We start from the raw sequence: 144,179 nt of genomic DNA on the forward strand, positions 1-144,179 counted from the left end.
TAGCGGATGGAAGAACCAGTGTACAGAGAGCACGGAAAGAGTTTCAAGACACCGGAACAATTGTTACACCAGGTAAGAAAAAGAAAAATCTGTGCTTGGTAAATGTGATGATTTTGTACGAAGTGCAGTTCGGGTGATGATTCACAATTATTTAAAAAAGAAAAAAATTCCAACTTCGAATAAAATTCTGCAATGCATTAATGACGAACCAGATTTGCCGAATTTGGAAAAAACGATGCTTTACAAGTTAATTACAAGTCTTGGATTTGTGCATAAAGCGAAGAGCAAGACCCCTGTCATAGTCGAAAGAGATGACATATTATGGCGGAAGCAGTACTTGAGAGCAATCAGGAATTTTTGAGATGAAAGTAAAACTATTTACTTTTTAGATGAGACTTGGATCAATGAAAGGCACACAACCAGTCAAGCATGGTCCGACAGCACAATAAACACCAAACGACAAGCGTACCTGGAGGGTTCATCGACAGAGTTGAAAGGTAGAAGGCTAATCGTAGCCCACATTGGAAGTGATAGTGGTTTTGTTGAAGGCTGCCTACGGTTATTTGAGTCCAAAAAGTCCAGAGATTATCACAGGGATATGAATGGTGAAGTTTCAAGCCCTGGTTTGAGAGCATACTGCCCAAACTTCATCCAGATAGTGCCACAGTGATAGATAACGCTCCACACCATAGCGTCCACGTGAAAAAAAACCGAATTCATCTTGCAAGAAAAAAACCAGGATACCATCAACTGGTTGAAGCAAAGAAACGTTGGCTAATCATCAATCCATTGGATTGTTACAGTTTGTGGAAAAATACAAAAGTGAATGTGATAAGTATGTCGTAGATGAAATAGCAAAACATGCAGGTCACAAAGTCCTCCGGTTACTTCCATACCACTGGATGCTGAATCCGATAGAATTAATTTGGAGCCAAGTTAAGGGATTTGTTGGTCGAAATAACAAAACTTTCAAACTCCCAGAAGTCTGTGAATTATTTGCAACTACTTTGGATGGTGTGACAGTGGACAATTGGTGAAATGCGATTTCTCATATCATCGAAGAGTAGCTGTGACAACTGGAAATTATGGTCGATCCGATGGTTGAAGAGCTAATCATCAATCCATCCAAAAATTCATCAACATCCAGTGAAAACGAAAAAAATGGAAGGAATTTCACTCTCCTACCAGTAGGCCTATCCATATAATAATCCCCAACTAACAAAATATTGATGTATCAGCTAGGTAAGGGTCACCCCTATATATATATATATATATATATATATATATATAGAACATAACTTTTTCCGGGGTAATCACGGATCCAGAGGGGGTGATCGCCCCTCCCAAAAGCCAAATAATATGGGTAAATAAAATTTGTCTGACCTGTAAAATACCAGATGATTTGATGCACATACACAGTAAGTCGTTTCTCTGACACATTGCTCTGAATCCGCTTGCCCCTGCTCCATTCGCAGCTGAAGATGTCTGCCTTTGCTCCATTTGAAGCTGATTGTCTCCTACCCTTGGCTTCATACATAGCTGAAGATGTCGTCTATCCTGGCTTCAGTCATAGCTGAAGATGCCTGCCCCACCATTCGCAGTTGAAAATATCCCCCATTGATCACGCATGGCTCCAGGAGGTCGGGCGATGGGAACAACTTCCCCTCCCAAAAGCAGAATAAGGGAAGGTTTGTCCCATAAAATATGGGATAATCAAACGAACTTACAATTCGCCCCTCCCGACACATCAACCTACATCCAGTGCTGTCTTAAGACATGGGCTCACCCAGGCAAGGCCTGGGAGCCTCACAAAAATGAGATCTGGTTTAAATTTTTGAGAATTTGCCTGGTAGGGCCTCAGAAAAATCACTAGGCCAGGGGGCTCTTGATGCCTGGATCCACGCCTGTCCGGGGGGGGCCCGCGACATAGTTGAGACGACCCTATCCATGGCCCCCCACAAGGGGTGAGCTGACAAGACTCCAGCCCTGGGGCCCGGGAGGATTTTAATAATTCATCATAAAGGGGGCCCCGTGAAAGTATGGTCAGGGGGCCCGTAAAAGATCCCAGCCTGGGGGGCCATGGCCATAAAGTAATGACACAATTTGGGAAGGGCGCCGATTCGTACATATTGAACGCGATAAAACGCGGGTGACCACAAGCAACACTTTAATTGTATATAGTCGCGGCAATTTCTTTAAGAAATTACGGAAATGAAATTGAGGTATTAACAGGACAACTTGAACAAAAACACAACTTTATGGATTATCCTTCTTCGAAATCAGAGAATAAATTATCATCACAGCGAAAACACGTCAACTCCTCACAATTAAATACAACCGAGTTCGCCATTTCGAAATCTATCTACACTAAACGGATCGAGAGCGGGTCCGGGTAGATCCGTTCAGCAGGAAGAAAAATGAATGAACGGAAGCGAGGCTAAAATCAAAGCTGTCAAGCGGCTTTCGGCCAAATCGATGAATTGAGTCGGCCATAATCAACACTAAAGATATTTCTAGTGTGATATTGCCGTAACAGAACCGAAGACGAAACAGTAAGATCCGCCTCCTTGAATAAGATCAGATTTATTAAATTGTAGTAATTCGATGCTCGTGTCAGATTTCGTGCTCGAGATCCATAGCCCCCACATCCTGGAGCAGGGCACCCAGGATGGGATCTTTGTTGGGCCCCCAAGCCAGACTTTTGAACGGGTCCTTCTAGTGAATTAAAACATATTCCTATATGCTCAACCTATGGCCCTCGGAGTCATCTAATGGGGCTCGTGGGCCAAATGTGGCCCTCGGAGTCATCTGATGTGACCCGCGACCTCAAACCTAATTCTGTAAAAATTAACTAAGCGGCACATTTGCAGATCACTCGAGTGATTCGCGGCACATTTACAGATCACTTAAGTTACCCACATTTACAAATTTCTCAAAAGTCATCCGCGACATATTTACGGATTTCTTAAGTGACGTGTGGCACAGTTCCAGAGCACTGAAGCGGCTCGCGATGCAATTCAACATCATTCAAGTGGCCCACAGCACATTTCCACCTGACTTAAGTGGCCAGCACTGTTTCAAGATCACCATGGGAGATTTCATGAGTGATTTTTCTGAGTCCCTAACAGGCAAATTTATAGGCCTATATTTATTTAATTTATATAAATACTATACTATACTATATATATATATATATAATACTATACTATACTATATATATATATATATATATATATATATAATACTATACTAATACTATTTATATAAATACTCCTCGAAAATTTCAAGCATATCTCATTTTTGTGAGGCCCCTCTTCTCTTGAGGTCCCCGGGCAGCGCCAGGATGGACCCATTCATTAAGACGGCACTGCCCGCTGCACATTCCTCGATCCCCCCCCCCGGCATATTTACAGATAACTTGGGTGACCCGCGGCACAGTTCAAGAGCACTTAAGCGGCTCGCGACACATTTACAAATGACTAAAGTGGCCCGCACTCTCCTAAAGGTTGAGCACCATTGATAAGATGAAAAAACGTGAAGAAAGTGACGGAAATTGTCGTGGCGACACAATTGAAATGAATCGGTCTTGGTCAGCCCCACCCAAGGGCGTAGCGAGGGGGGGGGGGACTTGAGGGTCTGGTCCCCCCCCCCCGAAATGTGAGAAAATGACCGAAAAAAGGGAAAAAGATGGCCAAATCCATTGTTCTGTCACTTTGGTCCCCCCCCCGAACGAAATTTCTGGCCCCCACCCTTGTGGGGTCCATGTCGCAAGAACTAGATCAACACCCAGCATGGTCCCCACATCATAGAGCAGGGCCCTAGGCTGGGATCTTTTGCGCCCCCCCCCCGACCACACTTTCACGGGCCCCTTTATGATGAATTTATATCGTGAAAAAGCAAAAAAATGGTGAAAGTCGTCCCTGGCCCCCGGGCTGGAGCCTTGTCAGCCCACCCCTTGTAAGGGCCATGACACCCAGTCGCGGATCCAGGGTGATGTGCCAATGTGTAGGAAGGAGTGATTGTGGAGGTTCGTAAGATATTCTCGTTGATCCGCCCCCCTGATTCTTGTTTGCCAACGTCCCAATTGAATACCCTGTACAAATTGCATTCAATGGTTAAATAGGATTATCCTGTACACCCAACTTGCTGCCGGGTTGCTCTTCTTTCGATGATGGGTATTGGTAGGGCCACAACGGGCGAGGGGGGCAGGTGGGTATGGTGCCCGAACCAGGGCCGTCTTAAGAGCATCATGGGCCCCCGGGCCAAGTGGTTTTTCTGAGGCCCTACCTAGTAAATTCTAAAAAATTTCAACCGGATCTAATTTTTGTGAGGCTCCTCTTCTCCTGCGGCCCCCGGGCCGTGCCCGGGTGGGCCCATGAGTTAAGGCGACACTGGCCCGAACCAGGGAGGGCGTCAGTTTCACCCTTTAAACTCTTCTTCATTCAACATTGCAGGGGGTGCCAAAGTCAGTGCCGTCTTAACCCATGGGCCGACCCGGGGCCTCACAAAAATGAGAAGTGGTTGAAATTTTCGAGAATTTTCCAAGTAGGGTCTCAAAAAAAATTACTTGGCCCATGTTGCTCAGAAGACGGCCCTGGTCGAAATGCGTGCTAGCCCCGGCGAGCGAAGCATCTTGTTGTTGCTCTGGACAAACGTATTAGCGAATAAAGAGAAGAGGGATCACTCCCTCGTCCGAATAAAAACCTGGGATTTAAAAAAAAATGAATACGGGGAAATTAGAATTTTGTCCAAAAAAATACATAATACATGGTCATAGAACTTTTTCCTTTCAAATCGTGCAAGGCCCAAGCTCTATCGACAATTGGCAATTGTTGATAGATCCAGAGTCATCATGTACGATTTGAAAGAAAAAAAAATTTTTTCCTCCCAAGTCGCTTTCCCTGACATATGACTTTGATCCGCGTCAGTAGGCTATATCCATAAGTACTTATAGTGACGGACTGGCATCGCGGAAACCCGGGTTCGAGCACCACAGTGGTGGTCGGCTGAAGTTGATTTTCTGTGTTTCCAAACTTCAAGCCGCAAATGCGAGCCGATCTTCCCATTAAAAGGTCTCGCCACAGAGAGCAACCGACGTGCATATATTCAGTCATTACCCTTCACTTCTGAAATATAGATGGCAGCACTGAAAAATCAGACACAACACTAGATACGCAATCAGACTATTAGGTACACACACTTACATTTTAAGCACAACTCACTAGCAGTGGCGGATCATGATTTTGGGAGGCCCCAGGCGCAACCTGATCTGGAGGCCCCCCTATCAGGGGCGGATTAAAGGTAGGGACTGTCAACCCCCCCCCCTTCCCCCCCGAGAGCAGAAAAATTAAATGGAAAAAAAAATGTTTTCTACGTTTTTGACTGAGTAACAAACCAAGAAAATAAATTTGCTTAAAAAAGGGGGGAAATTCAGAATTTTTTCCAAAAAAAATCAGAACCGTCCTGAAAAATTGAACACATTGTCACAACCACCGCCCCCACCCACAAATTTGCGTTTATCCACCACTGCACCCTTTTGGCCCTAATAAGAACGAGATGGTTCACTAAAATGAACAATATTATGAAAATCATAACTTTTTTTTTATTTTTGCATCACCAAAACCATAAACACAAAAATAAGATAAGGAAATATAATGATATTCTCTGGTACTAGATGAAAAATAATCACACTCCCATTAAAAAAAAAAGTCACAGTAAAATTCTGCATCATATTTTTAGTAATCTAAGATGTCCGCCCTGGTGCCTTCAGCCACACGGCAAAAATGGAGATCCGTCATAGTTTTAGTAATTTAATATTACTGATTAATAAAGATTTGATAATATCTCAAATATAATATATTTGATTTGATATAAAGATACTGATAATATTTAATAGAAAAACATTTCTTCAATAGAGGGAAGAAATTATATCAGAGTAAATATAAGAATTATATTTTTAATGGAAGAAATTAGTTCAGAATGAATTAAAATTATTGTCAATGAAAGAAATTATTTAAAAAATTTTTTTTAGAAATTATTATTTTTTATTTGTTTATTCTATTTTATTTTTACTATTATTATATTATTATTATTTTCTCTTTCAGCCACCTCGTTGGGCACTCTGCCTGTTGTGGCCTTTGCCTTTGTATTATTTGTATTCAGAGTGAATAAAAATCTTCTATATTATGCCCCCCCCCCCGTTTCGTTTAATAACGAAAAATGCCACAGTATAACATTGTGGCCCGCGTACTTTATAAAATGTTTCAATATGGCCTGCTATGCCTCAAAGGTTGAAGACCCCTGCAGTAGACTCTCGCTAATCCGGTACGTATTAGACCACGGTGTGCCAGATTTTACCGAAATTGCTGGATTAACTTTGAAGAAACCCATTGAAATAATATATGAAATTTCGTGCAAAGACATAGTCAGGACTTGATCAGCAATTAAGAAATATTAGAACGTGTTAAGGAGTTAGGGCATCAGGAGAAAAGTGACACCACACCACCTAAATATCCTGGACTACTGGACGTGCTGGATTAGAGCACGATCGAATTCTCGAGAGACTACTGTAGTTGAAATGCTCAAATAAAAATTTATCAGATAATTTATATATTTTTAGTTTTGCTTACCGTTATTTTTGAAGACTGCAATCTATATCCTAAAGGAAATCTTGAGGATCGGCATGGAAATTTTTTTCATTACAATAACACACATTACAATTACATTAACAATAAACACTTTTCGGTCTGACACAAAGATGTTGTCTACCCAAGCCTCCTTGACCAATCCAAAAATGTAGCTCTTTTTTTTAGAAAGAAGGAAAAGAAACCCCCTTGATTTTTTTCAGCCGGGGAGGGAGTGTTAAAAGAGAAACAGAAAAATCACGTGATTCAGAATGCATGTCATTCAGCATTCATTTCAAACCCCACTTTTTTTTTGTCATATGGTCGTATGGTTCCAGTCATAGATTGCAAATGTATATGTTGTTTGAACCAGCTTATAGTATTTCATTCAAACAAGTGGGAGACAAAATCACAATAAGAGCTCTACTACATTCATTTTAATTAGTACGAGTGTCTCTTCCTGTCGATGTCGCCGCTTGCCGATAGCCATCTTGTCATCCATTATACTGTATACAAAAGCTTACACCAAAGCTGTCGTATTGTTGGCGCCTATAAAAGCATTTAATACTGTGGAATGAGACATCTGTTTATGCCTTCACTCCAATTTTCATTTCGGACAGACATTAGGACCTGCTGTTCTCACCCCTCCTCCTGCTTGTGCCCTTAGGGAAATACTGTTTGAAAATGACCCTCCCTGAATGATCGCTTTACAATGTCTCTTCTTTCTTTGTCGGGGAAGAACTGGCCCTTGAGAGCTGCGTCTTATAAATTGTTCTTTTCTTTCAGTTCCCGTTTTTCTTCCATAACTCTTATAGGTACAGTATACATTAAAAAAAAAAAAAAATTGCGGTTAAAAAAAAAAAAAAGGTAGAGCAGATACTGTACTTAGTTCAAGAGATTTGTTGATGCGCATGTAAATTCATATGTAGGATGAAGCACACAACTATTTGGAGGCCCCCCCGCTCTGCCGAGGCCCCAGGCGCGCGCCTCATGCGCCTGTGAGGTAATCCGCCACTGCTCACTAGGTAGAAAATTGCCTATGGCGATAGACCTGAGTTGTCAGACCTCGACCGATAGACCTCGGTTTGAAAGAAAGAACTGAAAATATGTACATCCAAGGCTCCCACAGTCTGGAGCCTGGCCCTTAGGCTGAAATCTTTGACAAGCCCCTATATAGTGAATTCATATAGTGTAAAAAAACAAACAAATAATATGATTTGTTTCTTGCCCCCAGGCTAGAGCCGTGCCAACCCTACCTTTGTGGGGGGGGGCCATGACTACACACTGAGCTATAAGTAAAGTTTATTTATTGCTCAGTGTGCCTACATCCTTAAGGGTCATCTTAATAGCCCCATGTGGTCTCGAGTAAAGTGATTTTCTGATGGGCCCAGCTGACTCGAAGTTCCTGCCTATCAATTTCTATATTTACTCTCGAGAAAATCGTTGTACCAAATCTCATTATCACGAAGCTCCCCTCCCCCTAAAAATTTGAGAATCTCGGGACGTGCTTGGGTGGGCCCATGCGTTAAGACAATCCTGGGATCCTATAAACTTCTGTCATCACAGACTCCTAATAGTTGACGTTTATCCAATGCTTCGACGAACAATTTAACAAAAAACCGCTTCAAAGAATCAAACAAGCATAGATCAGTAACACCATCTCGCCGCTACACCCCTGACTAAGGTGTGCGACGTCCCTAGAAGCTACGACGCTCACTTTGAGAACTACTGCCCTAAATTATGAGGGCCCTGAGTGTATGGAGGAATGTCACAAAATTCATGTCCAAATTGGGTCCTATAGATTCTGTCTTCGAAATAGAAACAATGACCACACATTGTTATTACGTCTATTTCTTTTCTTTCTTTCAAACCGAACAAAACTCCTGCCTGTCACCATGGGCAGTTTACTACCGGTTGTGTTGTACCGGAAGTGTGAGTGTGCGCATCTAACTGTCTGAGTGAGTATTTGTGTGAATTTTAGTGCTGCCATCTATATTTTAAATTCTGAGTGAGGTGTAGTGATTGCATATTTGTACCGTTGTAGGCCTGTTGCTCTCTGTGGCAAGACCTTTTAACGGAGACATCCGCTCGCATTCGCACCTCAAAGTTTGGAACCACAGAAACCAACTTACCTCAATTTCAGGGTTCGGTCCTTTACAATAACAGCCGCAACTAGATATTTTGTCAGCCAGGTCAAGTATGCATTTGACACTCCCGCGATGGTGAACGAGTGGCTACCGTTCTTCATTTTAAAATGAAGACGAATTGTGAAATTCGACTTCCCCTATCGGTTCTGCGCTCGCTCGTATAACTATTGTGCAATGTATGTACTTTGTGCGTGCGCAATAAACTTATCCCAACACCTAGGCGGTGGACATTATACAAAGGAATAAGGTTCTGCACTCGAGACGACATCCAATTGCTTCTCCCTAGTTGCGGCCCCGCTTATAAGGCACGAAGATGGATACAGGATTCAATTACAACGGGTGCGGCTCTAGTGTCGTGCGATCCAGAGGCTGATTTAACTTGCCTGTTCCCCCCTGGTGGTGGCCGTGGGCGGGCGGACACCCTAGGGCCCGACTTCTTAACAGCCGGCAAAACTTTACATTTTTTTCTAATTTAAGGAGCCCAATATTTTCTTCTGTGCCCGAGGCCTCAACCGACCTTTCCACCTCTGGTGCGACCCATGCAACCGGGGGGGGGGAGCAGAGTAGAACAATATAGCCTCAACCATGTTATTCCTTGCATAGCCCCCCTTCCCCAAGGGTGGGCTGATCACAGAGCCATCTTTACAGCACTATGGGCCTCGGGTAAATTGATATTCTGGGACCTCCTAATTAGCTGAAAGTACGTGCTTATAAATTTCTGTGCTTTCTTTCGAGAATCATAGCACACAATTTCATTATCACGATTCCTCTTATGCACTTGAGAGCCCCGGGCTGTGCCTGGGTAGACCCATGCGTTGACCAGGACGATTCTTATCATTTTTATGTTTTCTCACGCTATAAATTAAGTATAGAGAGGCCCATGAAGGGTCTGGTCTTGGAACCCACCAAAAGTCCCAGGGTAAAAGCCCTGTTACAGGATGTGGGGGGGGGGGAGATGATTTTATGTCAGTTACTTTTTTAAATTTAGGAGGGGGGATCTTCCCTTCAGGGCCGTCTGAAATGCATCATGGGCGCCCCGGGCAAAGAGATTTTTCTGCAGGTTTATCTGTTCAGATGTGTGAGCTTACAAATTGACATGCTTGATCTCGAAAATCGTAAACAGATCTAATTATCGTGACGCCCGGGTGGGCCCATGTGTTAAGACAGTACTGCAATAAGCTTCCCGGTACCTCGATACCATATAGTTTCCATATTCTGACCTACTTTGTTTTGACTTTTGTCAATTATATGACTGATGACTAATACACATAGTCATTCTCCGTTACAAGGTCTATCACACACTAGGACCAACAATTTGAAGTCGACTCCGAACAACTGAGGAAAAAAGAAAAAAAAAACATTGTCCCAGCTGGGATTCGAACCTAGATCTTCATAACTTAATACAAGTACGCTAACCACTCATCTACTGTAAAGGTTGACGCGTTTCGTTTCTTTAAAAAGCTATGGATGGTTAGGGTGACCATACGTCCCGTATTTCCCGGGACAGTCCCGGTATTTTCTGTATTTTTGGTCGTCCCGACTTTTTCGCAAAAGTGTCCCGGTTTTTCCCGTATTTTACACGACGCTTACTTGAATTTTTATTCTTTATTGAAGTCAAAGATTGAAATTATTTTTCAACTAATAAACTATATTATGATAATTACAACTATAAATGAGAATATTTATCTCCCACATTTGTCTTGGTGAACGTTTTTTTCGTGAAATTCATTTTAATCCACTGCAATTTGCAGTAACGTTTCATTCCCCGCCATTGTTATTTTACCGTAATTTTAACAATATTTGGCAATTTTTCTCGGTTTTGGCGTCATTTTTGGCGATAATTGGCGATGTCCCGTATTTTCCCGTATTTGGAATCTCAATGTCCCGTATTTCTCTCGAGGAAATATGGTCAGCCTATGGATGGTGAAACCTTAGAGGAGGAATACAGATTTTATTTCTCCTCGATGTGTGAAACAGGGAGACCAACTAGTCGCGGACACCTGTAAAAATCTTCTAAGTCGCGCATTATCTTGTTGTCCTGCTGTTGCTGTTGCTACTGTGGTGTTTGCTTTGGAAAATAATATACATGCAAAACTGAGAGGTGTCAGGGTTCTGACTGGTGTTTTCAATGGACATCGATGTGGGCGTTGAATTTCCATGTCGCTTTTTAAAGTTCCCATGTTCAAATAAAACATGAAAGAAAGATCTGATTCCAATTTAAGCATTGCATATCGAGTTGTTTCTTATTTAGGCTTAGGCTTCGCTACATCTGTGAGAAAAATCTACTATGATCGCACAAAAAGTTTCATGATTGGCCAATATAAAAATAACTGGTACCAAGATGTACTTTTTGTTGAAAAAACTTTCTCATAAAATTCGTTTACTTCGTTTTTATGTTAGAGATCGTGGTATAGTTGACGATTCTGGATGAGTTCTTGTGTGTATACATGCTTTGTTGTTGTTGTTAAACAGTGCCTATCTGTGACGGATGCCCAATTCATTATCATCAGCCATGGAGTCGGTACCAGCTTTCTTAGAGAGCCATGGAATCCGGGAGAGACATGATCTATGGACAGCAATCTATGATTATGAAGCTTCTGGTGAAGATGAGCTTTCCTTGCATAGAGGAGAGCAGGTCGAGGTCTTGTCCACTGATGCCAAAATATCTGGTGACGAAGGATGGTGGACTGGAAAGATTGGTGACAAAGTCGGTATATTTCCCAGCAATTTTGTTGCAAAACTCGATGCTACTTGTGTGAAACCCGTTGGGAATGATGGACGGCCATTTGAAATAAAATTTGCGGAACTCGAACTAGAAGAGATAATAGGTATTGGTGGTTTTGGTAAAGTTTATAGAGGATACTGGCGTCATCAAGAAGTTGCTGTCAAAGCTGCAAGGCAAGATCCAGATGAAGACATTAGTGTGACATTAGAGAATGTACGTCAAGAAGCAAAATTGTTCTGGTTGTTGAACCACCCAAATATTGTGACATTGAAAGGGGTTTGTCTTGAAGAACCTAATTTATGTCTTGTTATGGAATATGCAAGAGGTGGTTCGCTCAATAGAGTTCTAGCTGGTAGAAAAATCCCCCCTGCTGTTTTAGTCAATTGGGCTATTCAGATTGCTAAGGGCATGCATTACCTTCATTCTGAAGCACCTATATCACTTATTCATAGAGATCTGAAATCTAGCAATGGTAAGTTTGAAATCACGAAATCTGCTTGGATTTCTGTATCATCTGAATGTCGTTTTAGCTGTTAAAATGCCCCTTTGTACATACAGCAGAACCTGTATGAAACAGAATAGCAACATACCAAAGGTTTCTGTTTTATAAAGATGTACATCCAAACACTAATCATTGATGAGACTATTTTTTGATTTTGTATAAGGCAAGTTTCTGTCTCATACAGCATTCGTCCTGGACAGGTTCATAAGTAGAGATGGACTTGAAGGTCTGGGAGAAGACACAGCAATGATGATGTCAATACATGTGCACACATATACCCAAGGCTGGAACTGGAGTGGGGACAGAATGGACAACTGCCCCATGCTGCAGAATTTAGGGAGTGGCAGTTTTAGGTGGGAACAAAGAACACTTAATAAAATTATTGAGTTTTAAAGTTGTGGGGGGATAGTGCAAAAATCCTAGTTACAGCCCTGCATATACCTATATTAGGTCATTCACACACATCTGTGATGTTGGGAGGTATTGCTTCTCCCTGTCCACCATAAATCTCTGCTCCTGGACAGTTTCCACTGTAAATTATATTTTATTTTAGTTATATGGAGGTTTTGCGGTAGGTGCATTAATTGCAATATATAAGAAAGGATTAATTTGCTTTAAATATAGCCCAGGGGTCGCCAACTTCTTTATGTTCAAAGGCCAACATATAAGAATCAGTTGCAGTGTTGTGGGCCGCATTATGGTTGTCACTCCCATGTATAAGCCACACCAGTAAAATGACCCAAAAAACAACCAACTGTGGAACAATCTCTCATCCAATATTGTTGATTATACTACAATTTTTGATTTTATTTGTAACATCAACTGTCATTTTTGTCATACTTTACCACAACATCCTCTTGTATAGGCCTCTGCCAAGCAATATTGGATAAATAAATAAGAACTCTCACATTTGTATACATCATAAGTGATATGGTTTACTACTTACTTACTGCAATTTAATTGCTAAAATTTTACTCTGGGCATTGTATTCCCTTCCATCTTCATAAACATACTCATTGTTTATCTGGTTGTGTTCCCATCCAGATGTAATGCATCAAAAATTTGTTTCTTCTGCAAATTATTCCATCCAATTCATTCATAGTTTGAGTTTTATAAACAAATTTTTCCAATTTTCCTTCAATCATTATTTTGGCAAAATGGACAATTTGCCAAGTGAGGTGGTGGGAAAAATAAAAAGAACTGCCCATGATAAATTGTATGAGTAATTGGCGTGTTTGAAAAGGCAGTATGGTGAGAATGTTGTAAATTGTTTTTGTCACTAAAAATAATGAATGTAAATGATTTTCTGTTGTTGGAATGAATAGCTCAAATAATGATTACAAATTTGATTTAACACCTTTTAAATTGTTAGTTTTAGTTGGGTAATTTATTTTTTACCTTCTCGGGAGCCACACGAAATCATTTAGCAAGCCACCTGTTGGCCACAGCATACTTTTTGTTGCTTACCAAGTTGCTTAAATTCACGCACTATTTGAAATATACCGGTTTTGGTTCAAGTGACTAATTATAATCCATAAGTTAGTTATTATTCTCTTATATAGTATGCTATTTTAATTTTTTCTTTTTACCTACACAAATCACTCGTTTCCACCAAATTAAAAATGGTAGTTATTGAAAGTTTAATGGTAGTAGTTATTGAAAGATTGCTGTTTACAGGCAGGTACTAAGCAAACTTGGTATGCCTAGTTCAAGCGTACCTTTTATCTATAAGTTCCTACACAAGGCGAGAAGTCTGAAAGGATGAGAAAAACATATAGATAAAGAATAACAATCAGAATTTTTTTTGAAATCAAAACTTCCACATATATCTCTGTTGTTGCCAAGATGATACCCATTTGTTAGTGTAGTTCCATATAGTGTTGATATTCCATGAAATGTAGCCATATTGGCTGCAGTGTGTCTGAAGTAGCTGTAGTTACTGTGTTACTGGCACAAAGGTCTCACAATTTATGAATTGTCCTGCTGTAAACAGTCTCTGATGTATCCTCAGCAGAAGAGATCTAGTGGAGTGTTATGAGGTGATCATAGTGGGCAGGCAGTTGATCCACTGCATCCGATCCATCTATTTGGGTAAGTTGAATCTGAAAATGATCAAACATCTGTGACCCAATGCAGAGAAGCCTCATCTTGGTAGAAGATAACATTGAGCTATGAATGCTGCATGGGGTAATACATAAATTTGCTGGGTATCCAGGTAAATATTTGCCAGCACAAATGTCTCCGCAAAATAGAAAAAAAAAGGGGGGGGGGGCCCTGACCATATTGTGTAAAGGAAAGCCTGCTGAATGTCTTCCACGTTCAAAACTGCCTGTTGATTACCTTCTCTTGTATCTTTTTTCAATACTTTCGGTTTCGAGAAAATGTGTCACTTCTTAACCCTTAACTGGCATTGTGAAAATGTGCGTAACTGGTGTCGTAGGGTCAAAATGACCCCAGCAAGTACTAATGCATTTTAAAAATCAACAATAAGAGTCTTCATAAAAAGCAATGGGTTTTTTACATCACTTCATTCATCTATCAATGATTAATAATAATAATTAATAACTAATAATAATCAATACAAAATAATTTTTCCATTTTCTTTAATTATTTTCTAAAAAATGATCTATTAAGACACACATTCGAAAAAAAAAAAATGGAGGGATACATGACTTTTGAATTTTTTTAAACATTATATAAATTAACTTTTTTCAATTCAATTTTCATGATTGAAAAATGAATAGATATGATTAAAATATACCGAGAAAATAAAATTTATAAATTAAAATAGTACCGTAGACTCTCTGTAACTCGACACCCTAAAAGTATCGACAAACATGTCGACTTAAGCAGATGTGTCGAGTTAGCAGGGTTTCGCTCTAAATTTCTGTCTGATCGTTTTTGTGTACGTAATTATATGCATTCAAACAATTCGATTAAATAAAATGCTAATTCTTTCATTAATTTTAATTCGGGGTTGTTTCATAATAGAATCAAAACATATAAAAAAATTTACCTCATGAAAAATAATCAAGTATATTTGTTTGTTTTTCTTTTCGCAGAAAAAACAAAAATTCTTCTACACTGTTCAGTTTATCCCGCAATTGTTCGGCTTTTCCTGAGTGTGTAGGAATCGAGGTATCACATCTACAGCTTTTAATGCATCATGGCGAGATGTTGCAGATACTTCTTCATCTGAACTTTCTGTGATTCTATTTCTTTGGAACATGAAGCACTTCCTCCTTGATTGATTGATTCTAGAATATCGTCGTCTTCTAAAAGTCCTGAAGTTACAAGATCAAAGTCAACGTTCACAAATTCATCCTCTATAAAATCACCTGTAGCGTTATTTATGCTTTCTCCACACGTAATTTGAGAGGAATCTTCAGATAAATTATCGTTTTCCAAAGACTCTGAACAAAAACCAACATGACGAAAGCAGTTCCCAATCGTGGCACTCCTGACTGACTTCCATGCAGAATCAATCATTTCAATAGTATCTAAAACAGGAATTTTTGCATCCATTCCAACATCCACAAATTTTTTTGGTCTGTAATTTTCTGTAGAAAGTTTTCATACTTGGGATAATTCCTTGATCCAGTGGTTGTGAAATTGTTGTTGAATTAGGTGGTAAAAAGCATAATTTTATTGCAGAAAGGGCCGTTATTTTGGATGAGCGGTGCAATTATCCAAAATAAATAAAACTTTTCTTTTCTCACTTGAAAATTTTCTATCTAACTTCCTCAACAATTGTTCGAAAATCTCTGATGTCATCCATGTCTTTTTGTTGCCATCATAGTCCACAGGAAGAGTTTTAACATTTTTAAAGCATTGCAGGTTTTTTGATTTTCCGATAACTAACGGTTTCAATTTTTCAGAACCGTCTGAGTTTGCAGCCAAAAGAACTGTCGAACGATCTTTGTGTTTTTTACTTCCTTCACATTTTTGGTTAGGCAAAAGGCGAAAAAATAAACCTGTCTCTTCACAATTAAACACATCTGCATCTTTATATCCTTCTATCATTGGTTTCAGAATATCATTCTTCCAATTTTCAACAGTTTCTTGAGATGCAGATATGCTCTTTCCACAAACTTTCCTAAAAACAATGCCATGGCACTCTTTGAATCGGGTCAACCATCCACTGCTTGCAGTAAAATCACCTTGATTGAGACTTTTTGTGAAATCCTTTGCTTTCTCTTGAATTATTGGTCCTGATAATGGGATTGAGTGAGATTGAGCGAATTTGAACCACAAAAGAGTTGCTTTTTCTACGTCACTGAAGTCTGATTTTCTTATGCGTTTCTGCTTGGTCCTTAAGAAGATTCAAATGCTGACAAAATTGTTCCCTTGTTTTTGGCAAATGTTGAAATAGTGTTCCGTGCAACTCCATATTCTTTGGCAAGTTCCCTCTGAGTTTTACCTGATTCTAGTTTTTTCAAAATTTCAACTTTTGATTTTAAACTTAAAGTGTGAAGTTTGCGTGGAGCCATTGTATTCACGGCTTTCGATACTCAAGATGAAAACCAAATGACATATTCAGCGTCTAACCAAGCTTTAGCTCTTTTTCTTTTATTCCTTTTCTAAGAAATCATAAAACTGAGTTCCACCGAAAACATTCTTTACAACAGACAATATCAAAACTCCCAATAGATAAGATTTTTATCCCTATTGGATGTTGACAATATCCACACCTTTTTTTTGACCATGAAAAGAATGAAAGACCTTTTTTGGAAACTCCACTAAAATGATAAGCCGGCCAACCGGTTTCAAACATTCATTCTTCGCATACACGCCCCCCGCCCCAATGCAAAAAGGGACCCATCATAAGAAACAAAGGATTGTCAAAGTACCCATGAACAATGTCAAAAAATTCTTAGAACTGGTAACAGAAGGCCAATTGTAAAATCCAGTCGACTTAAGCAGAGTTAAGCCAAACATGTGTCGAGTTAGAGAGGTTTCCCTACATTGAAATTAGTATTGTGCCAACCAAGGGAATAATAGATGTTGTTATCTGGATAGTCGAGTTATCCACGTGTCGAGTTACCAAGAGTCTACTGTATTTACTATATTTTCACAAGCACTAAAATTAGTCTTGTTCCAAGTCAGTAACACAATACTTTTGAACAACACTATAACATGTTGATCACACAGATCTTACATACAATTTACTAAGCCACTATCCTCATGCTCACCTTGTATGTCCAACGTTTCACCATTAATTTGATTCTGAAATTGAGAAAACTGGCGTTCTTCCGAGACTACATTTCATCTCAACACTCTGGCCGTCTGATGCAAATGGTGAGGTGGGGTCATTACAACCCCATGGAAACTTTGACGAATGAAATAACGGAAAGAAAAAATAGAAAACCTCACATAAATTTGTCAAGAACATATAAATAACCTGCTTGTGAAAGGTACTGATAACAGGATGCACTGGATGCATTTCTTTCTCAAGTATGTTGAGCAATGCAGGGGGTCAAAATGACCCTACCACACCAGTTGAGGGTTAATGCTCCAAGCATCTGTAGTGGTTGTCTTTTGTACGTAGTTGGAAACACCCTTTGCATTACTACAACTGCTTTTTCTTCAGCATACCCACTGGCATATGCAAAAAAAAGTGAGGAGGCCACCCTTAAGCTGCGATTATAGTGTTTTTTATAACAAAAACAAAACTTCTTTGTGAAGAAACATAAAAATAACCCCCCTACCCCACAAGCTACTGAACATACCATAAACACAAAACAATTTACATCTGCCTCTGTGATGATCCTGCTTTTCTATTTGTCTCCTTGTAACAATGACACTGCGCGTAATGATTCCATGTACAAAATCTCTGTCTGTAAAATAATATAAGTGACAGTCTAGTGTTGAAGCTGAAAATAATGATTGCTAATTGTGATTTTGAGTTATTCGCAATGAATTTGTTATTTTGAGCTTCAGTGTTGGACTGTAATTTACATTATTGTTATGTACTCAAAAGGAATTCCTTCCCTTTCTGTCTGTAAACTCTCACTACTTGTCGTGGGCGGAGATATGGGGCATGGGAAAGCATTGCGCCAGTGTCAAAGATAGACTGATCTAATGTATATGTGTATCTAATGTGTGTGAATTGACATCATCATCATCCATCACGCCCCCCCGACTTTCTCCACCTATGCTACTTGCCTGTAAACATTACTGATTTTTGCTCGATATAATAATCTATAATATGTACTTAGATATTCAGATGGTTTTTTTTTAACATATAAATCTGTGAGTTACAGCCAGGAAGTTACAGTAATTTTTTTCTTCAAATGACAAAACTTATATTTTCAGTCAGTCATGTTTAAGTAAGACTTATTTTTACCAATACTTTTTCCTATTGAACCTTTTGAAATTGAGAGAGGTACAATTATGCATGCCTTGTGAATTTTTTTACATGTAATCTATCAAACATGCCACAAAAAATGTGAAGATAAATTTTCATTCTTTGCTAATTAAAATTTTTAAACCAATTGTGATATTTTTGAGCTTATTGATATTATTTTCTCACAGTTGAAATATTGTTTATTGAATTTTATTATAGTCCTCCTTAATGAACCAATAGAATATGGAGAAATGCAGCGGAAGATATTAAAGATAACTGATTTTGGTTTAGCAAGAGAAGTTTATAAGACAACGAGAATGTCTGCTGCTGGAACATATGCATGGATGGCTCCCGAAGTGATCAAGTCCTCAACATTTTCAAAGTCAAGTGATGTGTGGAGGTATGATTTTATAAGCATTTTTCACTCATAAGATCAGTATATTTCTAAGGATATTTACCCATTGAAATAGCCCTGAAACGGCTTTGGTGAAAGTTCGTATTAAGTAAGTAAACAAAACAATAAGGAACTACTAAAAAAAACAAAAAACAAACATAAAATAGCAAGGAATAAGGAAAAATAATTGCAGACCTGCCAACTTTCCGGATTTAGCAATATTTACAGGGCTTCTGGATTATGAACTCATATTGCCGGGTTTCAATTATTGCCATTAACATGAAAAAAAATAAAAACTTGAAAAAGAAAAAATGAAGACAAGAAACATTGAGTTTGCAGTTTTGCACTATCACTTTCTTTTCTTTGTAAAGCAACCCCCATTTACATAAAAAAGGTCTAGCAACATCGCATCACCTGAACGATATCCTGTATGAACAGTAGCCAAAGCCGTCCAAATCTATGAATGTAAACAAACATGGTGGCCTTTTCCCATTGACAGTTTTTTATGTGTTTCATCATAAGACAGCTGGTAGATAGTATGACTATGCTGGCCTATATTTCATAGCGAAAATTACAGAAATCATGATCTATATGGGTCATTTCCAAAAAAAATTTCAGAGCACTGGTAGTAATTTTAATTTTTTTCGAGTACTGCATTTAATTCTCTGTCATATGGCATTTCTTAATTTGTTTCAGATGGTATCTAATTTTTTTTAGAAATCATTGTTTGTAGCAAAACCTGAAAATCTGGCTGTCCCAGCTTGAAAAAGTGTTAAAGAGACTTGGGGTGCAAATCTTTCTGGAATTTATTTTCAAAAAACTTGGAATCATATTTTATATATGTGCCATAGACGAACAAAACTGACAACAAAATTTTGAAAAAAAAATTTTTTTCTTATGAAAAACTTATTTTTTATTGAAATTTTTCCCACTTTAAAATGTCCAATCTGCTATGATCATTTGGGAAATATGTGTTTATCCCAGATTTAATCTGATAACACTTTTGAGAGCTCTTTCAAAGGTTTACTTTTTATGCTTGATCTCAACAATTTTGGATTTGACTTTTGCAAAACAACTTAATATTCACGTTGTCTTTAGTATCAGATTTTTCTCTGTCAGATGTCCACTCTGTTACGTCATTATCATAAATAATTAAGTTTTTTTCCCATCTATATATCAACATGAAGTGGTAGTACATGGAGATATGCTTCAAAATGTAAAAAAGTTTTCATCAATTATTTAAATTTGTAATGAAAAAATAATAATTTAGGTTAATTTGTCCACTTTGTTATGTCTTCCAAAAACTCAAGCAATGAAACAGAATGGAAACTATGATATAAAGTAAATTTTTATTAGTTAAAAGGTTTTGAAGGTTTAAATTGAATTTAATAAGTTATCTATTCAATTTAAACTCTTTACCACATTCTTCATCATGTTATTTTTTCAGTAAAACACGAAAGTAAAGTGGTACAGATAGTTAAAATCACTGCCAGGCACAGATCCAGGAAGATGTGTCATAAAGGGCATTTCAGTATGAGTGAAGGTCATTATATGACAATACATTCTGCATTTTATGGGACAGAACCATTATCTTCCTATATTTTTGTTTCCAGGCCTAATCTCCCCCCCCCCCAAGTCCACTCTGGATTGCTAATGTGAGAGGCACTTCAAACTAAGATGTTAAATTATAAATTACCAACCCAATGTCTGTCAGAAACAAAGTTTTGATTTTAAGTAGCTAAATATATGTGAAAAATAAACTTTTCCCATGTACTATTTTGAAAAAATCATGAAAAACCATCAAAACAACAGAAAAAAAAGTAAAAAAATTTTTAAACAGTGAGGCAGTGGTTAACATGTACGATCTTCTTCGGAATATCCAGGGTTCGAATCCCAACAGATCACTAAAAAAGTTTTTCTCAGCCACGTCGTTGGGCATTTTCCTATTGTGGTGTTGTTTTTGTATTTGTATATTTTTTAGTATATGTGTAAGAAATAAGCTATTTCATTATTTTCAGAGATAAAAACAGCAGAAATAATAATGATTTTTTTTAAAGAGTGATATTTGTTTTCGTAACAGAGTGGACAAAATCCATGATTTTCAGTCATAAAATCCAAAAAATAAAATATTATTACAAAATAAACGTGAAAAATATTTATGTAATATTAAACTTCAAGTTATACAAATACAAATACAACGCCACAACAGGCAAATTGCCCAACGAGGTAGCTGACCTAAGACCAAGTTGTCGGCTATACAGTCGAATCCCGTTATAACAAACTCCAAGTGACCGGAGAAATCCCTTCGTTATAATGAAATTTCGTTATAAAGGAATTCCAGGTTTTTACATTGTGCCTATGTAAACTAATCTGGGAGGATTAGAAAAGTGTTTCGCTATAACAGTATTTGACTGTAATTTGAGACTAAATTTTATTTTGAAAATTCAATTTTAAATTTTTCATTTCAAAAATGTGGAATGTAATTTTTTTTGGGAATGACCCATACGCCAAAAATATGGGCCAATGCTAGTTGTAGGCGAAATTCCTAATTGTCGATAGGAGGGAAATTGAGAACTTTTATAATTCTGTTAATTGGAATGATTTCACGAAAAAAACATTTACACAACAAAAATGCCCAGTAAGTATCATTCTCTGCTATGGTGGTTGAGTGGCCATAGTGATGGACTTGTATCGTGACAACGGTGGCTGAAAGAATAGTGAGTAGCATAAAGAATAGTGGTTGGCTGAAGTTGGTTTCCTTTGGTTCCCAACTTCGGTGCGCAAATGCGAGCTGATCTCCCCATTGAAAAGTCTCGCCACAGAAAGCAATAGGCCTACAACGGTACAATTAGTCTATCATTACACTTCACTCATAGTTATAAAAATTAGCAGATGGCAGCACTACACATAACAGGCATTACACAGAAACAAACGTCAAGTTAGGTTCACAACGCCTACATGCACATTCAGGCATGTAGCAATTCGCTATAGATTCCGTAGAGGAATGTATATAAGATGCATGTACAGTTATGTAGTAGTAGTAAGTATCATTCAAGGAAGCATAGTTGAAAAAAAGGACATTCCTTTGAAATGGTTGGACAGCAAATGATGATGAAAATATGGAAATGTCTCGTAAAATATAGGTAATTTTTGGTTACCTTATGTATGACTTCCTATGTTGGTTTTTATTATAGCCATTAAAAAATTTGGCATGCTAAAGTACATTTGACAAATTTTAAAGTAAATTACAGGATTTTCATAAAAAAGTTACAGGATTTTTACCTTCTGAAGGTTGGCAGGTCTGTAATTGCATATAGATAAAGTTATAGTATATTGAAATATGAACAAGACATAAAATTGTAAAACTAGAAATTAAGAAAAAGGTATATGTAAAACATCTTATACAAACAAGCACATTGCATCTTTACTCACATACATTACCATTTTGTAGCAATTGTTACTGGCAATGCTCCAAGGTGAAGTTCTTTTATTCCTAGAGAAAGTTACAGCATCTTTCTCTTCTTTACATAAGTCAAATCTATGCTTTTTTCTATCAGATCAAATGCTATGAATACCATAACTCATGTTTTTTCATGACAGTGTTTTATTAATTAAAATCATGAATTCTGCCAATGGTCAACAAATCCAATGAAGCCACTTTGATACATAAGTATCCTTTTAAGCTTATGCATACTCTGTACCAGGGTTTAAGCTAGATAAAAAATTCCTTTTGCAAAAAAGAAAAGATGGGGGGGGGGGGGAAAGCTTTAGCAAAATGCTACAATGCTAATGACTAATGGTTGGATGTCTACTCGTTTCGTACCTCCTGTACGCATTTTTGCGAAAGTGGCTACTACTTTCCCATTTTGCAAAAAATGCAACTGTAGCTTAAACCCTGCTCTGTACTGCCAAAAAGAACAATTATACCAGTCTAATACTTGGTTGCTTTTTACTGAACTTCTTATGCATTAGTATGATTGGACATACTGACTTCACAAGCATGCAGAAACGTTATGTATGAAATTAGCTGCATGTATCCAGTTTTATTGCCCATGTTCATGTTGCATAGTGAGAAGCTGAACAAGGAATAGGGTTCTAGATTGAGGCTGTTCACTTTATTCATAAAGCACATAGAAAAAATCTACTGGGAGGATATTAATTCTGGCAAGACTCTCCGATGAAGCAATCTACAGAATCACTTCCTGTTGCTTTGAGTCTGTTAACTTGATAGTAGTCTAAAGGCATCCTCACACGAGGACACTCTAATCAAACTAGTGTATCCTATTCTAGATTGACTAATTGAATGAGTCGAGTTGCCTATTCTCCCTCACATGGCGCTACTAAAAAAAATCTCAAAGCCCGGGAAAATGAGAAAAAACTATGCAGTGTTCACGTTATCTCCCTGTACATTATGAACCAGGGTAGTAGAAAAAAAAAAATCAAATTTTTAGCAATTCCAGCAGTGATGAAGTTGATATTTTATTATAATTATGAATAATTATCACACATCCTACACTATTATTTCTGCAAAAAAAGATAAATTGAGACAAAAATTATGGTTATATCCATACATTGAAAATAACATTCATCGTACACTATTCGTTACGGCCAATGGGAATCAGATTCCTTGCATTATATAGAATTAGAAAAGAGACTTACCTGAAATTAATAAATCAGCTTTTTACCTGTCAGCCCTGATGAGTGACTGCTAATAATCCTTAATTAAGGTAAGTGAAATTCACTTTGTAAATAACCAATATTTGGAGGGAGTTGTACAGTTAAACCCTTCTTAACAGACACCCCTCAGATGCGGTCACCTGTCTTTTGTGGCCAAATAATAATTTCCCTTTGTATAATAAAAGTATGCATTTCAAACCCCTGATCAATGGTCACCCCTCTTTTACTGTCAATTTTTTTTGTCCCGCCGGTGTTCGCAAAAGAGAGCTTTTACTATAGTTCTATGACATGAAGAAGCTTTATTTCCTTGTAAGAGCTGACTGTGCTGCTACCATTCCAAGGGAAAAAAAATTAACTGTATTTATCTTGGAGTGGTACAGGGTTTTCCCATATACTTCCACACACACGTGTGACCTATATTTATATTACACACATTCCATTCAAGAGGGATTTGGGGTTAGGATAGCATCTGAGAACATTTCTGTAGAAAATAAAAGTTACATATATATAATATAACTGTTTATCTTGTTACAAAATTCAGCATCAGGCATCTCTCGCACAATCTTGACCGACGGAAATATGAAGAAATGCTATACGATTGTGCAATGAATGCTAGCATTCAACTAGCATGCAAAAAGTGACTCCGTTTTGTAGGATATACAAATATCCTATACCAATGTCCTCGTTTGAGGAGCTTATGTATTAAGCCTTACATGGAGGAGACATGGTATCTTCTGGATACCAAGTGTCCTATCAGTTGGCAGACCTTAGTATCCCAATGCAAGGAGGCCCTTAGTATACTGGGTGACCAGAACCTCTCTCCTATCTGAGATAACAGAATACTCATACAGCTGAGACTCATGATTCCATAATTCCCCTTGCTGCATTTTACTGGTAAACCATTGAACCTTGATACTCCCAATTAGAAAAAGTATCCAAATAACATGTAAAACTCAGATATGTCATTCATGTTGTAAAGGGTTGTGCAATTATTAAAATTTAAAAAAATCCTAACTCTTTAAATGGACACCCTGTCCTCATCAATTAAAACCAATATAAAAACTGTTACAAAGTTGCTACCCTGTGTTTCCCGAGGTCAACGAAAAAAAAAATTCCACATTTCTAAGTGAAATATTCACTGAGATATTGAAGTTCGAAAATTGGAAAATAAAAACATAATTCAGGGAAAGAAGCATTGTCCATTAGTTTTATTGCTGTTTTTCCCAATATTTCTCTCACTTTTGAATTCAATCATCTCAGTGAATATTTCACTTAGAAATGTGAATTTTTTATTGCTGGCTTCAGAAGAGGCAGGGCAACAACATTCTAATTGGGTTTTTGAGGACAGGCTGTTCATATAAAAAGTTGGTTTTGTATTTTGTTAACTATACAAAAGAGATATATATAATAACTATACAACATGAATGGCTTATGTACCTTTTAGATGTTATTTGGATACTTTTTCTAATTGGAAGTATGTCTTTAGGATCAATGGTTCCCCAATAAAATGTGTCAAGGGGAATTAATATATGGAATCGCCCTGTATATCTAGTACTTTATATGTAGGGGTAAAAATCACTAAACAGGAGTTTAGCAAGAACAGGGAAGGGGGAACCAACTCTTTTGACAAATAAGCTCCATAATGGTGAGAAAACTGCCCCCCCCCCCCCCGAAAAAAAATTAGAGGGTGGGGGGTGGCAAATTTTAGGTGGAAACAAAGAACATCATTATAAAATTATCAAATTTTAAATTGGGGGGGGGGGTGGCAAAATAACAAAAATGTCCCAGTTACAGCCCTAGTCTATTTGTTCTAGTTTAGTATTTGAAAATATATATAGCAGGGTTTGTAAAAAAAACCAAAAAACCGGGTTTTTGGTTTAAACTGGTTTTTTCGTAAACATTTACATAAAAAACAATAAAATTTCTGAAAAATCATTCAAACTTCTAATAATTAATTAAAATAAAATGTTTATTAATGTAATTAACACAATTCCCATATTAATTAATCTATAAATATTTCTCATATTTTAATAAAAACCGACTTTTGCAATTCAGTTATTTTATAGCTTAACACAAGGAAATATTTTGTTTCAGAATTCTCTCTTAATGTTATTATTAACTATATAATAAAGATGTTTACCCTAGTTACTCTTTCAATATGCTTAATTAGGACTCTATTTTGCAAAAACTATGATAAAAACTAATACAAATACAACACCACAACAGGCAAAATGCCCAATGAGGTGGCTGAGAAAAAGATGGCCATAAAAATATGGATGTAATATATTTCCAAAAAAAAAAAAAAATAGCAACCCAATTAAAAATGCAATTACGCAAATGCAATGCGATAGAAGGTTGGAAAAATTGTAAAAACGTTTCTTAACAATAACTAAGCAATTGCAATGTGTTTAATGAAGCATGCTTCACAAAAATGCTGCTTCGCTGGTGTTTCAATGTGCATCTTGATAAAAGTTGTGCTATCTACCAGACCAGGGCTGGATGAATAAAAAAAAATTTATGTGCCAGCCAAATTTATTAAGAGCAAAGCATGTTTTTCACCAAGAAAAACAGTTTTGAGTAATTTTTTTTTTACTTTTCTAGGGGACCCACCCCCATGTTGGGAGACATTATTACAAAAGCAAAAAAAAATTGTGTTGCACTTCATTTTAGCAATAATGCATATAAAATTTTAGGTGCCAAAACTGATTTTCTAGTCGCCCTGGTATATGGCATTTGTCCAACCCTGCTATTCACACACTGATGCTGTTGAAGTGTCAAAATGATGTGATTGCGCAAAATAGATTATGACACTGGCCAAGTACAGTATCATCTACTTGTACATTTTAAAGATTTTTTTTTCTTTCACCAAAGAAAATTCCATTGCTTCATGCAATGGACCCATGCATATTTTCAAGGTATTCTGACCAGCAGTTCTTATTCGTGTTTTGTAATCAGAACTTTAATTATAATCACATGGTATATAGTGATTATTTTTCATAAATCACTACTACTCTGTACATCCTAACCAAACTGTGACCCAGTACATATTCTAAGAAATTTCTAACTGAAAATTTTTGTAGGCAGGGATCACCAGCCACTTCACGAACTGGCCAATTTTGGGCTTTTACTATTGTACAGTAGAACCTTGATTAACTGGGGGTAATGTTGAAAATATGTAAAAATAATAATTCAATATTGAGCCTGGTGGCATTATACAGTACGAGATGTGCTGCTTCCTATGGAAAGAAAATGAAAATGTCTGTGAGGTAATGCAACTAGTATACTGGTCTTCATTCTCAAGGAGCAGCTAGTCTCCTTTTGGATTATAAGGTCACCTGCCGTTAGCATGCCAGTGAAGTCACTACCGTTGTTGCTTCTTTGTAAAGGGGGAAAAAGCTTGTGAGATAATACACCACCACCACATGTATGATGCAATCCTCATTTGTGAATTTCCTTAATATAGAGCAGCGGTTCTCAACTGGTGCTCCTTGTGCACTCTCCAGGGGCTCCGCGGCCGCTCGAGGAAATTAAAAAAAAAAACAGTAAAATTTTAAAAATTGTTATAAATATTTTTAAATAGCAAAAATAAATCAGTAATTTTAATGAATAATTAAAAAATGGAACCATGACCACAATGAACTACAGAGCTACAGAAGGCACTCTCAATACTATGGGAATCGGTTTGAAAAAATTTGGTCTTTGAGTTTCTTGTGATGTTTTACTTATTTTTATAAAATTGCATCAATCTTTACTGTAATGATGAATTTGTATACACATGTGAGAGAGTTCGAGAGAATACAAACTTAAGTCAATCTGTTGTGTCTGTGCACAGAAGGTAATCTGTAAAGCCGCATCTAAACCTGCCGCTGTACCAACACCTATAGCAAAAAGCCTCAGGTTGAAGCTCATGACGTCACATTAAGATTTCGCATACGTTGGCCTGCTTTATCCAATGGCTGCAAGTGAAATGGATGACTTCAGTGACGCCAAAGCTTTGCACGAAGGCTTTCTGTTATAGAAGGTGTTTGCTCTACTCCATGCTCAAATGCACAAAAGCCTGTTTTCCCATTGGAACCGCCCCACGCTGTGGGATAAAAACAGGTTTTTGAATAGTTCGACGCAGAGGTCTGGACAAAGCTTCATTTGTATAGTGCATGATCAAGCTCGCGGAACTTGTGTTGGACAGAATGTTTCATCCTAGGTGCCATAGGAGCTCTGATATGAAGAAAACAGGGATGGGGATGTATGGTTGCTGTACATCCATATATACGGCCAACAAGGGCGTATACAGGTTGCGATTGCATATAATATTCATGAATTATTAAGAGACTTAGCTACCTCTGAGCATTGTTTCTGGAGGTGTGGGGGGCGCTCATATGGCCTGAGCCGTCTAGGTTCTAGTGCCACTCAGGTACTGTATTTAATGAACTTTTTGAATTAAAATTTAAAAAAATTTAATTTTGAGCCATTATTTTTTATTGTACTGTGATTATATTGTCCTAGGAGATACCCCTCATGGCAAAGTTGAACATTCATCACTACTGATGAGCTTTAAGCCAATGTTGGCATGTCTGGTTAAGAATAAAACATATTGGCTAATAATGAACCAATGTGATATTTTTAAGGGGAAAAATTTATATTTAGCCACTTTTATGTGATTAAAAAAAAAAAACCACTTGGTTAAAGAACCAATGTGGTTTAAACCAAACAACCTTGGAAAATAGGGACCGTAATTTCCTATAATAACGCTGGGGCTTATACAACTTTGAAAGTTAAATTTTAGCTGTTGCAGCTGATTTAAAGCAGCTGTCTATCCAATAAATTTTTTTTCTTATGTTCAGACTTTAAAGGATTTTAATTAATTCTTATGAGCATTTTTTATGTGTTTTTAATTCATTTAAAAAATTGAATTTCTGCTTCAGAATACTATCTAATGATGCATAATATTATCAAAGTCTCATAGAAAACTTGGATTGTTGAGTTAGAAAAACAGCATTTTATTTAATTTCTGTATTTTTTTAAAAATTTTCTGAATGAAAATTTTATGTGGTTTATATGAAGCTACTGCATGTGAAAAGCTGCTGGGTTTCCATGGAAACAGTTTATTTAGTAGAAATTACAATGCATGTTATTGTCAGTAAATTTTTCTGATCATATTTTTCTCTCACAGCTATGGTGTGCTACTATGGGAACTTTTAACTGGAGAAACTCCTTATAAAGGGATTGATGTCCTCGCTGTAGCATATGGAGTTGCAGTGAACAAGCTTACATTACCCATTCCAAAGACATGTCCAATATCATTTTCATATCTAATGAAAAGTAAATTTGATTATCTTTTTATGAATTTAATTTTAATCATCCATGTCACATCCTATATTATTTTCAAAATTGAATTCCTTTAGCTTATCAACTATTATTGTTACAGCTTGCTAATCTTCTTATTGAGCTTATTTATATTTGTGGATTGCCTGTTATTAGCTGAAAATCAATAATATTTAAATAGTGAAAAAGGTTTATTTTGTACATTTATTGAATTCCGATGCTTTCACCTTAACTAAACCAATTTCTGAAGGGGAAGAGCTCATATATGTTTACTTCATAAGATATTAGTAATTATACAGTGAAACCTCAATGTAACGATATTATGTATATGAAAAAAAAAATATTATTGAGAGTAACATTATCATCATTGCGCCACAGAATTCATGAACTTACCTTCCTTTTAAATCAGTATTGTTATTAACAACAGAAAATGTACTCATAAGAATTTATTTTTATTAAAAAAATTATCATTAATTAAATTCAGTTAGTTGTTTTACCCGTGTAAAGAACTTTGCCACATTACACTTTTGTATACTACAAAAAAATTAGCTTCGTTTCCACTTTTGGGTCATATGGTGCAAAATATTGATGTTATTAGACATCCTCAATAGGACAAAAACTGGTGAGAAATGAAAAAATACGTTGAGAGCGGTTTTAAGCATGAGGGAAGGATTCATCATAGTAAAGGATATCATTGTGTTGAGAGGAGTTTAATTCAGATTCCAAATTATAGGCGAGTCCAAACAAGAATTTAAAAAAATATCATTATAGAAGGATTTGTCGTTATATCATTGCAGCAAGGTCTCACTGTATTTGAAAAAAGAATATAACATATACAAATATAATAATCATACACACAGAATGAATAGAGTATGCAAGAAATATATCAATTTAACAGCTGGAAAGAAAAGAAAGAGAAGATTGCAATAAAATACATCACAATAAGAAATCTAACATATTTAAAAAATTGTTTAACACATTAACATAAATTTTTTAACATGCTTAGAAATATTAAAAACTTTTTTTTAATAATGTGTATAACATAAACTCATTTTTGTATGATGCAAATTAGTGCAGTGATACCTTCTTGGCTTACAGAGATTTTTTTTGTGGTTTTTGAGCCTTGGTCAATAAATGTTTTAGTTGATATGTTGATGTGCACAGTTCTATTGTTAGCTAAATTTTTGTCATATCATTCCAGCCCAATTAATTTACATCTGTCGTGGGAATCACTTTCCAGATATACCTCTATTTCACTTTCAGAAAGCTTTGATCCATTTCATGTAAAATGAATGAATATACTATGATAAAATTCATTAAAAAAAGCCTAAATTGGAATTTTTTCAGTGCATATGTAAGCACCAAATTCAGTAGTCTACACCATGGTTTCTTAAACTTTTTTGTTCCATCGCCCACTTCTTCAGAGAAATTTTTTCTCTCATTGCCCTTTTTTTCCTCTCAAGCAAACCCACAGGATCCTACGCTATACCCCTAGCTTTTATCGCCCCACTGGACCATTCCATCTCCCACTTTGGGGAACACTGGTCTACACATTGTATAATTTATCTTTTCCATTTATATTTATGAGCTGACCACACCACATAAGAGGATACCTTCTAACCCGACTGGATTGCGTGCATAGTGTAAAAAAAAATATCTTCAGTTTCTTATCTTTCTTTTAATGCTGCTTTATCCAATTGTGACCTTGTTGATTTCAGCCCTTGGTCAGTTTTTATTTTTCTATAAGGCTTGTATAGTAATAAGACTTGTATCCTTTAATAAAATTTATCTTCAAATTGTTTTTAGGTGGTACCTACAACAAATTAAACAATTTTTTTTATAGGAACCTATGCGAAATCGCATTTCAGTCAATTAATTTGTTTCCATATCAAATTATCGTTGTTAGCATTTGAATTACTTTCCAACCAATAAATGTTTCACAAGCAATCAGTTGATATGGGAAATATTATTAGGTTTTGAAGAAAGTATTCAAAAATATTCTGGGAAAACATAAGCACACATATGTTCAGTTTCATAAATTCCTTTCTTTATCATTCAGATATTTCCTCTATTGAAGCTTTTGACTCTGTTTTACCAATTTAAAATTACATCATGATGTAATTCTAGAAAACAGAATATGAAGAAATCATTCAGGTAGTGTTTTATTTAATTGTCATTAGAGAGTTCAGTTTTTTTTTTGGAAAACAAATTGGACACAGAACGGAACAAATGGAGTTTGGTAGGAGAAAGTCTGGGAAATGAAGGTGGGGAGCAAATGTGGCTAATGCCAGTGATCAAGTGATCCAAAAGTTCCTTCTGCTTTTCTGTTTTGTTCAAAGACAGAGTGTGAAATACATATTTCAACAGTTTACTAGTATATCCTATGTTACAACATAATGTATTTATGATTTCGTATTAGGTCTTAAGTTCTTCTATCAGTTTCTGAAGCATGGGGGGGGGGAAGCTTTGCCATTAGGACATGTTTCATAGAATCATCGTAAATAGCAGTTCACTTTTTATTTCTTGTACATAATGATAATGCAATTAGCAAATTTCTTTTTACCAGTCGTAGAGAAATTTTTAGCCAGTAATATTGATTCCGAATGTTTATTGTGATCTACAAGTCCTTCAGTACTGCTGTGTGGTCAGTTTGCCGCTGTGGTGGTCGAGTGGTTATAGTGACGGACTCGCGATGCGAGGATCCGGGTTCGAACCCCACAGTAGCGGTCGGCTGAAGTTGGTTTTCTGTGGTTCCCAACTTCAAGGCGCAAATGCGAGCCGATCTCCCCGTTAAAAAGTCTCGCCACAGAGAGCAACAGTCCTACAACGATAAATCATTCAATCATAACACTTCACTCATAGTTAGAAAAACTGATGGCAGATGGCAGCACTACACATAACAAGCATTACACAGAAACAAAAAAAACTTTACGTCAGGTTGCACTACACGTACACGCACATTCCCGCATGTACCGATTCATTGGGGGTTCCGGGCGGGGGGAGATGGCTCGGGGATCTATGAGGGTCTTAAGTCAGCCACCTCGTTGGGCAATTTGCCTGTTGTGGCGTTGTACTTGTACTTGTACTGTACAGAATTTCAAACTATTTCATCAGCTAAATAATTTTACAAGTACTTATATTGTGGGTATGTGGAATAAATCAAAGAAAGTTCCATTATTTTAAATAAATTGTTGGAAGGAAGTCTTGAGATATATAAATTTTTCATTATACAACTTTCAGGAAATAAATTTTCAAGGTATATCTGTAATCTGTTCTTGTAGTCAAAAGCCACAACAGGCAAACTGCCCTATGAGAGGTGGCTAAAAAAGGTGTCTATGAAAGATATGAATTTCAGATATATTTAAAAATTTAGCAACCCAAAATAAAAGCAGTGTGATACACGAGGATCATTTGATAAGTAAGGTGCAATAGTCAGCAATCATGGCACCCATCTTGCTCAAAGCTTTTTCATTTTAAATTTCTTGGGGAGAATATTGTGAACCCATTCTGTTGAGATGTTCACAATACAGGGTTGGGAAGTTTCTTCTGAGGTGAAAAAAACTGCAGAAAAACCATGGAATAATATGTCCAGAAGAAATTGGAAGAAGTGGAAGTTTCTTCCACTAAATGTGAAAAAATAGAAGAAACTGATTTTTAAAAAAATACTTCATTTATAGAAGTGATGCAATCATAATTTAGTTGAGTAACTTTAACTGTAATACTAATATAGTATCCATTTTTAAAAATTTTATTATCTGCTTATTTAAATAACAAGTCCTTTATCTATGTGAAAACTTTAAATTACTTTCATTGACAAGAAATACAACTTTAAAATAATTTAAAATTAATTCACTTTTATCAGCTCAGTGCAACATAGTTATAACTAAACAAAACCTTTTTTGTTATGGTAGCCATTAAGCTGCTGTTCCAAAGTTGAATGGATAAATACAAAAAAAGTTCTTTTTAAACCTGCTGAATTTATAGGACAACTTGGAAAAATTATAACACAATCACAGCTTTTTGAGAATTTCAGATATTTAACACATTCTTCCTCACCACATTACTTGGATTAAAAATACTTAGAACACAGTATTAGGTCGGGGTTACACTGTAAAAGGTTCACAAAGTTCATTTATAAAACATGAAAAATGCAACCAATAAGCGTATCGGTTACATTCATTGCAAAAGATATTTTATCAAACATTTATAGCGTAATCTTGGCCTTACTGAAGCTAGTTTTTGGAAATGGAGCACACACACTTTAAAACACAAAAATCACAAATTACTATATTTGCCACAGTTCCTTGCTACTTGTAACTGTTCTGAGTTTAATCTTTGCAATTATAATCACGTGATGGATAAAAAAAGAAAAAAAATGGCCTCTTCATATCATAAATTTTATAACTAAAATACAGCATCAAGTCAGCATTTTGTAAATAGCCCCATTCATTTGTGTGAATGAGCATTCTGAGAATCAGCATTATTTGCACAATCTCAGAGATAGATTATGTGTAACAAAAATTTTGGTTTCTTTACTTGAATATTTTAATTTCAAAATTAATTTTAATTCTTATTTGAAATTTTAATTTACATACTATTGACCTGGATATGTAAATTAAAATTTCTAATTATGTCAAGTATGCTTCAGTCCACCTTATGATATAATAACATGTAATGATTAAAAATAGTATGATGAAAAATGTTTTTAAGCATTAGGACAATTAGCTAAATATTGTCAATCAGTTAAATATTGCCAAGTAATTTGAAAAATATGCTGAGCATTAGAAATTGACTAGTGGAGAAAGCTGATCATCAGCCTTTTCAAGTTCTTAACACATTTTTACCATAAAATGATTATGCATTGCAATTATTTTCTGTATATAAACATGCATTAATTATATATTTCAAATTATATTTGTTATACTCAGATTAATATTATGTGTGATTTTAATATGGTAATTCTGTTCAATATGCGTGCGCATTATAAAATTATATATTGCACATCTCTCTTGGAAATATATTTTATATATAATTACAGTAAAACCCTTCTTTTGTGGAAACCAGCGGAACAAAAATATTGTTCATAAAAGAGGGATTAACATTAATTGGGAGTTGGAAATGCATACTTTTATTAACGTGAGGGAAATTATTATTTGGCCATAAATGTGGGATGACTGTTGAGAGGAGTTTTACTATATTAGAAAAATATTGTTTTCAAAACTTATCGATAATATTTTACAACCAATGAGGGGAAATAACAAACCTTAATTATATGTATTATAATCAAGCAAATAATTAGTGCACTTTTTTTCCAATTTCTTCCATTGTCTAGGAAGAAACTCAATCCTGCCGTTATATTAACTGTCTCATGCACCTTCACTCTGGGATCATCCATGATGATATCATGGATTTTTCTAATGTTTCCATGGTGGTGACCTAAATCGGATACCCAAGGCATTTTTCGTCTTCAGTGGGCTTGCTGCCTGTTTAAGTTTATTGATGCATAAATAAATGGTCTTGATGCAGTGTTTCTATGAACTTATTTCAATTCAGCTTTGATCTGGGCAGCTTGCAACTATTTTAGATTAAAAAAAAAATTTCACTGCAGGACACATTATCATACATTTCCAGAATAACTTCTACAACCCAGACTTGGAATGACACCAAAAACAAATTGAGTCACAAAACTCTTTGTGCCTCAACTTGTTGTGACAGGTTTTGAAGAGTGATATAACATTGTAATAATTTGAAAGTGATTGTGCTATCTCAGAGATTTACCATATTTATCAAACGACCCTTGTATAATACTAAGAATAAATAAACCTTTGTCAGAGTTTTCAAAGAGAATCCTTGTTAAACTGCTCTGGGGAGTCACGGATAAGCAATGATTAGGGAAATGGGCTTCACAGGTAGAAAAAGTTAGAGAACCTTGTTCTCTCTCTCTAATCCATGATGCTTGCTTTGCTCATTTTTATTCATTCAAATGAATACTTTATAAGGTTATTTTTTCTTCTTTTCTAATTATCACTTCTTATTTTCAGACTGTTGGAACTCTGACCCTCATGAGCGACCAAGCTTTAGTGATATTTTGCATGGTCTTGAGGCTATATCTCGTTCTTCATTTATGAATACTCCTCATGAATCTTTTCATTCATGGCAAGAGCAGTGGAAATGTGAAATTGAAAAAATGTTTTTGGAATTGCGCTGTAAAGAAAAGGTATGAATCCTGTTTTTTTTAAACATGTTATGTTGTATATTCAGTTGATCTATAGTTTATTGTTAATTTTTTTTTTAATTGGAAAGAAAGAGCCTCAAAGAAGTTACAGAACAAAGGGTTTTTAGGTTTGCTACCCAATTTTTAGTCAAACTGCTTCTACTAATAAAGCCAAATATCTGAGACAATGATTGGTCTAACCAAATAATAGGAGCAATTTGCACCAATTGCGAGAGACCCCTCTGAGCCAAGCAAGAAAGAAGTGTAAATAGAAGCTCTGTCATTGACTTTGCATTGCTCCTGAAGATGCTTGCCACTTAAGCGGGTGAAGTGTCAAACATGGTTCGTACGGTCCTTGAAAACCTTGAAAAGTCCTTGGAAAAAAAAAGTTCATTTTCAAGTCCTTGAAAGTCCTTGAAAAAGAATATTTTTTTTAAGAATTCTGTGAGAGTCCTTGAAAAATTTGTGTTTTCCGAAATAGTTTTCGCCACTTTTTTTTTTACTTCGTAAGTGACGTCCTTAAAAAAGTGCAAAGCACAGGGAAAAAGCCTTAGCAGCCAATAACCCTGGATAATTGGATTTAAAGCACGTTTTTCCCCATTATTATTAAGCTGGGTTTTCATAGGAGCAGGTTTTTTGTGCCGCGTGCAAAGTGAATCGCCCAGCGTGACACGCCGTCCTCTCACCAATAATAAGAAAACAAGTTCGACTGATTTCCTAGAGAGCGCAACAAGCCTCACACGGCAGTGTTTTATGTCGGGCGTGATTGGCCAACTGTTTCTGGAGGAGTCAAATGCGTTGTGCGCCACTCGTTTTACCGATCTTTTCTTCATTTTTGTTTTCTTTCACTTCCATTCATTGAGCTCGATGCTTCCCTTCAAACCGGAGCATGCAGATGACAGAGTAGCTGATAGCAGGGCCGTGAGCTGATGCGCCACGGTAGGAATACACAAACGCGTAGTGTGATTATGTAAAACGTTTCTATCGACGCGAAATGATCCAGTTCGGTTCATGCCACGACCTCCTATATCTAGGTGGTCGTGTTCATGCGGCGCCAAAAACCTATGTTGGAATGTTTTTTCCCTTTTTATTCTCTGTGCACGTGGAACCACTAGGCCCGACGCAATATGTAAATCGCTGGCGGCATGCTCTCACCCTCACGGGAGCTCGGCTTTGTACTGTAGGCTGGTTTTTTTTCCGCGTCTATGTCGGGATTGTTTTTTTTCTCCCTGAGATTGCCGGTTGTTATTTGTCGGCCGTTTTATTTATTTATTTCTTTTATGATCGTAAATGATCTTGTTTTTTTTTCCTTGCAACTTTTATGGAATAAAAGCTAGAGTTCAAAATGAACTTCCGATCGTTATTTTTTTTGTTCAGCTCAGTCGGCACGCTCTGGCCCCCAACAACCAACCAATACCTATTTCTAGAGTAGAAGTCCTTCTACTCTAGAAGGTATTGCAACAACCCACTTCTAGGAAAACCCAGCTTTATGGTAGCATGTATTTTGTGATCGTATGTAGACGTATTTGGAGTCGTTGGAAGTCATTAAACTTTTGTACTAGGTATTTTTTCTGGAGGACTTGAGAAATCAATATCTTAATAAAAAAGTGTCATAATTTTTGCCGAAATAATTTCAGCCTTTCGGTCCATAAGTGAGCGAAGCTTCCTCTGATTACTGTCAACCAAAGGCGGAATTGACTTGGAAGTCTGGGGGCGGGGGGACACGATGATGATGATGATGATGTCAATTCATATATGCATATATACATTAAATCAGTCAACTTCACTCCCCCCCCCCCCCGTATCTCCGCCCATGCTGTCTAAGGTTGTATAAGGTTCTTTAAAGAAAGAAAACAAAAAATGAGTAACAAGTGTGTGTACTTTTAATTACTTTTGTGGCTGAAAAATCCCTTCTATCAAGATTGGTTGCTGAGTGTGCCAGTCAAAAATGTCGCCAAATGGGTGAATCGGCGCTGAAATCCATTGAGCTTATATTACTGGAGGGAGTATGACGCTGGGCCATAACTAGGATTTTTGTATTGTCTTGCCGCCCCCACCAATTCGGAATTCGATAATTTTATAACGGTGTTCACCTAAAAATTGCCACCCGGGGCAGTTGCCCCCCCTCCAGCGTTCTAGTACCGGCCCTCCTCTAAGGTACCGGAGCTGGTATGACGTCAGTGGTCTACATCATTACTTGCAAGATCACGTGACGCGTTGAATGTCGGCGCATCTCCGTTATTTTCTAATGGCATCCATAGTTGTTTAAAGGAGTTTAAAACAATAAATGAAAGAAATAATTTCAGTATCGATGATATGATTCCAAAATTAATGAAAGAGATAGTTTCAGAATTAATGAAAGAGATAGTTCCAGAATTAATGAAAGAAAAAATTACAGAATTAATGAAAGAAAAAATTACAGAATTAATGAAAGAAAAAATTACAGAATTAATGAAAGAAAAAATTACAGAATTAATGAAAGAAAAAATTACAGAATTAATGAAAGAAAAAATTACAGAATTAATGAAATATAATTCCAAAATTAATGAGAGATAATTCCAAAATTAATGAGAGAGAATTCCAAAATTAATGAAATAATTTTAGAATCAATAAAAGAATTCAGCATTAATGAAAGAAAGAATTTCAGCATTAGCGAAAGAAACAAATCCAGAATTGATGAAAGCAATTATTCCAAAAGTAATGAAAAATTATTCCAGAATTGTTGAAAGAAATAATTCCAGAATTGATGAAAGAAATAATTCCAGAATTGATGAAAGAAATAATTCCAGAATTGGTGAAAGAAATAATTCCAGCATTAATGAAAGAAATAATTTAATCTTTTTCTATCTTTAGAAGAGTTCTTTTTTTCAGTCTTTAAAAGGAAATTAATTGCAATATTTAGAGACTAAACTACGTTTCAATGAGGAAATTGACAGGCACGAACTGTGTTATTCAATGTGTCATATGTTTTGTATGATATGTATGTGTATGTGGCCTCCTTTATTCATTACAGATGATGTGAAATAAAGTAGGTAGAAATGTAATCTCTGAAAGTTTTAATCAAAATTAAATATGCACCTATTCATGTGAAAAATATGCTTTTGTAAAAAAGGCCTTGAATTTTTAAGTTTTACCTTGAAAAGTGCTTGAATAGTCCTTGAATTTTTTTTCGTTAGAAGAGTACGAACCATGTCAAATATTCATTGATTGTGTTGGCTTAACAACCTAAATAATTTTTGTGATGTTATAATTTGTTTGGGAAAGCAAAAATACTTTGATTATCTTTTTATGTACTTTCATTCTGATTGAAGAGTAACAAATTGAAAAGAAATGCAATCTTATGTACTGAAGCTTATCACAGAGAAAATGAGCTAGCCCAAATAACTGAGTTGTCAGAAATAACCTACGTTTTTTGGTGCTGTGTGAAACTAATATACACACATTATTCAGTATATTCTTTCTAGAATTTTTTTACAGCCCGGTGGAAGCTTGTGCATACACTTGTGCATATGGGACTTGTGGAAAATTTTTTGTAGCCATATAATATACAGTCAAATCCCATTATAACGAACGCCAAGAAACCGGAGGAATCACTTCATTAAAACGAAATTTCATTATAAAGGAATTCCAGGTTACCTAGCATTGTTCCTATGTAAACTTATTTGGGGGATTAAAAAGTGTTAATTTAAACGAGATTTTTGCTATAATGGTATTTGTTAACGGGATTCAACTGTATATATATATATATATATATATAAGGATAAAATTCTAGCAGAGTGAGTGACTAGAGTAGCCAAGTTGTCTACACTGAAACGGCTCTGGCAGAACCCCTACTATTGATTAAATGCTTAGGGCCATTCAAGTATTACATGGGCATTGATGGGGGGGATTTCAAATTTGCTGACTTTTGATTGGGGGGGGGGGGGGTAGTTGACTTATGCTTACATAATCAACCACCCTTTATAAAAATATGAAATATTCTTAATGACATCTTTACTAGGAATGCGAAAAATGATAGACTTTTCCCTAGTTTGTGGGCACCTGAACTAACATCCGCGTCCTATTGACAAGTTCTCAAAATACTCTTCTCTAGTAGACCTCTCAGACCTCAATAGACACCCCGCCATCCTGTCTCACTTATGGGGCAGGAGTAGGCTAAACGGTTTTGTGTCTACTTTGTGCATCACATGCGCTGTCCTTGAGTGATTTGCTGGACTCCGGTTCATAAGTGGATACATGCTCTTTGAATGGGAGGGATTTTGGTTCACCGGGGTGTGCATAGTGATCGGGAGAGAGGGGAATTGGATACTTTCGCCCTGCATATATTCTCAAAGGGCAATCTCAATCAGAGGCATATGCAGGAATCAATACTTTCTTTCATTTCTTTTCTTTTGCTGATGAACATCTTGACTGACTTCTTATACTTTGTTTAAACTAAATTCCTTTGTCACAACTGAAGTTGTAGTTTAATTGTTTAAAGTGATGTGATTGAAGCATTTTAGAAATGATATGTTTGATAATTAGAGCCTGAAAGCTCAGGCAAAATGACATAAATGCCCTTTTTTGTCTATTTTCAAACTTCTTTTGCAAAAATGCCTTTTTTGAACTTTTCCAGCCATAAATGCCTATTTTAACATAGCTTTAAGTTTATTAGGGAATTTCAGAAGCCATAATCTGCAAAACTTAAATATTTTGAGTATTGAGAACAAAAGAATTGCTCTTTTTTTAAATTTTCAACTCTCAGTATGGATCAGAAAGCAACCCCCTAAACTTTCAGGCCTATTTAAACGTGAATAAGTGATCTGAGAGATAGGGAATTTGGTGTTGCCAACTTTTCTTTGACCAGATGGTGTTAGTCGTGAATGATTTTGTTTCAGATGAATGTAGCCCATACTAGAAAAGCAGAGAAAAATTAGAAATTTGCTTCTTCACATGCTTAACATAACATATTTTGCTCAGGCATTAAACTGCATTGTATAGGTATAGCTGGTCGATAACTGTCCCAAGAGGTCATCAGTTGACGTCATGGCTCGCAGAAAGTAGGTTAGGAGCAGGCAGGGCTCTGAGGCCCTATTTATTTTATTTACATCATAAATACACTGTAAACAACCATAGCTCCTATTTATTTTACATGATTATTTATTATTTGATTAAATTGGCCAGAGTCGCCCTTACGGGTGTGTGACAGATGTGGGGGAACACAGTCCTTTGCTTGAAGGAGTCCTGCATGTGTGGTAATATAAAAAATAATATTTTTTTTACAACAAAAGAACAAAGTAGCTATATGTTTCAACTATAGAAATGATTATTCCAAATAATACAACAAATAAGCGAGAATCCATAGTTCCATCCAGGAGTTCCATAGATCATTTTCTCTATGGGTTCCGCAACTGCTAATGATGGCCCTGGAATTGACCCAATCCTGAGGGTCCACTAGCATTTTATTTTGGGCTTTAAATCTCAATTTCACTTGGGTAATAATGCAGTTATTATAAACTATAATTAAAACAGTAGATGGATTAAGTGCAATCAATTTTTCAGCTAGTTTTTGAACCCTTATTAGCATATTTTTTAGTTGCATTTTCTTCCATAAATTATAAATGCCTTTTTTTAGTACCTATTTTAGGCATTTTTAGTGCCTTTTTGCCTGCCTATTTTGACCATTTTTAGTGCCTTAACTTTTTTTTTTAAATTGAAAAGAACAAACAGCAAATTACAATATACAAATACAAACATATGTTACACGAGACAAAACACACTCACATATAATACATACACTATGTAGCCCCAAGGGACTATGAAGTCCTTCCAGCAGGCCTATATGATTTTTATTACATGATTTTTCTCCCTCAGCAACAGCTCTTTTCTTCATTAGATGCATTTAAGTATATAATTAATATGCTTTGGTGCAATAATTTATTTCAAAGTACTGCATTAATATCTGTGTTTTTGATCATTGTAATTCAAGACATTGTAATCTGTACTTTTATTACTATTTGCGTAATTACTAGAGTAGATGAAGTTCATTATTTTTGGTACGGTGTAACAAAAACTTTTTTGAAATGATGTTTTGTTACTTTTAGGCACTTGATAGATATTTTTATATCTATTCGAGGTTCTACTTTCATTTTTTACTAACCATTCTTCATTTTTGATGATAAATTTATAAATTCTGTACATGTAGTTCTGTCTCAGTGTCAATATGTGGCACTGTATATTTTTGTTTCCTATTGGAACATTTATTAATTCTCTTAATTTGTTGTAAAGATTGATTCCAGGCAAGAAAGAACCTCCAGGCTCTATTGATAATATTACTCAATGTAATCAGCACATACACATATTTAATTTCTTTCACCTTTTACACTCTGAAAATAATTTTAGAAAAGTGAAAAATGCCAAAAGATGCCACAAAACTTTAAAAAAATACCCTTAACGTGAAAAGAGGCAAAAAAAGCAAAAAAAAAAAAAAAAGCAAATGTCATCAATATCCCGGCTCTGGTGGTTATTATACACATCAGTTTTTAAGATGAGAATGCCTGTACCATTAAACAGGTTGAGAATTGCCAAAATTTCACATATTTTGCTGTGGCACCTATACCCTTTGACTTGCCACAAGATGATTTTGTGCCATTGCTACCCAGGCGCTGATGTACAATTATTTCTCATTTCAAATTTCAAGGAATACATTTTTATGTGAGAATAGAAAACATCAGTGGACAATACTCGCCTTATGTTTGAGGTGAGATTTGTCTTGGCTTCAAGTCATAGTAAATCATACATTTTTGGCATGTAGTGGAAATTGTCAGAGAGATTTCAACCTTTAAGAATAAGAAATGTCCTTTCTTATTATTTTTCACAATACAATAAAAATAAAAGTTGTGTCCCTAAAAACACAAGTAATTAGCTTTAATAACACTCAGATAAAATTTCAAGTGTTAAAAAAATATTTTTAAACTTAAAATAATGATTGAGACTAGTGTAGAAAATTTCAAATTAACAGAATTTAAAAATATTATTGGGAGAAAACAATTTTGTTTGTAATTTTAAAATTTTCCCTGGTTAAATGTCATCCCCCCCCCCCCACTTCAATCTTTTTGGGTGAAAGTTACCCCTTAAACAATGTTTTATTTTTCTTCCACAACAATCTCTGTATTTCCAGGAAAATCTAATTTTCCCATTTTCTTCTTTATAATGTCTAACAGGAACCTTGCCTTGTTCATAAAATTTGTCTTCATTTTCCATTTATAAATAACATTCATAAATTAATATTTTTAGTGCTATATATAGATTAATAATTTTAGTGAAATGGCCGTGAAAACCTTATAAACTATGTACCTAAGTTTTAAATGGTTTTAATGATTCTTTTTTTAAGTTGAGACTTGAGCTACACATGTTTACCCAACTCAAATGGTCGCAGTAAAGATATAGACTTAAATTAATTAATTAATTTAATTTTTTTTTATTTTCAAAGGGCATTTTGACATACAATAAACACAAATCAAGTGAAAATTTTTTTAACCCTTTATAAGCAGTTTATAAAATTTTTCTGATTCACATTATAACTGTCACATTAGAAATAAAGGTTTGTTAAAATCCAGAGATATTTCGGGGTGACTGAAATAAAGCAAATCAAGTTTGATGAGGTATCTCATTATTGCCGCTGTAAGGGTTAATAATCAGTTTTGGTTTAGGTGCAAAAAGGTTATCAAGAATAAAATTACAAGTATCACATAAATGTGCTGGCATACATTTAAGCAAACATAAAAGACTAAAAAAATGGCAAATGTTTTGGGAATATTTTGGAGCTGACTTTGGATTTTCTCCATTGTCTGAAAATTCTCACCCCATTTGATGGTACAATGAGCAAAGCTCACTGCACACAAAACATCTTCACTTCAGGTATAGAGCGAAACTTTTGAGTGGTTAAGAGAACATATTACATCGAGCAATTAATGTTAATAACTAAAATTTGAAATAATATCATTTTAGAGAGAGAGATGCATTGTTTCATAGGAAGGACATTGTTGTAAAGAAGGACATTGTCAGAAGCTATTTTAACTTTTAAAATTTTATTTTCTGAAATATTTCAATTTTCAAAATACTGTTTTAATTAGCTGTAGTGATCAAGAGTTAGTTTTGTGAGATCATGTTGATTGTATATAAAATTCACTACTTTTATAATTTTATAAAGGAATTGCGCTGTAGGGAAGAAGAGCTTACTAAAGCTTTGCTTCAGCAAAAAATTCATGAAGAAATGCTTAAAAAAAGAGAGCAAGAGTTGCATGAAAGGGAAATTGATCTATTGGAGCGAGAACTAAACATCATGATTCTTCAGCAGCAACAGGGTCGTCCTACTCCCAAGAAGAGAAATGGAAAGTTTAAAAAAAATAGACTCAAACTTCTCAAGTATGGTGGCCAACAAATTAGCATGCCCTCAGGTAAATGAAAATTTTTCAACAAATACAAGTATATACTCAGCTGTGTATCTATCTATATTGTTTAACACACATCATTATGTCAGTTCAGTTTATTTTTAAATAAAAATGTAAGTTGTTACAGAAGATAAGTATAGATATATTAGTTTTATTAATTTTTTAATAATATACAGGGTGTTTCAAAAAAAAAATCATCCGATTTAAAAATATAACTATTCAGCTTTTAATCTGTTTTGATTGAATAATGTATAGGTAGAAAGAGGGAAATCTTGAGTTTCATGCAGTTGCCAATAGGTAGTGCTAACGCTCTTCCTTCATTCGCCACTTCAGTGTTTGTCAAGATGGTGATTGCACAATATAAATTGTTTTGTGTTTTAAGCTTCGTGAAGTGTTAGTCTGTAACAATTGTTCATCGTGCTTTTCGTTGACAATACCCTGGTGTTGAACTTTCTACCGCTCAGAGCATTAGGTGGTGGTATAAACCAGGGGTTCTCAACTGGTGCTCCGCCGAGCCCCAAGGGTTCTGTGTGCACCTCCCAGGGGCTCCGTGGTGACTCGAGGAAAATAATATAAATCAGTAAATTTGATAGATAAATAAATAAAAGAGGCCTACAAGGTTCTGCCATAAAAATTATGTACAAAAAAGGGCTCCTCGATTCAAACGGAGCTCTACCATAGAAATTATATATCGGATAGGATTATATTTTTAGATAGAGTCAAAAAAGGTTGAGAACCGCTGGTATAAACAATTCCAAGATGGGTTGTCTGTGTAAAAAGAAATCCCCTGGCCGTCCCTGTATGTCAGATGAAAATGTGGACACATCTGACAGCGTTTTGCATGCAGTTCACAGAAATCCACTTGCAGTGGATGTAAACATGCTTGCAAAAGTTTGGGACGAATTTGACTACCGTATAAACATATGCCGTGCATCCCAAGATAGACATAGAGTAGCAAGAACATTATTGTGCAAGGTTACCAATCAACCGATTGTGCACATTTTCTAGTAGCCAGTACTCTAATATCCCTGTCAAAATAGAAACTATGTGTTGGGTTGCCTGGATACAGAGTCTTTTGTTAGCTAAGCAACATCAATTTCTTTGTGTGAGGAGGGCCTTAGCTTTGACTCCAAACCATTAATCAAGGATTGGCCAGCTTGATCTGTCATCAAGCTTGTTTAGGATGCTCTATGGCAGTTTCAGAGCAACATTATTATTGGCCACAACCAGTTCACTCGAAACTTATATTATTTTTTCCATTCATTTCCCAATGCATATTTCATAGTCATATGTATGGTTTGTTGCTGTTGATGACTTCTCAGTCAGGACATTGTAACTACATTCTTTAGCAAAAAAAAAAAAAAAAACGAAGCACCCCACTAAAAAATAATCTGATCATCCCGATATTTCACATGCAAATTCCTTTATGCCAAATATACAAATGATTAAATTTTCAAGAGAGGCCAATAAATATTAACGTTGGTCATAGCATGCATTTCTACCGCCCAACTAGCATTGTATAAAACAGGTAACAGTTGTGGACAGTTTATCTTTTCTTGTTGTCGCCATTGCAGTTTCCTGGAGACAACCAATAATGCTGTTCCTATGTTGTCGAAGACTTTATAGCCGATTGGAGGGCTTTGAACGTGGTCACATAGTCGGAATGTGTGAAGCTGGCTGGTCATACCAAGCGATAAGGATGCCACTGTACAGACATGGCCATGCAAAGGTGCTGGCAATAATGTTGCAATGTTTGCTGCAAGAACTAACTCATGAGCGAAATGAAGGCTGTGGAAGGTGAAGGTGCACGAGTGTGAGGCAAGATCAGATGATTGTGCGACAGGCTCCAACAGCCCTAACAGCATTAGTGTCCACTATCTAACGCGTGCTACTGCCTCTTCCATACCACCCATGGTACCTTTCACCATTTCAGGGCCTCGTACTGAGGTGAGGATTCGCTCACAGCAGCCTTTAATACATCTGCCTTTAACCCTATAACATCTGTAGAGTCGTCTAGAGCAGTGTTGTAGCCGATCATCATGTTTGGCAGCAGATTGTCATCACATAATGTTCAGTGATGAATTCTGCTTACCCCTGGTGTGATGGTGTTGTGTGTACTATCTCTTACAATAGCAGGTCACCTTTAGTCATCTTGCATACAATTTTAACAGCTGAACAATATGTTGATGGCATCCTGCTGCCGGTTGCATTATCCTTCATGGCACATCATCCTGGGGCCATTTTTCAACAAGATAATGCCAGGCCCCATATGGCTCGCATATCTCTTGACTGCCTCTGTATTGTTGATACTTTTCCTTGGCCAGCATGGTCATCAGACCTTTCACTAATAGAACACCAGGGTTTCTACCATCGCCAAAAAGTCACAAAGTCCCGGAAAAGTCACGGAATGAGAAAAATGTCACAGAAGTCCCAAAAAAGTTACAAAATTTTAGTGGTCGCAGATTTTTTTGGTTCTCCAGAGATTTTTTTTTCGATTTCTCCCCCCCCCCCCTAAAATCTAAGCTTTGGAGAAGCTGTGGTGTTCAATATTTTTTTCTTCTCTCTCAGGTTTTATTTCTACTTTTTTTGTCCTGGAGGGATGGATGGGTGAGTATCAACAGAAAAGAACAATGTCAATGTGTAGCCACCCTATACTGGGGCAGACATTATATGAGTGGGGCAAAAAAGCTATTTAGACTGGATAAAGAAAAAGAACTTTTCTTTCTTTGGTTCTACGGACCTTTCAACATCTGTAATATTCCCCCTAAAGTAGTGCTCTCATGATCACATGATAATTCCTAGAGGAAGAGGGGGGTGCAACGTCCCTTATGGGAGTTGCTTGCCCGGTTGGAAATATCCAGTAATAAGGTGGCAAACGACAAGTGGAAAATGATTGCAAGTAAACTTTCGCATGAAATATTATTTATTAAATTCAATATAAGGTTAGTCAATTTTAACAGTAGGTTAGTACAACATGGAGCCCTCTATTTGACATTAACAGAAAGATACTGGCTCACCAATTGATGATCATCAACAGTCAAACTTTTATGCTGATCGGACATCCGATGTTGTTAGTCACTTCGACATAGCTTTTCCCCACAAGTATCAGTGAAGGTCTCTCGGTTGAGAGCCGGATCGTTTCGATTAGCACCAGGAGGTCTCTCGGTTGAGGGCCGGACCACCTTGATCAGCTCCAGGGGGCCTCTCGGTTGAGGGCCGGACCACTTTGATCAGCTCCAAGGGGGCTCTTGGTTGAGGGCCGGACCACTTTGATCAGCTTCAAGGGGCCTCTCGGTTGAGGGCCGGACCACTTTGGTGTCACTTACAATATGTAGCCTTGACAAGGCCAGCTGCTACGTCTATCATCAGCAATGAAGAATTTTGACTTTAAAGATTAATTAATGCTTTCGATTCCGGACCTGCCGGGAAACAAATTCAAATACTGTAAACTATTTCATTTTAACTAATTTAACTAATTATCAGCTTATTTTCCCAGCCTAAGGCCAATGGATACGGTAGCACGACGGTGAACCGTCCTACTAGAGGGCTTCAGTTGAAAAGAACAAGCAAAGGATGAACGCGGAAAGAGAGTGTTGTTACAACGTACGGCCGGTATTTAAAGGAAAAACTCCCGACCGCACGTGTCTAAATAAGCCAATCGGCTTCAAGGTCGCCTGATTTGCATGTGATCACAGGCGGACATCATCACGATCGACCTTGATCGTCACCATACGATCACCGCTGCCGATGAATAGTAACAATATTTATGACAACAGATTTGCGTGACGGCGACTACGGACTTTTACGCCGGGGGACCATCAGCATGTTACAGGGGCTATAATAGACCTCTACTCTCGACCTCTCTGTAGAGTCCTCTTGGGAACAATATTGGTTTTCCGTAGAAAGGACATGACCTTCCCCCACATCGTGGAGCAGGGCTGTTGGCTCTTTGGTGGGTCCTCAAGCCAAAGTTTTCACTGGGTGGGGGGCTCTGTAGTGAATTTATGGCATGAAAAAACAATAATGGTGATTGTCCCGGGACTTAGGGCAGCCTGTCAGCTCTATCCTTGGGGAGGGGGCAGGTGAAAGGGCACAAATTTTTCCCCCAGCGAAGGAAGAAAATTTGTTTTTTTTAAATTATCATCCATTTTTTGATCGCGTCAATCTTTACGACTAGCTATACTGAACGACAAAATCGTACTATATGCATGCGACAGAACGAGAGCGTTGAAGAGAAGGCAGTCATCGGACTTGTTCACCATTAATTGTGTTGCGACACAACATGTAGGCTGAATTTAAAGGAGTATCACAGTGTTTCCAAAAGTGTTCATCGTGGCTCCTAGAAGTGTTGTGGCGAGCTGAAAATATTGATTTGTGCGCCTATTTGTGCTTTGAAGTGGTTCTCTTTTATATGGTGAAAATATCTGCCAAACTTTATGGGAAGCAGCCGATGAACCATGAATTACGCAAGGGAGACAGCTGACAAAAGATAACCATTGGAATACGGTGACAATCTTGCGATCTAGACGACACCTAGGCACGAGGATAGAGCAAATAACAAGTGTCTAATATTGGACTTCAAAAAATGTGAATAGGGAAAGGTATATGTGAAATCCATCCTTTGGAAGGGCCCTTGGTTGGTCTAGTACAGTGTTTCTCAACCGCTGGGCCGTGAGTGGTTTATTGTTCCATTTTTACCCATTTATTTTCCATTACTCTTGTATATATGCCCAGGCCTTCCAATCAAGAAAAAGAAATCAACCGTGCTGCAGGATTCCAAAGGTTGAGAACCACTGGTCTAATGGCCCCATATCCTGCAGTAGGGCCCCCTAAGCTGAGATCTTTGGTGGGCCCCTGTATAGTGAATTTATAGTGTGAAAAAAAAATTGAGAATCATCTCAGGGACCTTGGGCTGGAACCCTGTCTGCCCCTTACTGTGCTTCCCTGAGCGGGTGAATGGGGCATTGTGACTGTCAGAATTAAAAAATCTGCCAGACTGTATTCTTACGCTATGGTTTCGGCTCTCGTATATAAGAAATGTTTCTTCTAATTTTTTTATTTTACCTGCACTGATATGTTTTATCTGTGCATGGGAATGCAATTACCGGTGCATGGGCTCTTTCTTGCACATTCTATTGAGACAGCATTTTATTCGGATGTACATCACTGTCTGGAGATGCATAGCGATGGCAAACTGCCGATTTCGACAGGCGTCACTGATTGCTGAACCAATGGAAGAAACTGCTCGATCACTTACACCTCACACCATTCAATGTTTTTTGGCTCTTTTGTTCTGTTTTGAGCCCACTAGTGCTTTGTGCCATAGCGCCTCGCAACTGTTGTGCACTTAATATTGATCAATAATGTGTCAGTAGTTTTACATTCGAGAGACGTGTTTTCAACATGTGTGGGCGTGCACATGGAGTTGTTTTGGAAAGTTTTATCGTAGGTGCTAAAGGAACTCCAATACGACAAAAATATTGATTTGGGGGTGTTGTCTAAGGTTGCTAGACGTCCGTATATACAACTCGTCCCCCGCAAGGGCGTATGCAAAAGGAACTCCAATACGACAAAAATATTGATTTGGGGGTGTTGTCTAAGATTGCTAGATGTCCGTATATACAACTCGTCCCCCGCAAGGGTGTATGCAGGGATGGATTGCATTGAATATTCATGATCTACTGAGAGCTTAGGCAACCTCGCAAAGTTACTTGGAGGCATGGGTGGGGATGGGGGGGGGGGACCCCATTGATATAAAAAAAATTGTCATAGGCAGAAGAGCAGAAGGTGGACATTCTCCCCCATTTGAGAAACAACCTGTATCTGCTTATGCTTGGGGAGGGGCGCTTATGTTGCTTGTCCTTATAGTCCAGTTAGTATGGAGTGTTGTATTTAAATGAACTTTAAATTTAAAAGTTTTTAAAAATTAAAAATTTTGAGTTTCTTTTTAATGTGGTTAGAGGGGTGTGCCCCCCCCCCCAACACCATGATGAAGCTAAGCCTTCAGCACTACTGAGAGGCTTCATGCCAATGTTGGCATGTCTGCGTGCAATCAGAGCTCATCACATTCATCAATGTTTGTTCTATATTGATGCCTAATGTTGAAAGAAAACATTTGTTACATGCTTGAGGCTCCACACAACTTGTGTCTATGTATCTATAAATATGACTCGTATACAGGGCATTGCCATATTTTTTTCTATATTTAAGAAAAAATTTTTTTTTTTCAAGTCAAAAAAAATTATTAGATCCATTACTGCTTATTGAAAATTACAAATTGTAATTTCTAATAACTAAGTAATAATAAATGCAGAAACATAGAAATGAAAAATACAAAAAATGAAAATGTTTGAGTGGTCAAGGAGTAAAGAGAGATGTTACTCATACTGTCACCAGAATAGAATTAGATCCAATTGATGTCTAAATAATGTTTTAAAACAATGTGTTCACCAAAATTCAGTGGCAAATATGGATATTGAAAAAAAAATTGCATTAATTGAACATAAGTTGTGTGAGCACACATGGATAAAAAACAAGTATGTATGAAATGTAAAACAGTATTTTTAAGTCAGGGAAAAAACTGAATCACACATACAGACCTGCCAACTCTCCGGATTTAGGCAGGAGACTCCGGATTTTTCATCCTTCCTCCCACTCTTCAGATTTGTTAAAATTTCTCCTGATTTTGGCAGAAAATTAGATTTTACGTGAGCTTTCACGTTGTTGTGACGTCAATGACTGCCGTCGTGGTTAGGGAAAACACCCATAGAGGACAGCCGTGGTCATTTCCATCGAGCAGCTGTTAAAAAAGTCTTGCTAACCGCATTGAAGCAACTGGCAAAGACGTTACGTAGCGTTTATCGGCTATCATTTATCAGGGGCATGTCCTTGGTTGCTGAAAATCCTGTATAATCGTTATTGTATCCCATTAATAGCCGTGCTGTAAACATACGTTTTTTCGTCAGCAGCTTTGTATTTTGAAGTATTTAAGTTGTTTCCTCTGATTAAATATGTCTTCAGAAAGAAAATATAAAGCTTTAAGCTATATAAAGTTTTTAAGAGTTCATATACCCAAAATAATCAATGATAGTATCCACGAAAGGAAATAGTTGTTTTATGAACAGTATGTAGATGTGATTTCTCTATTCTGCATGGAAAGACTGACATAGAATTATATTCTGCTCGGGGGGGGGGGGGCAATACAGAACCTGCCTGTGGGGAGGGGGAAATGATGGAACTTTTTCTTAATTGATCAAAAAAAAAATTCAAAAATTTATTTTGTGAAATTTTTTTTGATCGAGTTTATGAGTGCCGGGAGGGAGGGTACCTCCCCCCTTCGGGAGAATCTCCAAATTTCTGGATTCCAAAAGTTGGCACGTCTGCACATACCAAAGGAGGGAAAAAATTTATTTTAAAAAAATGCGGGAAAATATCTGAATGGAAATATATGATCAAACAGCATCCAAAGCAGCTAGTGAGAACAAGTGCTACATAAAATGGGAAAATGTTGCATATAAAAACATGATTGCCAGACACGCCAAGAAAGAAATATTTGAGTTCTAAATCTGCAATAAAATTCATATCTAAAAATAAATTTCAATATTTGAATCGGTTAATATATATTGGCTCTTTTGAACACGCAGTATGAAGCATGAGTTAAAAAAATCATGAGGTAATGTGTTACAAATTTTAGGTGCTGAATAGAAGAAATGTTTACGGAATATTTCTTTTTTATGTAAAGGAATTCATAGATTTCTTTTGGTCCTCTCAAAGACATTTTTTTTCACAGAACGTGAATATGTATTTTGCATAAATTCAGGAAGAGGACCAATTTACCAAAAACTAACAACATATACCAAGGATATGTTTTACAGTGGAATCATTATTTGAAACTGTATAGCGCAAAAATTTAGGAAACTTTTGTTGGATTGGAAGTAGATTGGTTTTATAGTTGCATCCCCAAATATTTATTGCATATTGCAGTGATGATTGATGCCTGTTGGCACACAGTGGTGGTTGGCCGAAGTTGGTTTTCTGCGGTTTTCAAACTTTGAGGTGTGAATGCAAGTCAGTTTCCTGTTTAAAAAATTCTCTCTGCAGAGAACAGGCAGACCTACAACATAATACTGATTTGACAATAAAATTCAAGGATTTACTATCTTTACTTCAAAATATAGAAGACAGATGTCAGCAGTTAGCACAATTCTGACAACATAAATATGTTAGGGCCATAGAGCCATGCGTAAACTCGTTAGAAATTCTGTACAGGAATTGTATGAGGTGCATGTATAGTGAAGTAGTAATAGTGATGATATTGAACCCAAGCACAAGTATAGCCTATTTCTAGAATGTAGAAAAGAACTATTATTTAAGATTTTGTACATGATGAAACCTAGAAAGGAAAGAAAGCTCTCAGTTTGATGTGCAATATGGGTTTTCCATTTCAAATTTGAATCAACATAAATTCCAAGATATTTCCAAAAAAAAAAGCCTTTATAAAAAGTAGGGCAGTTACAACTTTGATGAGTTCAGTTTGCACTGAACTATTTAAAATTTATTGCATCTAATACCAGAAAGCAAGAGCATTTGGTGTTTCATTTGACTGTGTGAATCACAATTTTATTTAGTTACACACTTGAACCAAATATAACGAGCTTACCTAAGCACTTTAAGTGATTGGCATGGTGGTTACCCAAAAGTAACAAAATTGATGCTGACTTGAGAAATGTTTTAAAAATATTCAAAAGCATTGAATTTTATTGATTAATATGTGTTATACGCATATGAATGACCATCTGAGGTAGCTTTATTATATGTATCAGTTTCCCAAACTTTTTGTTCCATCGCCCCTTCTTCAAAACATTTTTCTTCTCATTGCCCCCCCCAACTCAAGCCAACCCATAGGACCCTATATTAAACCCAAAGCTTCTATTGCCCCCCCCCCTCCCCGACCATTAAATCGCCCCCTAGGGAGCAATATTGCCCACTTTGAGAAACACTCATGTTTATGAACATGTTCGGTTCAATAGGACCGGCAGGGGCATCTGAAGTGTTTTGAACTTGTGAAATATATATGTGTATATATGTATATTATAACATCATCATCATACCCGCCAAAAGTTTTGAAGGATTAAAATTTATTTCTTATCAAATGTTTTTATTTTGTAAATTCATTCACATTCCCCCTTTTCATTAAGACCCCCAATTTAATTAACCCAAAGCCTCTAGGTGGTCGCCACTCACATTTTGGGAACCATTGATATAAGAAAAATAAACTAAACAATCCAGCATAGTTCATTTTGTCGAATGAGAAAAGGTCATTAAAAAGTCTCCAAAAAGTAATTGAATTTTGCTTTTGTATATGGTAGACACCCTGAAAAAACACCAAAAATATTTTGTACTAACATGATTTTACATCAAAACAATAATTTGATTATGTCAACATGTGTAAAATAATTAATTTGTATTAAGCAAGTTTGTGATAGTTCTTTAATTCTGATGTCTATTCAAAAATTGTTATTGAACATCTAATTTTTCTTCAGACTTTCGCCATAACATCACTGTGCAGCAGAGTCCCACAGTTCGCTCGGATATGAAAGGTTTGAGAAATCCATCTAGTCCAGAAAGCCCACCTTCTTCGCCAACTCCACCTCGTCTTCGAGCTTATGCATGTAATATAACATATATTCTTAGTAATTTTATTAGTACAGTGTGAAATATAATCAAGGAGTTGAAATGGAAAACCATGCAAGTGCCAAAATATCAAAAATCTACCTTTTTATTGGGAAAAAATAGATATTCCAAGATGAACACTTTCTTTCTTTCAAACCAAGTGCAACTCCAGTCTATCACCATCACCAATTCACTATGGAATGAGGTGTGCATGCATACCTAACAGTCTGAATGCATATCTAGTATTGTGCATGAATTTTTAATGCTGTCATCTATTTCTCAAATTATGCGTGAAGTGCAATGATTAAATATTTGTACCATTGCAGGCCTATTTTTCTCTGTGGTGAGACTTTTTCATAGGGAGATCAGCTTGCATTCATGCCTCAAAGTTCAGAGGCTATAACCACTAATCGTGCTTAGGATTATTAAATTTTTAATGACTTTAATAAGTTACATTCATATTGGAAGTGCTCTTTTAAGTAAATCAGCATCCACTAGTGAAAAATGTTATTTTTGGCACTAACGGGGTTTCCATTTCAACTCCCCACTATAACGCTGCCTTAATTTCTTAAGAAAAATCCAAAATATGAAAGATTTGTGTGGTTACAGTAGAAATTTGTGAGAAATTTTTTATTCATGCTAATATTTAACCTTTTACCGGCCGAATTCAGATTCCAAGTGATTTTCATTATTTTTTTTGTTAATTTCTCCTTCTGATTTTTTAGTTAAGAGATATCAATCGAGAAATTGAAGAAAAAAAATTTCCCTATGCGTTTTCTTGAATGTTCCCAATTGGGAACATTGGCCGGATCTGACTAAACATAATTTTCGCAGTGAAGCCATCTTACAGGATGATGCAAAATTCGTCATCATTTAATAAATTTATTTTAAAAATTAAAGAATATACATATAGAATTTTAAAAATGATGGAAATAAATTTCTCTCGAATACACTCAAAAGGCATGTATATCTGGATTATAATAAAGAGCTTATGATGAGCTGAAATGCTGGTCTAAAATTCACAAAAGAATACATACATACGGATTTAGGTTTTTGTATGGATCCCTTGGTAAGTTAAAAGATATTATTTAAAAATATAAAGAGAGAGAAAATATTATTTACAACTCTGGTACCTAAAGGCACATGCTCCGATGACTGCTTACTAGCAGATACTTCCATTTTGTATGGGAAACCACATTGTTTGAGCAAATCATCCAAATTTTAAATCCGAAGCGAATCGGTTTTCCCCATATAAACATCTTACTTGAATGATGAGCGTAATACGGTACTATTGATTCATCGATGCTTAGTTTATCATGGAACAACCCAAACCGAATGTGTGTGAATTTTTCATTTAGATACAACATACAATACAAATACAACGCCACAACAGGCAAATTGCCCAACGAGGTGGCTGACTTAAGAACATCATGGATCCCCGAGCCATTTTTGGAGGCCCTACCTACTACTACTACACCACACATGTGCCCCGCCCACACCCCCCCCGGAACCCCCCAACGAATCGGTAAAATATACCGATACAACGAATCGGTTCATCATAGATAGCCAACTTATCACCGGGTAGTAAGAAAGAGTTATCCATCAAATGGAAGTTATTTTTTATGTCTCTAAAGTTATTTTTCGGCATAACAGTGGGGGCAATCGATACTGCTGTGTCTACTGAAAGTACTCCAGTAAGCATTTTCACTTGGTATTCTGTGATACCCACTTAGCAAAACCAATCCAAAAAACTTTGCGATTTTTTTCCACTCAATTTTCAAATTCGATCCATGTTGTGCGACATAAATATTTGTCATCTCAGCCAAGTAACTGAGGTACTCTTGCTGTAAAAATTTGAAAAAAATATCAATCGAGTCGGCTTGCACTTAGCTCAGGAAACTTATGACTGATTGCTTCAGTAGGTTCACTTATATTTTTGTCGAATGCAGTACTTTTTTTCCACTTCGGTTGCATGAATTTTAGTCTTTTGGCACTTGACACATGATGTTTTCTTATTTTTTGACTGGGTAATTATCTAATCTTTGAAAGGCAATTTTTATGTAGAAGGCATGTTGATAGGATCTACAAATTCACCCACAAATGAACTACGTTGTGATCTTAAAACACAGATATCCACAAACATCTGCAGGAATGACCGGGCCAAGCATGTTGTCATCGATATCTTCCTCATCTGTAGCCCGCTCATTTTCATCAAACAGTAGCTGGCACATTTCGAATTCATCATCAGAGAGATGTGATATATCAGAATCTCTCAAACTCAGTCTAATAAGCTACTAGTATAACAAAAAAGATGGGAAAAAGAAGTGTAGAAAGTCACAAGACCAGATATCAACTGAACTGAAAGACCAACGTACCAACAAAATTACTCAAAACGTAGAGGGAAGGTTGAAGGGAAGGGGCGGGGAGGGGCAAAGTCAGTCACAGAAAAAAGGGGGTGCTGCATGTAAACATCGGAATGTGAAATTTGATACTTTTCCTTCCTTTTGAGACACACCAGAGAGAAGGAAAAAGCAATAAATTGTTTTTTCGGAATGCCACTCCTCTGCATTGTTTAGAATAGTCAGTAGTGGCCAATGTTCCCAATTGGGAACAATCGTAGGAGAAGTTCCCTGGAATTCAAACAAATTTTTTTTCTCTCTCATTGAGCATTTCTTATCATTCTTGGCAATATTCTACAATTAAAAAAAAATTGAGATGCATGTATGTTTACTATTTTAATAATTAAAACATAAACTTACAGATAATTTCCCTTGAAAATGGGTGATTTTAGAATAATAAATTGATATGATAAGAGCTGAATCGAATAACTTTTGTCTTTTCTAAATTAAGTTCAGAACCTTATATGTTCAGGGGAAAAAAATTAGCTATTTTCGTTAAAGAGAAATATTTTTTTTGAATTAATCAAAAGTATGTTCCCAATTGGGAAAATTGGCCGTTAAAAGGTTAACAATAAATTATGATAAAAATTAGAAAAATTGTATTAGACATAAATAGGCCATCAACAATTCATGGTGATAAAACAGATTCAAACTAAAGTGAAATATTTCTAATACTTGACTGATCTACCTCCATTGTGTTGCTCAATGAATGAATGGAAATGTTATTTGTTTGAACTTGACTTTTCCTTCAGAGAATTTCACTGTCTGAAATTTCTAAACAAGTTGTTTAGCAATTTAGTGCAATATAGTGAGCTTAATCTCTGGTCAACAAAAACAATATTTGTTTTACTTTATACAGAAAATCCCGCAGAGGCTATTACTGAGCCTCCAATCATTTTATAACTCTGGCATGGTAGTCCAGATCTATGACATTCTTCTACTGTACTAAAAGATGCTCAGAGATTTCACGAGTTTGCAATTCACCCAGTTCTTGGCAAAATCTTTCTCTTTTGACACAAAAGTACTGCATCTACTTGTGCACAGTTCATTGCTATCCTAAAAAGTCCCCACTTCACACAATTAAAATCCTGCCAGTAGCCGTAAAAACAAATTGGATGTAGCATCAAAATCAAATTTTTTATCAGAAAAAAATCACTGAGTACCATTCTAATGTCTATACCCCATGGTGTTCTTAGCAAAAATCAAAGGATATTGTAGTTTCTTGATACAAACTTTGTGCATCTATTTTTCCAAATTTCATAATCACTTAGCTATGTAAAACTCTAGAAACTGTCCATCTTGAGTATTATGAGTTCAAAGCCACTTTGATTTTGAAAGATGACAACATATATCTTATCCCAAGCTCCAATTTAATGTTCTGAGCTTCTTGCATAGGTGCCAATGCTTCCAACTTTTCAGCCTTATTAAAATCTTTCGGTCAGAAATCAGATTCTTCCGATTTTTTCCTTCATAAAAAAATCCCTATAAGTCTTCAAATTGTGCTTTATTTGAATGGAAAATTCTTAAAAAAATACGTCCCAGTCTGCAATTCCAGGCTGATCCCGGTTTCTCATAGAAAAACATGGGCAATCTGTCTCTCTCTCTCTTAGTATTTCAACCACGAAAAATCGGTAATTGTTGCCAAATATGATGCCAAAAGCAAGCAAAGTGGTTAATTATTGCTAAAAAACCAGGACAGCAAAAAATGCATCCCAGAAAAATGGGATTTATATATGGTCACCTGTCACAATCTTAAAAAAATTCCATCTGTTTTCTCTTTTTATTTGTGACATGTTTTCTTTGATACAAAATATGTCATTACGTGATAAACTACAGATTTTCTAAGTCGGTGAATTGGCACCTATGCTCTTGATAAAGAATGTTTCTCTTTTTTCATTTTAATACAACAGGCTATTCCATTATTTAAAATATTTGATACCTCAAGCTTTGAACTACTAATTTGTTTAGCCCTTTCTCTCTTGAGACAAACCATTAAATTTAATAGCCAAACTCTGTTTTTTCACTTTCATCAAGCTTTTCATTATGTACATGATATTTTGATTCTACTGTGTTATAAACGTCAAATACAGAAGTAAAGGTGTGTCCATTCATGCGTGGAAAAGAAGAAAGTCATTCACACACCGCTTTTGGAAAAGAACTCACAAAAACTAGGTTGATCTTATAATTTTGTCTTAGGTGAATTTTGAATTAAACTGTAATTTTGTAATAAATTAATGCATATCCTTCAAATTTTTATGATGCATCTGAAAATACAAATTGAAAAATAGTTTATGTAGTTTTGTACAATTAAAAAAAAAACTTGTGGTGGTCTGACAATTATGTCTTTCACTGTAACCTGTTTATTGGTATGATTCTTCAAAGCTCTATATTATTATATACAGGATGGTTATATTTAAGCTAACACTACTCAGACTTAAGTAGCACTCATTCTGATGGACATATTTAGTTGAAATTTTGAAATTAGGTATATATATTATATAGACCACAAGGAAAAGAATAATGCAATAAAAATAGTTTGATTTCTGACCACCAGGTGAAAATGTGGCTCTTAAAAAACAAGAAACACAAATTGTAAACATAAAACTTTATTTAATAACAACATTTGCTTGGTGTGCATTCCATTTGTGCCAATCACATGCTCAAAATGTGTTATAGCATGTTGAGAACAGTAACGTGAAGCATTATTGAGGAATTGCAGCAACATAGCATGTTAGGTTTGCTGGTAGAGTCTGTGTGATTCTTCCATGGAGTTGATCTTTCAGGAATCCTCACAACCAGAAATCACGGGGGATTCAAGTCCAGAGAACAGAGGCCAGGCATTCAGAAAACTGGAAATTTACCAGAGCATTTCCAAAGTGTTCCAGTTCCTTCACTTGTCAACCAATATGAGGTGTTGCAATATCTTGCATAAAGACAGTAGTCTGTCTCTAAACATTCTCTAAGGCAGAGAATGCTTAGAGACAATTTTGCTACTGCAGAAGTTCTCAGTTGTGGGCACTTGTGACTGAACACCTTTCAGGGCCTTGAGGAGAATACCCCTTAAGACTCACACTTAAACATGTGATTGACACAAATGAATGCACATTGAACAAATGCTGTTATTAAATGAAGTTATATGTTTACAATTTGTGTTTCTTATTCTTTAAGCACCATCTTTTCACCTGGTGGTCAGAGATCAAACTTTTTTATTGGTTTTCCTCTTCCCTGTGGTCCATACAACATATATACCAAGTTTCAACAAAATATGTCTGCCAGAACGGGAGCTACATAGATCTGAGCAGTGTCAGTTTAGTTATAACTTCTCTGTAGTTTATTTGTACAGTTTTTATTTTAGGTTTTCCCAAAGTTATTGGGTTCCCAACTACCATTTTGAGTTTTTACAATATTTTAGTTGTGTAAGTCTGGTATTAAAAAAAATTGTTATATGAGCAATTTCTATTTTTCATCATGTTTTCATGAGTTTAATGATAAAAATCATTGCAGAATTATTTTATAGAAAGGGCTAAAAAATGAAAGGATTAAGTTAATTTTTTTTTGTTGATGAAACACACTGGTCTCTACCGCTGTTTATTTGAGTGTAAACCCATAAAATGTTATCTGTGTGCTCTAATTAGTGTCATTTAAAAACAGAAAGAAGCTGAAAAAAATCAGCTTACAAATTTGAGCTATTTTAAGAAGATAATTGATAAAGGTAAAATATGTTTTAATTTGTTTAAAATTTCTGAAGAGCAGGTGTGAAAGTGATAGCAAAATATGTGGAATCGTTCCCATCAAACAACAACCACTTTATTCCTCTGAAAAACCTAGTCTGTTAGTCCGGTAACATAACCTGCTGCATGAATCATTAAATTAGAAATTAGCTTTTAAAATAAAGACTTATTTTCAATATTTTCCATACCATTTCCTCCTATCCAGTTATCTCATTCTTTATGCTTTAGTCTGTTGCTGGCTGATGTGTTATTTCATGTTTTATTTTGAAGCATTATGCAAATACTTTTATGTAATCAATGTGTGTGTGTGTGTGTGTTCCCTCTAAACTCAACATGGCAAAAACACTATCATGCGTGAAAAATCACCATATACACCATTGGCATACATCAGTATTTCTCAATCTTTCTGAACCCAAGTACCAGTAAAATGTCAAAAACAATTTGACGGGTCACCTGTGTCTAGTATTATGGGACATACCTGTAATTTTTGTTGTTCCCATTTTTTTATGCATTTGTCCCATTTTTTAAACAATTACTTGAATTTGTAATAATTATTAAAGTCGTAATGCAAACACACATCATTTTCATAATATAAATTATATTATGATAATTATGGCAAAAATTATAGATATTCATCTCATATTTCTCATGTTTAATGTTTTTTTTCTGTAATTTTAACAAAGCAGTTGGATACATAAGCCCATTCTAGGTTTGGTGATTCTGATGCCTCCCAAATGTGTATTTGTAGGAGATGCAGAGGCATAAACAATGTCTACAAAGTTCTGCAAAGAGCTAAAAATGAAAGTGCTTCATTTGTCAAAAATGATTGCACTGGCATTGAACAGTAAAATGTAAACAAATCCCTTTAAAAAAGGATAGACAACACAGTAAAACTATCCAGTTTACTTTGACTTATTTACACTGGACCCTGTAATTTGCTCATTTTGCACTGCTTTCGAAAGTGGCAAGAGTGTCATTCTTAAAAAACTTACATGTTTTCAAAATTTGCTGTGCATTGTTGAAGAGAGTTGACAGACTGGACTGTGGAGACTCCAAAAAAGAACATAATTTTTATTGTGAGGAGAGACAGAAAAAAATTATCCGCGGTTGCTAATACACTGTTTTTGCCAAAAATTTTTTTGTAACCAAGTCATTTCTGTCATTTTGCTTCAGCTTTAGTCAATCTTATAGGATACTGAAATAGTGCTATGAATTTTTTTATTTTGAATAAAAAAAAATTGAGGGTTTTTTTTTTATCATGCTATGACTATGTTGCCTAAGGGGGTACCCTCCCCGTCCTACTTTTTCTGATTTTTTGAGTAGGAGTCCTGCATATTTCACACCTGAATATGTTATCTATGTCAGATTTGTGTTGATGAAAACTAATAGCATGCTTGTCCAGCGTTTGGCGTGTTATCTATCCTCCAAATCGCTAATGTGTGTATTCTAAATCTAAAGTATACATATTTATGTTGTAGGTCTGTGTGATTGTCATGGCAACAGAGTTTTTTTTCAAAGGTATAGCCAACTCAAAGTTGAAAAACCTTAAAAAATCGTATTTAGCCAATTATCATTGCACATTCACGGGTTCCAAACCCAGATTTTCATTGAAGATGAAATCTGTGGAGGGCGTGGGAGCCTGTGCCACTCCCCCACCTCAAGAAGATCTAAAATTAAGAATATTTTTAAAAAACTGTATTTGAAATTCTTATTTCTCTCCAAATTCTGGTTCTGCATACACCCCTGATTTTCTGTCAGGACTGCATATCGGCTAGATGACAGAACTGTTGATATTTAAGCTAGAGTTTTTACAGATTCTTTGTTTTTTCTTCCAACGTGATTTCAAAAAATTTTTTTTACAAATCTAACTGGCGATTTCAAAAAATACGCATTCACAATCCAGTAGGAGGAAAGCAAATTTATGTCACGTAGAGGCTGTCTTTGAATGCCAGTAGATAGCTGCGAAAGTACCATAATTTCCAGTATCTAACTTGCAGGGAAAAGACTCCGAAAATAGAAAATTTGGTGTACGACCCCTTGTTCACGGATGCAACTAGATATCTAATCCGCTTATATATTATTCATTTACCCACGTGTTATATCAATTCCATACAGTACAATACTTCAAAGAAGTAAAACTACTTTTCAAAGTCGTGCAATCATGGTACAGAAGAACATAGATTATCTGATCACATCGGGACCAAAGGGTGTTCGGAAAAGTGGGGATTTCAAAACTAATAAAAATAAATAAAGGGATAAATTGAAATTCGGCAACAAAAACCTTAATATAATAAAATTTAACCGACTTATTCTGAAAAGCAAATGAAAAAAAGGAGTGTATTACAAAATAAAAAATAAAAGGGTTAAACAAATATATGCATGATAAATAACGCTGTCAAACCATTCAAAAAAATTAATCTATCTTTAATTGTTTCAACTTGCTTATATGACATTTTGCAGCCTCATCCCGTAATAGTTTCAACATTAACAATTTAAGTGGGTCAGCGTTGGGCTGCGATACTAACCATGCAAGACATTTTGTGAAACACTGTTCTGCCTCACTTTGAGTTATTACATATGCCGTTGATTTGTCTTCATCACTTTCACAGACCACTGAGACACATCCTCTTCATCACAGGACTAGAATACCGGGAGTTCCTGAAACATACCTAAGCATTCTCATTCTGGAGCATTGAACAGTCTGGGTGTGCCGGTGCATTTTCCATTAATAGAACTGCTTTGCCTAAACCTTTTTCTTTTAATATCGTTTTGACTTCTGGGACAAATATGCATTGAAACCATTCAGCAAATAACTTAGAATCCATCCAGGCATTTTTCTGCGACAAATATTTCACCGATAATGAGCAAATATTTTTTAAAAATTTTGGATTGAGGCTTTTCCCTCCCACAGTTTGGGGCAAGCGATGATTCCCAGATGCATTTGAACATGCAAGGAATGTAATACAATCTTTTATTGTCTTCCTTCCAGGAGCTGTATATTCAGTTCCACCAACAATAGTTTTTGATGGGAAAGCTTTCCGGTAGAGTCTGGTCTCATCGCAGTTGTAAACTTGATCAGTCATTAAACCTTTCTTCACAATTTTTTTGAATTCCTTAACAAATTTGACTGCATCTTCTGAATTCGCAAATAGTTTTTCCTATTGAAGGAAAATGATGAATTCCATGTCTTGACTTGTAAACACTGCAACCAGCCCACGTTCGTTTGAAAATATTTATCACCTTCTAGCATTTCATTTTAAAGAGTTTAGTTTTCTCCTGAAGCATCCGTCAACTTATCGGAACACCATCAGTTCTTTTTTGTACGAACCATGTGTGAACAGCTTTGTCCAGCTTTTCATTCTATGCCCATTTCATTGTGAATTTTTTCTTTAGTCCATCTGCTGTTTCCAAACTGGCTGTAAAATGTTCTTTTCTTATTGCAATTTTTTTTAAATCACTGGTGGTTGCCACACCTAGTCTATAGTGAGTTGCAAGTTTTCTCACACCATCACCTGCTTTCAATATTTTCACAATTTCCACTTTTTTTACTGTTTAAAACAATGCGTTTTTGTTTTGTTTCCATTTTGCACATGGCAAAGACGAAAAGTGTTGACACTACTAAAGCTTAAGAAAGATTGAAAAATATCTATTTTTAAGCAAGCTAGGAAAGATACTCTCTCTCCCCCTGACAAAACCGTGATAAGATCTGTTTTGTTGTCAAGAAAACCCTTGCCTCCCTTTCATTGCAACACACTCACAGGATTAGGATGAATTCGTAGATGTAAAAAAAAGATGCCAGCTAAATCTGCTCCTATTCATGCGTTTGTTTGCTTGCCAATTTGTTTATAACTGCATACACTGTACCCGGATTCACCATTGTTTACATCTATAGCTCACAGGTACAGTATGTACAATTGTTTGGAAGTGGATTATTTACAATAGAACGGAGCTATCGAGTTGGGAGATAATAGGATTCCAGTTCCAAGGAAATACCAACTGTTGAGCATCATTGACTTTAGAAAACTTAAAATGAGTGGTTGACTGAGTTGTTCGGAAAATTGATGTTCGGATAATCGATGTTCTACTGTATTTATGGTAGGAGGCGGAGAAAAAGAAATTGGGGAGGTTTTCCCTCTCTGTACTTTTTCTTCTTGCAACAAGGAAAGAACGAGTCTCGTGGGATGCATGGACAAAATTTTTATGCATCCTTTTCTGAAAAACTGGGTATTTGATGCACTATAGTGTGTGAGTGCCATCTCTGGTCATACCATGCGGGAGAAAAAAAAAATTGAAAGTTTGTCACGATCCAAGTATGGGGTCATTCAAGTATTACGTAAGCAGATTTTTAGCCATTTTTGACCCCCTCCCCCCCCCTTGTCAGTAAAAGTCAGCAAAGCATTGACTCCCCCCCCCCCCCCTGTCAGCAAAATTTTGTCAGCAGTTTAGAATATTTCATATCTTCAAAAAGGGTGGTTAAGCAACCTTCAAACACCCCCTCCCCCTTGTCATCAAAAGTCAGCAAATCCGAAACCCCCCCCCCTCTCGATGCTGACGTAATACTTGAATGACCCCTATTTAATGCTGGAATCCTTATTTAAAAAACTATTATAATAGTTTTTCTAAAATTTGGTTGTTTTAAATAAATATTGATATATATATACATATACTGAATAAATTGTATTATATTCCTTAAAACAAGAATATATCTTTTAAGGCAAGTATTTTTAAAAACTATTTATTCATTAAGAAAATTGTTGTGAATTTTTTTTTCCAGATATTAGTCTTTAGAGGAAGACAAAATATTTTGTTCATATGAAGCTATGAAGCTTGCCATTGTATTTCATGCTACCAATATTTGAATTTGATTTTATAATATACAATTCAAATGAAATGCTATATGCATTGAAAGCTCATTTATTTATTTTGATAAATTATATTATTACTGGTGCTGTATTTTACTTGCAGTGCCGTCAAATGGGTTAAAAGGAAAAACATGGGGCCCTAGCTCAGTTCATCAGCGGGAAAGGTGCCATTCTCGACACATGTTACTTGTTGATGGGAATAAACGCTGGTCAAAAAGTGCTCCAAATCTTGAAAAGTCCCAAACACCATTATCATTATTAGCTGCGTCTCAATATGGATTAAGTGAAAGCGGTAAGTTTGTTTTTCATTTACAAAAAAAATTATTGATCTGAGTAAAATTTGCTATGAATTAAAGTCATATATAACTATGGAAATTTTGTACTAAGCAATAAACTCATCATTATTCTTCAGCAAATATTAGAAATGTTTGAGCATGATGCAAAGGACAACACATCTATAAAAATTTTATGCATGAAAGAATATATGATGTTAGCTCAAATTTAAGTAAAGTAAAGATCATTCAGTGTAGGATTCATTCTGGAGTTATCATACCTAAGATTCTTGAGGATGCGGGGTGAGGTGAAGAAGTTGTATTCATTATTATTATTCTATTTAGATATTGTTGATATTTGATGCTGCCACTCATACCCAGTCTCTCTTGTCCAGCATATAAGAGACTAGAGTTCGAGTCCCTTTGAGGGCAGAGATGAATTTTCCTCGCCTAAACATCAATATCTCTTCATATAGCCAGTTTTCCATGTATATTGTATCAATAATTTATCATTTGAAAGAAGATAACCGTTCAAATGAAGTTGGATAGAAATTTTACCAGGACATATTAAACCAAGGGGAAAACATTGAGAATAGTTCTTTTCTGTATTCAAGTACACCTAGCTGCAGCTTTTACATGGCAGATCCTGGGGTGGGGATGCCCTCGTTCAATGAAAAAGTATTATTTGCCATAGGTGGAGGAGTACATTTGTCCCTTCCTTCACTATACACACCTTCTGTAATCCCCCCCCCCCCCATTCAAGGAGTGTGTATCTGCTTATGAACTATAGTATGTAGCTTATGAACAGTATGTATGTGAAAATATAATGAGAGAGAGAGAGTAAGTCGGTGTGTATATCAGTTGTTATGTCTTACTTAACGTGCTTGAATTCACCTTCTAATGATAACAAATGGAAAAAATTTAATGCTAAACAAAGTATTTAATGTACAACATTTCAACACAGAACCCCATGGCACATGCTGCTTTTTATCCCATGTTTACTTACATACTACATGGTGATGATGATGTTGTTAAAAAGTAAATTATAGTAATTATTTGGGATGCTGCTTTGTCACTACAAGTTAATATGCTAGAAATAGTGCTTCAAAAGTCAAACATAAAAGATTTGATGCACAGTAGATCAACTGGTTGTTAAAATCACTTTGCATAAAAAAAGAGTGGATTCATCTGACAGTCATGTGATGTGATGTATCCGAGTCCATTCTTGTCTTTCTGGACATTAACACTATTTTCAAAGAAATCAAATGTTCTGGACTGAAGAAGCTTCTCAAAAGCATTTTTGTTGTCCTCAAAGCATTGTTGGCTGCTTCATTATTAAATCTTTTTCCTATGAAAAATGATCCAAAGGCTCCAACCATCATTGATTTACTCCTTGGTAAAACTTAATGGTTAACTACATAGCTAAACTTGTGTAAAACTGAATCACTGCTTACCAATCTAGGCCAGTTTTTATTATAACTCCCAATTTTTTATGCATTGAATCCAGCTGGATGCAGTTTTTCTCTGTATTTGTTGACAAAAAAATTTCTCACTAACCAATATAGATTTCAAAAAAATAAAAATAGAGAAATGTCATCTAAATAAACATGTTTAAAAAAACGTGCGCGTGCAAAGTAGTGAAAGCACAGTGAAAGAAGATGTACCTTGCGGTTCTGTTCTGGATCCTACATTATCTTTAATATATATAGATGAGTTACGTAACTTGCGATTTAGTGGAAAACAGATAATCTTTTCAGATGATACAGTGCTTTTGTATAAGATACTGATATTAGTACAGTCAAATTAGGCCAACTCAGACATTCAAAATAACAAGCCAGAACCGAATGAGATTTGTTTGTGGAGGTCTCAGGTGGTCTCATATAAAAATCCTATAAAATCCTGCTGCAGGTTTCCATCCATTTCCAAAATCCTGCCATTTTGAAAAGAAGTCGGTCATATTGGATTTTTGCCACGGTTAACAAAAACAGCTACTACAGGCAAACTATTAGGCCTAGAACGTTCATTCTTTTTTAAAATGCACATAAAAATGATGTGTTTTAAATGTATTATAACAAGTTTGGGTTTGCAACTTTTTGGAAAAATTTTTCGTGCTGAAATAGTAATTTTGGTATTTTTTTTCTGAATTGTTGTCTCTTCTTCTGTTCTGTTGATTCTTTGTGGATGGCAGGATCGTGTGTGTATATTCAACCTCGGTGTAGCTGTAGCGGTCTCATGGAACAAATGAACTCTACTAGGGAAAGACCAATGTGTGTAGACCCAAGGTTTCTAGAATATATAAGGTTAAGTATTAGCAAGCGCGCTTCAGAATGAAACTGGTTTTGACGTCACCTGATTCCTCATGTGACCCACTGAAACGGGAGCATAATGTAAAATTGTTGGTTTTTCATGAATTTTTTTGCATAGTTTTATAGAGCAAAAATTAGTTAACCTCTGGGCCCAACCCCTATCACCAGGACCGCAAAACTGTTCTTGCACCAGCTGAATGACTAAATCCGGTCCTGCCCCCGGGCCATAGGCACTGGAACCTGGGGTTGAGGCAGTTCGAGCCCCTCCCTAATAAATTTTACTAAGGGAGTGAGCCCCCCCCCCATAATTAATAAATATGCAATGCAACAACCACTGCCCCTCCCGCATAAGGGCTAGAGTCCTGTATATACGGGACAACCAGTCCCCCACCCATAGTGGTAGGATGACAAGAGATTCCGTACAGCTCGCGAAAAAGTGTTGTTAAGAAAGTACCTAGTGCTTACAACACGATTATTGTATCAGAGAGAGAGTTTGTGGCCCGCAGCTAAAGAGTACACGCCTGGGTAACACGTATGCGAAATCGAATTATATTATATAATGCACTAATGATTGTGATGCAGTAGTAACTATGCAGAAATTATTCAAGCATCAATTAAACATTTTGAAATTAATTTTATCCCTGTTTTCATTGTCATATGGCCCGCAAACTGAAGAGTTTGAACATCCATGTCGGGGCCCAAATCAGACATGGGGGCTATCCGTGACCTGGATCAAAGACGTTTTGTTAATCAGTGAACGCATGTTGTTTAAATGTTGGAACTCCTGGGCAGGGCCGTAACCCGGAGGGGAACGGGTGGGTCTGGTGCTCCGGATCCTGGGCTAAATTTTCGACATTACAAGGGGACGCCAAAATACTTGCTTGCTCCGACTGACCAAGTATCTATTTGCAGTCCTGTCCCAGAGCAAATGCTTCACTTCCCCATGCAGAAATCAGGCCCTGATCTATGTTCTACAAGTAATGTGGGCAACCGATGCTTGGTCAGCCAAGCAAGTACATATTCTGGTGTTCCCTTGTAATCAGGGTCGCAACTAGGGAGGGGGGCAGGTGGGTTCTCATGCCCAGGGCATGAGAGCTCACCCCTTGTGCCCCCCCCCCACAAGGGGTGGGCTGGCAAGGCTCCAGCCCTGGGTCCCTGGGACGATTTTAATTATTTTTTGTTTTTCACGCTATAAATCCAACATAAAAGGGCCCATGAAAGTCTGGTTGGGGGGTCCGCAAACTCCAGCCTAGGGGTCCCACTCCAGGATGTGGGTGCCATGGCCCAGGGCGCTGGACCAGAGGGGGCGTAAATTTTATTCCCAAACCTCTCCTTCAACATTACAATGGGGCGCTGAAATGCGCACTTGCCCCGGGTGACCAAGCATCTAGTTGCGGCCCTGCTTGTAATGTTGATTGAAGGAGAGGTGAAAGGAGGAAATTTGCCCCCCCCCCAGACCAAACCCGCCTGCTCTCCCCTAGTTGCGGCTCTGAATGTAAGGCCGAGTTATAAGAAAAAGATGAAAACATAACTTATTCCAATTTATACATTCCCACTGAATGTTGCAAAAGGCCATCATTTATTAGAAAAATGTTTTTCCCCATTCTGATAATTCCCTTTCCGTTTCCCTTTTTGATTTTACAAACGTGCATACTTCCCATTGATTTAACATTGCATACATGGGTCGGAAAAAAATCTATCAAAAATAAAAAAACTTTCAAAAAAATAAAAAATAAATATATTTTGATAATCAGCGGTATTTGTGGCATCTACTCTGAAAGAATGATAGAGTTTTGTGAATTAGAACTATGCAAAAAAAATTATCAAAAAACAGTAATTTTACTCAGTGTTCCAACGGGAGACGGTCGCGTGAGGAATCGGGTGACGTCACTTGATTTTTCGAAAAGAGTAGCTAGAAAACCAGTTTTAGGGCACCCCCCCTGTGTAGACCCAACTACACACGTTGGTCTTTCCCTAGTATTGTCTCACCCAGAAGGTAACCCATTTCTAAATTCATTACAGTAATAAACTGTTTAGAGTATCCACTGTATTTCCAAAGTCATTTATTAACTCTGATCCAAATAATCTTTCCACAATATTCACCTCATTACTACTCCAAGCAGCAGAAGGAAAGGAAAACTGTCAGAGCAATGTCATGGTAGCATATGACCAGTCACTGTATGCAAAAGCGATGGATATAGTTCTCGCAGCTTCTTCTGAAAGTTCTTAAAATCTGATAGTTTGTCATTAGTTTTCCTACTTGGGCACAATTGGTGAACTCATGAGTGACAGTGGTTTAGAAAACCCGTATCAGGAAGTTCACGCAAAGAATAGTGTATCTTTTATGTTTAAAGGATGAGCTTACCCAAGAGCAGTTCGTGTCCACCTGTTAACCCTTCATTATTTAATTACTCTTCTTGAGTAAAGTTAATGAAACCTTATCTGTAAGTTTAAAACAGTGATGCAATTCACTATTCAATGGCACATCTACCATTGAAAATGTTTTTGACTCTCAAATTATTGAAAAATTAACAAAGGACGTACAGTGAAACATTGGACCCAGTACATAAATATAGTGAAAATAATGTGTCTCTTTATCAGCGCCAAGCATTGCTGGAATTGACAGCTACATCTCTACAGTGTGCAGCAAATGCTGCCATTCTTTCATGCAGCTGGCTGCTTCAGTTACGCAAAATATGTGCAGTTTATCTTCAAGAAATGTTTGATCTGAAAAAAAAGAAAGAATTTCAAACTTTTGCTACACAAGGCTTTTATAGTATCCGTAGGTCATGCAAATTCTGGACAAGTATCTGGTCAGATATAACCATAGAGCAAGTCCTGATGTGTCAAATGAAGAGCTAATTTGATTCAACTCGTGGTCATGGTTTATCTGTATCCACACTTGCAAAGTGAATACACACTATGCCATTCATTTCAAGAGTTGTCGGTGCTGTAAAAGACTTTACCAGAGTTCATGGTGCATCCTGAGAACAGCATGCAGATTTGAGAACATCAAGACAAGATCAGGACATGTAGACATCAACAAGTTTATACAGTGGTTGCAATCCAACACCCATTCAAATTCTTTCCCTTCAGCTGATTTCATTCTCCACCGGAATAATTGGAAACAGTTCAATAAACTGTGAGAGAACTGTAGAAATTGAACTATTTTCTCCAAACAAGAGTATTGGGGAGCTCTTTAGTGATGTCCAGTACCAGTGCAAGGACATGGCAAAGTCTCTAGCCACGGTTATGAAAGACGTGAACATAAATAACAAAGAAATTGTAGTCAACTCAAATAAACTCTTTCATAGAATGCTGTGTACAATAGAAACGGATGAAGAATTAGCTAACAGTTTGCCATGTATGAACTGGCTTTTCACAATCCGCCCTGTTTGATGGTAAATCAATCCGGAAGGGCACAAAATCATCTCTTGTTAGTGTTCCGGAAAGTGTTTAAGAAAGTGAATTTTCTATTCCCAATAATTGTATATACATAATGGATGGTGGACATATGTTACATATAGTTGTATGGCAATGTATAGTAACTTATAAAGAAATATGTAACCAGCACATTGCTTATACATTGCAACACTATGGAAGATGCTACTTAATATTTGACGAAGGAAGCCATGAAGGAGGCCCCAGCGTAAAAGATGTTGAGCACATACAGAGAGAAGGATTTAAAACATCAATTGATGTAAACGTTGCAGAAAATAATGATGTGTTCATATCCCAACATATATATATAATTTTCTGTCAAATTAGAAAAACTAAGCATCATTCATTAGTCTATTAAAAAAATTATCTTCAAGTCGCAGGATGCAATGCTAACCAAGCAGTCGGTGATGCAGGCACTTTGATCACATCAGAAGCAATTAAAATAGCAGAATCAGGTCCATCAGTACTTGTGGGAGAAGATACCAATCTCTGCATTGTTAATCACTCATGCAATAAAGGAATTATTCATGGTAATGCCTGATAAGAAAAGAAAACATGATCGTAAATACAGTATTCAGCACATACAGAACCAGTTAGGAGATATGAAAGACAGCATGTTGTTTCTACATGCATTTACTGAATTTCACCTCTGCTCCATTCAGAAAAGGGAAAAAGAATGCTTACAAATTGCTTTTTACAGACCAAAATCTTCGTAATCAGATGAATTTCTTTAATTACGCTTCTTCTTCAAACTCAATTGCAGCAGCTGGAAAAAAGTTCTTCTTGGCTATGTATGGGGTAAAAGGGCAATCTGATCCTGACAAAGCAAGGCATCATATCTATTTAATAACTGTAGCAAGCAGAAAGTCGGTAGTACATTCAATTTGGCAGTACTCCCTCCTACCTCTGACACAGCACGCCAGCATTCATATCTTGTATATCTACAGGTACAGTAGTGAAGGTATATGGATCTACCACTAACAGAAATGTGGTTGGAAGCTAGATAATGGTTAATTTCTCCCTGCTCCAATAATTAGAGAGGTTATTTCAGAAAGCATTCTGAAATTGGTTATATATAACTGCAACACTTCATGTGAAAAAAACTGTGAATGCAAGAAAAAAAGCAGACTTGAATGCTCATCTATGTGTGGTCAGTGTGCTGATTCTGGGTGCAGTAATAGCTTACGAACAATTGATGAATCCTAATATGTTGATACTGATGAACCAACTTGCAATACTCCAGACGCAAAAGAATTTGAAGATATCACCAAATTTAATTCGCTGCCTGCACAACATAAACGACTTAGATGTGAAGTGTAATTATTTGAAGACTTATTAAAAGTCAATTAAATATCAAAACCTTTCGAAAACTGAAAATTTGTGTAGTTGTCTCTTTCAATTTTACAAATGTTTGTCTGTTTTACAAAGAGCACCAAATAAAGGAATATATTATTTCTATTATTCTTTAGTTTTCATAAGTAAAAAATAAAATGCACCCCCCTCATTTACTGATAGGTTTAAAATATGAGTATACAAATAGAAAATAATGAAAACTTAATAGTTAATGCATTTGCTTAGGTAGGCCACTGAAATGTGGAGTGAAGCCCTACGCAGACCTTGCTTAACATAGTCCTATATGCTATACCCTATCCAAACGCTCGTGAGTGCTAATTTTTTGTATCTAGAAATATCACTTTATGTCAGTTCTGTTATACTTTTTATACTCTACAAATTTTGTCTGATGAGTCTTTTAAGTATTTTGTGTTTTAAATGTTATTGAAAAACAACTTTGGTTTCAGAACCAAAAAGTAGCAAAATTACACACAATTTCAGCTCCAATAATTTTTCTAAAATGCTACAAACCAAACTTGTTATAATATATTTAAAACATAACATTTTTATATGCATTTTAATGAAACGGTGAATGCTCTAGGCCCAATACTTTGCCTGCAGCCAGGAACGTAGCCATAAATTTCTTTCGGAGGGTGACTACTTGCATTTTGGGGGAGGGACCAAAGTGATATAACAATAGATTTGGCCATCTTTTCTGCTCTTTTTAAGCATTTTCTTACATTTCAGTGGGGAGACCAGACCCTCAAACCCCCCTCTTGCTACAGCCTTGCCTGCATTAGCTGTCTTTGTTGACCGCATAAAAAATCTAATATGGCAGACTTCTTTTTCAAAATGGTGGGAAACCTGCAACAAAAATTTTTGGGATTTTTATGTGAGACCCCCTGAGACCTCCATAGACAGGGTTCCCAGCAACCTGGAAAGTCAGGGAATCAGAAAACGGTCAGGGAAAGTCAGGGAAAATATGAAATATTTGTCAAAAGTCAGGGAAAATTTGAAGGGGGGAAAAATCAGAGGATAAATTTCATTCAAATGGTTTACCTTCACTTTTTTCCATGGAAGATTATTTTTCTGATCCCCAGTAAGAGGAAAAAAAATCCTTATCAGCATTTACCTCCAGATCCCCTACTGAGAGAAATGTCTTATCAGTTGAATGGTGGGATTTTACAATGTTGGCCAAGAAACAATCTGCCCTCTGAGTAAATAGATGAAGGGATCTAAAGTGGAGAGACCCTCCTTTTTTTCCATTGTTGAAATCAAAGCCAATATACCAGCTCTTAACTTCTTTTCTATTTCTTCTGAAAAAACATTTTATTTTCTTTTTCCTGCCTGTGGGTAGAGAACCTTTAGGCCCATTTCACACTGAGCGGACGTGGGTCCAGATCCCAGATCCGCATGCCCTTTCACACGAGCACTAAAGTTCTAAAAAATCTTTAGTTTGAAATTTTTGCATAAAAACTTTTTTCCCCCAATTTTTGTAATTATTTTTCTCCTTCACCCCTGATTCAGTGCTCATAGGCAGCCTAGAGCTATTCTTTGGTGGTTTAATCTAGAGCCCCATAGAATAATCTTAATAGTTTAATCTTAACATAAAGATGCCTTTTCAGTTTGATCGTCACAATTAGTCAATGGGAGAATATATCTCAAAATATTTTCAAAAGGTTTTGAAAAAAAAAATCTAAGATCTGTCTTTTTAGGAAATATGAAAAAAAATTCCAAAAACACATCCAATGATGTACCAAAAAAAAAAAAAAAAATCAGGAGATATCAAAGACTTTGCAAGTAGGAAAAGGGGGAGGGGTGAAGACTTTCAAAATGTCTGTGCTTGGAAATATTCACATCACAATTCTGTGTTAAGCCTGGATTACACTATAAAAATTTTATAATTCTTTTATAAATGCAACCAATAAGCTGATCGGTTGCATTTTCTCAAATGTAACCAATAAATTTATTGGTTGCTTTGTTTCAAGTTTTATAAAATAACTTTCATAAACCTTTTAGAGTGAAATCCCATCCTTAGATTAGTCACTTCTGAAATATAAAATTTCAATTTTTTTTTAAGTTTATAGACTCAATATTATGTAACGTATATATGTAGGTATTGGGTGTGGGACACACACACCAAAACTATTCAAGTGCTTAGGGCTTTCAAACGTGTTAATCCAGCCCTGAGTGAACGCCGTACATAGATAACGTTGTTTAATAAAAGTATTTAGTTTTAAAAATAAAAAAAATAAATATTTAAAACAATTTTAAATATTTATATTTTTAAAATAATTTTAAAAATTTAAAAAGAGAAAATTAAAAATTTGTAATTAAATTTAAAAGTTATTAAAGTATTCAGTCAATTATATTCGTAATGAATTACAGAACGGCTTATAATTTTGGTCCCGTCAGTGTTCGTTGTTGGCAGGTTTTATTATATAAAATTGTAAAGTATGGACAAAAGGCAGTTAAAGTTGCTATATCTTCTTTATCTCAGAAGGAAACGGAGGGATAGACATATATGTGGGTACATCCTATTGATGCACAGGGACCTTCATATGGTGTTTTTATATTTATGTCAAATAATTAAAAAAATTCCATGCAAAATCATCTTGAAAAAGTAGCCAAAGATGTTGAATAATTCGACCCGCATCCGCGTCGTGTGAATAGCTCCAAATAACCTAATGTACGAAACTTGTATGTGTGGATGTGGAGCCCACAAGTAAGTTTTGATACATGTGGATGCCATCCGGACCCACATGAACACTTCAAAGGTGCGGGCGCATTCCACATCGTCTGAAATGCTCTGTATATACCAATTGTTAAAACTTCTTCTGGACCTGCGTCCATATCCGCTCCGTGTGAAAGGGCCCTTAACCTTTATATGTTGAAGAATGATTTGAATTCAGTTATCTCTGTGAAATTTCCAAGGAAACTAGTGTTGTGTACAAGATCATGTATTTGTTTTTCATTTCCAAATGAGAAAATTGCCGGTCTTAGAATAAGCCTACGAGAAATAATATGCATTCGAATTATTTTTCTTTGTATTTGAAAATAATGGGGCACAAAGTACTCATGTAATCACTTCCCCACACAGTCAGGCCATATAATAGACGTGAATGAATAACAGCATAATAAAATGACAATAGGAAAAGTCGATTTACATATTGCTTAAGATAATTGAATTTGTATAGGGTGTATCGAAGTTTTGATTGTATGTGTTTCCATTTTAACTTTTTATCCAAGATACTTAATGAAGATACTTGTTTTAAAGATGAGCATGTACATGAAAAGTTATGTGGGCAGTTTTGGCTATGAAAAATAATATTGTATCCAGAGATGCCATGGTACTTTAGGGACCCAGGGTATTCAAAAAATCTGGGTCCCTTTTGAGTGAAAGTGGGTCCCTCTCGAAAAAAATTATCTTGAAAAAAAGTATGCCCCCCCCTCCCCATAATTCACTGGTAGCTCTATGAATTTTTTTTTTCAGCATGCCCCAGGTCTTTCATCACGTGCTTATATCTCTTCATTGAGACAGAGCAGCAGGCCATGTTCTGGGTAGGAAAAAAGGTATCTCTGTGAATCAAATGATTCATTTCTAAAAACATGTTCTATCCAGAGGTTCATTTACTTTCATTGTCAACTAGTAGGAAAAGCTTACAAAGAAGCCCATAATGAGAATTTAACATATGGAATGTAGCACATATAACAAGTCTAAACCAAATATACAGTTGATCCGGCTTTTAACCTTCCCATTTAGAACATTTTTCCACTTAGTGCAACTGATTTTCATGGTCCCAACTTTAAATAATTCTTATTTACCCGTTTAAAGTATTTTCTTGCTTACGTTTTTTGAAAAGCGTTATAAACAGGATCTACTGTAATTAAAAGTTAGGGGAACACATTTATATATTTACTAATAAGTCAATCTATAAATTCCCTTTTGATTGATTTTTTCATTTCTTTAAAAAAATCTTAGCTCTTTCAATAATATCTTTTGATTTAAATTTAAAGCAAATGAGATTCTCTCTCTCTTCTCTCAGTACACACTCTCTGACATTTATTTTCCTTATTCACAGGAGCAAGGATTTCATATAAATCCTTGTGAAGCGATTTCCTGGTAGAATGATTTTATTTTCCCTCCCTGTTGGTCCACCACTCTGATCTGTCACCATTTAGCTGCCACATATTTTCACACCTGAATATGGATGCTGTCAGATTTGTGTTGGTGAAACTCAAGTGTGTTTGTGTGTGTGCCCAGCATTCAGCATGTTTTGTGTTCAGTAGGTGGTGCCATACTTTCTCAAATGGGGCTTTTGTACCTTTGTTTTCAATACGTTAACCCTTACAGCGGCAATCCAGAGGGATCTCATCAAACTAGATCGGCATTATTTTGTTCACCCCGAAATAGCTTGGGTTCTCAATATGCTTTTATTTCCAATGTGGCAGTTGTAATGCGGATCAGGAAAATTTTAAAAACTCCTTAAAGGGCTGATTTCTCTATCATTTGCAGAAAACCAGTTGTAAACTTTAGTTAAGTCATGATTTATGGTGTTCGTTAAAGATTGATGATCTGTAGCTAAATAAAGTAGTGCAGTATCACCAGCGAATGTGATAATTTTAGCGAATAAATCAAGGTTACATAAACCATTGATGAATATAGTAAAAAGAAGTGGTCCTAAAATAGATCCTTGAGGAATTCCTTTCTTCATGGACATCAGAGTATTAATGTATTTACCACATTTAACTCTTTGGATCCTGTTCTTAAAGTATGATTTAAATAGGCTATAAGCATTAACTCTAATTCCATACAGTTGAAGAGTTTAATAAGTAAAATGGTATGGTCACCCAATGCTTTTGAAACATTTCTGTATATCCAGGAATATAGCTATTGTTTTATTTGATTTGTCTATATTATCAACAATAGTTACTAAATTAAAAAAAAAGCAGTTTCCATATTTCTATTTGGAAGAAACCTGTGTTGGTTGTTTGAAAATAAATTATGGGCATTTAAATATGAAAAGTCTTTTTCTCATAATTTTTGATACTGCACAAAGAACCAAAATGGGTCTATAATGGGTCACCTGCTTTATAGATTGGGACTATGACGACATTTTTTATAATAAGTCTAGAAAAATTCAATTTTCCAAACTATCATTGATAAGCCTGGAAAATAGCTGTAGTACATTATCCGGGATATATTTAAAACTTTTACATTAATTGAATCAGAAGACATAACTGAAGTTTTTAGATTTTTTTATCTCAGCAATATCTGAGAGAAAGAGAATGGAGTTACTGATGTTTTGAATATATTGTTTATGAACATCCTCCAAAACTTCTCTATTTGATGAGACATTAATAAAGTGTGAACTGATTAACAAGGTTTTGAGGTTCAACATGATAAGGGAGAATATTTGTTTTTTGTTTAGCACCCAGCAGGTTATTAACAAATTTCCAGCGGAAACTGGAAATTGACTTAATAATAATAAAAAACATGAATCACATATAATATTTGATTTTGTTAGAAGCATAGATTATGAAACCATTTTGATGAATGTATTGTAAGAGTATATAAAAACAATTTGTGTGTGAACATAGTACACGTAAAGAGTACAATAACAAAATGATGCATGATATATTTTATTGAGCTTCACAATAAGTAGTTTTTAATTCTGAATTTTTATTTAAAAATATACAAATGAAAATACATTGAAGCATATTTAATCAATATGATAACACTGTTGCTGAAAAATATTCAATAAACTAATTCCTTTACATCTGCTGGGAGCTCTTTTCAGTCCCTTGAGACTACAAAGTGTTTGTATTGTATATTGGTATTTGTGTATTATATACTTGTATTTGTGAAGTAAATAAATAAAAACAATTGTGTAGGAAAACATCTGAGAAAAAGCAAACCGCTTCATTCCAAAGTTAAACATTTCATGTGCAACTGCCTAATATTTTTTGTGCTTTCATTCTTTTCTCTCATTAATCTTCAAGTGTGAGATTAAATGTTATGCTGCTTATATTTTTCATTTTAAAATTTAGTTGGGCAGGAAGCTGAAAACTTTACTTCTGCATGGTCATCTTTGCAACATAATGGATCTATGTCTGATGCTATAAAACGAACTTCTCTACCTCGTAAAATGTTGGGCTCTGCTTTGGGAAATATAGGAACAATGCTTGCATCTGTTGCTGCAGGGTTTGACGTAAGACAAGCTAAATATTCCACATTTCACCCCAGACTTTCTCCTGTTTCTCCAGAAGAAGAAAGTGACGATAAACAGTGGTGGTCAAAAGATAAGGGTGAGTTAATAATGATAGTTTTAATTGAAATTTCATTAGCTAACATTGTTATATTTTCAATTTAAAATATTCATATTATTGTTTGATTTGTAGTTTTATTATTTGATTTAAATTATACTGTTTATATAACTGATTAAAAACTTATGTTAAAATGAAACAATTTTTTTCAAAAAGAAATAAAAAATAACAAATAAAATGGCAAAAATAAAATAAATATAATAAACAATAGACAATGAAAAAGAATTTAAAATGTAAGTGTCAAGATAGGCTGTAGAAAGAGAATATTGAATTAGTCATATATAGAAACTTTAATTGATCCCTCTCAGAATAGAAATCCCATAACCAACGATGAAAAAAAGGATTCAACATTACTTAGCAGCTATTCTAATGAATATTTCCAAACAGTTCCAATTCTGCTCAACACATTATCGATCAATTCATGCATTTGAGTTACTGATGCATCCATCATTTTTGTGACTGAAAATTTGCTTCTCTTGACAAAAGTTCCAGCTGAAATTGAGAAGCACAAATATTTTTAGCGAACAGCAGATACATAAATAACTCAAATATATGAGTTGGCCTATGATATCTCCTGTCAAGCAGAATCAAAACTGTGTGAAAATATTCAAAACTTCAGAATAGCTGCTAGGTAACGTTGAATCCTTCTTTCAGCAATGGTGTAAAGTCGACTGGATTACAGTACAATATTTTTACTAATATATTATTCACTTTATTAACAAATTATTACAAAATTACAAAAAATGACTGTAGACTCTAGTACAGTGTTTCCCAAAATGGGAATGGAGGGACAATAGAATGGTTGCAGTAGAAGATATGGGTATAACATTGAACTCTGGGTTGGCTTGAGTTGGGAGGGGCAAAGGAAAGAAAAAAAATTCTGAAGAAGCGCTGAAACAAAGAGTTTGGGGAACTCTGCTGTAGTATGAACTATACTCTACTCTGCTATAGGTGAATAACTTTTGAACATGAACATACAACAGAGGTTTTCTACATCGTTAATATTTAAAATAGGTATACAAATAACAAATCGTACTATAGTACATCAAACAACTTGATTTTAAAGATTACAGCTTTAATTATATAAAAATACTATAATTTCTCATAACATAGCTGGAGAGCTTATTTAGCCCTAAAAGATAATTTTCAGTTCTTTCGTCAAATTCAAAGCTGCTGCCTAATCAATTACTTTTATCCTGAGATTTTAACTTTGAAAAATTCAAATGAGTTTTTATAAAAAATTTTTTGTACATTTCTTCTTAATGCAGTTACAATTTTTTCTTCACAATAATATCTAATGTTTAATTGATAAGATTATAAAATTCTTAAAAATAATTATAAAGTTATAAAAATTTTAGAAAAGAAAATATTTGTAATTCAACATATGATGGTACTTATGAAAAAGTGCATTTCATGTGTGTGTGTGGGGGGGGGGGGAAATCTGTCCAGACTTTTTTCATACGGTCCTATTTTTTTGAAAGTGCTTTTTATTTTTGTTAAAATGGTCATTAATTTTGTGAAATGTAAGTAATTTTGCGGAAAGCAAGACAATCTAGTTGATTAAAGAGATGCAATGTCAAATTTATGGTTTTGTTAAATTTTATTTTATAAAGGGTCAGTTTTTAAGAACCAGAATTTTGTGAAGGGTCCAAAAAACGAATCCAAATTTTGGCTGGGCAGACCCCTGAATTTGTATTTATCGCAAACATGAAGATTTTTATGTGGGAAATTAAATTCTCTAAACTGTGTATAACTATTACTATTTTAATAGATTATTTCTTCTGTTCTCTCATTTGCCATTTCACCCCACTGACGTATGATATGTCTGTAACCTAGATCACACAGCCCCTTCTGTTTTTTTTAAATGTAGGTGGTATACAAACACTTCCCTGCCAATCGTACTATAATATTAGTTGATGATAAATGCACGTTTGAGTGTTGGACATTCATCACCTGGTTAATTACTGAAGTTTCCTATGTTTTTAAGGTAGAATAACTTTAAATAAATAAATTTAAAAAAAAGTTGAAGCAGAGAAGAGCTACGTGTGTCCTTGTTGGCACACGGGCATTGAGTTATGAAGAAAGACTACATTTTTTAAATATGTTTACATTGGATGAGCGCAGGTGTCTGGGAGATATGATCGAAGTGTTCAAAATTTTCAACAGGATGGATAGGATGGACCATAAACTTTTAGTACACCGCCAATCGACTGCTTTTACAAAGGGACACCAGTATCGAATGGTAAGGGACAATGCGAGGTTATGGTGTCGCTGGGAATTTTTCTCTAACAGGGTTGTTAATAAATGGAATAGCTTACCCTCGTAGGTAGTAAATTGTAACACAATTGACACGTTTAAAAAGAAATACGATAAACATGTTGGGGTAAATCGAGAAGCTATACATACTTAGAATAAGACAACCATAATATTCTTTATGGGCATTGTATCATGTGTATATATTGCTTATAATTTTTGTTATTGTGTTTTTAATTGGGTTGCTGTATTTTTGAAATATATAACATCTATGTTTGTTATGGGCATCTTTTTCTCAGCCACCTCGTTGGGCATTTTGCCTGTTGTGGCGTTGTATTTGTATAGAAAACCCACTTCCAACACATTTCAGAAGCAATGATACCTAAATTTTATCATTAAATCTGAGACCAGACACTATATGTTTTCAATAAATTTCTCTTCGGACTATATCTTTCTTTAAGTCAAAAAAAAAAAAAAAAAAAAAAAAAAAATCACTCGAGCTTTGCCTGCATTTTAAACAAAAAAAATATTTTCATCTTTTCATTTGTAACCAGATATTGTTTTGCAATCATACTAAAAGAGGTGTGTGTGTGTGTACCTTTAAACTTTTGCTCATGGAGAAATTATCTCACCTCTCCTAAAGTTTATCTTATTGTCACACAATGAAAATGTATGAATTGTGTTTTGTTACTCTGGGGTTTGCAATTATTTTTTGTATATAAAAAACATACTTGTTCATGCACAAGTTTTCTAGAGCTGTTATACATAATTTTTCCTGTGTTTTTTTTATTTTTTAAACTCTTTATATAGATTATAATTTATCTGTTATTCTATATGCATATTTAACTGTTTTTTACTTTTTTTAGGAACACCATATGTGTTGGGGACGGATTATGAGTTTTCGACTACGTCAGGCTATCCCCATAACACTTACCATGGTCAAACCAAGCATTTTCGCCCAAGTCTCAATTTGGAATTTGGCATCCAGCCAACAAAGTATAGTGATACAAGTCCAAGTTCAAATCAGTGTCATACCATGAATCCTAGCGATAAATTAGTTGGTACAAATGTTGACAGAGTATTCGGTTTGAATTCAAGCATAACACTTCCAAACTGGGACTCTAATTCTGCCATTGCTGAAAGATATTTGAATGAATTTTCCAATGCCGAATACTTCAGTTCAGAAATTTTCAGTCATCCAGATACAGCTCAATCTAGTGGTAGAAATACACAAATGCATTGTGTTTCTGATCCATTGTATAGCAATTCAGATTCATGCCATACTGAAAAAGCATACACAGATTGGTCGCCTGAAGGATTTGCATACGATAATCCTGGTTCTCAGATTTCTCACATAGGCTTAGTACCTACACGAACTGCTCAACGCTGTTATGGTCATAAACGTACTCCATCAAATGTGTCAAATTCCTCAAATACTTCCTCTTCAAATATTAATCCTTCTTTTCATGATGATGAAACTGATGCAGACATACTGACATGCCACCGTTTACTTAATTATTCATCAAACACTTCTAATCTATCTCATCACAGCTTACACCGACGTAAAAGCCAAGAGTTGCCTCCTGATCGCCCTGCTACTCTGGACATATCAGTTACACGTCTCCCACCTTTACCAAGAAAGTCTTCCCTTGGTCGAACATCTCCTAAAGGATGGGCTGCTTTTTCAAATTCAAGTTCACAAAGAACTACTCCTACTGATGGATTAGGAACACCTAGTGATGAAAGTTCTGGCAGCACATCCAGAGTTCGATTTTCTATAGATGAATCTGGGGGATACATTAATCGAGCAGCAGGAACAGAAGAAGAAAAAACTTTGTTAGATATTCCTGTAGAGGGTCAGTCACAGGATGGTACATTACCCTTATCTGTTACTTTGCAGCATAGTTTAAAACGTCACCAAGTTACTACAAACAATTGGGAAAAAGGGTTTCTTGCATAGTATGCATAATCATATAATGGTTTGGTATACCAAAATACATTCAGAACGTACCACATTCCTTAGTAATCACTACTGGATCATCTCAATTTATGTATTTGCCCATTTCTTACTTTAATCTTATTGAAATCACATTCCCACTTCTAATGATAATACATTTTTTCTAATTGCAAAGTGCTTTAAATGAACAAATTTGAGCATTAGTTAATCATGCAGAATGAGCAAATCTTAGATCATGTTCAGTATTTTTGATAAGAATGTTTGATGTTATGGAGCGTAATCAAAATTTTATTGTTACCAATTTTTAGCCATGCACTCGATAAATGCAAATTTTAGTTTCCTAATATTCATTATCGAATTCAATCAAAATACGTCATGTGAAGATAAATAGCTATTTCTTTAACCCTGCAATGCTATTAGGGGTGTAGGTGTATTCCTAGCAAAAAAAGTTTTGAGGTAGAGTGTGGTATTTGTTTTCTCTTGTCTCTAGCTACATGTCTGCCTTTAAAAGTCTTGAAATGGCATTGAAGAAGTTCAAATAAGTTTACATTTACCATATGTATGCTAATGGGGGTGCACAAGTATTGCATAAAAGTGAAATAGAAGCATTGATATATTTCTTGATCTACCCAGAGCATGAGCACCACAGTAAGGAGAAAAAAGAAAACGCAAGAAATGTTGTTCAATGTAAGCACCAGGTATGTGTATCCACTGCACCGTCTTAAGATGAAATTTAACTTTAATTTAATCACTGTTATCTTCCATTCTATGCACAAGTACAGTGATCTCACACTTATGCATCAGTACAAGGGAACAAGGAAAAAAAAGCATAAGTGAGAGAGGTGTATAAAAGAACAGCATTATTTACCGGTATCTTTGACTGGGAGTGCAGGAAATCATGTCATAAGGGGCCGTTCAAGTATTACATAAAGAAATTTTTAGCCATTTTTGACCCCCTCCCCCTTGTCAGCAAAAGTCAGCAAAACTCTGACCCCCCCTTTGTCAGCAAAATTTCGTCATCACTGCCCCCAACCTCCTAACGCATATTGATGGGATCAGAAACGTACGAGGGAGGGGGCATACGGGCTTGTGCGCCTCCCCCTCCCCAAACGAAATTTTTTTTTTTTAATTCAAAAAATATAACAAATTTTTTTTTTGATTAAAATTTCGAAAGAAAATACTTTATATGTTATTACAGTTGATTTCTGTTAATTTCAATGCTATTTGAAGGGTAAGAACTCAAAATTTCTCTTTAAAAACTGATTCACCCTTTAAGCCATGTATGGTAAACCTTTGACCCGCGAACCAAATGTATCTCTGAAGGTTATCTGATGTGGCTTGCCCCCCTCAAACTTAATTTTGTAAAAATGAACTAAGCGGCCCATTTACAAATCGCTTAAATGACCCGTGGCACAATTCCAGAGCATTCAAGTGGCACATTTTCGGATCACTGATGTAGGCCTCAACGATCACTTTCACATTCAAAGATCACCTAAGTAACCCGCAACACAGTTACAGAACACTTAAACGATCCGTGGCACATTATGAGATCCCTTGAGTGACATGTGGCACAGTTTTAGAGCACTTAAGCAGCCCCCAGTGTGGTTCTACATCACTCAAATTACCCACGAAACTTTCCCAGATTACTTAAGTGATCCGTGGTATAATTACAGATCACTTGAGTGATGCGTGGCACAGCTCCAGAGCACATGAAGGATCCGTGAAACATTTAGAGATCATTAAATTGGCTCTGTAGGGGACTTATCAATAGGTAGAATGTAAGTTCAGTTGTCCAATAACTATCGAAACGTTTTTTCCGTTTTTGGTGCACCAAATAAGATGTCATTAAGAATACTTCATATCTTCATAAAGGGTGGTCGATGACGTAAGCATCATCCAACCCCCCCCCCCATCAAAAGTCAGCAAATTGGAAACCCCTTCCCCCATCGATACTGACGTAATACTTGAATGACCCCTAACTGAAAGAAATGTATAAGTGAGAGATCACTGTATTTCTTAGAAAATGCTTACTAAGGACTAATCTCTTGAACATTTCTATACAATAAATTCTACTAAATTAGTTGATATTTGAATGTTAAACTGCTCATAATTTTCATATAAATTTCTTAATAATTGTGTTTTATGAAACAAAAATTAACATAGTGTATCAGTGTCCCTACTAGCCTACAAAATTATGCTTTTAAAAATGTAAGTGCTATGTTGCATAGGCCAAGAAATATATTTAAAAAAATATTATTCATAATAGTTGAATAGAAATTTTACTTGCATCATGGAAATTTATGGATGATACACGAGAAATAGCTATTTGTTGAGTGTTCTGGAATCCAAATATTTTGTGAAAAATTATTGATGCACATTTCTTATATTTACTAAATTGCCTATATCAGAGTGAAATACGTGCAAGAGCTATGCTTTTGGAACATCAAGAAAATATGTATTCTTGTGTTACATGTTAACAAATGTTTTAAATTACCTTTTTTTGGTCATGATTATAATTGTGCTTTGTAAATTTTAAATATATCTCATGTCCTTGAAAATATTTGTTCAATATTCTTGTGATTGTCACTTAATTTTGTGGTACACCTGTAACCCAGGCTAGCATTCTCGTTAACTCTTTTTGCATCAAACAGAAATCACTAATCTTCCTTCAAAATGCCATATCTTTTTTGATGAAAAGGTATTCTTCAGATTTTCAGCAGGTGCAAACTAAAAGGTATAAGGAAAAGAGTTCCATTGAGAAAACAACTTTACAAAATGTCTGGGCTTGTCAATGCTAAATTAAGATACTTTTAAGGAGGCGAGATATCTCATTAATGCCACTTAAAGGGTTAAAAAATATGGATAGCATTCCATGGGATAAGAAAATAACTTCCCAGCTGATCAAATCATACAAAACTAGTTGTTATATAAATTTTGATTATATATGACTTTTTTTTCTATCTCAATATTTCATTGAAAATTTTATATATTTCAAATAGAGCATTGAAGGGGGGGGGGGAAGAGTGTGGAAAATATTTTCAATATCTTTTCTATTGTGGTAGTAGTCAGGTTTATAAAATGATTAATAGTTTTTTTTTTTTAATTAAAAATTGTATGGATGTATATCAGTTTGTTTATTTATCAATTTTATTATGATTTTTGATAAGAGTTTTTACAGTGTACTCTTGGCTGTGATGGACTTCTTTTGTGAAGTGATTTGTTGGATATATATGTATGAGTATTACATATATTTTTATATCAAGCATGATGTATGGTAACACTTAAACATACTTGTTGCCATTTTTATACTAGATTGGATTTATGTGCTAAACATATGTATATGTTTTTGTAAGTTATAGCCTTATGGATGAATTTGTCTGAGAAAAATCCACAGCTGATATTTTTCTGGTTTCAGATGTGTAGCCAAATTTTATGAATACTAATTTGGGTGATATGTTGCTGATTAAGGTGTTTGTATTTTTGGAAATTTCCCAGCAGTTGGTCTAAAGTACAAAATGTTAATATCATATTTTATTTTCATAGTCTAATTATCTTTGAGAATTTCTATATTGTTTTATATAAATCAATTTTTTACATAGAATTAATGAATTCTTCCTTCATTGGGTTAAAGTGTCATCATCATCATCATCTTATGTTTACTAATGACACTCTAATTTATTTTTCATAATAAAATAAGGCTTCGCTAATAATAAACTCTTTTTGTGATGCTGCTGCATTCGCTATTCACTAGTGGTTTTCAAAAATTGTGTGGTTTGCGTTTTATCATATCACCCAGCACAGACTATAAATACAAATCTAATAAAATTCAGTGCTGTGATACATTGAAGTGATCAAGAAAGTATTTTTGATATATATATATATTAATTGGAACACATGTTCTAAGACATTTTGTCACCTTTTATAAGATCTGAGTATGTATATATATTTCATTTCTGGGTAGTGTATGCACGTGTTGATTTAATTAATTTATTTATGAATTCACAAAGAGAATTCTGTTTTTCAATTTTATAAGAAGCAGGATTTCTTGCATTAAATTTTGACACATTCTCAGTTTTTATACCTCATTAGGTTTTTCTTTATAAAACTTTTTAAAATTTTTATTGAAACTTTTTTAAGCTGGTTTTGCTCATGAAAGTATATGGTTTCGTGTCATGGATTAAATGAGTGTTAAAAATTAGTTGTTATACTGTTTCTTTGCTCAACTTTGGCATCACATTTCCCAGTTGTCCTCTTTTCTAATCATTCCTTGGTCATATAGTATACTTTGTTTATTAATAATCAACAAAGTTTTGTAGCAGCTGTGGGGAACAATTACATTATTTTTAATCCATATGTGTATGTGTGGTTTCTCGTGTTTAGGAAATGGTTTTTTCACAGGGTAACTTTATAGCTTATATGATTTGCTTACATATTCAAGCTCTCGATGTAATCAAGATTCCATATATCTATTGCTATATAATATGCTTTTAACCTGCCATTTTATAACTTGTGATTTATTGTTTGTTCTGGAGATTTTATTAATTAATCCTGAGTACGAGTGCATATATATTTTATGCTTTTCTTATATTGTGTATTGATGAGCTTATTTGAAATAAGTTATCAATTTTTCTTGTTAAATAATTGATTTCAGTGTGTTTTGAAAATGCATTGAAAGTGTCTGCTTGACTCTCACCCCACATTGTTTTTTCTTTTCTTCTCTACTGCTGAGCAGTTTATGTATAGCTGAAGGTTTGAACTTCTAGTTTTTTTTTCCAGACTCTCAGAAACCAAGTTGTAATAGTTGAAATAATTTTTAATTTTCTTACATTCTTAGTCATTCATTTCAGTAAAATTAATTTTTTAAATAACGTTTGTGAGCAGAAATGAAATATGATGTCTATGCAAATCAAAAATTAATAGTCATGCATTATTGCTGTCTTAGTTTTTTGTACTTAATGTTTAATTTATTAATAGAAACCCTAGTGTGAAGCCAGGAAACATTAAAACGGTTACTTTTTAATGCCAAATTATAATATATATTCATGTTTGTATGTTGTGAGTTTTGTCTGTGAAATAACTAAACATGTTGAAACCTGTCAGTTTATAAAGGTGTTTTGTATGCTGTTGTTTAATTTAATTATGTTGTTGTATCTCGGTTTATTCATGTGATTAAAATATTTTATAATGTGAATTTATTGAGTACAGAGTGAGGATTCTTTTTATATTTCTTATGTACGGGGCGTTCTGTTAATGGACCGACAAACTCAGAGGGTTGTTAGTAGGCATCAAGAGGAACAAAAATTGCTATGGAACATGGTGTCGCAAACCATGTTGAGAGGGTGAAAATCACAAAAAATGCATGAAGGCTCTGAGTCCAGAGGAGACGAAAGGTGGATGTCAGTTGATTTCTGAATGCTTTCATGGGTTCACTCACCATATCTGACGTAAGCAGCGTCGTGAAACACATGCGCTGCGGATGACATAAATTAGCGCTATTGTGGTAGTAAGCACATGTAGCAGTTAGTTGTCTGTTTCAATGAGTATCGGGATAGATGAACAAAGAATACGCTGATATGCATATGATTTATGGTCGAGCAGATGGCAATGGATGCTTTGCACAGTGGATGTACCAACACCTATATCCGCGAGGTGCGTAATCACCTCGATGTTTCATCCCCAAGGAGGAGGTGGATCGGACACGCAGGACCCATGGCTTGGCTTCCATGTTCACCAGATCTCAATCCATGTGACTTTTTCCTATGGGGTCACCTTAAATCACTCGTTTATGCAACGCTTGTGAAAACACGAGGATCTCATAGCGTGCAGATTGTTGTCTCTGCGGCAGACATCAAAAGCATACCTAGTATCTTCAAGCATGTCTGGGAATCATTTTTATGCATTGTAGACTTGCAATGATGTCAGCAGTCACCACTTCCAACAACTCTTGCAATAAGTAATCCTGGTTATTATTGTACTTTTTGTTGTGTTCCAGCCTGACGTCGAAACCTGCATGCATTTTTCGTGATTTCCACCCTCTCAACATGGTTTGCGACACCATGATCAATTGCAACTTTTGTTCCTCTTGATGCCTACTAATCACCCTCTGAATTTGTCGGTTCATTAACGGAACATATTTGACCTTAATAAAAAGTATATCTATATCATAACCCCAAATCAGACCAGAATCTTAAGAGGCAAATAATATTCAATTCAGCTAAAAGAAAAGCAGTGAAAAATCTTTTAATAAACTGTCAATAAGCATCAGTGGAGAAATTGGTGCCTGTTTTTGTCCTGAAGTATATCAACATTCACAATTGAGAATACAGGGTAATTCATAATTCCCTCCAGGTTTCGGAATGCTACAATGGGGAAGCTATGATGAGTGCAGCGGAGGGGAACCTTGCACTGAATGCAGAAACAATTCAAGATTTTTAACAGCAGTCGTTGGTAGATAGCAGTACAGATTCGACTAAAAACAGTCAGTGAGTTAAAATGGCATTCACAGGCAAACAATAACAAAAAGTTTTCTGTGTGTTAGAATTTGCTAAATTGCAGTTAGGCCCATGTGCGTATGGGCCATTCTTTTTACGGAATGAACTGTTACCATTGTAGTGTACTTGGATATGCTAGTTACAGGAACATCGTGATGACTTCATTTGTAACAAGATAGAGCTGCCCCCACCTCTATTTCTTGCGGAATGTGCGCTAGTACCTTAATGCTGAATTGCCTCATCATTGGATTGGACGAGCTTCCGAAGATGATGTTCCTCTTCTTTGTTCACTGGACTTAACATGTGACTTTTCTTGAGGAGCTATGTCAAAGATCTTGTGTTCTTACCCCCTTTGCCTCGTGATTTAGTAGAACTGTTTGGACGGATCGCATATGCTGTGTATACCGTGGATCGTGCCATGTTGGAAAGAGTATGACAAGAACTGGATTATCGAATTGATGTATGCCATGTGAGAAGGGTTCACACATCGAACACCTATAAGATCTATAAATAAACTTGAATTGTTTCTGTATTGAGTGCAAGGTTTAATTCTTTTTTTGAGTGGAAGGCCTGAACATAAAATATGGCTAATGGCAAATAAATGGGGAAAAATAAAACGATGAATTACTCATGTCCCGGTTTCAGTGATGCCAGGGACTGGCGGTTGAGAAACACTAATTTAGATTTTACAAGCATGCGAGTGCCTAAAATAGTGTGCAAACATTTGAATTATCGAAAGAGTGACCTATAGAGAGTAAAGGGAAAAGTCAGTGAGCGATCAAATGAGTGACCAAGAAAGTGTGAAAGTCTGTGAGTGACCATAAGAGTGACTTAGAGACTGAGGCATATTTACTGGGAGTGGGGTGGGGGCTAAAAGCGGGCCCGAAGTGATCTAGAAAATTAGAGAAGAATGGGAAGAACTGCAAAAAACCTTATAAATCCACCTCTGGAGGAAAGGGCAGGCGGCCACAGGAGATGGCAGCATGGGGGGGGGGGTAATTGCCCCTCCTGTTCACTTGAGGGAGCGTTAAGGTGTAGTAATAGCATCTTAACGCATGGTTCCCTCCTTCCCCGGGGGAAGGGGAGAGGAAGCGGTACTGCCCGAGGGCATTAGGAATACGGGAGGAGGAAACCTCCATTGATCATGAAACCTATGCTATAATTTTTTAAGAGTAGGTGGCAGTTCCAGTTGGGGGGGGGGCGCACGATACTGTTGAGATGGGCCTGGGTGGAGGTGTAACAACGCCCCCTCCTTGGGGGGTCATTTTTACGTATAACGATATAGGTAAACAACATCGAACGTTATCGAAATCTCTTCTTCGTTCTATATCGATGTGCTATTGCGGTATGCACACTATCGGTGATTCAGCCCCCACCCCCGTTTGAAGAGCCTGTATACACTTATGGGGAAGGGCACAAATTGAGAAGAAGGCAGAGGAGCGGGATGGATTTAGGCATTTTCCGGCCCTCTAAAACGGCTGTTTCCCAATTCGGTGCCCGTTGGCACCCTAGAAACAACTATCAAAACAATTATCAAGAATGTGGTCCAAAATAGTTCGTTTTTCTTCTATAATCATTGACACCCCCCCCCCACAAGAGTGAGCTGACAGGACTCCAGTCTGGTAGCCCGGCACGATTTTTATCATTTTTCACTAGTAATTCACTTTTGAAGGGCTCGTGAAAAATCTGGTCTGGGGTTCCGTGAAAGGTTACACAGCCTAGCGGCTCTGCCGCAGGATGTGCGGGTCATAGCCATAATAATAAAGAAGCCATTTAATAATGATTTTGGGCAATAGTGCTTGCTGCTCAGGGGAACTTGAAAAAGGTGCTCTACAGGCACTTAAAAAGGTTGAGAACCATTGATCTGTATGTACGGCTGGCCCAGAGTCACAACTAGAAACGAAAATTTACTCTGTCACTCGGGGTCGGTATCCATTTTGGGGTCTCCTCCCCGTTAATTTTGAAGAGGAAAAAGTAAAAGTAAACTCAGCAATCAGCATCTTTCCTGGTTCGGGGCACAGACCTCTCATGAAAGCAATCTCATGGCAAATTGTTTCCTTGATGAGAAGCGATGTTCCCGTCTTGTAACAAATTGTTCTCTTATATCCACAATAGAAGTTCTTGGGGGCGAGGATGGTAAGGGTGGTCGGGGGTCTCCCTTCGCGGGGCGTGTTGGGGCGCTGTAGACCGCGCCGGTGGGCCTTGTCGCGGGTGTCGGGACGGAGGGGGAATCGCACTCGCGGCGCCTGAATTTGTCGAGCGGTGATGTGCCCGGGGATTGGGGGTTTGGATGTGTGGTTGTGCTGCTTGGCGGGTTGGCAGGGTGTTGGTCCGAACCGGGTGTGCTATCCCGGCCGGCTTGCCGGTTAAGTTTTCTCCGGCACGATCTCACGATCAATGAGCTTATATCGCAAAAGCGACAGAGCCTGGGCGTGCTCGGTTCTAAACTAAACCTCTTCTAGTTGCAGCCCTTGGGCCGTACCCATAAAAAAAATCCAACTGTACTAGAGAGCCTAGAGAAAAATTTATCTTCACATAATTTTCCCCTATAAACTATACAGGGTGTCCTTTCTTTCTTTCAAACCTAGCACAACCTAGGTCTATCCCCATCTAAGGGTGATTTACTACCTAGTGAGTTGTGTCGGAAGTGTAATTGTGTGTGTACCTAACAGTCTGGGTGCGTATGTAGTGTTGTATTTGATTTTTCAGTACTGCTATCTACACTGAAGAGCCAAAAAAACTGGTATACCTGCCTAATATCGTGTAAGGCCCCCGCGAGCACGCAGAAGTGCCGCAACACGACGTGGCATGGACTCGACTAATGTCTGAAGTAGTGCTGGAGGTAATTGACACCATGAATCCTGCAGGGCTGTCCATAAATCCGTAGGAGTAAGGGGGGTGGAGATCTCTTCTGAACAGCACGTTGCAAGGCATCCCAGATATGTTCAATAATGTTCATGTCTGGGGATTTAGGTGGCCAGCGGTGTCTAAAGTCAGAAGAGTGTTCCTGGAGCCACTTTGTAGCAATTCTGGACGTGTGGGGTGTCGCATTGTCCTGCTGAAATTGTCCAAGTTCGTCAGAATGCACAATGGACATGAATGGGTGCAGGTGATCAGACAGGATGCTTACGTACCTGTCACCTGTCAGAGTCGTATCTAGACGTATCAGGGGTCCCATATCACGCCAACTGCACACGCTCCATACCATCACAGAGCCTCCACCAGCTTGAACAGTCCCCTGTTGACATGTAGGGTCCATGGATTCATGAGGTTGTCTCCATACCCGTACACGTCCATCAGCTCAAAGCAATTGGAACCGAGACTCGTCAGACCAGGCAACGTGTTTCCAGTCCTCAACAGTCCAATGTCGGTGTTGTCGGGCCCAGGCGAGGCGTAAAGCTTTGTGTCGTGCAGTCATCAAGGGTGCACGAGTGGGTCTTCGGCTCCGAAAGCCCATATGGATGATGTTTCGTTGAATGGTTCGCACGCTGACACTTGTTGATGGCCCAGCATTGAAATCTGCAGCAATTTGCGGAAGGGTTGCACGTCTGTCACGTTTAATGATTCTCGTCAGTCGTCGTTGGTCCCGTTCTTACATGATCCTTTTTCCGGCCGCAGCGATGTCGTAGATTTAATTTTTTACCGGATTCCCGATATTCACGGTACACTCGTGAAAATCCAAATTTCATCGCTACCTCGGAGATGCTATGTCCCATCTCCCGTGCGCCGACTATAACACCACGTTCAAACTCACTTAAATCTCGATAACCTGCCATTGTAGCAGCAGTAACCGATCTAACAACTATGCCAGACACTTGTTGTGTTATATAGGCGTTGCCGACCGCAGCGCCGTACTCTGATTGGTTCCATATCTTTTTATTTGCATACGCATGCATGTACCAGTTTTTTTGGCTCTTCAGTTTATATTTCAGAAGTGAAGTGAGTGATGTGTTATGATTAAGTTACATTTGTGCTGTTTGTAGGTCTGTTGCTCACTGTGGCGAGACATTTTAAAGGAGAGATCGGCTCGCATTCCCGCCTTGAAGTTGGGAACACAGAAAATGTACAGGGTGTCCACTCTTATCGTTGTCCAATGGCTATTTCCTGAACCGTTGGTTTTAGAGACAACTTTCAACTAGAAAAAAATGTTACAAATGGTGTCGCCCATCATCTTAAATGCCGTTCAAATGAAAAAAAAAAATATATTAATAAAATAGTTACAAAATTTAGTTTTTATGCGTTCTCCCATTCTCTAATTTCTAATTAGAAAGTTGTTGTCCTGTCTCTCCAGAGAGACCAACAAAAAAATTACCACGTTTCTAAGTGCAATATTCGTCGAGATATTTTTTTAATTCCAAAACCAGAAAAAAAGGGAAAGAACAGTGTAAGCCAGGTATCTTCAACCCGTTGCTCGCGAGCACCACAATGCTCCCTGAAACAGCCAGAGTGCTCAAAGCTCGTGTCCGATTTCGTGCTGGCGAGCACTTCATCATCTTTACAATTAAACATCTTATACAAACTGCATTCAAGGACTGAAATCACCCGGATTTCATGCATTCGTATGCCAAACTTGCCGTCAGGATGCTCGTCTTTTGATGGTGTACAAGCAGTGCTCGCGAGTAGAAAAAGTTTGAAGACCTCTAGTGTAAACAAATGGACAATGCTTTTTCCTGCATTTGTGCTGTTCTTTCCCCCTTCCCCCCCCTCCGTTTTTAAATTCAAACATCTCAGCGAATATTTCACTGGAAAACATGATTTTTCCCCTTGACCTCAGGAGAGACAGGGGAACAACTTCCTAATTGGAAGTTAGAAGACGGGGGACCGTATAAAAATTTAAATTTTGTACTTTTTTATGAATAATTTTTTTTCCATTTGAATGGCATTTAAGATAGTGGGCAACACTCATCATTTGAAACATTTTTTGTAATTGAAAGTTGTCTCTAAAACCAACAGTTCAGGAAATAGCAATTGGACAACGGTAAGAGTGGACACCCTGTCTAATTAGTTTAGAAGAAAATAAATGAAGGGAACCAACAAAAAAAGGAACCCAAGTGTGTGTGTGTGTGTGTGTGTGTGTGTGTGTGTGTGTGTGTGTTTGTCCCTGCAGGGAAGCCAGAAATTTAGATCTGGGTGATTCTTTGAATTACTTCATTATATTGTTCCGGACAATTTCCACAAGACTTCGAGACGGCAAAACAACTAAGGCTATTCCTTTTGGTCATTCACATGCTGGATCACGCTCTGAGCAGTGCCGTCTTAACGCATGGGCCCACCCGGGCATGGCCCGGGGGCCTCAAGAGGAAAGGGGCCTCACAAAAATGAGATCCGGTAAAAAAATTCTAGAATTTACCAGTTAGGGCCTCAGAAAAACCACTTGGCCCGGGGGCCCACGATGCTCTTAAGACGGCCCTGGCTCTGAGTCACTCTTTTGCTCATTCACGGCTTGCAAACTTTCTAGGCCACTTTCTTAGTCACTCACTCACCTAGCCCCCAGCTGTCTGGGCAGAGGTAGATTTATTAAGGGTTATATATAAATTTTGCCACCCTTTTCCTATTGTACTAATATTCTTGGCCAATCATTTCTCACACTTGCCGCTTCTCTGAACTTTCCACCCTGGACTATAGCCAGCTTAGCCATGGTCCCCACATCCTTGAGCAGGGCCTCTAGGCTGGGATCTTTTACGGGCCCCCCCCGACCAGACTTTCACGGGGGCCCCTTTATGATGAATTTATAGCGTGAAAAAACAAAAAAATGATTAAAACCCTCCCGGGCCCCAGGGCTGGAGCCTTGTGGGGGCCATGCGCTTAGCCCCCCCCCCTGTAAATAAACCACTGAGCACCCCAGAATTAATTCAGAAATCAAAATCTCCTATATGAAGATCAAGAGCACCGACAGGTCCAAAAAAACTTCCGACGTCTCTGCTCTGACCAATTTATAAGATGTTAATTAAATTTTAACCTTTTCGTACATTTGCGATTCAATAATATGTATTATCAGGACCGCCCTTACCAGATGCGGGGCTCGGTGCAGAAATAGCAGCGAGGTCAGGTGCGTCTCAAATTTCAGGACGGCAAAATCTTTCAGGACGCACTTTTTGTCTCGATTTTATTTATTTTGTACGGGAGGGGAATCGGCATTCATTATTTCAGAATATACAGGTATGCTGAGAAATATCTGTACAAGCAATTTCTAACACGCAATTAAATGTAAATTAACACCAAAATTTATGTAAACTCAGCACAGGTAATTTTAAACCAATGAGAGAAACAATCCCGAAACTGATGAAAATTCTAGACTTGATGAACTAAAAATAATTGAAAGAAGTAATTCTTCACAGCACTATTATGGAAATTCAGAATTGATGAAAATACTGAAATAACAAAAAAAAAAAATTCCAAAGTGTTGATGGAAATTCAGAATTTACGAAAGGGAAAAAACTCCGAAATTGATGAAATTTCAGAATTTACTGAAAAAAATAATTCAGAATTGATGAAATTTCAGAATGTACTGAAAAAAATAATTCAGAATTGATGAAATTTCAGAATTTACGAAAGGAAAAAATTACAGAATTGATGAAATTTCAGAATTTACGAAAGGAAAAAATTACAGAATTGATGAAAATCTATAATTTATGAAAGAAAAATATCCCAGCACTCTGATGAAAATACAGAATTAATGCAACAAATAATTTCGAAATTGAGATGAAAGCCTTCAATAATTTATCGTGAGTCAGGGTCGTCTTAAGAGCACCATGGACCCCCAAGCCAAGTGATTTTTCTGAGGCCCTACCAGGCAAATTTACATGCATGCTCCTCGAAAATTTCTAACATGTCTGATTTTTGTGAGGCCCCTTTTCTCTTGAGACCCCCGGGTCGTGCTCATGCGTTAAGACGGCGCTGCCGTGAATGCGGGGCCCGGTGCGACCGCACCTATCGCACACCCTTAAGGGCGGCTCTGTGTATTATAAAACTGAGTACTCCCAATAGCTAAAAATCAATATCATATTAATTAAATTAATGGACGATTAAAATAGAAATTACAATCCATAAATTAGACGACAATAATGTGTAGTATATTGGTTAGACCTGTTGGATAAAATTATAAAGACGAAAAAACCCTTCTAATTCCTAATTTTAAAATTATTATACTTTGGCCCTTTTCTCTGTCCAGACCATACTGTTTTTTACACGCTTGAAAACTAGCATGTTAAGCGATTTTGAATTGAAAAAGTTTGCAAAATTACAAGTACGTATTGTGGAAGAAAGATGGCGCTAAACACATCACATAATTGAATTGCATATTGATGCAAACGAATTGGTTGACCATATTTGTTCGAGACAAATAAGGAATATTGAAATTTAATACCGGAAAATACGGGTATTGCCAATTATTGCCAAAAATGATCATAAAAGAAGCAAAGTTGCTAACTACAGTAGCCACCGCTTATAAGAACCACGTTTGGGGGTACAGCCATTCTGATTCTTATAAGCATAGGCGGAGATAGACTGGGGCACGGTCATTATTGATGAAGGCACGATGATGATGATGCCAATTCATATATACACGTATATAAATCCATGGCCCCCACATCCTGGAGCAGGGCCCCTAGGCTGGGATCTTTTGCGGGCCCACTTTTTTAGGTTGGTACTATTCTATGGTTAAAGAGATATTTTGAGTTGTTAGAATTCAAATAGCATTGAAATATTAACAGAAATTTATTATAATAACATACAACGGTATTACCTTCCGAAATTTTAATTGTTTCAAAAATATTTTTTTTGCATCAAAAAATAAATTTTTGATTGACTGGGGGGAGGGCATGGAGGGGCTCATGCCTTCCCTTTAGGAGGTAGAGGGCGGAGCTGAACGAAATTTTGCTGACAAGGGTGAGGGGGTCAAAAATGGCTAAAAATCTGCTGCCGTAATATTTGAACGGCTCCTAATGCAATCGCTTGCGTTGTCATATGTAAAAGATAATGAGATAATTTTATAAATATAAATCACTAACCAGGGGCGCCGACATGGAGAAAACATTGGGGGGGGGGGGGGGGGGGCGAAGGTCAGCTGTCCCGTAAATACGGGATTAAAGCATGTGCCAAGGGCGTAGTGAGGGGCGGGGACTTGGGGTCTGGTCCCCCCCCGAAATGAAGTTTTTATATTAGGATCTTTGTTTTGGTTCTTTCTTTCTTTTAAACCGAGCATATCTCAGATCTATCGCCATTTATGGGCGATTTACTACCTAGTGAGTTGTGCCGGTGGTGTAACTAACAGTCTAAGTGCATATGTGGTGTTTGATTTTTCAGTGCTGCCATCTATATTTCAGAAGTGAAGTGAGTGGTGCATTATGATTGAATTTGTGCTGTTTGTAGGTTTGTGGCTCTCTGTGGCGACCACCACTATGGCGACGGTGGGGTTCGAAACCGGGTCCTCGCGATGCGAGTTCGTCACTATGACCCTCGACCACCATAGCGGCTTTTGGTTGGGTTTCTGTATTTTACAAATATATGACATCCATGTTTGTGTTATGGGCATCTTTTTTTTCAGCTACCTCGTTGGGTATTTTGCCTATTATTTTTGCCTGGCCTTGTATTTGTATTCTCATTAGGACTTATAGGACACCCTGTATATTAAAATGGTTTAACGCTATCGGCATTGTTGTTATTCATTTATAAGAATGCATCTGATGCATTATCGTTGAAAATACAGATTAATTTCATGTTCTAAATATTCTAGAGAATAGAAGAGTTTTTCGTGTAAATGTGTGCTGCACCACCACACACTAATAGACACATTAGTCAGGGACTTTCCAATAAATTAATTATAGCTCAATCATAGGTGGTAATTTTACCATGAAGTTCAATATTATTCTGCACATTTTAGCCACAGACACAGTTGTGCATTGGTTACGTCAATGCATGCACATATGTATGTATCAGGAATATGTTTTTCAAGCTTTTTGGCGCCAGTGGGATGCCGCCGACGGTAGATAGAAATATGCATGTAACAGGTATAGGTACGTACATATGTGTTACGGCAGTGTTTCTCAAAGTGTCTGGGGAATGTTCTCGAATGTGTGAAAGTGCATATAAAAGAGTTGATATCCATCCCTCAGGCAATAGTTGGTTGTCGGATTGTGAATAAGTAGCCCACGGCCGAAAGAAGTTTTAGTCCCGATTCGCGTCGATTTTCCTGGCGCTCAAAATGAGCTCTAAATTCCGTAAGTATTCTCGGTGTTGTATTTACTTCTATTGCGTCAAAATTCAATCAGTTCAGGGTTTTTGATTGTTTTCGAAAAAAAATTTACTAAATTTGATTGTTATCAAATTGATTCAACTTTCTTTAAATACCGGAAATGTAACGTCTTGATTGGTGTTTTTCTCTAACGATTGATTTTTATTATGAGGTGCTACTGTGGGGGAGACATTGCATAGTAGCATTCATTGTATGCATGTAAGCATTCATTGTATGCATGTAAGCATTCATTGTATGCATGTAAGCATTCATTGTATGCATGTAAGCATTCATTGTATGCATGTAAGCATTCATTGTATGCATGTAAGCATTCATTGTATGCATGTAAGCATTCATTGTATGCATGTAAGCATTCATTGTATGCATGTAAGCATTCATTGTATGCATGTAAGCATTCATTGTACTAAAACGTATTTCAAGTATGTAGTAAAAAATGAACATCAAGAAAAGAAGTACGTGTTTGTGGTTTTATCACATAAATATTCACTGTTTGTTTGCGAGGTTTTTTACTTGAATCACTGAAAGTTTTGCATGAATTCCGCCATAAATTGGAAGAGTGTATAATCATTTTTAGACGTTGAAATTGATGTTTCCAAATACAGTCGACGCTCGTTATAACGACCCCATGTTATAGCGACCATTCCATTACAACGACTGATAGGACAAGTACTAAATGTTTTCATATAGAGCCTACATAGTTTCGCAACCTTTTTTGTCCCATCGCCATCTTATGGAGTCTCCTGTGTTTTTGTCTTTTTCGAAATGTTCCAGCGTATTCGGTGACTTTGTTCTGGAGACACGAATTTTTGATTTCTACATGTTAAGTCTACGGGGGTTTATTAAAAATTTTTTTTGAAGCCTTTCGATCTTTATTTTGACAATTATTATGAAATTTCCCCATTACCTACCCTACCAATTTCTCTCTACTGCAAACCGCATCGAAATATCTTCAATTGTTGAATATTTACAAGCGTTTGAAAATTTTCTCGTAATGGTTCCTAACATGGTGTAACTTTACGGCGACGCCATTATTTAATAATGGCTTTTAAAAATAGCGCAATATTTTTTTCCGGATAGTCTGTTCTAATTGTATTGCTCCGCCGCAAGAACGGAGTTTCTAGGATTAATTGAACTTTTTATATGATTTTTCAAAGTATGCTATTTTTGCCAGGAATTCCGGTGGATAAAGTAAACATAGCGGCGTAACGATCAAGATGTTCTATATCGATTAGAATGTTTTAATACGTGGCCATATGTCCCGATCAAGATGACTTTTTGACAAACTGTCCCGTATTCGTCTCTTCTTCTCCCCAAATAGCGTAATTAATATTACAAAGCTTGTTGACACCTGGTTTTAGTCCAGACTACAAGAAATTATATTCAAATCTGTAACAGTTCACCAAAGTTCTCTATCTTTGTGTAAAGTGATTAGTTTAATCAGAGGCGTCGGAAGTATTTCCAATCCGTGGGTGCTCACATAGGTGTACGCAAGGGGTATTCACATAGGTGTATTCCTAATATATATTTAAAAAAAATATATATTGCATTTTTTTTATTTCTGTTATATTTCTATAGAAGTACTGTACCACAGTGGTTCTCAACCAGTGCTCCGCGGAGACCTTGGGGGCTAGGGCTCCGTGCGCACTTCCCAGAGGCTCCGTGGTTGCTCCAGGGCAATAAAATAAATCTGTGAATCTGATAAATAAATGAAAAAAATGGAGGCTTGTGTGCGAGGCTCGCCATGGAAATAATATACTAAAAAGAGTTCGGTGAGACAAAAGGTTGAAAACCCCGGCTGCATTGGCGTACGCAAAGGGGGATCCCCCCCCCCTCCCAAGCCGATATTATAGTTTCATTTTGCAGGAAAAAACGTAAACTCTCCCGAGAAGAAAAAAAATTGAAAACCCCTCCCTCGAGAAAATTTTGCGTACGCCTATGCACGGCTGTATATTACGGGCAATTTTCCACTACCCAAATAATTCCAGAAGGAATCAACAAACAAAAGATAAACCATTCTCTATAATGAAAATTTATAGAATAATTATACACACAAGCAACAACAAATCACCGGATCCTGATGGTGTCTGTCATCAGAACAATCCATAAAACAACTCCGGAATTTTTTCTTAGGCTGATGAACAAGTGCCTGGAATTCAGAAAAGTACCTAACCAATTGAAGGAGAGGGAAGTACTGCTATTTCTTAAAACAGGAAAAAACCCGACACTTATAGAATCATACAGACCGGTGGTTCTGCTGAATACAATAGGCAAGCTACTGGACAAACTTCTCACTCAAAGGATGGAGTTTGCACTGGAAACCACCAACTGGCTCAGTGACAAACAATATGGATTTAGAAAAGGTCGGACGATAGATGGGGCACTTCACAACTTACTTAACAACATCAAGACGAGATCCACAGAAACGAAGGAAAAAATGTTGCAGTGGTATCCGTTGCATAGCTGCCAACTTTTGAAAATGAAAATTAGGGAGATTTTCGCGCGGACCCGTATTTTATACTAAAACCACTCCCTAATAAATTCAAAAGTGATTTTTCCAAATAAAATATGGATTTTCCACTCATAAAAGTTAAAGCGTAGGGAATAAAATCCCTACTAAAAAATTGAAGTCAAATAAAATAGGTAGTAATGATCTTACACACATGGAAGTTAAACCCTTGGGAATAAAATCCCTACATAAAAAACAAGTGAAATTGGAGGTCAAAACTTCAATAGTGATCTAAAAAAATATTGTGTTCAATCAGAAACGATGTGAACAAATATTCTGCGCGAATGACCCCAAAATCATCGGAAGATGAAGGAAAAAAAGCGCCAATTTGTGAAGAATACCGACTTTTTGTGGCACTTGCTTGATTTCACATGGGTGATGATGTTAGTCTTTCCACCATTACCGATGCCTATGTCCTTAACACAACTTTGTACAAAAAAAAAAAAAAAACCGGCTTTTTTCTGGAACGTTCGATGAAAGGAAATTCATCGGGGAATAAGTATCTTTAGAATTGAATATTTTTTGCTTATCAGTATTCATGTTTTGTTATCGCACGTACGTAACTTCAACAAACGAGGAAGTTTTGACCACATGCGCAGTCACTATAATCTTCAAATATTATCCAGGACTATTGACTGCTAAGCTATTTCCCTGCACGATAAGACAAACAACTTTTCTTGTTACCATCAGAGGGTTTGTTAAACTTTCTTAAAAAGGAATTTCCCACTATTCCCCCATTAACGACGTGTGGCGTCATTTCGAAAAGCGGGGGGGACAGAGGCAAAAGACCTTTTGTCCCACAACCACAAGAAATTCCTTAGGGATTGTTTTCAGAAGCGGGGATTCTTTTTAAATGAAGTAGGGAATTTTTAGAATAATTAGGGATTTTTTGTGATTTTCGTAAAAATTCGGGAGACTTGGCAGCTATGCCGTTGGGCATCAAGGGCGCATTTAATAATATAAAACACTCGTCAATAAGAAATATCCTCTCTCAGACCCCAATACCAAACAACGTACAAGAACTTGTTCTAAACAACATAAAAGATAGAAAAATCTCGCTATTCACGGACAAAGGGCCGATCTCCACCATTCAAGCTAAGGAATGTCCCCAGGGGTCATGTAGTGGCCCTCTACTTTGGAATCTGGTGGCAAACGACATCCTCACAATGGACTGGACAAATGACATCGACATACAAGCATACGCGGATGATATGCTTATTACCATAAGTGGAAAAACAGAAACAAACCGCAAAGAACACCAGAAAGGCAATGGCCATGGTATACATGCCTTTCTTACAAAACACTCTCTTCAGGTCGAAACTTCTAAATGCAACTTCATATGGATTGCATCCAATAATCATAGGCCACCGACTATTCATCTCCAAGGCGAATCCATCAAGAAGACAAAATCCTTTAAATACTTAGGAGTCATCTTGGATAGAAGTCTTTGCTGGCAGTCACATCTCAGCTACATTGAAGAAAAAGCCACAAACAACCTCGTGCAATTTAGAAGATTCGCCGGCTCCCAATGGGGCAGGGCCGTCATTTCAACTTTTTCTGGGGGGGGGGGGGTGACAAACAACATGTACTCAATGTACGTATATATATATTTGTATATATATATATACCATTTTTAGTGTATTTTCAAATTTGGGGAGTCGAACCCACGTTTTCTCTCTTGCCGGGAGGCTTATAAACAATCCCTACATTTCTAGCTACATTGTAGAAATTTAGCGCATCGTGATTGGTCGAAATGAGTGATGAACCATTACGTCACTCCTGGTGAAATCTTTTATGGCAACGTTTAACAATATATACATATAATAGTCCGACCCCCACAGTCGGAGTAATGGTTATAGTACGAGACTCACGTACCGGAGGTTGTGTGTTCGATTCGTTTTGAAACCCAACCAATTTTTTTTTCCATCTTTGCTGTCATTTATTAATTTACTAAAAATGTTTCCACTTTTGTTTCTGATTCCATCAAAAGCGGTTCACGTGTATCGAAAAGACAATAATAACTGCTCGCGAGAAATTCAGTTTCGCCCAAAACTCTGCCTCTCGTGACGTCTTGCTAGCTTTTCTACTCGCAGTAACCAATCACCGGCGTGCTAATGCTTCCCGTGTTACTAAGAGAGTAGGGATTGTAATTACGTTGCCGGGAGAGCGCCCTACACCACTTAAACTACAAAAGTAACACGTATTTACAGTCCCTACATTCTTAGTAAACACTAGAGGCATTAGCACGCCGGTGATTGGTTACTGCGAGCAAAAAAGGTAGCAAGACGTCACGAGAGGCAGAGTTTTGGGTGAAACTGAATTTCTCTCGAAGTTCTTCAACGAAAACTGAAAGCATTTTTAGTGAATAGGTAAATGATAGCTGGGCCCAGCTTCGCGAGCCGTTATTATTGTCTTCTCGATGCACGTGAACCGCATTTGATTAAATCAGGAAAAAAAAAAGGAAACATTTTTTAGTGAATCAGTAAATGACAGCAAAGATGGGGAAAAAAAAGCTTCAGACCGAAACGAACACACAACCTTCGGTACGTGAGTCTCGTACTGTAAGAATTACTCCAACGGTAGATGTCGGGCTCAAGCACAATTAAATTATTGTTAAACGTCACCAGCAAAGGTTTCACTACGAGTGACGTAATGGTTCATCACTCATTTTGGTCAATCACGATGCGCTAAATTTCTGTAATGTAGCTAGGAATGTAGGAATTGTTTATAACCGCGAACGGAACCAGCAACTCCTAGAAATAGGCGGCCTCTACACTGTTTGCCATAAACGTCATTCAGAATACCTAGCAAGTTTGTCACATTTTGAAACACAGCATCCTATTTCGTTTCTTCTTATTTTGACGTAGAATCTTCCTGATTGACTCACAAATACCGCATAGTGATTGGATGTGGGGGCATAGAAATCGACAATTCTGAGCCCGATCATTTCTTCTCCTCATTATGATGACACTGGCACGAGCAGGGAATTTTTTCCCCTGAATTTTCTGAGGGAAAATGGACTACTTACTGACGTCACAAGCGGACTGCGGAGGCCTTCTATCTCTAGGAGGTGCTGACGGGACCGTGCATGGACGGTCGGACCTAACTCAGGCCATAGTTCACAGTTGCTGACACTGCCACCAGATGGCGACTTATCCGAGAATGATGTGATTCTCCGCTATCCATAAGGTTTTTAACAGCCGTCTGATGCGAAGATATATTTAGAAAAGACAGAAAATTCTACTGCCCTTGCGGGGAATCGAACCCCCACGTCCTTTCTCTTGCTGGAAGAGCGCCCCAGACCACTAGACTACAGAGGCAACGAATATCTTATTTTTATTATAAAAATTCGACAATACTATTTTTATAGGCATCTATTTTTTTTTGGCCAACTCGTTGGGCATTTTTTCTGTTGTGGCCTTTGTATTTGTAATACCTTTGTATTTGTATTTGTAATACTTGAATGGCCCCCAAAGAGAAAAAATTATTTGACTGTAAGAGTGTTTTTTTTTGTTACAATGTTTTTGACATTTTCAAAGTTAAAAAAAAACATCAACGAAAAACCTACTAAAAAGTTGTATCGTTCAAGTTGTGTCTTTTTTTGGTATACCGACATGCAAAATTTCGTGAAGATCGGTAGGAAATTGAAGATTTGTTTTTGAGAACAGAGAGAGAGAGAGAGAGCGATAACACACAGAATTGCATGCTTTATAAAAAATATACAAGGTGTCCTGTCAGTTCAATTCGACCTCTATCACTCATCAACCGTTCGTCGTATAAAGGTGGGATTTAAAATACTCGAAATGTCTTCAGAAATCACTCTATCAGTCCCGAGAGCAAAAATACTGTATGTGTTAAAATGAAAAATTTAAATTTTTATTCTGTCCCCCGTCCAAAAAAAAATCCAATTTGAAAGTTGTTGCCCTGTCTCTTTTGAGGCCAACAAAAATTTTAGGTTTTTGAGTGCAAAATTCGCTTACATATTTGAATTTGAAAATTGGAGAAAAGTTGGGCATAAAAACAGCATAAACTAACGGACAATGCTTTTTCCCCCTTTTTATGCTGTTCTTCTCCATCTTTTCTCCAATTTTTGAATTCAAACACCTCCTCGGTATACTCTGAATTCAAATACTACCACTTAGAATCGTGGTAGCTTTTTGTTGACCTCAAAAAAAGACAGGGCAGCAACTTTTTCATTGGAAGTTAGAGGACAGGTGGACCGTAACGAATTTATATTATGTATTTTCACTCTCGAGACTGGCATAGAGTTATTCCCAAACACATTGTGAACTTTTTTTTAAATTGGAACCATACCTCTACGAGAAAGTGTTGATAAGATAAAGGCCGAATTAGGACTTACAGGACTATCGTGTGTATGTATAGCTAATAAATTTTGGAGCGTTTTAAAAACCTTGCATAAATGCTTTTTTAACCCTCTACGGTTCACCCCCATAAGAACGTACTAAATTTTTTTTCATAGAAATAAGGATGTAAATGAGTGCTGTTTTAGAATTTTTTAAATTGAAATAATACATTAAAATTTCAATTTAATTAATTAGAGTGGATTTTTAAATAAACTACACTGCTCAAAACAATTAGGGGAGCACATGGTTTTAACAAAATTACGCAAAGATGTATACCGATAAGTAACACATAAAATGAATCATCCATAATTTAAAGCCTAGCAGGAAACGGAAGAAGAAAACTTCATATGCAAATCAAAGTTCATGACGTCAAAAATCAGAAAAAGGAGATAAGGGCAGAAATCGGGATGTTGCAGAAACGTCTGTTTTACTGCCGTAACTGTGAAATTCGATTGCGCAGTATTTTTTTTTTGAGACAAGGTGACTTGAGGATGTCTCAACAACGTGATTTACCGGAATCCATGGCATGGCGTGTTATAGGCAGACTGGAATCCGGGCAAACACAACGTAGTGTCGCGGACGCTGTTGGAGTCGCCAGAAGTGTTGTTGCAAGGCTGTGGAATCGATTCCAAGAACGTCTAACGTTTTCTCGTTTAATTTCCTGAAATCAGTGACCAGCCGGAAAGAGTTATCTTTTTTCCTTACCAAACAGACTGGCGCACTATATGGGCTTGTAGATTCGGTAATGATACCTGCTTCTAGGAGGTCTTTTATTTGTTGGTCTAGTTCTTGTTTTAAATGAAACGGTACTCTATATGGCTTCTGTCGAACAGGGATAGAGTCCTTCAACGGAATGGTATGATACAATGTGTCGCAGCCTTCAAGATCTTTTACAGATTTCGCAAACAATTTTGGATACTGATTCAACAACTTCGTGAGTTCTTCCTTTTGAAAATCATCTAAATGGGAAAGGTCTAGCTGCTCGCTTCCCCACACATCGAAGGAGTCTGAGATAATTCCTTCAGTATCGTGAACAGTATCTACGGACGCAACGGTTTCGCTTGATTCAAAATGAGTTTCATCTAGAAGAGAAACTAGCTTCATCGACTTATTTAGGGTCACAGGTTGGTCAGTGAAATTCGCCACTTTTACAAAAATTTCATGATTTGGCAAAACCATGTTCACTGAACGGGACACAAATATACTTGAAAGGTGACGAATATTGCTTTCCAGCAGAACACAGGAGTTGACAGGGAAATCAGTATCCGATATTTTAACTTTAACCATATTTTCTGAAAAAGGTGGAAGAGTGACCTTTTTAGGCAAGACACCAAATACAGAAGAAATGGAATCAGTTTTCGAAAGGTCCGAAGATGGTTTCGATTCAGAAAAATTTATGCAATGCGAAGATGAAATAAGTGCATTCTTACGAACAGAGACGTCGAAATTATTTTCTGTCAGAAAAGGAAAACCAAGAATGCCGATATAGTGGGAAGAAAGAGCATTATGGGAAACATAAAAAGGTGTAATCACCTGTTGTTTTCCAAAAGGCAAGTTTACCCATACTTGTTCTTGTAGAACAACTTGCTCAGTAGCAATTCCTTTGATAGTGACACGACACTGTTTTTTGTCTAACACATCGAAATTTTCCAGTACGTCTCCCTGTAAAATATTGATGGATGCTCCCGTATCAACTAGAAATGGAAATATCTTATTTTCGATGGCAATGTTTATGATGGGAAGATTCATTTTTTCCTCTGGATTTGTCATCGAATACAATGGCACCACCTCAGGGCCAGAAGAAGTGAGCTCTGGGTGCTCAAGAGCCCCTTCGGCCTGATCTAGTTTTTTGGAATCGTATTCGAGAAATTACTCATCTCCCCTATTGTATTAGAGTGGGATCCCAAATTGGGTCTATGCGATTGGCCCCGACCCCTAGAACTATACGAGAAGCATCGTCTCTGGGTATGACCTGGTTTCTTGCAAAACCAGCAGACCACGGGACCTCTCGAATTCGTATTCATTGTTATCTGTGACAATTTATTTTGAATTTCTAACATACCCTCCGTTAACTGAGTAATGGCCTGTTGTTGTGAATGTACTAGCGCCATGAGGGGACTCGCAGTTGGCTCTAGTTGAGGAGCCGTTACTGCCTGAACTTCTTCAACTTCTCCAGGGTTAGAAAATGTCTGGGAGAGCCTCTCTTCCATTTTGGCTTGTTCCATTGCCCCTTCAAACGTTCTGTGGTTCATAGGCAGAACCAAGCGTTTCAGGTGCGGTCTTAGCCCTTCCACAAAAACGTTTCTTAATAATTCCCTGCGGGCCTGATCGGCAGCATCAGTGCCCTGCACCTGTTCGGGGATAGACTTATAAGAGAGTGCCTCCACTCTGGCTGCATACTCCCTGATGCTTTCATTGGGTTTTTGCCATGTCAAAAATAATTGGCGAGCATGTTCATGGGGGGACAGCTTTTTGGAAAAATGGTCCAATATGGCCTTTTTGTATTGGTTGTATGTACTGAAGCCACGTTTTTGCAAATTTTCTCGAAGGAAAGTTGCAGCTTCCCCCTTCATTTTGACCTCTATTATGAACACAAGGTCTTGATCTGTCAACTGACCATGACGAGATACTGCTTCCAGTTCAAAAAAAAATTGATTTGGGTCTTCACCCGAGAAGAAAGGGATTACGCTTAGATAAGACGTGAGATGGGGAGTGCCTTCTGCACGTCTTCTTCCCCTGCCCCTTGCCGGGTGAGCCATAGTAATACCAAAAAACAATGAGAAAAACACAAATATATACTTTTTAGGTCACCCCCTACGACAGAAAAATAAATTTCAATAAAAGTTTTTTGAGAATACTCAACTTTACAAAAATACTTTGACTCCGATTAAATCATTATGGCAAATCAGGAAATAGCACAAAAGATGCTGTGTTGTTTCAGTGGTCAGGGCACCATTCTGTCTTGATCCTTTTCTTCTTTAATTTATATTTTTCTTTGATTCAAATTGGAATCCGTTCACCCAGGTTCGAATAAATATTGCAGGATCAAGACAAGGGGTTTAGCAATCCATAAGATGAAAGAAAACAACACAACACTTTCATGAGCAAGTAAATCAGAGTCAAATTTTAAGGAAAAGAAGATATTTAATTTTTAACAATAGAAAACAATGGTGTAGGTAGCTACCTTTTAACAATTAAAGGTTATACAGATAAATGCAAACATCTACCAAATGAAGGTTAGATTTTCCGAGACAAAAAAAAACAAAAAAACATCGCTTTACAAGGATTTAAATAAAAAAAAACTTACATATTATCGTTCTGTCTATTTATGCAAACTACGGTTGACGCTCGAAAAGGTGAACATGGAGGTTTGTCCATAATGAAGACGGAATTTATTTTCCCGCATATTCTGCAGGTCACTGGCGGCTAGGAATCCTTCCTGTTGTTAGGAACACCTTTCAGGAGCAGGTTCGTAGGAGCACTCCTGTTGTTAAGAGCACCTCTCAGGAACAGGTTGGTAGGGGCACTCACCGACTGGTTACTATCGCTAGCTGGCTACTATCGGCCCTTTGGAAGGCGAAGCCGTCCTCATAGTGATTGCTGGAATGACCATTGATCCAGACCCTCCATCCATATGATTTCTGCTCTTTCGTGCAATCGTTATTTATCAAATAGTGGTAGATGCACGTGATTTACTCGAGAACACAGGAGCGTGAAGGCTACATTTCGAGTAGCGTAATTATTTTCAACGAGGCACATAGTAAAATCAAATCACCAGCGAGCGAACATATATATAACTCGCGCAAGCTTCAATTACAAGCGAGAGCAAAAACTCTCGTCAGACAGTAGCGTTGAAAAATTATCTCCCGAGACTGCGAGCGAATTTTCCCAGAGGGTATGTTAAAAAGGTCCCTTGGCGATCCAAAACTATATGAAATTGTACTGAGTACAGGTCCTGAAGGGAATTATTCGGCGTTTTAATTTACCGTTGGCGAAGAAGGGAGAGAGAGGGGGAATGAGGTACAACAGAAAAAAGGGGAAAACTTAAGGGGACCGTTAAGACCTTCGGAGAAATTCTTCTCGCCAAGGACCCTTAATCACACCCCCTGAAAAACAAACATTACCTTATATGGCTCGATGACCATCTCTTTCACTCTCTTACAACCCTTTGTAATTCGACCCGTGTTTCTCATCTGGGGCCCCAAGGCAGCAGTACCGTGTACAACTGTATCTTAAGGCCTAAACTTTCTATAGAATAGATTTTGCTTTCCACTATTATTATTATTATATGTGCCATAATATATACAATTAAATATCGGTATAATCAAATGATTAATTATGTAAGATTCCACTGTACAAATACAACATAAGGCAAAATCTATTCAATATAATAATCTTTTCTTTTCTCTACAATTAAAACTATTTTAAGATTAAGTTAATGTAATGTTATGATGAATTTTGACAATTCAACATAACATACTCCCTTCGGTTTCCCCAGAATTTTCAGAATGAAAATTCCACGCGAAGAACGGCAAAAGCTAGCCTTAAATTATGAGATCCCTAACATGTTAAATGTTACAATCGAGGGCGAAAAGATTACGTTAAAGCCAATGTGAGAAACACGAATCTAATTAATATGCATATTACACAATGATCTGTATGGCTCATCAGGCAAATGTGAAAGATGATAGGGAGTGAAATATAGATACTAAAATACAAAAAAAAAAAAATATACAACACCAGAAAATACGTGAACACAAACCAAAATTACGTGCATATACATATTCATAATGTGAGAATATACGTGAAGTTCTTCAGTAGGGACACAATCGCTACACACTATTAAACATAAAAACGATGTGCGAGAGTTTCAAAACACATATGTACAGTTCAATGCTTACAATTTTCCAATCTGATTTTGATACGTTAGTATCATTCTCGTCGATAAGGATGCAGCTACGGAAAAGGAAGAAGTGAAGCCTGGATACTGTGCTGGTTGGATATGGAGGACAACACAATGCAACACAGAATTTATTGAATTTGGTCTATTGTAGATCCAATCAACGCAACATCACTGATTGACTGCCCCCGATCGCAAGAAGCATTCTCATCAAGGAAGTGTTCAATGGCCAATTGAAACACTGCTTAGGAATAATGCCAACAATAATATCAGATATGAACGGTGTATATGTAAGCACAACTCATTTTATGTAATCTCTGCGGTACATCGATTTATCTGTTACTAGCTCAACAATCTAGTTAACACTGAACTTGACATATAATTGCATAAGGAAAAAAAATTTGACTATAAACACATTATCTTAATTCTTCCTAATAACAATCAATCATAGCTTGATAAGGGTTTTCTCTATAACCCTTATCCTACACATATTCCACATCTTCGTTTTCATGAAATATTTATCATTGTTTCATGACATAACTAACATAGTATGTAAATCATCACACACATTCATAAAAATGTAAACAGTTTTCATTGGATCTTATTAAAACAAAATATCATTGTCGTGTGACACATATGGATCCACAAATTTACAAAATAACGAAACTTTCTCAAACAACTGAATATATACAAATTTAGGGACATAACTTTCGAATACTAATAATAATATATAAAAGAATTCTGTGCCAATGAGTATAAACATCATTTTAAGGTACAAGAATATACAACTCAAGCTCTCTGTACAAAACCAGCAGCATCACGTGGTCTCAGATTATATGGTACATCCCTTTGACTTGAACTTGTGTTCCTAATCCCTTCCCTGTCAGGAGGTTGACCATTTAACTGAGAAGTGTCCATAGATGTGTTAGGAATTCGTATTATTCGGTCAACATGAACTCTAAGCTTCTTTGTGGAATCACCTACAAGTGCAATTTCGTAGTTGACCGGACCAAATTTACGAAGAATGACGTAGGGACCCTTATTTGGCTTATTGAATTTCCGAGAGGCATTAGGGCCAATATGAGGAGTATTCAACAAAACCAGGTCACCAATATTGAGATTTTTGACTTTTGCTACCTTTAATCTGGTATTTTCCTGAAGTTCTGCAGATTTTACTAAATTTTCTTTTACCAGTTTAAATGATGTTGATAGCCTATGATGTAAGTCCTGCACAAATTCCTGTGTGTCTGAGTATGAACGAGAAGGAGGCTGAGTTAGCAATTGATGGGGAATATTCAGGTCTCTTCCGTACGTTAAGAAAGCAGGTGTTTCACCTGTGGATGAATGTATTGAAACACGGTGGGCCAACAGGGCAAAATGTAAATGACGATCCCAGTCGGAATGAGTTTGGTTGACCAAATGACTTAACGAATTTATGAGTTTGGCATTCATACGTTCACAAACAGCATTACTTTGAGGTCGATAAGCGGTGGTGGTTAATTTATGAATTCCCAATTTCTCGTATACCTTTTGCATTGCCTCACAAATGAAATTTGCGCCACGGTCAGTGACAATAGACTCGGGTACACCGTGAGTGCAAATATATTTTTCTAAAATCTCAACCACAGTGGCCGAATCAATAGACTTCACCGCATACGCCTCTGGATATTTGGTGAAAGCATCACAGAAGCATAAAATGTACTTGTTACCATTTGGTGTCACTGGGAGTGGACCGATTGCATCGAACCCAACCCTTTGATTAGGCCGCTCACAAACTTCTAGGCGTTGAAGTGGTGCCATGGGGTTGGTCACATGTCCTCGTCGACTCAAACAGGACTGGCATTTAGAAACAAAAGATTTAATTTGAAAATACATTCCCGGCCAAAAGTATAATGATTTTATCCTAGATAATGTTTTGGTTAAACCCAAATGAGTTGCATCTGGCGAAGAATGATTCATATCCAAAATATGTTTGGTCAGTTCTGAAGGAACGACAATTTTTGTTAATCGGTCCAACCTATTTTTAGGTTTCCTAGCAGTACAATATAAACAATTGTCTTGGATGAAAAACAACATCTTGTTTGGTTTCGGTGTTTTACCAGACTTCAAATCGTCCATAATTCTGGAACATTTGGCATCGGAAGATTGTAAGTTAATAATTCTTTGTCGCAAAATAGGTTCGACTTCAATCTGAGTGATATTTATATTATTAACTTCTCTTGACAAGTAATCAGCCGCAGCATTCAGCTTACCGGGACGGTGAACTATTTCGCAGTCAAATTGCGCCAAAGCCATGATCCAACGAGCAATTCTACTTGTGGGATCTCGCAAATGTAAGGTTTTACTAAGGGATGCTTGATCCGAAATAACAGTGAATTTTCGTGCCATCAAATAGTATTTGAAGTGAGAACAAGCCCAAACCACAGCGAGCATCTCTTTCTCAAAGGTGGAATAATTGAGTTCGGCGCCTTTTAACTTCCTACTAGCATACGCTATAGGGTGTAAATGACCCAATGCATCTGGTTGTGACAGAATCGCGCCTAAGGTGTGTTGAGAGGCATCGGTTGTTAGTGTGAAATTTTTTGTGAAGTCTGGTAACATAAGTACTGGTTCTTTCAAGAGTGCTTCTTTCAAGGTTTCGAATGCGTTTTGAGCTTCTTCGTGCCAATTGAAGGAAGTCGTTTGTTTTGTTAAGTTGGTCAAGGGCAAGGCTTTCTCGGCATAGTTTACTATAAATTTTCGATAAAAATTGGTGAGACCGAGGAATTGTCTTACTTGTTTCTTAGTTTCGGGGCATTTAAAAGCTTGTACAACTTTCAGGTTGGCCTTATCTGGGGACACCTCACCCTTAGAAATATGGAACCCCAAAAATGTTATATTTTGTTTCGCAAGGATGCACTTGGAAGGTTTCAATTTTAGCTTGTGTAGTGTAAGTCTGTCGAATAAGATCTTGAGCTTTTCGAGATGGGATGAAAAATCAGATGATGAGACTACGATATCATCTAAATAGCAAGCAATTTTGAATGGGGACAAATTTGCTAAAACAATTTGCATCAAACGAGAAAATGTGGCTGGAGCAGACTTCAGTCCAAAAGGCATTTTTAACCACATATAATGACCATCAGGTGTGCTAAAACCACACTTGTACACATCATCAGGATGTATCGCACATTGAAAATACCCTGATGTCAAGTCCAATGTGGAAAAATAGTGTGCCCCATGTAGAGAATCCACAAGCTCCGTAATATTTGGAAGTGGAAACGAATCGTCTAACGTTTTCTCGTTTAATTTCCTGAAATCAGTGACCAGCCGGAAAGAGTTATCTTTTTTCCTTACCAAACAGACTGGCGCACTATATGGGCTTGTAGATTCGGTAATGATACCTGCTTCTAGGAGGTCTTTTATTTGTTGGTCTAGTTCTTGTTTTAAATGAAACGGTACTCTATATGGCTTCTGTCGAACAGGGATAGAGTCCTTCAACGGAATGGTATGATACAATGTGTCGCAGCCTTCAAGATCTTTTACAGATTTCGCAAACAATTTTGGATACTGATTCAACAACTTCGTGAGTTCTTCCTTTTGAAAATCATCTAAATGGGAAAGGTCTAGCTGCTCGCTTCCCCACACATCGAAGGAGTCTGAGATAATTCCTTCAGTATCGTGAACAGTATCTACGGACGCAACGGTTTCGCTTGATTCAAAATGAGTTTCATCTAGAAGAGAAACTAGCTTCATCGACTTATTTAGGGTCACAGGTTGGTCAGTGAAATTCGCCACTTTTACAAAAATTTCATGATTTGGCAAAACCATGTTCACTGAACGGGACACAAATATACTTGAAAGGTGACGAATATTGCTTTCCAGCAGAACACAGGAGTTGACAGGGAAATCAGTATCCGATATTTTAACTTTAACCATATTTTCTGAAAAAGGTGGAAGAGTGACCTTTTTAGGCAAGACACCAAATACAGAAGAAATGGAATCAGTTTTCGAAAGGTCCGAAGATGGTTTCGATTCAGAAAAATTTATGCAATGCGAAGATGAAATAAGTGCATTCTTACGAACAGAGACGTCGAAATTATTTTCTGTCAGAAAAGGAAAACCAAGAATGCCGATATAGTGGGAAGAAAGAGCATTATGGGAAACATAAAAAGGTGTAATCACCTGTTGTTTTCCAAAAGGCAAGTTTACCCATACTTGTTCTTGTAGAACAACTTGCTCAGTAGCAATTCCTTTGATAGTGACACGACACTGTTTTTTGTCTAACACATCGAAATTTTCCAGTACGTCTCCCTGTAAAATATTGATGGATGCTCCCGTATCAACTAGAAATGGAAATATCTTATTTTCGATGGCAATGTTTATGATGGGAAGATTCATTTTTTCCTCTGGATTTGTCATCGAATACAATGGCACCACCTCAGGGCCAGAAGAAGTGAGCTCTGGGTGCTCAAGAGCCCCTTCGGCCTGATCTAGTTTTTTGGAATCGTATTCGAGAAATTACTCATCTCCCCTATTGTATTAGAGTGGGATCCCAAATTGGGTCTATGCGATTGGCCCCGACCCCTAGAACTATACGAGAAGCATCGTCTCTGGGTATGACCTGGTTTCTTGCAAAACCAGCAGACCACGGGACCTCTCGAATTCGTATTCATTGTTATCTGTGACAATTTATTTTGAATTTCTAACATACCCTCCGTTAACTGAGTAATGGCCTGTTGTTGTGAATGTACTAGCGCCATGAGGGGACTCGCAGTTGGCTCTAGTTGAGGAGCCGTTACTGCCTGAACTTCTTCAACTTCTCCAGGGTTAGAAAATGTCTGGGAGAGCCTCTCTTCCATTTTGGCTTGTTCCATTGCCCCTTCAAACGTTCTGTGGTTCATAGGCAGAACCAAGCGTTTCAGGTGCGGTCTTAGCCCTTCCACAAAAACGTTTCTTAATAATTCCCTGCGGGCCTGATCGGCAGCATCAGTGCCCTGCACCTGTTCGGGGATAGACTTATAAGAGAGTGCCTCCACTCTGGCTGCATACTCCCTGATGCTTTCATTGGGTTTTTGCCATGTCAAAAATAATTGGCGAGCATGTTCATGGGGGGACAGCTTTTTGGAAAAATGGTCCAATATGGCCTTTTTGTATTGGTTGTATGTACTGAAGCCACGTTTTTGCAAATTTTCTCGAAGGAAAGTTGCAGCTTCCCCCTTCATTTTGACCTCTATTATGAACACAAGGTCTTGATCTGTCAACTGACCATGACGAGATACTGCTTCCAGTTCAAAAAAAAATTGATTTGGGTCTTCACCCGAGAAGAAAGGGATTACGCTTAGATAAGACGTGAGATGGGGAGTGCCTTCTGCACGTCTTCTTCCCCTGCCCCTTGCCGGGTGAGCCATAGTAATACCAAAAAACAATGAGAAAAACACAAATATATACTTTTTAGGTCACCCCCTACGACAGAAAAATAAATTTCAATAAAAGTTTTTTGAGAATACTCAACTTTACAAAAATACTTTGACTCCGATTAAATCATTATGGCAAATCAGGAAATAGCACAAAAGATGCTGTGTTGTTTCAGTGGTCAGGGCACCATTCTGTCTTGATCCTTTTCTTCTTTAATTTATATTTTTCTTTGATTCAAATTGGAATCCGTTCACCCAGGTTCGAATAAATATTGCAGGATCAAGACAAGGGGTTTAGCAATCCATAAGATGAAAGAAAACAACACAACACTTTCATGAGCAAGTAAATCAGAGTCAAATTTTAAGGAAAAGAAGATATTTAATTTTTAACAATAGAAAACAATGGTGTAGGTAGCTACCTTTTAACAATTAAAGGTTATACAGATAAATGCAAACATCTACCAAATGAAGGTTAGATTTTCCGAGACAAAAAAAAACAAAAAAACATCGCTTTACAAGGATTTAAATAAAAAAAAACTTACATATTATCGTTCTGTCTATTTATGCAAACTACGGTTGACGCTCGAAAAGGTGAACATGGAGGTTTGTCCATAATGAAGACGGAATTTATTTTCCCGCATATTCTGCAGGTCACTGGCGGCTAGGAATCCTTCCTGTTGTTAGGAACACCTTTCAGGAGCAGGTTCGTAGGAGCACTCCTGTTGTTAAGAGCACCTCTCAGGAACAGGTTGGTAGGGGCACTCACCGACTGGTTACTATCGCTAGCTGGCTACTATCGGCCCTTTGGAAGGCGAAGCCGTCCTCATAGTGATTGCTGGAATGACCATTGATCCAGACCCTCCATCCATATGATTTCTGCTCTTTCGTGCAATCGTTATTTATCAAATAGTGGTAGATGCACGTGATTTACTCGAGAACACAGGAGCGTGAAGGCTACATTTCGAGTAGCGTAATTATTTTCAACGAGGCACATAGTAAAATCAAATCACCAGCGAGCGAACATATATATAACTCGCGCAAGCTTCAATTACAAGCGAGAGCAAAAACTCTCGTCAGACAGTAGCGTTGAAAAATTATCTCCCGAGACTGCGAGCGAATTTTCCCAGAGGGTATGTTAAAAAGGTCCCTTGGCGATCCAAAACTATATGAAATTGTACTGAGTACAGGTCCTGAAGGGAATTATTCGGCGTTTTAATTTACCGTTGGCGAAGAAGGGAGAGAGAGGGGGAATGAGGTACAACAGAAAAAAGGGGAAAACTTAAGGGGACCGTTAAGACCTTCGGAGAAATTCTTCTCGCCAAGGACCCTTAATCACACCCCCTGAAAAACAAACATTACCTTATATGGCTCGATGACCATCTCTTTCACTCTCTTACAACCCTTTGTAATTCGACCCGTGTTTCTCATCTGGGGCCCCAAGGCAGCAGTACCGTGTACAACTGTATCTTAAGGCCTAAACTTTCTATAGAATAGATTTTGCTTTCCACTATTATTATTATTATATGTGCCATAATATATACAATTAAATATCGGTATAATCAAATGATTAATTATGTAAGATTCCACTGTACAAATACAACATAAGGCAAAATCTATTCAATATAATAATCTTTTCTTTTCTCTACAATTAAAACTATTTTAAGATTAAGTTAATGTAATGTTATGATGAATTTTGACAATTCAACATAACACAGCTGCAAAGACGGTTGCTCTTGGCAACAGGACGAAGGGTGTCCAGCCAAACAGTACGTAATCGGCTTCATGAGGGAGGGCTCTATGCACGTAGACCAATGGTCTGCATTCCGTTGACCCCACGCCACCGTGCGGCCCGAAGAAGATGGGCTGCTGAACATCGAGATTGGGAGCAACATGATTGGAGCCAAGTGCTGTTTACAGACGAGTCCCGATTCAGTCTGGAGTGTGACACCCGACGTGTTCTGGTATGGAGGGACAGGGGCACTCGAAATAACCCCGCATTCGTTCGTGAAAGGTCACAATACATACGAGCTGGTTGGATGGTATGGGGTGGAATCGGCATAGGTGGACGTACGGACCTGCATATCATTCGGAATGGCACTTTGACGGCCCGAAGGTATGCAGACGAGATACTGCGACCTCATGTCATCCCTTACGCTGGAGCCATTGGAGATTCCTTTGTTTTCCAGGATGATAATGCCCTACCGCATAGAGCTCGTCCGGTGGAGAACATGCTTGAAGCTGAAACAATACAGCGTATGGAATGGCCAGCGTGCTCTCCTGACCTGAATCCAATCGACATGCTCGGACGACGCATTGCTGCGCGACCAAGGCCGCCTGTTACTGTCCGAGACTTGCAGATTGCACTTCTTGAGGAGTGGAACAGTATTCCCCAAAGTCTGATCGATAACCTCATCTCATCCATGGCAAACAGGTGTGCAGCAGTCTAAGCTGTTCGAGGAGACGACACGCCCTATTAAAACTCATGCATCATGTCTAAACAGTACTTTTTTTTATCGTTTACATGTAACCAAATTGTTGCCCTAAATAATCTTTTCATGTTTTTTTCCATATTTTCAAAGAATTAAAGATAAATTCCAAATTTTTTTACGTCTTTTTTCTGTATTGCGCATTGATACGCGTGTACTATCCATTGTATACGTGGCTGTCTCGCACGGTTTTCTTCACTTTTTCGCTTGCTCCCCTAATTGTTTTGAGCAGTGTATAATAGTTAATTAAGGGTAAAATAAAAAATGATCAAGTAAGGGTAAAACTATGATGGTAAATTAAAGGTAAAAGCTTGCCTTTATATAATTTACTGTTACCTATAAACTGATAAAATTTTTCTTAGCAAAGTTAAATAGTTCTTTCCTTGGATTTCATTTCCTATTCACTCTCAATTTGGTGTGATTTAATAAATCTTTGAATACGTAAAATGTCATCAGCTCTCAAAGAATGACACCAACAAGAAATCAACTCTTTCTAGATAAAAATAAGTGTTGTAATTATATAGCCGTATTTTTTATACTGAAACGATACTAAAAGCAGTAGGTACTTTCTCTAAAATTCCAAAATAAATAAATTAATTAATTAAGGAAAGAAATTGTTAAAATAGATTTTTTCCCCGTATATTGAAATATACGTGGGACCATAGAGGTTTACATTTACTAATTGATGTGATTCGATTGATTATCGGAGGAAAAATAACTATATATTATATATATATATATAACTACAGTCGAATCCCATTATAACGAACTCCAAGAGACCGGTGAAATCACTTCGTTATAGCGAAATTTCGTTATAAAGGAATTCCAGGTTTTTGCATTGTTCCTATGTAAACTTATCTGAGGGATTTGAAAAGTGTTTGTTGAAACGAGTTTCTCGCGAAAACGGGATTCGACTGTATATGTATAACTAATAGCTCAGAACACGTATTACAACAGTATAAATACAACATTTTAAATTAAAAAAACACAATCAACGAAATAAAAAAAAAATTCATTACATTTTATGGTTAATTTAGTCAGACTAGGACAGTTCTAAAAGTTCTTTGGAGTAATTGATCAAGATTTTCAGTTTGAAGATTTTTACTTCATAGCTATGCAAAGACATCTATATCAAAATCAGGAATTGAAACAGAAGAATCCAAGTTCGCTTCTTCCTAATTCCAAAAGTGCAATAAAATGTTCCACTCAGAATGCCACGTGTTTCAAAGCACTGGGCTATTTTTTGTGCAACTCCTTATTTTCCGTTATCTTCACGCATCCTCGCTAAACCTTAGACTCATTTGATGCTAATTTAGTTTTTTTGGTGGTAGGATCGGAATAAAAACGCATTTTACCCCTCTCCCAACACATTACATCTTACTATGTGCCGAAGGCTATTATAATTTTTTTTATAACATAAGTTTCCATTTCATTTCAGATGACGAGATAACTTCAGTAAACAGAGGGAAAGATATACTGAATCCATTGGAGAATGTAGTCATAGTAAAGAACTTCCAAAATTTGGAATCCCAGATGACATTGTCTAAAATATTGAGAAGATTCGGACCTATACAGTTCTATCGCATGTTAGCAATAGATCATGAATTACTGGAAAACGTTGCCATAGCTATCTTCTACAACAGATTTATTGCTAAAACCGCTATCTATGCCATAAATACTATAGAGTTCCAAGGTGAAAAATTGCAAGCCTGCTTTTTAGTAAACGAAAACAACGCTGCTGACGTGTTTGCGCCAGGTACCAGTAAGAGTGTCATTATAACAGGAAGAGTGGAACTAGATGCAAAGTTGTTAACTCAGCTAGAACGGTTCGGAAAGATAAATTATGTAGGGCCAATCAAGAGATCACCAGAAGAGACCGGTATCATAGAGGTCAAGTACAACTATATATCATCAGCATTACTGGCTGCAATTTGCGTCAAAGCCGTTAAAGGATTCTCACTGAAGCCACTTTTGAAACATCGTAGTATTGAATATTTGTATTTTTTTACTTCCAAGGTTTCAGCTACTCGTACACCTCTCAGCGAGCCCACAATCAGAGGCTTATACGGTGTTCTTGAAAGTGAATTCAATGACTTTGCGGAATCATTTCGTTTTTATCAGAAAAGCTTCCATAACTTACTTTGGTTCATTGACGGTAATCTGGATGGAACGATTCTGCAAACAAATGAATGCGATGAACTCATTCTGAATATAGAATACGCTGTCATCGACCCTGAAATCCCAACACAGCGATCCGTCGATAACCCGAGATCAATTGCTATCCACGTCAGGGATCCCCGAAATGATGTTATCTATGCACAAACACTAAAGCTGAAATTCAAAATAATAGAACCGGTAGAAAATTTGTTGCCTTCTGCGTGTGCACCCGAAGGCGCTGCTGCAGGAGGGCCCCCTGTTACTGAAAAGAGGTCCAAACACTGGCTATCTACACCGAAGATCAAAATCGCAGCTATGTATGATAGTTCGGTACGCGAAGTTCTAACGAAAATTGACTTATTATACACGTGCTCATACCACTCCGTCCTTGCCAAGTGTGTTCCGGAACTGGATTACAAATGTTTTGATGTCGCCAGAGCTGATCGGATGGATATCCAAATGGTTTGTTCGACGAAACGTGCAATCTGGACTGAAAAAGATAAACTTGGAGATTTGAAACCAGAATCTGGTTACACACTGAAGCTGGCTGTACAAGATTTTGGTTTTGCTAACCTTTATGAAGTGCCTCTACTTGTAATAAACGATCCTGAAGCTCGGTTTACTGGCAAAAAGTCACTTGCATAAGTAGTGCAGAGGTGGCTCACATGTTCCAGTTTGAAAACTTCTCAAATTTTCTCAAACAATCCTACAAACACATTTAGGGTCATACAGCCTATATTGAACCACCTATGAACAATGGCTCTGTGTTAAGAAATGTGAAGCAGAACGAGTGTTTCTTAAAAACATATTCATTGGGAACTGGTTCGTGCATAAAAATGTTAATTTATGTTGAGCAAGCAACAACGAAAATATAGTAGAACTTCTCGATAAGGGACACCCATGGGACCAAAAGTTTTGTCCGCTAACGGGGAGTGTCCACTATTGGGGAGGTACGATATACGGTAGCACTTTTATACGACATTCAAATTTATACGACGTTTGACTTCTGTCGCAATTGGTTCCTATATTTTACTGTTTTATACATTTACCACTTTTACTACTTTTTCCTATAAATGAAGTTGAAAAGTCTGATAAATGCAGAAAAATTTATAATCTTTTTTTAATTGCCGTTAATTGTTAAAAATTGACATAAAAAAATTGAAAGATGCAGTGATTTTGATTTTTTGTTTGATTATTTGATTTTCTTCAGTGATTTTGTATTTTTTGCATCAATATGTTTTCTTGCAACAGGGTAGTATAAAAAGCGTTAAAAATTGAAAAAAAAAAAACCTCATAAGATTACAGTAAACACTTCATTAAAACATACGAATATTAAGTTTGTAAATTATATTTTTATAATTATAAAATTAGAAAAAACCATAAGCACATATTTACATTGATTGCCGCCAACTTAATATTCACTTCACACTTAAAAAAAATTTATTAAGAATGAAAATTCAAAAGAAACCGACAACTACAAATAGCAGTCCTAATGGGAAAAGTGCACCGAATCGAATGTTGCTGTCATTATTTGTTAATGACGGACTATCTTACGAAGCGGCATCTGCAAATCTCTTCTATTGAATATTTGTAATTGATTTCAATTTCTGTGAAAAGATGAGAGACGTTTCAATGCAGTAACACATCTGAAAAATTCTATACTACATTAGAACCTCTCAATAACGGACACTCACGGGACCGAAATTTTTCTCCGCTAACAAGGAATGTCCGTTAATGGATAGTAAAATAATCAATCGCATGTCCGGAGTCCCATTGACGTAATTCAAAGAGTGTCGGGTAACGGGAGGTGTCCGCTAACGGGGAGTGTCCGTCATGGGAGGTTCCACCGTATATCCCATAAAGTTCACTTACAGTATTTGCTTTTCCAATCAGAACAATTAATAGCCATCTTCAAATTTGAAGTTCAGAGCCTCTTCTAATGCTATTTCTGTCAATTTTTCTTGCAAATATGATATTGTTAAAGACTGAAAAATATATATTGAAAATTGTTATTTTTATATTCTTTTATAATCGCCCTCCCGTCCTATTGTCAACTGCGCCTCACACATTCCTGAAACAATTTAAATTACATTTAACATATCTTATCCACTTATGGGAATCCATACCCTGAAATTTTATTTTACACGAAATTTACTTGCAAACGGTTTCCGGGTTATTAGGCCATGGTCTAGGAGATTTTCTTCCTGACGTTTCGCCCACATCTGAGGCAGGCATCATCTGAGGTTATTTGGACGTAAGTGTCCGCGGCAAACGAGAAAGGCTTCGTACATCTACTGTCATTGACCGTGAAAGCCTCAGACAATATTACACGAAATTATTTATTCTCACCGACGGACTTGAGCATTCTACTTTCACATGGATCATAAAGTAAAGTGTTGATGAGTTGAGTTCCGGTGAATGCATAAACTTTCATTAATTACGAAATTCAGTCACACAATCCTCATTACTCATTAGTTCGTTCAAACAGTCACTTGCACCTGGTTCAATTTGAAATATTAAAAGAAAAAATGTAATTGATGTAAACTACTCGGTGATTTCGATCTCATAGTGGCCGACTGAGAGATATGAGCACATGACTATCCAATTAGAATTAGTGTTGTTGTAATACGCTTGTAGGATACGCAATCACTATGAAGCATGGGTCGGCAACCAAATTTACCTGGCAATCTGTTGTTGCTTTATTGACTTTTTCCCATTAGGGGCCGTTCAAGTATTACGTAAGCAAATTTTTAGCCATTTTTGACCCCCCCCCTCGTCAGCAAAACGCTGACCCCCTCCCCCCCCTTATCAGCAAAATTTCGTCATCAGCTCTGCCCCTCTGAATCCTAACTCATATTTTCATAAAGGGTGGTTGATGACGTAAGCATTATCCAAACCCTCCCCCCTTGTCATCAAAAGTCAGCAAATCGGAAAACCCCTCCCATCGATGACGACGTAATACTTGAACGGCCCCTTATCGGATATCGATTCCGATGGCGAACGAGTTCCAGCTATTTTTTTTGTTTATCCCCAGAATACTGCCAAAAAAATATTATAGTGTTGCCTTTGGATTGTCGATTGAATTTTTACCAATCTTGTACGTTTGCAATTAAATACGTTGACAATTTAGAATAGTTATAATCTTATCCCTGGTAAATCAAAGAAGGAACCAACGAGAAAGGCAAAAAAAAATAAGGATGAAAGAAAATATTCCTGAAGCGTTTCGACACACTATGGGTGCCGTCTTCAAAGGATGAGTATTCAACACTATCAACGCCGACCGGACATCCCACTTGGGTTGGTTACCAAATTTTAAGCACATTGGATGAAAAATGCGTCACTTCAAGTCAGACGCCGTGGTCCGTGCGTCACAACCAAGAGTATTCATTCACGTGGGCATTCTGACCGCGGACTACTTTTCCCATATATGCAAAATTGGTCATTTAATAAAATGTGATACATAATAATTCATTTCGATTAGCAATAACACTTATAGATGCTTCGAACCCAAATGTTCAGCAATAATGTTTGTGAAAAAAAAAATCAAAATTTAAGCGTTAAAATAAATTAGTTACTGAAATTTTTTCAATCAAGCCGCTCGTGAGACATTCATTTTCCTTTTTGGTGTGTTATCTAAGTCAATTCTGAAACCAATTCGAACTGAAGCAATAGTTTATTTTGCTAAATTTCCTATCTAAAACATTATCCAGGCATTATTCACTAGATCAGTGTTTCTTAACCGTTTCTCCGCCCATGGCCCCCCTTTGGACCATATTTCCTTCCCGTGGCACCCCGTCTTTATACAGAGACCCCCCCCCCCTCCCTCACCTCATCCACCCTTATCCAGAAGCAAAGGCGAATTTGTGGTATCACCGCCCTGTTCCTATTCTGGTCTAATTTTTTTGATTACCCATTCCCTCTGAACTCGACACCCCCTGGGTTATTACCCTCTTATTCCCCTCATTTTTCTGTAAATATGCCTCTGTAAATAGCAACTCTACTTTTATGGATAATGCCTATACTAAAATGATAATACTAAATTTCATAAATGTTGATTTTTTTTTACCATTGAGCTTCCCTGTTGTGGAGGTTCTATGCAGGCCATATTGACATTGTGGGGGCCCTCCAATGATGTTCTGAGGGCCCCATACTTAGGTGGAAGTAACAAGCACAACAAATTTTCATGCTTACTCTCGAAATTTCAGTCATAGTACCAGATCTCATCATGTAAGCTCTGGAGAATCATGTACAAATACAACGCCACAACAGGCAAATTGCCCAACGAGGTGGCTGACTTAAGAACATCATGGATCCCCGAGCCATTTTTTGGAGGCCCTACCTACTACTGCTACACCCCGCCCACAACCCCCAACGAATCGGTACATGCGGGAATGTGCGTGTGCGTGTAGTGAAACCTGACGTGAAGTTTTTTTTGTTTCCTGTAATGCTTGTTATGTGTAGTGCTGCCATCTGCCACCAGTTTTTCTAACCCTGAGTGAAGTGTTATGATTGAATGATTTATCGTTGTAAGACTGTTGCTCTCTGTGGCGAGACTTTTTAACGGGGAGATCGGCTCGCATTTGCGCCTTGAAGTTGGGAACCACAGAAAACCAACTTCAGCCGACCACCACAGCGGCATGCACATAAAGATCCCAGGGTCATACCAGGGTGGGGCCGTGCTTAAAAGGGAACCCTGGTTCTTTGGGCAATTCCACCAGATTCTGAAAATAGCCACATACTTAATTTTTCCCACGATATTTCACTTAAAAGTCCGATTTCTTTGCATCCGAATCTATTTTTTTACAGCTCTCCGAGGCCCTTTAAACCACCTTTCATGTCTCCCCGTCCACTTTTTTTTTCTTCCATGTCTCCCCTAAAGTATCCCAGGACCATAAGGGGTCCATATGGCCCCCGGTTGAGAACCACTGCACTAGGTAACCAAAATATTTGGACTCACAGAGGCCCTAATTCCTGACTTAGGCACGAGGAGGTCCTCAGCAAGGACCTCCTAGTGTCTAAGGCCGGGATTACACCATAAAAGTTTGATAAAATCCCTTGTATAAAACTTGATAAATCTAACCAATAACCTTATTGGTTACATCCTAGAAAATGCAACCGGTGACCATATCGGCTGCATTTTTCAAGTTTTATAAAAGGACTTTCACCAAACTTTTATAGTGTAATACCGGCCTAAGTCAGGCTTCTGCTGTCTGTTATTTATCGTCCAAATCAAGAATGTTCTTACGATATTATTTAGGTCCATATTTTAAGGAAATGGAATTTCGCATAGTTTCAAACACCGGATTCTCATTCCTTTCTTGACTAAAAACTGGCAAGCATCAATAGGGCAAAAAATCATTGCAATTGATTATATTTTCTTTTACATATAATTCTCAATGAATCTCATTGGATTTGTTTTATGAGTACATCAGAAATCTCGCTAGATTGCAACGAGTTTCCACTTTCAGCTCAAATATTATAAGAAAAAAATTCACATGAAATTATGCTAAGAGAGAGAGAGAGAGAGAGAGAGAGTAAACGTAAAAAACAATCGAAAAATTCTTTGAGAGAGATATGATTGATAATATAATTATATAACATTGAGCAGTGGCGTCGGAGCCGGGGGTGCTGTGGGTGCTCGAGCACCCACGGAAGTTTGTAAAACAGGTCCGAGCACCCACAGAATTGATTCAGAAATCGAAATTTCCTGCATAGAACTCAAGACGAGCACCCACAGGTTCGAAATACTTCCGACGCCCCTGTCATTGAGTAATACTATTAATATACTACCATACTTAATAACGAGTTGATCTCGAATTGAGTTGAATTAATTTTAAAAGGTCGTGCGAAAATGCATTGTTTGCTTCCAAAGGAAAACACTACGTGAGTCACCGTGAAAATTTTCGAGTCACAAAAAAAAAGATGAATGTATTCCTCGGAATATTCAGAGGAGAAACGATGTTTGTTTTCGGATATACAGTCGACGCGCTCGTTATAACAACTCCCACGTTATAGCGACCATTCTATTACAACAACCGGTAGGATAAGTCCCAAATGTGTTCCCAGAACGCGACTATCATATATGTTCTACTTATAATAACGACCCTCCCAATCAGGCCGGCCCGTAGCCAGAAATTCATTTGGAGGGGGGGGGGGAACCAAAGTGATACTTCACAATGTATGGTTTTTCAAAACTTTAATATAAGTTTACTAAAAATATATAATATAGTAGCGCTCTTCCAATCTCGCCCACTTTTTAAACTCAAGGAAACTTATTCAGTTGTCAGATGTTTCGGCACAACGCTATGGGATATTTTGCATGCATTCTCACCCATGTTTGAAGCTAAAGACACCCGTCTCAAAAGAGGAATATAAATAGAGGAAAGGGGTATACTCACTGATAAAATCTATTTTTAGTTTATACTTCAGGGGACCATGGCCCCTACATTCTGAAGCAGGTCCCCTAGGCTGGGATCTTATACGGACTCGCAGACCAGACTTTCATAACAAACAAAAAATGATGAGAATCATCTAGGCCCTGTCAGCCCCACCCTTGTGGGCGCCATGCACAGGACCTCCTTCAATATTCTTCCACGCGATTAGAGTTCTTCCACGCTAATCGCTGTGTTTCGACTTGGGACCCCCACGTTCAACTCATTCGTAGTGCGAACATTTTTCGGAGCCTCAATTTCTTTGTGGAAAATCATGGCCAATTGTCGGGAAATCGAATGCCAACGAATCCTTGAAACTCGCAATAATATATCCGAAGGCGTCTCTGATGTAGAGGAAGATACAGAAGAGAGCAAAATCCAGAACGATGATGAATTCATTATGCAAAATCAAAGCGACTCTTCTTCGGACGAAATTTACAATGAAACTATCTATGATGACCAAGATAAGATGTTTGGATATTTATTTCCACTGGATTCACCACAAATCTTTTTGGTTAAGAGAACTTGCCCTCCTTTTTGATTATGCCCTCCATTTGAAGCATTTTTAGATCATTATTCTTTTTTTTTAATTCTTACTTGCTATTTTGCACCGTTTCATGAGTATTAGTTTCAGTGACAGGGGTTCAAGAGCAACCCTCCCGGATTAAAAAAAAAATACAGTTTTCAAAATTTATATGAAAATTGTTGATAATAAGTATGAAAATTGTATGAAAATTGTTGATAAGAAGTATGAAAATTGTATGAAAATTGTTGATAATAGTTATGAAAATTGTATGAAAATTGTTGATAATAAGTATGAAAATTGTTGATAATAAGTATGAAAATTGTTGATAATAAGTATGAAAATTGTTGATAATAAGTATGAAAATTGTTGATAATAAGTATGAAAATTGTTTTTTTCCCGTGAGTGTCTGAGCATTTCTTCTCTCTCTTTTTTTCCACCCGATTTTCAAGTAACTCTCTCTCTCTCTTTTTTTCTTTAGATGATACTCTGAATGCTGTCGATGAAAACCATGGGTCCCCACAAGGGTGGGGCTGATAGGGCCCGGGACGATTCTCACCATTTTTTTTAGTTTTTTATGCTACAAATTAGCTATAGAAGGGGCCCGTGAAAAGCCTGGCCTGCGGGTCCACCAAAAGTCTCAGCCTAGGGGCCTTGTGCTCCAGAATGTGGGGGGGGGGGCCATGATGAAAAAAAAACCACTTTTATGCCCGATTATGAAAGGAAGACGAGGTCAATCTCGTGGACGTCGACGTCGTAAATGACGTGTCTATGTCCCCGATTATTCTGAACACTTTCAACCTGGCAATCAGCTTTCGGGGATAGACTGTCAAACTGAGTGGACTGCTGAAGATGTTTTTGCTCCTTCCACTGGTCGGTGTGGTTTTTATGGGCATCTTTCTTTAGCCTCATCGTTGGACATTTTGCCTGTTGTGGCCTTTGTATTTGTATTACACCATTACTGACAGATTTTTGGACGATGGTTGAAATTCCAGTAGAAAATGTAATTGATACCATAAAAAAAACCTAATTAATCGATATAATAAGTACACGAAATTAATCTTTCTATTCACCCGAGAGATGCCACTAAACTTCCGCGATTCCGTTATTTTGAAGAACCTTTTGCAGGATTCGAGACTCGAATTTTGAGTTGATAACAATATCGCTAGTTTTTCGTTAAGTTTGGAAGGACTGCAAGAATCTAATACTCGTTTGGAGATTCCAGACTAATTATATTTCCATTATCAATCATAAAAAAGCCCTTTGATCTCGATGATGCCATCGTCTAGAGCAGTGTTTCTTAACCTTTTTCAGCTCATGGCCCCCTATGAATCAAATTTTTTTGTCGTGGTCCCCCCTGTCCTATCCAGGGACCTCCTCTATCCTCATCAAAGATTGAGATAGTTTCTATCTTTTTATTATGAATGAAATTTTAATAAACCATATCAATCTCTGGAATCCTAGCTAGGCACGGACTCAAAAATGGGGGATTATCATCTCTCCCTCCATACTTAGCTGGAAGTAACAGCTTACATATGAAAATCATAGTACCAGATCCCATATAGTGCAGTGTGTCCCCCTCCTTCCATTATAGACATGAAGACCCGGGTCATGCCCACATAGACCCAAGGGTTAAGATGACCCTGGTTCTGTGAACGGATCTGATGAATTTTGAAAGTAGTAATATTTTTTTCAACCATGTTTGACTTTTAAAGCTTTTTTCTCTTCACAGCTCTCTATGACTCCCTTCACCACCTGTCGTAGATCACCTTTCTTCTGATTTTCTCCCGTGGACCCCCCTAGAATATCCCAGGACCGCAAGGGAGGCCATATGGCCCCAGGTTGAGAACCACTGGTCTAGAGAACAAGGGTCTTCCCCGAATTTGAAGCCGTGGACCTTGACGGCAACCATCGCTGTGGGCGACGAGCACCTTACCACTGTACAACTCGGGCGTGGTTTTTAACAACCTTGTACTTGAAAGTTTCGTCAGCACTATACCCTTAAGAATAAGAAAAAAAAACCAATTTATGTCGAATAATGTTGAGTAATATATACATGAATATTTTTTTATTTTTCCCACAAAGAAAGCCATAATTTTTTTTATACATTTGTTAGGGAACATTTTCTAAAAGCAGTGTTTTACTGTACTAACTGAATTGTATAAATTAACATATTTAAAAGACTCATCGTCCCCACACTTGTGCTGTCATCTTGTAACCGTAAAGTAGTTTTACAGCCTTTTTAATTCAAAATACCAACACTCGACAACGTATGTAAGAGACGTTACAGGGGTTAAAAAGTTGGTGGTACTTTGAGGTTACAGAAAGGGCTAACGTCCAGACAAGAAGAGCCATGGTCCAGTGGAATTATAACTTCTGAACTCTTTTCATCTACATCTGGTGCGAAAATTCTCATTGTACGTGGAAATGAAGTCGATTTGAAAATACAGGGATAACTCGACTCCTGACTCCAGCACTAATGTCTGGCATAACATTACCCCGCCGAAAACAGTCAAGATGTTAATGAGCAGCGCCAGAGGAAAGTTTACCCTTGTATTTTACGCTACCAGCTATGCTAGGCTGCAGGAGATCGCGTTGATGAGGTAATTATAATGATGCGAGTCCTGACGTTGGCGATGGCGTAACCGAATTTGCGTGACGTAAGCGTTCACGCATTAATGAACACAATGAATATTTCAACTCTGAAACACATCAATAAAAGTAGACAAGAAATAATTCAATATATCTAACAAACTCATCCCATAAAGACGAACTTTTTAGCCTGCCGATAGCGTTTCGAATCACCATATTTAATTAACCTTCAGAGAAACTCAAAGCTAATGACTCCCAAATTATTTGAACTAAGTTACACATATACACAACAGCTTATTCATCTTATATATGGCTACGAAATGGAGAGAAAAACGTTCTTTCCATCAACAAAACATTTTTAAATTACCTTCAAAAAGAAATCTTCAAACAGTGGAGACATAATTTTTCGGTGGTAGAAATACATTTAGAACGGCAATTAATTTTTATGGCTTATCTTGCCGACACCAAAGACTGTACAGACTGTCTCTCCAGAATACATTGAACCCTTTGCTCCGTGTTAGTCTCATTAATATTCGTCTCACGTTTAGAATGAATTGGTTACGCCTGTAATGCAAATTGCTTACTAAAATGGTGAGTGCTTTCTTGTGAAAATTGCACTCCTCAGCTAAAGTGCTCCTGTATGAAAGGAAACAAAAGACTTTTGTGTTCGGAAAAGCGCCGAGGGTCTGATGAAGAATCGCCTTGAGCTATCCATACACACAGACACATCAACATCACAACTTTAGAAGGTCATTGTTTGCTATCCTGGAGAGAGAAGATGAAGAATTTTAGTTCATTGAGGCCCTCGGGAACAACACGGCTCAACAAATTAAGTCATCCCACGTTACTCGTGTGTGTGTGTGTCTCACTCTCTCTCTCGTTCTTTCAGGTGGTTTATTGGACAGCATACCAAGTCGATATCTTTAGGTGATGTGCCTACACAATATAAAAGCCACGGCGCAGATTCCGAAATGGAAACTTCTTATCCAATGAAATTTCTTAATACGTTTGACGTAACTCGAATGGTTCGTTTGGGAATTCAAGTTTTCACAGGTGTGAAAACAAAAATTTCATCATTAATCTGTGCTGAAATCTCAGGTGCTTTTAGAACTAATGAAAACGTAAGGTTTCGAAAAAATAATAAATCCATTTTGCTTCCCCCATTACTCTGGAAATGGAGATTTAAATACAGGGTGTTTCATGAAGAGTGTCCGAAAGAAATGAAAATTCCACGGTTGATTCTAAAATTGGAGTAAAATATAAAAAAAATCATATGTAAGAAAAATCTAAATTCAGCTGTGATGGTTTCACTTCTGCAAAACAATAATTGAAGAAAATATGAAAATGAAAATTTTTATACGACCCTCACTCAAAAAATAGCCAATAAATAAAATTTGCTGCTCTCTTTATTGCACTGAAAAAAAATTCATTTCATGACATTTGAGTAAAAATTCGTCGAGACATCGATGATTGAAGTTTTTGGTTACTCCTTTTTTATCTGAACTATAATACAGTCGATTCCCGTTTTAACGAATACCGTTATAGCGATAATCTCGTTTTAACGAATACCGTTATAGCGATAATCTCGTTTTAACGAAAACTTTTCTAATCCTCAGATAATATTACGTAGGAGTAATGTAAAAATCTGGAATTCTTTTATAATGAAATTTCTTTATTACAAAGCGATTTCTCCGGTCTCTTGGAGTCCGTTATAACGGGATTCGACTGTATAACCAAATCAGAGATGAGAAGAATATTATCAAAGTCATATAAATAATCAAACGTTATTTTTGTGGCAGTATAAAAATTCCAATTTCCCCCAATTATTGTTTCAAGGAGGTGAAACTATCACAGCTATATATATTTGGCTCTATCCTCTGATCACATTTTTCATAATTTACTCTAATTTTAGAATCAGCAGTAGAAATTATTATTTTTAGTACAGTTTTTGTGAAAATCCCTGTATAGTGTCAAAACGTTTGTGAAGGGCTCTGAACGATGTATTGAATAATACACAAAAATAGATTATCTTGTATAAAAACTTATTGCTCTAAGTTTGATGTTTTTAAGTTTGACATAACAGGAAACAATAAAGAGACGTATAAAACAAATAACAAAAACCTATCTCCAACCGAATAGAAAGTAATAGAAAAGAATTTGTCTATTTGTTTGACATGCAGAGACAGTTACGGAAACTATTTCCCCCATTTTGTCCGAGTTTTTCAATAAAACTTGGCAGGATAGTGCTCATACGATGAAAACAAAGGCATTGTATGCTCAAGACGCTTTACAGGGAAACAAAAAGAATTCGAAAATGGATTCTCATCAAGCTAATTAATTAATTAAAAAATTCCATTCTATTCTCTATTGATAAGTTCTTTCCAAATACTATACTTTCAGTCCGTTGCCCTCGTGCATTTTGCTTGGCTAAAAAAGTTGCACTATTCAATATTTCGTTCGATCGTCTTTAGCTACGATTACAAAACGTTTTAAGATCGTTTCAATGAGCTTAGGACGGGATTACACTATAAAAGTTTAATAAAAGGATCTTTGACAAAATTTGAAAAGGCAACCAATAAGCGTATCGGTTACATTCGCTCGAATGTAACCAATAGGCTCATTGGTTGTTTTTTGGTTTTTTTTTCCTTCAAGTTTTGTAAAATATCTTTTATGAAACTTTTGTAGTGTGATCCCGGCCGTAGACACAGTCTTCTTATTTTAGGGTGAGATACGGGACGTTCAAATCATGAAAATGACGAAATCTTTTTTATTACACGCAAAACAAGAAAATAGTGAAACGTGAGTAAAATATTTTTCAACAAATCACATTAAAATCTGTTTGTTAGTCATTTCTCTACTGCGATTTTTATAATTAAGAAATCATGGTTGTCTACGGGAAATATCGTATTATCTCCATTTCTAATTTTCTCCGTGTTTTTTTTTTCCCGTCACAAACTAATATTCAAATTTCATTCGATTAGGCCTACTCAAAATTTTACACACTTGTTTCTTATGACCTATTTGAGATAACTAAGCATCTCCATTTTTAAATCCATTAATATTTACTGCTAGAAATATGAAGTAATTGTTAAAAAAACCAAAAAAAAAAAATTGTCGTTCGTAGCAAACGCAGCGGACAAATATAACAGTTTTGAATTAATTATTCATTAAACATAAAAACTTTCAAAATAATTTGAGATTAGATTCACTAAAATGCATTCATTGTGTGTGTGTTTACAATAATTAAAAAAAACACATTATTTCTCTCTTTCTCTCTAATTTGAAAACATTAAAGAAATATAATCTTCATTTTGAACGTCCCTTGTGCCCCTTAAACTATAATTTCATCAACAATTCTCCATGTTTCTTTGTGTATGAAGGAAGAATAGAATTACTTCTACAGCCGGATCCACACCCACACCGCTACGCCACTCTAAGACGACGGAGAACCGGTTTTTCAGGTTTGGTTCAGGTGATTTTGACTCATTTTTTCCCGTCAAAAACTAGTTTTTGCGTGGCTCTGAATGGCGTAGCGCTGCGGATGTTTAATCCGCGCGACTGTAAAAATCTCTCTCCAATACATCTCACACGAACTCAATTGAATTCAGTAATTTGCGATGGCAATCCATGTGTGTGCAAATGATGACTCGCGGTCGTCAAGATTCACTGTTAGAGCCCGATGAATTCTGGCGTTGTCATCTTGAAACACACCAGTCTGGAAGTATGTGAGAAAATACATAAATGGATTGGATTTGAATTTTACTGGCGCAAGGACCAATTAGGTCAAGCTGCGCCAAATATATAAATGGAATTACATGGTCAGTTGCTCTCAATCAGTTGATTGCATTTTTTGTCATTCTTGCGGAATATAAATTTACAAAGTCAGGAATTTTAGCTACGTCATTCATGTTGCAAGGGGTTAATAGTTATTAAAAAATAAAAAAAAATTAACGTTTTATATATACACCCTGTACCCAAAAACCCAATTAAAAAAAGGTTGCTCTGTCACTCCTGATGCCAACAAAAAGAAATTCGCCAATATTCACAGAAACATCTGAATTCAAAAATCGGAGAAAAGTTTGGAAAGAAGCGTTGCCCGTTAGTTTTTGTTGTTCTTTCCCAACTTTCCTCCAATTTTTGAATTCAAATATTTCAGCAAATATCGCACTTAGAAACGTGAAATTTTTTTTGCTGGCATCAGGTGAGACAGGGCAACAACTTTCTTACTGGGTTTTTGGGTATAGAACAGCTTCGCGACCCTCTAGAATTAAAATACATTTTTCCGATCCTCCAGTTACATCGACGCCAGATTCATACTAGCACCAGAAAACGACTATCAAACTATGTACAACTATATTATGATAATAGAATAAAGGCAATGAATTCGGGCAATAGCACCCACCGACCAGCGAGAAAAATTGTAAGCGTGCCCCGGGTACTTGAAGGTTACCCACCGATCTGAAATCATGGAACCGCAAGGGTGGAGCTGACAGAGCTCCAGCATGTAACGATTCTTGTTTTTTGTTTCTTTAACCTTTAAACCATATATGCTCAACCTATGACCCACGAGCCAAATGTGGCCCACGATCTCAAACCTAATTTTTTTTAATGAAATCAGCGGCACATTTACTGATGACTTAAGTGACCCACGGCACATTTACAGAGCACTTCAGCGGCCCGTACCGCATCACTCAAGTAGACCGCGGCACACTTTCAGATCACCTGAGCAACCCACGATACATTTCCACAGGGCCACAACTAGATACTTTGCCAGCCGGGGCAAGTACGCAATTTTGCACCTCCTTCTTATATTGAAAAGGAGGTTAAAGGGCGAAAATTTCGCCTCCGATCCAGCTCTCGGGAGGGACCAGATCTGCCTGCTCCCCTCTAGTGTTGCGCCCATGTAATTCCAGATCACTCAAGTAGCACACAGCACATTGACAGATCATTCGAGTGATCAGGGGCATATTCACAGTTGGAGAGATTCGCGGCACAGTTCTAGAGTACTTGAGGGGCCCGCGAAACATTTTCAAACTAATTAAGCGGCCCTCACTTTCCAAAAGGTTGGGCACGTTTGTTATAAACCCGCTTTACAGAGAGCCGTCAAAGAGCACAGTCTAAGAGGACATATCTTTCCTCACGGTACCACAATAGAAAGGTTGTCAGGGCTAAACCACCGCTACCCGGAGACGCAACTAAACACTTTTTCGGCCAGGCAAGCATGCCCCCCCCCCATGTAGTTTCAAATACGTCGTTAGAGAGAATTTAGCGCTCCTTCTGGTTCAGTGCCACGAAGCCGCGTGAACTCTTGGTCCGTTTCTTGTTAGTTCCCTGTCTTGGAAAGAATCTTAAGCTATCCCCGCAGGGGCACACACACAGTTGAATTTTCTCTCTTTCCAAAATACAGTATATCTCCGCAACAGCCAGTTGTTAAAAAACCTTCGTATGGTAGCAGAGAGTGACGTCATCTTTTTATAAGTCGCCATCTGGTGGCAGGGTCAGCAGTTGTGAGCTTGGCCTGAGTCTGGTCCGGCCGTCCATGTACGGTCCCTTTCAGTGTACACGAGCTCCAAGGAAAGATTGAGAGATTCGGTGCCTCTGTAGTTTAGTGGTCTAGGGCGTTCACCCGGAAAGTGTCGATTCCCCGCAGGGGCACAGTTGAATTTTCTCTCGTTCCAAAATATATCTTCGCAACAGCCAGTTGTTAAAATAGCCTTCGTATGGTAGCGGAGAGTGACGTCAGTCTTGCATAGAATGTGTGGTCGAATCACAACAGATAATGGCGGTAGAGGGTTTTTTTTAATGAGTGCACAACACACAACAGTACTTCGTTATTCCGTGCGTGGACCACGCACGGAATAAAAACCAAACTTTGGTTCAAAAAAGTTTGGGTTTTATTGGTGCGCTTGCATTTTTGCATTAGATTTTTATTTTTTGGTTTTTATTCGCGTGAGGACCACCAAGGTTATGCTGTGCCGATTAATAACAAGCGATATAATGTCTTGTGGTAAATTTTCCGTCACCCAGGTTGCACCATGGGGAAGAGCCTACCTCATTACAACCCACCTGCACCCTCGAGTGGTGGAAAGCACATATCGTGGCAAATACGACTGAAAAAAAATACGATATTTTTATTTATTTAATAAACAAACCTGTGTCGGGCCAGTAGGCTCTAACTTTGGAATCTGGAAATTCCAAAAACTCTCTTATGTGAATTCCAGCTGGCCAGTGAGACGGATCACTTAAGGTATTGTTCTCTTCAGCACTAGTCAAGACGAAAGAAGCACAATGCATCAAGAGTTCTTCGTGTCCAACTTCACGCACTCAAACTCGAATTTGGTATTCCGAAGTAGCCCGCGTACGTCCGATACGGAAGTTTCCGCAGCAAAGCTATTCACCAATAATCGTTTTTTACGAACAGCTGGCACCACGTGTATCTGCGACGATACAGCCTGGAGTATTTTCTTTTGTTGAAATGCTGCTGTGCACTTTATTTAAAACACCCTCTGCCGTGTTTGCTATTGCGATTCGACTACACATTCTATGACTAAAAATGCTTGTTTAGGTGTCTTATATCACCTCTTAAATTTTGTCCCATGAATTTAGAATTACCCTGCATGCACTTTCAAATTCACATTGCAACTTTTTTTTGACCAGCAAGGGTATTTAAATCCGGGAAAAAAAAAGCAATGGTAAGATTTTGCGTATGGCAGAGAAAACAAGCGCAAGGGGGTACGATTATTTTAAAGAAGGGAAAGGATTCCCTGCTCTGAATGTACCTAATCACGAACAATGACGTATTTACGGGGGGGGGGGGGACTTAGCGGGCTACTATAGCCCAGTGTTGCAAGTTCAGAGGGGCGGCAAATTTGAGAAATGATTGGCCAAGAAAATTAGTAGAATGGGAGAAGGGTGGCAGAATTTGTGTATAAAAAACCCTCAATAAATGCACCTCTACCTCTGCCCAAACAACTAGGGGCTAGGTCAGTGAGTGACTAAGAAAGTGACCTAGGGAGTTTGAGAGTTTTCAAACACATGAGTGAGTAAAAGAGTGACTTCGAGCGTGAGCAAGCACGTGAATGACCAAAAGGAATGACCTACATAGCGAGGGACCAGGTCAGTGAGTGACCCAGAGCGTATGCAAGTTTTTGAATGACCAAAACAGTGACCTAGAGCAGGGGTGGCCAACTTCTTTCTGTTCGCGGGCCAACATAATGGTCAGCTATAGCATCTCGGGCCTCATCAATGGTGCAACTTCGGTGTATAAGCCGCTTCCATTATTAATTGAATTAATTAGTTAGTTATTAAATAAATTTCGTCACTAGAAATAAGAAGTTTGTAAGCAGTCTTTGTGTTAATCAAGAAATCTGCCGTTGGAACCGATAGTTCAAATAATGATCACAAATTTAATTTTTTCACGGTACTGTTACCTTGTCACGGGCCGCATGCTGCCCGCGGGCCAGCTGTTGGCCACCCCTGATCTAGAGCATGTGCAAGCTTGTGAATGCACAAAAGAGGGGTGACCTAGAGCGTGTGAAGAACCAGACGTGGCCCAGGCTGCTCCGCAAGGGATACAAGCCATTCACGCTGCTGAGTTGGGCCATGCTGCGGAGCGTCGAAGGTGTCGCACCGAGGGCTCTCTCGAAAGTATCTCAAGAGCACCCGGCTCCTTCGCCCCCCCCCAACCCTCATGCCTATTATTTCTGACTTAGAGCGTGCGCAAGCATGTGCGCGACCAAAATAACGTGCAAGCATGTGAACGACTGAAAATCACTGAATGGGCACCAAAAGAGTAACTCAGCATTGCCGTACGCTTAAAAGTCACCAAAAGAGCCTATCTACCAAAACAGAACAGTTTAAGTAACGAAAGTTCATTTACTGACTAAGGTTTTTGAAACGTTAGGGGACTATTCGAGCTAGACCTGATTTCTGTGCATGGGCCTCACTAATTTAGGGCTTCAAATTTAAACAAATTATCCTTGTTGAAAAGTCAGACATTTTTTCTGAAGTTGAATTCTTCTAATGTTTGCTTTTTCCTATCAAGGGCCCTTTCAAGTCTAAAGTGGACTCTGTGTTCGAGATTACCTTGTAATTAGTATGTGAAAGATTACCTTGTAATTAGTATGTGAAAGATTACCTTGATAAATTTTACTACAAAAATTTAAGTAATAACAGATTAAAAAAGGTATAAAAACCAATTGCATTATTTTTCTTTTGCAATCTATAAATTTTAATAATATATTTTAATTTTGATTCATATTTTAATAAATGCTATATTACTTTAAAATTATACGATTTTCACAACATTGCACATTGAATCTGATGGCACTCCGCTTAAGCCGTCATAATTTCTCGATAACATGAGGTGGTGACTTACCGAGGTTTTACTGTATATACGGATCGCAATAAAAGGGCTAAAATATCTGAAAAAAAATGAAGAAACGGCATAAGAAATCAAAGGCATGCAAAACGATAAACATGTAGAATACGGATGGAAAATCCGATAATAAAATTCCAATCCCGTATATATCCGATTGAAATTTTCATAGCTTTACGTCGAGATTCAGATTCGACATTCGCATGAATTCCAAACGCTCAATACAGTTGACAACAGGGCAAAAAAAATATGTATAAATGTATGTACCTCCGGGGAAAACGAGAGACATCTCAATATACTGATACATCAAATTTGAATACGACATATATATTTCAGCATTTCCATGCCTGTACATTATTTTTCACAATATTTTCTAGAAATAGTGTTTACTGATTTACATATTTACATATAAATTCAGAGCTGGAAATTGTCTCTGTTTCATTCGGGATACGTATGGAAAAAAACAGGAAATTCGACTTGTTCTTTCTTGTCTCAAGAGATATGGACCCAAGAGGGTTTCAAGTGGATTCAAAAGTTGAATGAAGTAAGAGAGAATAGAACGGAAAAAGTGAATTAAAAGAGAAGTTCCCGGATTGAAAACTTCTATCACAATGGCTTTTAAAGACTACAGTTGAATCTCGTTATAACGAACTCCAAGAGACTGGAGAAATCACTTCGTTATAACGAAGGAGAAATTCCAGATTTTAGTATTGTTCCTATGTAAACTTATCTGGAGGAATTAGAAAAGTGTTCGCTAAAACGAGATTTTTTCGCTATAACGGTATTAGTTAAAACGGGATTCGTTTTGCTTGCTTTTTTTTTTATAAGGTATTGTATGTATGGAACGTCCTGAAATGGACTGAAGGTGTGTAAAAGGTGATATATCAGAAAACGTTTAGTGTTAAAAAAAATGTTTCTGATAGAGAAATATTGTTCACAAGCCACACACACGAAATTCATTTAAAAATTTCTATTGTTAATATAAACCCCTGTTTCCCAACGTGGGGCCCACGTACCACAGGGGAACAATATGATTTTTAAGGGGGGGGGACAATTTTTTAGTGGGAGAAATCAAGATGTATATGAAAATGAATATTTAAGGAAAAAATAATTTCTCAGAACTAATGAAAAATGCATATTAAGTGGGAAAATAATTTAAGAATTTATGCAAATTCATATTAAAAAAATGAAAAAAAAAAGCACTTTGAGAATGAATGAAAAATATTTTTGAATATTCACGAATGAAAATTCGTATTTAATAAAAAAATTGACCTCGGGAATAAATAAAATTCTCCAATAATGTAGAGGGCTTCCGATTTGACTCGAAGCACTGTGGCCCTGTTGGATCCACCCGTTTTAGACACCACTGATGGACCATGCTGATCCCTTTGGACTACGTGTGGATCACGATATTAAAAAAAAAAAATTGGCCACTAGGCTTTATTTTTGGCCCGCACACTGTTACAAAGCTTGAAGACCCCCGCTTCAGACCAGGTTAAAAGTCTTTGGGCTTCCTCCCCGTGGGTAGGAGGCCCTTTTTTTCGAATAACAATAACTACAGTAAATCCCCCCCTTTGCGGATACTCCCCTTTAGCAGACACCTCCCGATAACGGACAGTATGTTTAAAATTGCGTCGACGGGCCTCAATTTATTTTGATATCTATTAAGGGACAGTCCTCGTTAGCGGATAAAATTTTCGGTACCATGGGCATCCGTTATCGAGACGTGTATACACGTCATTGTGCTGTATACGTCACAGAAAGGGGACAGGGCGTAAGTAAGACCAACTTTAGGGTGGGGGCACACAGGCTATAATGTGAGGGGAACACAGAGAATTTCTCCAAGGAAATTTAAGTTCTTAACTTTCAAAAAGCATATCGAATTCATAGAAATTGTTTTAAACACACAGCACACAAAGAATTTTTTCAATATACTCCGACTTCTTAAAATTTTCTTCAATTTTCGATTGTCTTGTGGTTGGGAACCACTGGTATAAAGTCTTACCAACAGTTGGCGCTTTAAACATCCTTCAACGATTTTTACAGGATTTAAATGTTCAATCATAATGTCTTGGGTGAATCACCTGAGGTATCTTGGTTCATGCTAGATAGTGTAGGGCCTCATCGGACTACTGAAGTTTTCGATTTATTCCTGGAGGAACATTCTGATAGCAACGCCATTGCTCTGAACTACCCCTCCTCAACAAGGCTGGGAATGGATTCGTCACTATAGTTGCTGAATTTAATTCTGCGTGATGTCTTTCTTTAGATCCACTCAACCCTTTAACTGCGCAGATAGTTCGAGATACACATTTTCCTGTGAGAAGCGGAAAAATTTCCCCCTTTTTTCAGCAACAGCTTAGATTTTATTTCTTTTGTGAAAGATAGATGGCACTGAAACACAGATGCTACATAGATCAAATAGACTCGAAAACAGAAGCCGAACTCGAAAATGAACCTGTCAGAGAATAAGATAATGAAAACAAACTATAATAATAATGAAAACAAACAAACTATAACAATATAATGAAAACAAACAAACTATAACATATATTCGCACGTCATCTGTACATCATTTTAAGAATCCCACCAGATGCCACTAATTCATATCATCAGGATATGATTGACCAGGCCACTAAGGCCATTCTCTAGAAGCGATAGGAAAATGGAAAATTTTAGAAATATGGATTTTTTTGTTGGCATCAGGAGAGACAGGGCAACAACGCTCTAACCGGAAGTTAGGGCACAAGGGGACCGTATAGAAATTTAGATTTTTTATTTTGTTACACACTTTATTTTCACTCTCGAAACCGGTACGGGGGGATTTTTGAATTTTTTAATTTCAATTTTTTAAAGTGAAATCATACCTTTACCATTGACAGCTGATGAGATAAAGGCCATACTACCACTTACTGGACACCCTGTATACAGATTGGTAGAAGTTCATGATATCTACACCAGGGGCACTGGAGCCTGAGGGCTCAGCCTTACTTGGGGCCCTCTCCCAATAAACTTTGCAAGAGGGCTGAGCCATCACCTCCTAGAGATAGAAGGCCTCCGCACTCTGCCTGTGACGTCAGTAAGTAGTTTATTTTCACTCAGAATATTCAGGGGAAAAAATTCCCTGCTCGTGCCAGTATCAATGTTGTGAGGAAAAGAAATGATCTCTCGAGCTCAGAATTGGCGATTTCTATGCCCCACATCCAATCACTATGCGGCTTTTGTGAGGCAATCAGGAAGATTCGACGCCAAAATAAGAAGAAACGAAATACGATGCTGTGTGGCAAACTTGCAAGGTAGTCTGCATGACGTTTATGGCAAACACTGCAGAGGCCTTCTATCTCTAGGAGGTGATGGCTGAGCCCCCCCCCCCCAAGAATTCATGGGTATACAAAGTAATGCATGCTCTCTATATGGACATCCCGGAATCTCGTACGTATGGGACGTACAGAAACTATGGCCCCCCCAAGGACAAAAATCCAAACAGAAAAGCATTTAATAAAAATTAGTTATTATAATCAATTTAGAATACCTACCGTACTAAATATAGGTTTGGTTAGCCTGCACAAGATTACTTGTAATCGCCTTACTTACTGGTTTTTTGCAGCGCCATCTGTCGGCGAGATTCCATACTAACAAACGGACAATTTTCTAAATAGAAAATTCGATGTCCTGTAACACGAATTCGCTGCCCGAATTACTTTTTTAAACCTCGAGCGTGTTCCTGATATTTGCCTTTTAAAACCTTTTCCTAGCAACTAATATTTTGTATTCCCCGCGTTCAAGAAAATACATTAACTTTCATAAAGACATCAGTGATTGATCTGCATCGAGTTTAGCAACTTCAAAAAGTTGCTTACGGGAAGGTATAACTTTTGAACATCGCATCTCGAGAGTTTCCGGAAACTATTTTACTCTGAACGTGTTTATGTTAAAATAAAAATAAAATTCAGGTTCTCGGACCCGTATTTTTGGTTCCCTCCATTGAACATTCGCAACGACTTAAAGACTCATCCAAGTTTTCGCGTTTATTACGTCCCCAGGGAAGAAAGAAGCTGTACCGATGGGGGTAGCTAGCTTAAAGGCTAGCTAAACAAGCACGTTCGACACGTTTGGGGGTACACATGTACTCCTATATCAATGCACATATACGATGGTCTGGTTGTAGCAGTGCTTCGAGTTTGTTGCTAAAAGAACAAGAGAGAGAGAGACTCTCATCTTTAATTGATCCGTACTGCAATGAAGCTGGTGTTTACGTGGAATCCTTGCGTGAGTAGACTTCGTTTTTACAGAGATACATAGAAATCTGAAGCAGTTGCTTCATCGTAACTCGAGCGGAATTGATGGGATTTTTCTTTTTATGTATGACGTTGATTCTATTCGTATTTTTCCCGTCTTTTCGTATAAGTTGCGACAAATAAAACTGCATAAAGGGCGAAAACCAAACGTTATTTCTTATGGTAGTATGTGTTTATTCTGCGGGGCTGTCTTTTCAGTTTCACGATCTTGTTGCTTTATTTTATAAGACTGAGAGAATAATTTTTTTTCAGGTATTGAGAGATCTCAGAAAAGAGAGTAACTAGTGACTTACGATCGTTGTAAGTGCTTGTTTTTAGTGATTACGATGCGCTCTGGACATAGTTATAATTATTTCGTAGTTAGGTCGACGTGAAGGTTTATGGATAAAAAGAAAACTAGCAGTCTTTGCGGCTGGTTTTTTTTTGGTTCCATTCTTTATAACGTTCAATACAGATTTCAACAATTCAGAGAAAACCTAGAAATAGCCACCTCAGTCCTCTAGATATCATTTTGAATTTTATACGTTTATTTTTAACTGCGAAATCGCCTGAAATTAGTTTCTGCCGACAGATGAGTAGGAATAAGTTGCTCTGTCAAATGTTTATAACATCTAGAACTAATTTTTAGGTCTCTGTGAGCATTTTATTTAGTTAGGTGGACTTTTTCGTGTGCTGTTTGGTGTCTCCCACGGGTGAGACAGTAACCGAGGAGGTTAAGGCACTGAGATCATTCTCATTTTTCCAAGCCCATAATGAGAGTAGTATATGTATTGACAGGATCTCCTGGGAGAAAAAGCGCTAGTCTTTCAAATTTCCCTTTAAGTAACGAAAAAAATAATCATAAAGACCCAAGTATCAACAGTAGGGTAGATGTGACACAACTGTAACGTTGACGTTTGACTCTCGCGGAAACTCGATTTTTCTCGATGCAGGGTGAGATGCTGCATCGTCATGATGAAAAAAAATGCGCCCATGTCTCTGTTTTTCGCAACCTCTCACCATAAGCGGATAGGCCCCTCAAACGGTGGGGGCGAATGTTCACTTCCACCCTCCCGCCCATGTCAATTTTACAATTTTTTTCATTGAAAGTGAGGGGGGCGACCGCCACCTTCGATCTCCCTCTGAATGCACCTATGCCTTTCACAGATCAGGTAATAATACTACAATGCTGGGGGAAACAAACTGATATGCACCATGTGTGCATTGATTTCCTTTCTCTCTTTTAATGTGATAATGCAACATCACATAGCTCGCAAATATTCTCGCGAGAGCTCTATCGTGGCACAGAAAAATACGTACACCTAGTATCACAAGTTAAAGCTAGTTTATTGTTAAAAAATATCTCTGCGAGTGGAGCTCTCTGTAATAATCCCCTTAACCGTTTTATCCAATTATCCGATCATGCAAAATAGAGTGAAATTGCTCTATTAAATTCATTTACTATGTACAAACATAATTATATAACACAAAAACACAAATGCATGGATCAACTATGAAATTCGGAATATAATAAAATATAAAGAAAACCACAGTAGAATCCCATTTTAACGAATACCGTTATAGCGAAAATTTCGTTTTAACGAACACTTTTCTAATCCTCCAGATAAGTTTGCATACGAACAATGCGGAAACCTGGAATTCTTTTATTACGAAACTTCGTTATAACGAAGTGATTTCTCCGGTCTCTTGGAGTTCGTTATAACGGGATTCGACTTGTATAAGGAAAAAAAAAATTGAATTCCATAAATTAGAAAGGAAAGGACATTTTCTCTTAAGTATTCTTCATTCAAGTAATAAATAAGGCACAAGACTTATTGATGTACTTACATTAATTATAAATAATTATATTAATTATTTTCAGGTATTAATTTCTCTCAAAATATTTTATGATAGTTTTTTTTAACGCTTAATTACAGCGTGATTTTGTCTGAAGTTTTCTGCCTGATGCAAAAGTTGAAATTCAAACGATTTCTGACGCGATCATTAACACTTGATCAGGTTTCATTCGCAATTACATGCAAAAGAAAATTAATTGGAGCAATTTTTTTTTCTGCTTTGAACAGAATTTTCAATTAGCCGCTGTGGTGGTCGAGTGGTTATAGTGACGGACTCGCGATGCGAGGATCCGGGTTCGAACCCCACAGTGGTGGTCGGCTGAAGTTGGTTTTCTGTGGTTCCCAACTTCAAGGCGCAAATGCGAGCCGATCTCCCCGTTAAAAAGTCTCGCCACAGAGAGCAACAGTCCTACAACGATAAATCATTCAATCATAACACTTCACTCATAGTTAGAAAAACTGGTGGCAGATGGCAGCACTACACATAACAAGCATTACAGAGAAACAACAAAACTTCACGTCAGGTTTCACTACACGTACACGCACATTCCCGCATGTACCGATTCGTTGGGGGGTTCCGCGGGGGGGGGGTGTGTGGGCGGGGTAGTAGTAGTAGGTAGGGCCTCCAAAAAATGG

At 37.1% G+C, this 144,179-nt stretch overlaps 1 protein-coding gene across 1 annotated transcript; it reads left to right on the plus strand.

Annotated features, from left to right (window-relative positions):
- The first annotated feature begins 10,805 nt into the window (after nt 1–10,805).
- Nucleotides 10,806–87,125, plus strand: LOC149072874 (mitogen-activated protein kinase kinase kinase 10-like). The gene is made up of 9 exons (XM_089246680.1): nt 10,806–11,967; nt 18,563–18,743; nt 28,585–28,733; nt 34,778–34,953; nt 43,142–43,388; nt 52,925–53,053; nt 64,150–64,338; nt 77,449–77,706; nt 80,844–87,125. Exons 1-9 carry the CDS (start codon nt 11,259–11,261, stop codon nt 81,935–81,937), a joined length of 3,132 nt encoding a protein of 1,043 aa, XP_089102806.1. The 5' UTR covers nt 10,806–11,258; the 3' UTR covers nt 81,938–87,125.
- Nucleotides 87,126–144,179: the final 57,054 nt, after the last annotated feature.

Source organism: Pholcus phalangioides, unplaced genomic scaffold (genome assembly GCF_987345545.1).
Source record: "Pholcus phalangioides strain wild (caught in Gottingen) unplaced genomic scaffold, Ppha-v1.0 ptg000017l_1, whole genome shotgun sequence".
In the NCBI taxonomy this organism is placed as follows: Eukaryota; Metazoa; Arthropoda; class Arachnida; order Araneae; family Pholcidae; genus Pholcus; species Pholcus phalangioides.

Excerpts from the sequence above, each read along its gene's own strand:
- LOC149072874 (XM_089246680.1), top strand. The coding sequence starts at position 11,259 with ATGCCCAATTCATTATCATCAGCCATGGAGTCGGTACCAGCTTTCTTA. Across the intron at positions 34,954-43,141 it reads AATTGCGCTGTAAAGAAAAG|GAATTGCGCTGTAGGGAAGA; the intron begins GTATGAATCCTG and ends AATTTTATAAAG. Across the intron at positions 77,707-80,843 it reads GTGGTGGTCAAAAGATAAGG|GAACACCATATGTGTTGGGG; the intron begins GTGAGTTAATAA and ends TACTTTTTTTAG.